This window comes from Crassostrea angulata, chromosome 4 (genome assembly GCF_025612915.1).
Source record: "Crassostrea angulata isolate pt1a10 chromosome 4, ASM2561291v2, whole genome shotgun sequence".
In the NCBI taxonomy this organism is placed as follows: domain Eukaryota; kingdom Metazoa; phylum Mollusca; class Bivalvia; order Ostreida; family Ostreidae; genus Magallana; species Magallana angulata.
The window spans coordinates 19,939,957-20,081,686 of record NC_069114.1 but is presented as its reverse complement, the minus strand read 5'-3'; the positions used below and the strand labels follow the sequence as shown (position 1 = coordinate 20,081,686).

Sequence of the window (141,730 nt, the reverse complement as noted above, 5' to 3'; positions counted from 1 at the left end):
TGCGTCACATTGATTTATGCATTTCATAATATTTGAGGTATATTTCTCCATAAACAAATACATCAAAATAAGAAAGAGAGATTCAGATATTCTAATTAAAATATTTTACATGTTCGATATTCCGCTTTCATAATATATCTTTTAGTAACGTATTAAATAAATTTCATCTAACTTCTCATATTTACCACATTTCGATGCAAATTTGCATTTCGTGAGTTCCTCTGGCATTTGATGTGCTTCCCAACTAAATATGTAAATGCTTTTCTAAAGTCAACATTGAACACGGTATATATGACGGGATTGAGAGCTGAATTCACGTATCCGAGAAATGTCATCCCCAGCTCCACACCTGGAGTCAAATTGCAAGAGCTACAAAAGGGAACAGTCACATACATGATGAAAAACGGCAGCCAACAAAGGATGAACGCTCCCACTATTATTCCAAGCGTTCTTGCAGCTTTTCGCTCTTTTGACAAAGATATCTTTTGCCTTTGGTCAAAAAAGTTTTGCATGGTGTTGGCATTTTCGGTTATTCTTTCGTTTAGAAGCAGGGCTGAGTGGTTTGGCGTTGCATTGTAGCTAAACTCTCGGTTGTGGTTCTCATTGTTTTCATTGCTGTCTTCGGATAGCTGCTCCACCGTTAGATTCGGAGATGGTGGGGATCTGGTCTTTAAAAGCGCCATCTTGGAAGCAGCTGATGCTTTGGCCCTTTTTCGTAGCCGCTCCCTGGTCGCAAAGAAAATTTTAATGTAAACAAAAGTCATAATGGTGAGGGGAATGAAAAATGATCCGAAGGAGGAGTATATTATATATCCTCTTTCGGCGGTTAAGCTGCACTGCTTCGTCTTTTCTTTGTATAAACTATTCTCTGGACTGTCTATCCACCCGAATAGAGGTGGCACGCTGATGATGGAACTGGCTACCCAGGCTGCCACTATCATGAGCAAAACGCGTGTAATTGTGCGTTTCTGAGCGTAACTAAGAGGGTCGTGAATGGCGAAGTACCTGTCTAATGCAATAACACAGAGGTTCAAGATCGACGCGGTGCACAATAATACGTCACAGGTGACCCAGAAGTTACACAAAGGTCCACCAAAAGTCCAGTTCCCTTGCAGTTTGTTGGCGATGTGTAGGGGCATGACTATGATAGCCACGGCCAAATCTGCCACCGCTAGAGAAATCAAAAACAAGTTTTGCACGTTGCGTAAAGGTTTGTATGTGAGGATGGCCTGGACCACGAAAATATTGCCGACTATCGTTACTGCTATGGTCACAATCATGAGAAATGTAAGTATGTAGTCTTCACCAGAGTTCACAAAAGTAGCATCGTCCGTCATATTGGAAGCCGAACCGTTCCCCCCAACCATGCTGGCTTCTTCTCTCGTACTCATACTACAGGAAGGAGGCAGCAGCTAGGCGACAAATCGAAGCTTATTACATGATAATTAGAGCCCAGACAAACCCTTGGAATGTTTCGCCAGTGACAGCCTTCTCTCCGTCTAGATTAGCGGAACAATGCTCACCTTCTTAAGTAAGCCTGCTATTGATTGAAGTTTTGTGTGATAAAATATATCTCCGGGTTTTTCCCCCTCTCTCCAGCACTTTGAACAATCGGACACATGAGCAATCGGAAGCATCTCTGTGATCAAATTAATCTATATACCGAAAACACTAATGCAGACTTTTATTCATGTTTTCTCCTTCTAATGATTTTGTAGCAAGATGATTTTTTGTCTAGAAAAAAAAAATCTTTATTATTATTATTACAAATTCTATTTGATTTTTTTTCTTCAAAAAATTAAAACTTTCACGCAGGAGAGAGTAAGCGTTTTACTTCCGCGCGGTTAATGAAGATCAATAAACATTTTAATTTTATTTTTTTTTTCACTTTTATGAATAATTTTAACTATCTATTTGCTTTCTTATTACTTCTAGCTATTTTTATTCAATGTATCTGATAATATTTTCATATTAGTAAAAATTAATTTTAAAACTATGTGATCTAATTTGCATTTGAAATGATCATGAATGGACATGCATGAGTAAATGTAAACCGGCAATTTGAAATATCCCAGTTTCCTTAGAGTTTGTTTGAATTGCAAGTTGCAAAATACATTAAAAAGTTAAGGAAATATACAAATCCGTTTCCAAAAAAATATATATATTTCATCAGGTGCAATATTGAATATAATGGTTTTCATGGAAAAAAGCATGTTTGGTTGGTTAAATGTGGTTAAAGTGCTATTAGAGTTATTCCTATCTTCATTTGCATGCTTTTTTTCCAATCCCCATCATCGGCCCCGTAGAAAAAAAGAGGAAGGTTCTACTTTCACACAACAGATTGGCATCAGATTGGCGACAGCCTATTGCCTAGAAATAAACACGTAATAAAATGTCTCCCAAGAGAATTTTAGAAATTTAAGGTATTAAATATTTTGGCAAGCTTTTTTTGAACAACTTTATAAACCTTTATTAAAAATACTTTTATTGATATAGATTAGATTGATATTATAAATATGTTTACATATAAGGAAATTAAAAAATGTTTTCTATCACCTCTTCTTGCATTTTTTCCCGTGAAATTGCAATCTCTGAATGTAAGAGAGATAGGGTATAGAAATAAACGCAATCCACGAAACGCTTTCTTATCGTAATTAATGACTAAAACCATTTCATGACCACTAAAACACCTTCTATTGACTACTTTCTAGGTCTAAACGAGTGATCATAGCGAGAGTTTGACGTGTGTGGCGCATCACGGGAATAGAGCGAGATTTCAATTAGAAAGCACTACCGTGGCTTTAAGTCATGGATCCTGCGGAACATGGCTGTGTGTTGACCCATTAGCAATTTCCTACACGTCTACTCTTAAACTCTTTCAGGTTTTGGATTGAGTTTTTTTTCATTCATACAAAGGTTCGTAATAGTTACCAAGTGTACACGTACAATTCTAGTGGGTTTTTTTTAATCCCTAGAGCATTATTGTTTCCAATTCATACTAAATGTTGAAAAAATACGTCTTGCCTGATGTTTTGGTATTGTAGCACGAAAATTGATGGTTCTGTATTTTATGACATGTTCAACACAAAATCAAACTATATGAAATAAATGCATTTTTGTATATTTCCTCTTAAAGGCAATATGTAAGATTAATTAATGTGAATTGCTTCCATTTATTTATGGTATAACCTAAGATTCGGCATTTAATAAGATATTGATTCAGTACTTAATGTTCAATCATATATAGATATATTGAAAGAGCTATTGCCAAATGCACTACAGTAAATAAAATTGATAACATATACAAATAGGGTGTGTTTGTGTAGTTTCCCCTTTTTTTATGTATTTCTCTACTAAATTATTTTATTCAAACTATGAAAAAAGGACCAATACATTTCTCGAAAAGTGACAAAAAATGTCAAAATTTGAAATAAAAACATGTACATGAAAAAAATAGACCACTTATTTACACCTTGATATAAAGATAAGAACTTAATTAATTCCATAGATTTCCACCCGACATGAGCCTGTACTAATTAATGACTGATTCACGAATTTCCTCACATACTGAACAAGTCTCGTCTTGTCACTGAAATCTCCGCGACCAATGTTGGCGCATGCTCCGTGAAAGGTAAGGTTATTTACTGCTCAGCTTCCCTTAATGAGTCAGGGGAGATGAAATTGGAGCCAATCTAACACAAAATTGAACTTTTCAACCGTGATTCGAAGGACCAGAATTGTCTAGTTAGACATTTTCATGTAAATAAATTTCAAATCAATCGTTAAATAATTTGATCAATGAAAATCATCGCAATGAATAAAAGTTTTACAGATGATGATGTCCTGAAATTTTCATCGGGTCGGTAAATGTGTAATTTAGAGTTTTATTTCACATTTTATTCTATAAAAGAAATATATTCAATATGTTTTACGCTTTAAGAGGACAAAATAGCAACCGTTACGACGTTTGTTCGAAAGTATGTCGTAACGCAAGAACAACAAGTTTTGGTTGAAATGCATGTAGCATATGTATATTGAATGTATTAACGGAAAAAATCACAAATGACATACGTGTATAAGCGATGGCATTTGTTTCTAAATAGTTATCATTTAATCAGTCGATCCTTAGGGAATGTGTTGGTAAAATGTTGTATCTAATTAGCTGAAACCACATAATATTAGTTATGTTAACGATGCAGTTAAATCGCGGATTATCAGATTTTCATCAAATAGCGAAAGGATTCCATACTAATTCCAAGTTCACGTGTTTACTTTTTTTATTGTACCGTAATGGTTTTGGTGTCTGAGGTTGTCGCCACAACTTGCTTGGCAGTCATATTTTAATGATTAAACGACTTTTATCTAGATAATCAAATCAATTCCTTGTTTGTACGGATGAAATATTAAATAAGAAAGAATATTCAATATTTTTAAAAGCATTTATTACTTACAAGCAACACCTCAGCAGCTTTATCGGTACTTTATACACTTTTACAAAATGGCTTTGAATATATTAACTGTAAGAAAATTAACTGCTTAATAATACAATTATTGAAATGTTATTTTAATTTTAATTCTAAACGAACTCCAAATGCTACATTCTTTTTTTTTTTTAATAAAGCATTTTAAACTATCCTGTTTATAGCCTGGTTGTTTTTTGCCCCCCCCCCCTTTATTTGCCCTATAACACCTCACTTTCAAACAGTTTCGCCCCATCTTGAACTCGCCCAGACACAGTTGTCTTTAAAAGACAGATATTTTTTTAGAAATTTCTCGAATTCGTCTGATGACAACTAGGGCGAACGGTGCAAAAATATAACGGGCGGTCATTTTCAACTTTATAGTGTTGCTAGACACTGCATGCATCAGTGGTTTGTGGGGATTTAACTAACCTGGGGACCTGAGGACTGATGAAGACACTAACTAGCTAAGACCGTCCGCCAGTAAACGATGTAGAAGTCAATCAACCTCCGGTTTATGAACCTTTTGAAATTATATCATAGATTTGGGGGGGGGGGGGGGGGTGTGTTTTGTTTAGAGTGGTTTTTTTTTTTGGGGGGGGGGGGGTTATTGTTGTTGTTGTTGTTGTTGTTGTTTTGGCAAGTTTTATTTGAAATAAGTAAAATATAAATTTAAATTCTTGTCAACGAAAAGCAATTTTTAGCAAGGTGGGTTGGTGGGTCGAAGTTGTTTTGGTTAGAACCCAAAGAGTATCCCCTCCAACCACCATACCACCCCTTCCCGCTTTTTCCTCCACGAAGTCCCCTTTACCATGACTAGCAAAATAAACGTTTATAATTAAAGACACTATTTGTTATCTCCATAAAAAATTTGAAACAATATCAAAAAAAAATGCATGGTCAGGGAACGCGCAGGTTTTTTTCCACCATTTTATCGCTTTCCCTGAAATCAGATAGATATTGGTTCAATAGAAATGTGATAGAAAGCGTGATGGACATAACGAAATTGAATATTCTCGGTTCGCTATATAAGAACGACATTTCTGTGGGTCGAATCTTAGACATTATTTTTTTTTTGTATCCCCTCCAATATACATATAGAAAAGGCAAACTTAAGGCGCATTGCCGGTTTGAATGCGATCCGTAAATGAACATGAATGAAGTGCTTCGTGCTGGAAGGCAAAAGGTTGAGCTGTTGAATGCCCTTCCGGTGGCTGCAGTGACAGCATAGTCTTTATCGGTGCTGTAGTAATTAATTGAGTACATACTAATACCATTTGATAGTTTTCGCTTGACCGAACGCCTTCTAATTAATTTCCTGTAATTTTATCCCCAGCAAAAAAGTATGCCATGAGAAAGAGGATCTACTATCGCCTTGATTGCGCCTTATGCACTGCTGATATTATTAGCCGCCTAAGTTCAATGGTAGGCCAATAAAAAGACACACAAAAAAACAGCTCACCAAATGGTTAAAGAAAACTTACGATACAATTTGTCACTCGCGGTGTTTCTTCGAACCATCTCGCTAGCGTGTTATATGACAATTATTATATACAGTCTAAGTTGATTTATTTTCCAACTGGTTGACAATGAAGATAGAAGAAAAACAACAAATTATAGTCTAGAAGGTGTAAAAATGATCCTCAAAACACTACGAGTTTTTTTTCGTTTTTGGTCTATTCGATTAGGCGCGTATTCACGGCATGTTGAATCAGATTAGTCAATATTTGGCAGGTTAATTCGGACGTGCAATTTATTTTTTTCTTCTTCTTTGTAAATTGGATTTTCTAAGTTGTTAATGACGATGGGAATTTCGGGGTCTGGTGTGTGAATACCATACATAAATTGCTTTAGGAAGGGATTAAAAACCATTCGTTCTTCCGGGGTTAAGCGCAGGTCAGAGTCAAAACAACGTTGTATCAGTGAGGCAATAACGTAAATTATCTTAGTTTGTGTTGCTTAGTGCCTCTGTTAGTCTCAGCACGTTGTAATTTCCAAGTTTTTGGTCCCCTTTGTCTCTCATGTCATCAATCAAACCACAATCTTTAACACGCAGACGTCAGATCACCGTAGAAGGTCTGCTCTCGCTGCTGACAATGGTCGTTTTTTAAACGTATAGTCCCAAATGATAATCTTTACACACATTAAACATGATTTTTTTGTTTGCTTAGATACAAGCTTAACAGAATCGTAAATGTTATATTATATCCATGGACCTGTCCGACTGTATATAGATACGCGTATTTGCATTTTGTGATTATGTTTGAGTTTACTTCCGGCAATTTTTTAAAAATTCATTTTTGAGTGCATATATTTTTTTTTAAAAGAAAAAAAAAGGGGGGGGGGTCTTCTTTGAAAACGAAGTAAAAACAAGGATAATACTCCTCTAATTTGTTTATAACTGTGTATGTCTATCATATTAAGAAGTCATGATTTACATCTTAATTAATTATAGTATCACCGGGGAAAATTAGGTGTTTCTATATATCCGGCGACAATAAAACTAAAATGCTTTAGATGGTAAAAAGCACTTTATTTGAACTTTAGGTCGGTAGGGTGAATTCTGGAAATCCAAAAACTACACCCGAACAATCCGAAGCCTAATTCTTGACTGATGATAATAATGAACAAATGATATACAATGTAAATAAGAATAGTAAACAATAGTAATTAGCACTATAAGCATGAGTGACAGATGACACGGAGTTAAACTTCAATTTGAGTGAGTCAATTATATCAAGTCCACAAAGTTAAGAGTTAATTTAAAACGATTAAGCAATTACGCCTTACGTAAACAAATGTTTTGGGATTAATGTTTTGAAAGACAAAATGTGATAAAGATATTATAGCAATTTGATAACAAATAAAGGAATGTGAATTTGAAGTTTTATACAAAATGTCTTGAATTATAGTTCATTGAAATTTCACTCCATGATAATTCCCTCTCGCTCCGGAAAATGAGACGTCCTCGTATCAAAGCTCACCGATGAGGATTGCTGGGTGCACGCGGCCTTTGACCGAAGTAGACGGACTGGTAAAATTGTCGTTGATTATTTTCCGATGTCCTTGGTCTGGGTGCAAGAGTGTTGTGAATTCGGTTTCTTGAACTTGAGTTTTTTCTTAAGGCCGCAATGTCGTATTCTTGAGAGGTGACGATGTCGTTTAAGACTGCTATCTTCTGCTTAGCGATGGTCTGTCTTTGCTCTAGGTCTTTAAGACTCTGTTCTAAATCGTAGCAGTCAGTGCTTAGATTGCTAACGACATTCTTTAGCATTTTATTTTGACTTCTCAACGTTGTCATGTGGTCTTGAATTACAACAGGCTTAAATAATTTTTGAATGTCTTCTGGACTCAAGTGCTGGAACGGCAGCTGTTTCACAAGTTCCAGTCGGTTGTAATAATCTTTAATTCTTTTCGCGTCCCGGCGTCGTTTGCTTAAGGTCTTGGTTTTTGCAAGGCGCATTCTACATTGCGAAATATCAGCAATTGCAACACAAACTTCTTGAGGCTTTTTCTCAGAAATTCCTACAGTAGGGTCGAGTTTTGATCCTGCTTGGGTATCAGTCGATCCTACAGACGATACTGTCCGATTGCAGGTCCTTCCATCCTTGGCCGAACCGTTTTTGAACGAACGTTTGTCGTTGGTCGCCACCGGGTAAGTTTTCCGCGGATGAGAATGGCAAGGAATGGTTGCGTAGAAGCACATTTTAGCATAATGGCCAAGTAATCCACACACGAAACACTCCGAACGTGTAGCTGGACACGAGTACAGGTGTCCGCGGGTAAAAGTATTCCCGCACCTGTAGCATGCTGGACAGGATCCAGGTCTGGAGTGTAGTCGTGCAAGTCCTGGGGGTGTCCAGAAACTCGAAAAGCAGCGACGCTGGTTTGATGGTCGAAATGAGCGGGGAAATCCTCTGCTCTTGGGTTTCATTTCTGAGACGTTGAATAACAATCTCGGGGAAACTCGCTTTGTTGTTGGTACACGGAATCTAACTGCTACAAAGTTTATGCAGCAGCCCCGGGTGAATTACCCTTAGGATATCTCCACCAAACTATCACCGGGAAAAATATGGCGTTTCTATATATCCGGCGACAATAAGACTAAAATGCTCTAGATGTTAAAAAGCACTTTATTTGAACTTTAGGTCGGTAGGGTGCATTCTGGAAATCCAAAAACTACACCCGAACAATCCGAAGCCTAATTCTTGACTGATGATAATAATGAACAAATGATATACAATGTAAATAAGAATAGTAAACAATAGTAATTAGCACTATAAGCATGAGTGACAGATGACACGGAGTTAAACTTCAATTTGAGTGAGTCAATTATATCAAGTCCACAAAGTTAAGAGTTAATTTAAAACGATTAAGCAATTACGCCTTACGTAAACAAATGTTTTGGGATTAATGTTTTGAAAGACAAAATGTGATAAAGATATTATAGCAATTTGATAACAAATAAAGGAATGTGAATTTGAAGTTTTATACAAAATGTCTTGAATTATAGTTCATTGAAATTTCACTCCATGATAATAGCATTAATGCAAAAACGAGACAATGATGAAAACAAATAATTTATTTAATAAAACCCACGGAGCGTTTGTCTAGTTCACCCAGTAAAAACCGATCCTCTCAATTTTAAGAGAAGCTACATTGCCAATATACATAACCATCTGATCTACCTTATAATTCAAGACACGATTTTCAGAGCAACTATTATTAAGTATAGTAAAAATTGTATTGCATTGAATAGATCCCGATATCAGTACATGCATATATTCTCTTTAAGCTTTTCTTCTAAAGGAGATTAATATGCTTCAAAAATGGCCTCGACCATATGCATCTACCTCTCTTAATGGATAGAACAAATAGTGAGAGTTTTGAGATAAATTGTTTCATGATTATTCAAAATTAAGATTCAGGCATATCTATTTTTAAAGAATTCTTGGTCATTCGATGTAGATGTACCTAGTAATTTATCCAAATCCACGAATATCTAATGTCGTATTTATTTCATTGCATTTAGTCGCCCTATGCAATATAAAAATATGTTATTTTTTCGATGGTAAATGGAAATTTGTACACAATCATACCCATGGCTGTCATATAACTTTCCTTTTTAGTGTTATACAAGGATGTTTCATCATTAAGTTGTATTTATTTATTACATTAGTGACATCTAATGCACATTTATACCATCGTTTTATCTTTATATGGTATAACATAACTGTCGTTCTAACAATGAAGAATTATTTTTTTTGATTTATCTTTGAGCTCCGTATTTTGAACCAGGTTCGTGTATTAATCAGAACTTAACTTACTAGTTAGTCAAAGGCAACATAATAAAAAATACACAAAATTATAATGTTAATGCCCCCTTGGCAATTATTATTATTGATTTTTTGTACTTTATACAAATGACCACGATCAAAGTATGAAAATAATTAGGCTATCTAATGAAGTGTCATCATGGTATTTTTTTAAATATGGTTATAAATTATTCGGTGCTTCAAATTAAACAATATTAAAGCTGAACACCACTCGTATATAAGCACCGTCACCCAGGTATATCCAACCTTCGATTTCGTTACAACTAAATGCACACCTGAAACTCATGGCCGACGTGAAGTATTCCTTTGGCGGTCTTCGGATTTTACGCATGTATTTCTTATTTTATGTGCATATTCTTTTTGAAAATAATGCATTACCCTGTTATTTGATGTTGATATATTCTTAACTTGAAAAACTGCGTAAATTTTAATAATTTCACTGCGAGCAAGTAACACGGTGATGTAAGATGTACAGTGAACGTCCACACAGGTGAGACTTCTACAGTGAAATACTCTTAACTTTTTAAAAGAAATTTTCGGCTTATATGGGGGTTGTAAGAGTAGCGGTTATAAAAGAGAAATATGGCAGACGGTACCTATTTACGAGCGGTGCACAGGGGCATCGTAACCGCTCTACACTCTATGATATATATATATATATATATATATATATATATATATATATATATATATATATATATATATATATATATATATATATAATACACAAGGTGTTATTATTTATATATATACGTCATAGAGTGTAGAGCGGATACGATGCCCCTGTGAGCGGTGTTCAGCTTTAATAGTCAGTTATAAGTATCCTAAATTACAAGAATTTTTATTTTCTTCATATAAATTATCAGTTACCTTATAAAATTTTGATAAATGAAGAACTGGGCTATCAATACTCTCTCTTTGATTGTTTATTTAAATACCGTTTGCACACATAGACACTTGACGTTATGAATATTTTTTCCCACAATGGAAAAAAGTTCACTACCTACCGATTTATACTAGAAGGTATATATTTTTCATAATGATAAATTAATATAACGTTAGGTGCCCTTGTTTGCATAGTAAAACTATCTCCCTATGCTCTCATCCAAAGAATATACGTCAACTAGAAAATGTAAAAAAAAATTGTATGCGGAGTCAAAGAGAGGCCCCCTCCAAAAAAGAATAAAGGAAAAGAACAGAAGAAAAGGAATGCATGCACTCTGATGAAAAGAGTCTATTTTCCTAAAATATCTAAGCAAGTCTTACTTTTTCAAATCCAGATACATTTTAATATCATCTCTTATAATAATGTAAGGAAAGATTTTAGACATTTGCTCATCTTCAATGCTTCGTATTTCACAACAAGGTATACCATCTGGTGTATTATTTTGAGCACCGTGGTGCTCTTTAGGAATCTTCTAATGATGAGCAGGACTTTAGATGAGGTGAAAAATTTCACTCAAGTTTTTGCGTGGGGATTCGTGAACTAGGTTTTTGTTCAATGGCCTTTTGTATTTTTGGAGGTAGCACTCTTAAGTTATGTTAAGTTACCCCCCCCCCCCCCCCCCCCTTTGCCAATGTTATATGCTCGTTATGATGGATTCAATTACAAATTGCTTTCTTGCTGGTGATTTCATTCCTGAAACTGGACATACTTGAGATGGTGACCATCTCAAAGGGCCCGCTTAAATTCAGAAATGAACATTAGGAAATACAGCATTTATGAAGACTTGCATTGACCTTAACCTATGACATTTTTCATTTAACATAGAACTTTGACTCAAACTCATTGTAAACCTCTAAAGCATACGTTTGCTTTAATCTGAGCAAGATTGATCTAAAGGGAAAGAATTTATGGGTCAAAACTGGATTTTGAAGATATCAATTACGATCTTCACTTTTGACCTAAAAGATATGGTTCAAGGTCACAACAAACTCTTTACCGGAAAGCTCTGTTTTTGTGAAGAAAGCACTAGATAGGGCTACGAAAGGAAAATATATGGTCTGGGGAAAAGATATATAATTACCTTGACCTTTGACTTAAAACTTTGTGCAAGGAACATGCACACCTTTTCACCAAAGACACTCGGAAAGAGAATATGTAATGATTTTCCACATTATTCTGCTGTGATCTTAACCTTAGAAACTTTGTTCATGGTTTGCCCAAATGCACTCTGTTAGTAAATTATGAGCCAAATTGAGCCAAAGAGAGATTTTTGTGGTATTTCTCTTAAGAATACTGAAAAATAAATAAACTTTATTTCGTAGGAATTACACTGTTGTTAATCAAATATATCAAGAATAATGTATGTCGCCTACTCTTCACATGTATTGTCGAAGTGTTTGGGTATTTCCAAACGTTTCTAACCCCCTTTAATGTTGTAGCTTGTCATTAGTAATTGTTTGCTTGCGTACAATACCTCTGGTAAACTGAATTTATTTCTAACTACACCAGTAGGTCTTTGGATACTTTCTGGTGAACTTCCTTTGCTTCGAAATCACGATCCCCGCACCATATGGGCATTTGTACACGGTGAATACTATAATCAAAACCTTCAAACTCCTTTTTTTGTTCTCCTTCAGAAGGAAGTGGATATGTCATTGTCACCTATATTATGAATATTTTGAACTAAAAAGGCATAATTTCTTGAAATTTGAGAAATCATTCTCTTATGTTACGTTTTGAAGAATGATATATTGATAAATGATCGGTAGGAGGCATAACATAAAAACGTAAAAAAGGTTTTGTTTATTAACACCAATTGAGATATTAATGTGTTAGACAGGGAATTTAAAAAAGATTTTCAGCAAAAAACGCGGTGTATAATTGTATTAGTATTTCAGCTGCACGTGGGAATGTAAATTGTCTTAGAAATTCAACGACCCCCCGCCTTTTTTAAAATTCCTGTCCGTTCCGTTGCTACGTATATGTACATCTTAATACATGTATATATTTCTGTTTAAAAGCGATAGCCAAAGGTATTAACTTAACTGCACACTACTTTATCACCCCCCCCCCTTCCTTCACTACCCCCCCCCCCCCAAAAAAAATAAATGATAGGCCTAATGATGATTAAAATATGACGAAAACATTAATGTTAGGCATCAGTTTGTACTGGCTGTAGTTGTTTGACAGAAATGACATTATGATATGTGACTGACGGGAGATATTTTTTATATGTAAAGGTAGATAATTTAAACTGTTAGATGTGTTGTACATGATATCAGAACTTAAATTTGAAAAGTTGCTATTATAATAGAATCTATCGCAACAAAACACTAGAGAAATAAAAGCAGAATTACAAGCAAAAATGACAGGAATATTTCCTGATGTTTTGAAAATTTTGAATAGCATTGTCCGCCTAAGGCAGTGATTGTATCCTCCCGAGAAGTGTGGAACTCTTACAAAAATGAATACTGTTAAAATCCGGTATTTTCAGCCCCATGTCAAGAACAAAAAATATTTTTCCCTTATTTATTTAACCTTGATACCATACAGTTGTTGTTTTTTAAACAAATAATTCCAGGTATTTGTTAATCCATGTATTAAGTAGGATATAAGTTATCATTTAAGGTGGATCGAATGCTGCACAAAAATTTTAACATGTGGATGTTAAATCGCTTTAGAAGGTCTGATCTCACCGCTTCTGGCAATGCTAGTTATTAAATATCTAGACCGATATGATGATCTTGACAATATTAAGCATTTTTAATGTTTTATATATATATATATATATATATATATATATATATATATATATATATATATATATATATATATATATATATATCTAAAGACCTATATGACAGCAAAAAGACACATGAATTTGCATTTTGTTATGAACTGTATCAATTTGTACTGGCAAATTTTGCAAAAAATCATTTTCGAGCGCATATAATATAATCATCTGATCTACTATAGGGTTTAAGAAAGATTTTCAGAGCAATTGTTATTAAGTAAAGGACCCCCCCCCCAAAAAAAAAGTAATGTCAGAAAAGATATATCATTTGTCCATCAGCAATGTTTCGTATTTCAGAACAAGGTGTATCAGGTTGTATAATTTTGAGTATCGTGGTTCTATAGGAAATAGGCGTCGGAAGCGGGAAGGAGAGAGAGATCGGGGCTTAGCTCTCCTCCCCAACGTTTTGCTTTAACATAAACATTACCACTACTAGTATTCTTTTTTCTGATTTCTTAAAAGTCTAGCCCTCCCTTCCCTTTCCACTTTCAAATTGCTTCCGACGCCACTAGTAGGGGAAGCTTTAAATGATGAGCGGGGCTTTAGATATGGTGGAAAAAAATCACTCCCGTTTTCTCGTTGGGAATCGTTAACTAGGTTTGTGTTTGATGACCTTTTGTATTTTGGGGGTAGCGCTCTTAAGTTGTGTTACTAAATTTTCCACTTTTTGCCAATGCTATATGCTCGTTTTGATTTATTCTTTCTTGGTCATTTCATTCCTGAAACTGGACATTATTGAGATGGTGACTTTTCTCAAAGGGCACCAATCAAATAATGGACATTAGGATGAAAATCATTTCAGAAGACTTTCTTTCATTTTAACCTTTGAATTAAAAAATGTTCAGTTGGCATAGAACGTTAATTCAAACTCAATGATAGTGCAAACCTCTTAGGCATACTTTCGCTTTAATCCGAGAAAGATTGGGCCACAGGGGAAGATTTTATGGTCTAAAACATGATTTTAAGGAAAATAAAGAAGAAAATATAAAATCTGGTAAAATTGATGTAGTCTAATATGACATTGAACCTCGACCTAAAAGCTTTGTTCAAGGTAGCTGCACACCCTTTGATCAAAGGCACTCTGTTGGTGAAGTATGAACCATATTGGACTGTTTTAATACTATGACCTAATTTCTCCGCTTCAAAATCACCAATTATGGTCGCCGTATATGCGATTGTACACGATGAATACGACATTACAACTTTCACTATCAATTTTTATATAAAAAAAAAAAATTCAGAAGAAAGTGGAAAGGCCATTGTCTCCTATAATATTAAAACTTTGAACTATAAAGTGTCAGTTTCTTGGTATTTGAGGATTCCATGTCTATCACATCTATATGCCATCATCATTTCTTTATCTTTTGTTACGTTTGAAAGATTGGCCTCCCAGTACCAATTTAATAAATTATCGGTAGGAGGCACAACTTTAACGTAAATAAAGGTTAAGTTCATTAACAACAATTGAAATATTGATGTAGAAGACAGGGAATTTTTAAATTTTCGAAATGATTTCCCTGAAAAAAAGAGAAGGTTTATCATTGTATTAATAGAGAGATTGAGATTTAAAACGTGTACGGGTGAGCGTACGTTTGTTAAAACTACACGTACACGTTTTATCTTTTGTTACATTTGAAAGATTGGCCTCCCAGTACCAATTTAATAAATTATCGGTAGGAGGCACAACTTTAACGTGAATAAAGGTTAAGTTCATTAACAACAATTAAGTATTGAATCCTTATTTTTTTAATGATATAGTCTCATAACTGCAACGGTGTGTGCATACAAATTGAATAACGCGCGTTAGCGCCTTATGAAAATTTGTTTGCACACACCGTTGCAGTTATGAGACTACATCTTTCAAAAAATAAGGATTTAATGCTTATATTTACATTTTTGTTACCTTCTTGTCTTGTACGCAAATGCGAATTATACCTTAAAATTATTGTATATTTAATACAAATTTTCATAACGCGCGTTAGCGCGTTATGAAAATTTGTTTGCACACACCGTTGCAGTTATGAGACTATATCTTTCAAAAAATAAGGATTTAATGCTTATATTTACATTTTTGTTACCTTCTTGTCTTGTACGCAAATGCGAATTATACCTTAAAATTATTATATTATCCTATGGGTAAGTTCAAATAAATGGAAGAGCCACAGTAACAGCCACAAGCGTGATCTTTGATTTTCGCTTGGACGTTGTATTTATTAGCGTTAAACGTTTGTGACGTCACAATTAAAACTCGTGATTTAACCTATTAGTACCCTGTCTGTGTTATGGTGCTATATCTGCAGTAGCTTTACATGCAAAATATATGTGGAATGTAAATATTTGAAATATTGATGTAGAAGACAGGGAATTTTTAAATTTTCGAAATGATTTCCCTGAAAAAAAGGGAAGGTTTATCATTGTATTAATAAAGAGATTAAGATTTAAAACGTGTACGGGTACGCGTACGTTTGTTAAAACTACACGTACACGTTTTTGTAATTAATCATTTGAGATTCCTTAATTTGTAGGATATAAACGTGTACGTAAAACGACGCAGTTTTGTGACATGATTTAATTTAGTTAATTCCAAATAAATGGTAAATTTCTTATCAATTTTCATGCAAATGAAGTTTAAATATCTATAGAATACCGTATTGCGATTTAACATGGTGGTATCCAATGGTGGTATACGTAAAACTTTTAATACTACTTTTTATTCTTCTTCATATGTGGAATGATCATTTACTGTTACTTATAACAGCGATGCTTCGAACTAAAGAGCGGCAAGTTCTTGGAGTTTGAGAATTCCATGTCTATCACATCTCCATGTCATCGTGTAACGATTTTCTATTTTCGTTACGTTTTAAAGATTGATGAAATAGAGTATCGCTAGGGGGCATAACTTCAATACGTAAGAAAATATTAAGTTCGTGACAACATTTGAAATATTAATGTGGTAGACAGGGGATTTTTTAAAAAATTTATAAGATTCCCCGCCATATAAATGAGACAGTGCGTCATTATTATATCAATATTTCAGGTGCCTGTGGAAAAAACATCTGTCTTCGACGCAGACGACCTTCTACCTTTCTAAATGCCTGTCCGTCCTATTGCTACGTATATGTACATCTTAATGCATGTATATGTTTCTCTTTATAAACAATAACCAAAATAACTTTACTTGTATGCTGACTAAATTTAACCTCCAAAAATGATGGAAATGAAAATAATTAAAATATGAAGAAAAATTATTTTTAGTGTTTTGTATTGTTTATTCTGCACTGGTATTATTTTCGACCTGCACCTTGATTTATTGATGGACAGATTTCAAACAAATTATGGTATTGTCTGGGTTTTTTTTTTTTTTTTTTTTTTTGCTTCTATTTGATCAACGTGTGCTACACTTATAATGGGGAAAATAGTTCTTGAATGACACTCGCTTGGTGTGACTATGTCTGCTCTTTCAGCTCTACTGACGTAGATCAGTTACCTATCTGTCGTGGCTGTAATCCAAAGTAGAAGAAAATAATTAATATACTTTTAAATAATTTATACAACTTTATTCGAAGAAGCGTCGCATGGAAGTGCTATAAACCAACATTCACCAGTTACAAAAGTTTCTTATAGTTACGTATAATAAGTCTAAAATCTGGTGACCGTTATAGAGATATAAACAATCATAAAAAAAATAACATCTAAATTAACTGTTTTACAAAATTATTATAGTTAACACAAAAGAAAAACATTTCAAATCTATCTATACCGAAATAAAATAATCAACGATAAACAATAGAGGAAATTCGAACTTGGTACATCATTATATAAAACTTTAATAAAACATAAGCGATTACTAATATATTGAAAGATAAGGATCTAAATAACATCAGCATAATAATGTGACCTTATTCCTTTGTCTAAACGTAATGAACACTTACAATTTACTCGAAACATATTTCCCGTACTTGTTTCCCAAAATAATAACTTTTATTTACCTCCTTTACTAAAGAGTCGTTTTGATAATAATGGCGCTAAATTTAAATTATGATTTGCCACGCATCAAATGCAATAAACAAATATATTAAACCAAACTTTAATCTACAACTACTAAATTCAAAACTACTTTTACTACACATTCCTTAACAAAAACTATAAAGGAACGCAACGGTTTTCCAATTAAATAAAGACCATTAGATAATGTAAATAATGACTTATTTCATGCATAACAAAGCTCAAATTTAGAAACTTGATTATAAAAGTAAAAAACATTTATGCAAACATACATAAAATATATAACAGTGAATTATTATAATATCTTTTGCAGTTGGAACTTTTACCAACTAGCAATTAGAAATAAACTAAAGATAGACATACCTGTAATCCAAAGTAGATGAAAATAATTAATATACTTTAAATAATTTATATAAGTTTATTCGAAGCGTCGCATGGAAGTGACCAAGGGAGGTCAGATTTCCAGCGACGACCCTACGCCTTTGGATTACAGGTTATTGACCAATCAAAATTTAGTATTAAAATTACGGAGATATCAAATGTGCGAAAATTGACCATTTTAGGAATAAACCTTTTTATGACAAAACACGTGACTTTCAAAGCTAGCCCATCTAATTGCTAAATCTCAACACAGCTGTACACTGCTGTGGGCTAAGCCAACATTTACCTCAAAAAGTAGAAAATACAATATTACATAATTGATTAAGCCTCCATCGGACCAGGCCGGATATTAAAGGCTGATAAGTAAACAATTTACACACGATACAAAAGAACATCTGTTAAGTGGACATGCCAGGGATTACTCGGTTTACACCTTTAAACACTTTGTAAAAAAACTAGTTACTAAATAAACAACACCATGTCCAGCAGAATTTCTGTCATTTGTTTAACATTTGACATTTGAATGAGTCAAAGAAAACTCAAAGATAAATTAGAAAAAGACAGTAAATAATTCAACAACTTAACTAAATTATATCTTTGCAAATTTAGTAAAAATATCTGTTGAAAAATAATTAGTTGTATAATACTGAATTTCCTTTCTTGAATATATCTGATTAAATTTTTTGTTATGACTACTTTAAAGTAGTCATAACAACAAATTTAATTTTTAAATAAATTTGTGGAAAGACAGTATTATCATAATGGAATTCTTCCCCTATATTATAAATGCAATTTACATATCTGAAATTAATATATTGTCTCTCTGACAATAATAGTATTGCTGGGCATCAGTTTACAGTCACTTTGGCTATAGTTGCTTGACAAGAAAGACAACTTTCTGTCACCGAATATCAGGATTGGATCTTTTCTATACGTGAAGGCAGATTTTGTTATTGATATACGTGATATCAAAATTAGAATAAAACTTTCTTTTCAAATATTATTTCCAAAGTTTCTACAATATTGACTAAAAATTAAACGCTACAAAACACTAAAAAGATGTACATGTATGCTAGAAATGATAAAACGTAAAATGCAAAATTTCGAGATGTTTTGAAAATATTTGAAAGTTTTGTTACCCTTAAAGTATTGTGTACAAAATTAAAAAAAAAATATATTATCTTTCACCTTAACATTTTCAATAAGGTATTATTGTATATAAATAAATTATAAATAGTCATATGTTCATTTACGGCCTTATTAATTATGATTAACAAATTAACATCACGGAGAAAAACACGATTCATGAAAATAAATCAATACCAAACGACTCGTAAAATAAATACGATATAAACCATCAATCATACTATATAATGAATCAACAATTTATAGATGAAACCAATCAACCAGCACATTATTAAAAAAAAATTTCACAACATGAAGTAAACATTCAAATAAAAAAAAATAATGGATATATATCCTTCTCACGACTCTGCAGCTGAGACCGAAAAGCCATCTTGCTCAATGATTGATATACTAGTAGTACAGGACGAGTATTCCGCCCATTTTTTTACGAGTTATTTCTTAATTCCTGCCGAACTTCTTTTGAGTATCATTGTTTACTTCGACATGTTACTGGCCGTGCATCAGTAGCTGAAACTTAGATATTGAAAAAATATAAGTTTCTTTTCGATGTTATATAAATCATAAAAGAAAAATACCATACACTACATAATTCTTATCGATTCAATTTGTTTTTAATTTTAACTTTTTTTTAATTCAAAGTTTTTAAATTTTCTTAAACCTCAAAACTAGAGATACTGTGAGCAAGCTCACAAATAATATCCCCTCCCCCTCCTCGTTAAGAAAAAATCATAACTCAAGTATTTTTCATTTTAAGAAAATGATGGATGCCATCTTATTAACCATGCAATTCTATCTATGACAACTGCTCTATTTATTTAATTGTTAATGCTAATATAAGTACACAAAACAATTTGTATTCTTTGAATTGCATTTTATTTCAACTTAACTGTTAATGCATGAAGACATTTGCATCATTATGATAACAAACAAGACTGGAACGGTTATCAACCTGTTAAGCAGCCATTCGATGTTTTAAATTTTGGTGCACCGAGCGCAGTTATTTTCCGAATAGGCTTTTCCTTTTTTTCAAAAAAGATAAAGTACATCGAGACGGGCCATTTCAGAGGGGCGGACGGAGAAAATGATATAACAACTAAATGTATGTGGCCTGACAAACCTAAGCTATGCGTAAAATTTTACCTTTTAATTATTTCCATTAATACAAGACATGAGACAAACAGGAATTAAGCCTTTTTTTAACAACGGCCTTGAACTTGCCGAAATGACCTTGAGTCAAGTTCATAACACACCTTTGGGTCATAAGCAATCTCAGTGTGAAGTAATGACTTCCAATGTTTCTACATAAAAAGATATAAACAGGATACAAATTTTACACTTTTCCTATCAGTGACCTTGATATTGCCTTGATAATGCCAAAATGACCTTGGGTCAATGTCATGACACACCCTAAGATAATAAGCAATCTTTGTGTGAAGTACTTAGAACCTCCAATGTTTCTCCATAAGAAAGACATGGACCGGACACTAATATTGCACAGACAGACGGACGGACGAAGTTTAGGGGTGGAGGTATAGAAAATTTTATTACTGAACTCCGTAGAAAGAAGCAGTTTGATTGGTCCAGACGTTGGTCCACACTTGCTGCACCAGCCAGCGCACAGGAAGGATATCTGAGAACCGTCAGCTGATCTGATGAAGTCTTTCATTTCAGCCTTATAATCGAAAGTTAATCCAAATGTTATCTGAAATCGGTATTGATTTACTGGATATTAATCATCGAATAACATATTTTTCCAGACTTACATCATAAATGTTTTCTATAAAATCTAAGATAGTCACTGATGATGAAATAATCAAATATACGTATGCTACATGAAATCCTGCGCAAGCGCGGGAATTAACACTACACATAAATATAGTAAACTGCTTAATATGATAAACCAGATTGTTTTAGAATCATTTTTGTATATAATATGTCCGATGGTGTTTTTTTTCGTTGCCTTCTTAACCTAAACGTTGAAATTGAAATTGAAATGCAGAATATCGTGAGTCTAAAGGAGTGGGGAGTGAACTGAAATTGTTTATCATTACATGTGCGTGTCCTTAAGAGAGGAGTCTTCTCTGGTTTTCGACTTGTCAAAAGTGAATTTGATAAATGTTTATTAAATCAAGATTAAAGGAAATCAAAATATCACATTCTTCTTCCTTTTACTATAGTACAACTTGGCATAAAAATAGTAATCAAAGTTTGTAATGTGAGAAGGACTATCTTTTTGGCGGAACATTGGCGTGGGAAAATATAACATGGGTTTTTTTGGTTTTTTTTTTTTTTGCATTTCAGAATTGGTGTAGATTGATGAGTGTATTTAGCATTTATAAAGCAATAAATTTTTATAAGGGATTTTTTTCAACTAATGTGAACTAATGATGAGATACTTGGGTTTCAGAATATGCCTTTGAACTATGATTTGCCTAACAAATTACATTATTATTAATGCGCTCATTCTTTAAGTAGATTTGTGTGACAAAATCACTTAACGAGGCCGAGTACAGAACGAGTACGCACGCTTTCGCGCAGCGTTTCATTTGTATTGTGACGTCATCTTTTTGCTTGGTTGACGCCATGGGGCGATAGTTTCAACTGCAGATATTCAGCGAAATTTGTTGAAAATGGCTCGTTTAATGCGTAAAATTAATGTTATATTGTGGAATAAACATAACTGTCTCGAAGTATAAGCTATATTTGGGCTCGGGTAAAAAACGTGAAGAGGGTTCAGCAAGCCTAGCCCTCTGTCACGTTTTCTTAACCCGCCTAAATATAGCTTAATTCATATATTTCAAGACAGTAACCATGTAATTTATAATATGTAAACGGTGTGACCGTTGGACCGAGCGCAGATTTAACACAGTGCAGTTTGAATCTATTTAAAACGCAAAAAGTAGGATCCGCCAGCATGGTTGCTTACTCAAATCATTCGTCAAAGTTAAACTAAACGTCGCGTGCTCAGTCTACATTTTGACGTCATATTTCAGACGTAAAACGTTCAAGTTTTGTCTTCGGAAATAGCCGAAGAGATCGATCTAGAGTTACGTGATTCCGAATTCTTTTTTATTTCTTCTTTTATTGTTCATCAATTTAATTCATATGAATGCCCATGTAATAAAATTAAAAACTTTATTCAGAATCTAAAAGATCATTTTCTTGACGTTAATGTTTTTATTTTCCATCTGATAATTTGATAAGACATACACAGAACAAGTCGTGTTTCTTGATTGAAGCACTATTGAAACTTATCTGGTTTCCTTTTTAATTTCTTTTAATTCAAATTACCTTCTATTGAAACACTGGAACTTATTTAATCGAATTTAGGGGTAATAAACATCGATAAGTACCAGTCAATCAATGATCGAACTCACTTTTTAAAAACAAAATGGCTGCCAATATGGCGGCGCCCAGGGCTGGAAGAAAATTTTTTTGGCCTTAGTACCCCTGATTCAACTTTCATTTTTCACTGATTTTCTTATATATACATGTTACCATTAACCCTCGCTTCGCGAGGCGGGCTTCGCCCGCCTCTCGCTGCGCTCGGTATTAATGACCCTTAATATGTGATGTTATATATTTTTTTATTACTTAAATATGTCTGAATGCTTTAATAATACTATAAAGATCACCTTTTCCGCGTTTGTCAAATAAAAAATAGCCATTATCTGACAAATCTGGGAAATTGGGCATACAAAAATCAACTTTGATAAGACCCCTGGAACAAACCAGGAGGTAAAAGGTTTTTTATATTTGACCATTTGATGCCTTTTAGCAGTAACTTTAATATGTAGAACAGAAAAAGAAATCCCTAGGGCAGAAGTTTAAAAAAATTTGCAAAATAGATACATTTAAAGCGAAATCCCATAGGGTCCTATGTTAAAGATTAACAAACTTTGAGATGACCCCCTAAACAAACGGTGTGGTAAATGTCTTATTTTTTAATCTCAAAATAATAATTATATCAGTAGAAATTCAGGTAAAAAATTTCATTAAAAAATCTAGGGCAGAACTAATTAGACCCGGCCTCGTTAAATAAGAACTTTTTGGGGAAAAAATAGGGGAATGGGGTCAAATTGGCTCATTTTCTTTAATAACTTTTTAAAGTTTTTATGTTCAAAGGTTGTCTGTCCAAGTTATCTGCTAACGATGCATAATCAATTCGTCCTACAATTTTCGCCTTTACGTGAATTGGTCAATCTGCGTTATTGGTTACCTCATTCTGGTAAGTTCTATCTATTAAACATAAATACACGCGTTAAAGGATATTTATCACGTTTCCAATTTTTTAATAATTAAACTTTGAGTACTAAAACCGTCATCCCTCAATTTTTTTTCTATTTAAAAAAATAATAGTTTGGAAGTTACAGCTTGTCAAAGTTCAAATCTCGCAATATGCATATTTTAATACCAGCCACTGTTCGTGCCATTGCTGTGACGTAATAGGTGACGTAATAGGTGTCAAATCAGTTCAAGCGAAAAGGTGAGAAAACACTTGTTGTGTTTGCATCGGCTAAAGAATTGGCTATATAATTTTATTTATTCCACATTTGTTATAGCTTAACTTTTATGCACATCTTAATAAGTTCCCGTAAATTTATTCACTAGCTACGTAATCACTTAATATTATTTCATTGCAATGATAGATTTTGATACAAATTACCCCTGTCTACCACCTTACTTTCATTTATGCTATTTCGGGTTTGTTTATCGAAAATAAAAGTAGGTTTTTAATTTCACAATAATTATTTATCAATTAAATTTAATCCAAACTAACGGACATCATCACAAAGGTGATGAAATACCAAAGGTGTTAGTAAATACTCTGGTGCAGGCATTAGATGTAGTTTATTTACAAAATGTCCCATATAATAGATATATATATATATATATATATATATATATATATATATATATATATATATATATATATATATATATATATATATATATATATATATATATATATATATATATATATATATATATTAAAAGAATACTCTCGATCTTACATTAGGGTCTACAATCAACCCAGTCCCTCTGGTGTCAATGACTGCGTGTCCAAAATGAGGACAGGGATCAAGACGGTACGGCCCGTTACAATCGTCGGATTCTCCATACTTAATTGTGGGCGATCCCGTTACGGACGTGAAAGTGTAGTCTCCTCCAACAACTTCCATGTCCTGCAATACAACAAATAAGCTGTATATGTGTATTTAATGCAATTATACCAAAATTTGTTACACAAGTAACAATATATGAAACTACAGTGAATTTAGTTAATTTGCATACTATATTGAAATATATACATTCATTTTAGACCGAAATATTTGGAAATGTTATTCGTCATGTAAACAAGCTAGGTTGTGCTTTAACCAGTATTTAGTTTTGAAATTCACCTATGACATAAAACAGGATTTCCGCAGAGTTTACAATAACGGCAAATGTCTTCAATTTCATTTCACCATGATATATTCACATAACAAGTTGTACTTTAAAAAACGTGCCCGCAAGTGTGTATGTGCGACTATTTCGTGCAAAAAAACAAGCATAAAATCAATTCAATATTCAATATAAAGAAATGGTACCAGGTTTTTCAGTTTTATTTTCTTTTAGATAAATTTTTAAAAGTTTTTTTTTTCATCTTATTCTTTAAAAAGTCCTGCATTGTTTCTAAAAGGATTCTTCATCTATAATTCATACGAATAAACATATTCTAAATATTTAGCTGAGTTTTGAAAAAAGAATATTGTTTAAAGCAATGAAGAGTTAGCAAATAATCAACAAATATGTTTAACGCATGGGTGCATATTATTCCATTTATAAACTCAGCATTATTTACCTAAAAATACACCAGGAAAATATCTGAACATTGAATGACGTCAAAATACCTGTAATGTTATTTTTTTTTTAAACAGTCAAAGTCTTACGATAATTCGATATGTATTAATTTAAATTTAGACTATAAATAGAATTTTAAGAAGTTAAAATGTTAAGACAACCTCTATCTGTATTTTGATTTTGGTAAACTCCACTCGTTTTAAAGGAGGTTTCATACTGGACTGGCATGCTATAGAAGTATTTATCAAGTTTGAGCTGTCGTGTTGAAAGAAGCTGTTCATGTTCTTTAAGGTGATGAAATGAGATGGTTCCGTTGCGAGAGTGTGACAAAAGACCTTGGTTCGTTTTCCATCGGTAGCAGTTGGATAAATCCAAAACTCCCCATTTGTAGTAATGTCAGAGCAAATTTTAACATCAAGACATGACTTTGGGGCTACAAAGAAAGGATATTATCATATTTTTTTCGCAGAAAAAAATAAGAGTACATATTTTTAAATATATTGCTTGTAAATAGTTAACTTCAGAGTTTTTAAAACACTTTTTGACACTGAAACAAATTCATTTCTGATATAATATGATCCAAATCTAGCGCTTCCTAACTTTCTTTCAAGAAGAAAATTTGCATCACTTAACGGTCTCTATAAAAAGAAATAGTCATGACCATTTACTTTGATATATCAATATTAAAAAGAATTGGTTTTATATTAATTAAAGTTAAAGTATATTTAAAAGAGATGAAAATTGATTAAAAAATATAAATATAGATGACGTTGTTTAACTTGACCTTTGACTTTTTGATATGACCTTGAAATTTTGTGGGAAAAAATCCTAAATACTGGTAGTGGCTGAGTTCAAATTTTAGGTATTTACTATGAAATAACAGACGTTACACATTTTAGCTCACCGAGACGAAGTCGGGGGAGCTAATGCAATACCCCCAGCGTCGGCGTCTTGTGTTTTTAGTGTTTTGAAGCAGGTTCTGTATCAAATTATTACTTGTCCTATCTCAACTACACTTGCATGGATGATGTATCTGGACCTACTTATTTCACCAAACTTGCGTAAATGGTTCTTCTCATGATATTTATGCACATGACAGAATTAAATGCTGAATCTGATCACGAGGCATAGGTTTTGTGTGTTGGATGAGGTTAAAGCTTTTGGAGCTGGTTAAAGTTTTTGGAATAGGTGCCCTTTGATGACCATATCTCAGTTTAATTCAATTCTACTGGTTCAAATTCACCATACTTGCATGGATTGTGTGTCTTATGATACTTATGAATTCGACAGGCTTGAATGCTGAAAATGATCCATATGTTTTTAATGCAGGTTGAGGTTAAGGTTTTTGGGGCTGGTAAAATTTGTTTAAAGCAGGTGCCTTTTGATGACTGCACCTAAGTAATAACTGGCCCTAACTTCACCAAACTCATTCATTTGATGGTGCTTCTCGTGATACTGATTCACTACACATCCTGGGATTCTGAATCTGAGCCATAGATTTTGGATGTTCGATCAGGTTAGGGTTTTCAGAACTGGTTTAAGTTTTTGAAGCATGTTCCCGTTGATAGATAAATTTTAGCTATCATTGGCCCAATCTTTACCAAATTTAGATTTATGATAAAGCTTTTGATATGAAGGCACTCCACAGGTTATGATACTGAATTTTAGCCATAGGTTTTGAATGTTGGAGGAGATTAAAGTTTTTGAAGCTAGTCACTACTATATAACAGTTTTATTTAATATAACTATGTGAATGAACTTATTAGCTTCAGATCCTGGGAGGGATTTTGATTATCTTGATGCTTAGGCAGGTTAAAGCTTTTAGCAGAACTCAAATTCTGTTAGGGTCTTGGGAATGGTTAAAAAAGGAATTAAGTTTGTTCATACCTAGTCGGACTTTAAAGAGTTTTTATGATAACAATGTGTGTGTAAAAAGAGATACCCTCATATACATAGCTTTATCTTAGCCATCTTGATGCTGAGGCAGGTGTAAGTTTTTTTAGTCATCAAGTACAGGTTTGATTGTTGTTTGGTTAATTTAACTTTGGATATAAGACATAGTGCTAGACCCAGATAGAGTGCCTAATGTTATCACTGATGCTAAGTAATAAATCTTGTCCTAGTGGCTACACCACTCCAACCTGCATGAAGGATGTAATTGTTGCTATACAATTTCATAATTCCTATTCCCATGATATTAAATCATATGATATGATAATGTATCATATGTTATGATATTGTATCATATGATATCGTAAAATATTAAATGATATATAATATTATTGTATCATTTTGTAGATCATTCGAAGCTAGTGTAAGGAATTGTACTAAACGAGTTCTCTGAATTTTAAGTTAAACACAATATATTTACTGTATATGTTTTTTATTTATAAAGTACCATTATTTGTTAATCAATCAAAATTGATTCAGGGAATTGCAATAAAAAATTCTCTAAACTTTAAGTAAAACAAAATGTTTCTTCATTAGATATGAATTTCAAATGTACCAGTCAGTCTGTAAATTAATTAAAATAAAACACAAATGATTCAGATGACTGAAATAAAATGATATCAGAAATTTAAATTTAAAAGCAATCTTTCCTGTTTATTTGAGGACTGAAAGCGGTTTAGATTAAAAAAGATTTCCAGAAAGTGACCATTTTACATGTTTTTCTTAGATTTTGTGATTTCATACATAATAATAAAGGCTTGATATAAATATACTTATAAAGAAATAAAGTCAAGTTTATACGAACAGAATCCCACTGACAACTAATGAATAAGTATTTGCTCAGGAAAGTAAAATATATGATTGAAAATCTGGCAAATGTACCAATAACGATACATTTTCATTTAACTGAAATATTTCAATTGCAAACATTTTATATCTAAGATTTTAAAACTTCTTTCCCTTTACCAAAATGAATTTGTAAATGAGATAATGAAGCATAACATAATTATAGAAGGTCTTTTAGCTTCGAGCTTATTGCTAGGTCTAGCAATTAATATGTTCTCTTTGAATATAGCCAAAATGCCATTTATAAGAGCCTTTTTCATGGGCACAATATATCAATACAATATTAGCAATACGTACACAACCATACGATGCTATATAAAATTTAATAGGGCCTGTTTGAGAGGGTAACATTTCTTCCAAAAAGGCACTATTTTTTATTATACTGAATGTCTTAATTATAACGAAAACTTCACAGTTTCTTTAATGGAATGACGTGAATTCTACGGCGAACCGTACGTGCATAATTTGCGCCCATTTAACAATTCGTTTTGTAACGCGTTGCCAAGTGTGTTGCTAACGCTGGGGCAATGGAAAGGATAATAAACTGTGTCTTAACTAATCAGATTTCAGTATTTAACATAAAAATATACAAAAATATGATATCAAATGGCACTATATGATTGCCCCCGTGAGAAAAGTTTATATATGGCCATTATTCTTATTAACTAATGGTGAAGATAAATGGGCGAAATCCGACCAAAAATCTACACAATAAGATATTTTAAAACGTTAGCGAATCAAATTTTAAATGAATTTTAAACATTTTTTTTTTAAATTGCATTTGTAAAATGTAGAAACCGATATGATCAAAATTTCATAATTAGAATGCCTGTTGGTCTGTTTGTATAATAAAGCGTGTTTTAACAATTATGCTTTTGAAGGTTGAAATTCCATTGTGTAGGCACTCACTGGTTTTGTTATGACTTCAGATCTCAATAAAATGATACAAAAATATGGAATTTGTTATGGTTTTATTTTAATTATCCCCTTTTAAATTAATCTCATCAAGAACAGAGATCATCTGTTTAAAGGAAAAGAACAATGTTTATATTTTAAAGCGTACAAAAATTGGATTTTTCTTTTACCTTATAATATATAGTCAAAATATATTCAAAAATATAGGACAATATATCATGCAATATAAGGTCTTAAATATAAACGAATTTGTATATAATGCATTCTTCAAAAGCCTGCAATCTGTGGGGTTTTTTCTTCAAAGAATAAATAACTTTATGCAAAATTGACAAAGAGTTAAAATATAGAATGTTTTGTTTATTTTATTTATCTATATCAGTATCAAAATCTTTTATAAACTTCACATGATCACTTATATCTGTTATCATGAATTTAACAAACAAGGAACTATTCGCTTGAATGACTCTTTTTGTTTTCAATTTGTTTTCAATTTTTTCGTAAGTTTTGATCAATTCTTGAGTTTTTTAATCAACAAGACTTTTAAGGTATAATTTGCATAAAAAAATAACAATAACTTTTATCAAGGGGCTACCGTAAAGTGAATGTTTTCTTATGAAAACTAGAATGTTGAAAACAATGTAAAGAAAACTTTAAACATTGCTCAACGCTTTTAAATTTCATTACAATTTATGACAAACAAAAATTAATTAAGAAAACTACAACCGGACAGAAAGGATTGAAGAGGGTCATATAAATTCAAGCTGTTAAGTATGCCGGTCCTTTTAACTTGATAAATAAGCAACTATTTCCATTTCTGCCACTTTCTAATAGTCATAAAACAATTATCAAATAAAGAAACAGCCTAATATATGAAGTTAATTAAATTGAGGTCAATACATCTACATGTACTTGCCTATGTATAACATAGTCATATTTTCATTGTATATTTAATGATCGCTACCTTCATAACACGCATGATTCATCAAGGAATGCATTTAAATGTTTATATTTACATCTCTCTTTTAACAAATTGATAAATTGATCGTAAAAAGTGAGTAAAATTCACTAAATTACTGTTCATGTACATCAGTACTTTTGCTAAAAGAAACAGCAAAATCGTCTCCTGTGCGAAATTCAATCTATTTATTATTATGATTATTTTAAGAATTAACTATAAATTTCGGTAAGAAATAGAGGGAAGTAGATGTAAATATATCATAATACAAATACCCCATCGTGAGCTTCTGTTGTCGAGGACCCAGTAGTAGTCGATACTTCCATTGCCGTCGCTGTCGTAAATAATGTTGAAGATGTGACACGACTGAAAAGCTCTGTTATATAATAACGACAGGCAGCTTGGTTCCTGAGCACACTTCATATAACACTCAGAAAAACGAGAAAGAAACCCGGACCATATTGCCATGGAGAGCTCAATAAGGTCTGGCCTTGAGGCAGTCTTCTTTAAAGAAAGTATATCTGGAAAGACACGATATAATTTTTTTTCTTGTTAAAAAAGCTTCGTTTGAAACTTTTAATCAAATGCAGAAAAAAATCCATGTTCGTATCTAGTATCTTTCAAAATACAGGTGTGTCGATCTTTTTGATCTGGGTTGCATACCTTGATAGCTTTATAGTATAGAATATAATTTTAAAGTGATTTATAAAGAGAGAGAGAGAGAGAGAGAGAGAGAGAGAGAGAGAGAGAGAGAATCAATGACGCATTGAAAATAAGTAAAATTGGATGGGCAATTTTTAAGAAACATTTTTGCAGCTACTAGCATCGAAATCCGATAAGTAGTGTGACCTTTTTGTGATAATCATAAACGTGTTGTAGTGTGCCTCACTAATTTCATGAGGAACTGACGATAGAAATTATATGCATTTTAGCGGCAAAAAAAGATCACTTGTAAAATCGAATGCAGAATTGAAAAATGAAGACACATAAAAAATGTATTATTACAGAACATGGAAATTTCGTTCAAAGCATTTTTGGTTATTGTCCTATAGTTCACCATCCATTTTTTTAACAAGGCGATGTGTTAAAAAAAAAAATTGCGAATTGACATATTGATATACACATAAAAATAAACTTGAAGGACAAATGAAATGTTTAAGCGCTAAATAATCAATTTCTGGCCAAAATCAACCATAGAACAAATGAAATATTTTAGAGTGTTTGGTTGTTTAATAATGTATCAATTCATTTTTTGAGGCCGAAAACATTTTACTAAAATGCCTATGTTGTAAAAAGTTACTTACGCAATGATTTGGATACAAGCACTTTAAAATAAAATCTTAAGTCCAAAAAGTACTCTACTGAGTACCCTACCAAATCACCACCTCAACCTCAGTATTATCTACCTTGTAAAAGCCTAAACCACCTCTACCTCAGTATAATCTACCTTGTAAAAGCCTAAACGTATACTAAAGGTTTGAGCTCAGTACATAATAACATAAGTTGATTGCTTAATACTTTTTACACATTTCATCAAATGAGAACACCGAAAAAAATAACAATGCCAAAAGTTACCTATTCTTCCGAGAGTAATGACAGAGGAAAGAAGACACAAAAAGGAAATAATCTTAATCCGTGACATTATTCTGGAACGAAGAAGCTAAACTGAGCAGATTTCATTAACTAGGCTGTTCTCTGGATACAATGCTATCTAAGTCAGAGGTATTCACAGATACAAATAGATATTTAAAGTTATTGACGTTAGATCAATATTTTGAACATCAGTTACTGTAATGAAATAACTATGCTGATAAACCAATCAGAACATAAAATGAAAATAATGTGTTTACTCACAGTATGTACTGTGGAATCAATCGATTTTGTGATGGCTCAATTTTCGTGGAATTCGTACGTACATCTCATCCACGAATAAATAAATTAGGGCTTTAAAGTTATTTTTTCTTTTGTAGGTATCAGATAATACAGGAAATTACGTCCCCTTGAACCTGTAAAATTTAAGCAATCCACGAAAATTGGCCCCCATGAACTTGATTCATGATTCCGCGGTATTTCCCCTTGTATTTGCACTAGAATTCTGGGACGTTTAATTCCAATGACATTCCAAAGCTGCACACGGCGAATGAGCACAAGTAAACGTATTTACCCGTTTTGAATAGATTTATTATATTGTAAGTTTATAAAATTAATAAAACGTTTCAATTAACATAACCATGGCCAATTTGGAGTGTACTAATGAATACAATTCGTTAAAATCATATCTATTCGTTAATATTATAGTGTTTCCTCGACAAAGTTTCGGGCATTATATTTTTAGTCGCAGAAGCGAACTAAGTAACATGTTCTATGGTTGTTCCTTATATAATTATTATCCCTGACAAAGAACGCATATAATGGCTTTCTAGCGACGATACACAAATATTTAATGCAATTAAACATCAGTTTACATTAATGAATTAAGACATTTTCCCAAAAACTAAATATTGCTTCCATCACAGTAGCTGCTTACATATTTGTCATTTCAACACGTGTGATATTATGTCCGTAATCTATAACTGAATTTTATTTAAAACGTACTTATCGTAAAAATTAATTAAAACCCTATTTTCATTTTCGATAAACCAATCCGAAATGCGCAGGGCACCCTTTGGCGGATCTAAATGAGTAGAAGTTTACATCAAATTATATACTTGCAAACTTGATTGATTACGTATATAGTGAATATATTTACTGAGAACTTACACAGAATATGCATTAGAATGAAGATTTGACAAATGTTGATTAAATGAAGTAAGACAATACGTTTCTTGAGTGCCAGATCTTAGTTTTAATGTATAGAACTCATTCAAAGAACGGCATCATCTGGCGTGTTCAGCAGAGCGGGTGCTCGCGGGCGCTAACCAAAATTCCTTCAGATATATATACATGCAACACAAATTTTGGCGCACACGCAAACACTTGGGATCTGATTTAAAATGTGCAAAAAAATATGTATATATTATCGCTTTTATACCAAAACAGTTTCGATAAACAGGTTGTGTTTTTCGTCTTTATGGATAAATAATGTAAGCCTAATACGGGGAAGTTGAATGGGGTAGAGGTAAAAAAGGGTCTTTTTTCTAGTCAGCTGCAAGATATGAATTACGACCACGTACATATATTACTATACATGTACTTATATCATCCATTAAAGTTTAAATTTTTCACCCCTGTCTGCTCATCTAACTATTCAGCTTGGGAGTAAAAATTTTATTTCAGTATTTGGGAAAAGATTAAGAAAGCTATTAATCAACAATTCGGACACAGTCTATATATACAGAAATTGCAGGGGGGGGGGGGGGGTATGGTTCAACATATTAAGGCATTGTATCATATTGTGTGTTAAAAGATAATTTCTGCACTTGCGCGGTTATCATCTATCTACATGTATATATAAATTAAGACATTTGCCAATAAACTACGAAACGCCTGCACCAGAGTAACTGCTTATATCTGTCGTATTTCAATTGTGTGATATGATGTCCGTAAGCTTCATTGAATTTCACCTGATAAATACATGTAATTATGAAGACATAAATTAAAAACCTACTTCCATTTTCGATAAACCTGTCCGAATTGGCAAAAATGAGAGTAAGGTGGTGGACACTCTTTGGCAGATCCAAGACAGTGGGAGTTTGCATCAAAATACATGCTTGCAGTGAAATAAGACTATTGAATGGTTACGTAATGAATATATTTACTAGAATCTTATTTAGGGTACGTGTATACATTAAAGTTAAGATTCGACAAATGTTGAGTAAAAAAAAAAATAGTCAATTCGTTTCTTGAATGCGCGATTTTAGTTATGATGGATAGACGCTTGCGAAGCACGACCTCTGGTGAGAAAATCGGATAGAGCTTCATTTCCAGAACGGGGTAACCAAGGACGGGGGATGATAAGATGAGTTTCTCATCATCGCAGGCTAATACCTTGGATCGGCAATCTTTGGTTCATATATAAAAAAACTTCAATGGATTAATTTGATACAATTTTAGTTTTGATGGAAAGAACTTTCCAGAACGCGGTTCGACTAACTTTGGTTTAAGATGCGCAAATAAATATGCAACACCACAGATTGGTAGTAAATTTTAAACAAAGAACGTATTGTCTTCTACGTCTATATTAGTAAATGATGTATGCATAAAACGGGGAAGTTGAATGGGGGTGGCATTTTTTTTCGAAATTCTAATTTGAAACAGTGACAAAAATTAAAATGAAATTTGACCTAATGAACATTTAGAGAACGAAGCACTAAATACCGACTCACTGGTTTGAAACATAAAATAAAATTATTGCTATTTTTTCCAGTCAGCTGCAACGAATAGAATTAAAAAATGTATATGCCATCCATTTCAATTTATATTTTTCATCCCTTCCCACTCTTTTATATATTTTACCCATTCTGTTTTTATTTCAATTTGAAAATCATGTTAAGAATTCAATCAGGAAAGTATTTGGGCACAGTGTGTACAATAATGAACAAGATAATGAACAAGAAATTTGGTTCTACATATTAAGTATCATCTTGAAATATTTAAAAAGTCCTATATAATTGTCTTACCAAATGACTGTGGATATAAGAAGCAAATTCTATCATCAATATTTAAAACAATGTTTGCTCTAACTTGTAAATAGACTTAAGGCATAATGATCGGTAGTCCAGATATAGTAACTCTGTTTTATATATTGCATATTAATTGAAATCAAATGCATGGCTGAATAACTAACAAAAGAGTAATATAAAATACATCTACTTAAACAATGAAATGCTTTCTTTGGTGATTCATTCGGGATATGGATGTGGTGACATTGCGGAAAAAATACACAACCCGCGTTAGAGAAAAAAGTTCTATCAATACAAAAAATGGGACTATCAGACATCTTACATTGTGATTTATTCTCATAAGAATAAGCCTCTTTCACAAATCGATAAGATAACACCAGAAATCCAAATGTGAATATAAAATTATTTTGTGTCAGCAATGTTTTACGTGAACCTTCGAGAGAAATAAATTACTAAGATATATGTGAGACATTTTAGCTCACCAAACTGGCTTTGGCATTTTTAGCATTTCACAATAATGTAGGGGGTCCATCGTCTCCCTTATCTTTGAAGTGTGCATCAAACGGATACCAGATCAGTGTAGGGACCTAGCTATTGGGCTATTATTTCCTGGTTTAAAATTTGGGCTGTAGGGGTACTATCAAGTGATTCCCAGGGTTTCGGGCTGTTTTCAGGGTCTTATATCTCACTTGAGTTTGATCACGAAAGCCTGGACCCACTGAGATTTATTAGAGGGCCTCAAGAAGTATTTATTGAGAAGATTGGCAATTATATCCTTTGTTTTTGAATTGTATTAAATGAATATCGTGACAGGATACTAGTATGAGGACCTATAGGGATACCATATCTCGCCTCCAGATAAAGCGTGTAGGGATACCACCAGGTTGTTCCACTGGGCTTAGACACATTAAACGTATTGCTTATGTCGCCCTAGTTTTTTTTCTATCACAAGAGCTTCTTCTTATTGGGTTTTTAAGAAGACTTATAATGTTTCATGCCAAGCATTAAAGTCATCTTGGGTCCATAAAAATGCCCATACAGTTCACTTGATCGAAATTAACCACTATAAACCGTTTAATAAGGAAATAGGGGTAAAAGGTGGGTAATTATTTCCATTTTTTTTCGAAAGTCCTTTAAACGAAATACCAGGTTTAAGTATATAGAACCCATATAGCTATTATTTTCCGTCCTGAGATTAGGCCTGTAGGGGTAGCATTATGTGGTTCCAAACGGTTTGAGCTCATTTCAAAGGTTTATATCTTCTTTGATTTGAATCACAATAACTAATAAGATTTTTATCTCAATAGCTTCAAATTACTGCGCTTAAAAAGTGGACCTTCAAATGTATTCATGCAATATTCATAACAAGCATTAAAATCATTTGAAACCCTTTAAGGGGTCCGAGATGACTTAAATGCTTATAATGAAACATCTGAATGTGACTTCAAAACATCAATATTAAGAATCCCTTGTGGTAAAAATCGTAGGAGATATAAACCTTTAAAATGAGCCCAAGCCCCTAGAACCCTTTGATAGTACCCCTTCTAGGCTTATCACAGGGTGAGAAATGATAGTCCTACAGCTCTTCTACCCTTCCTTGGCATTTGTTTGATGCACACTTCAAAGATAAGGGAGATAATGGACCTTTAGCCCTATATTTTTGAGAAATGCTAAAAAATGCAAAAGTTTGGGTGAACTAGCTGGACCCCTTTAGGAGTCGTATGCGCCCTCTAACGCTTATTTTGGATACTTCTTGATGACATCTACTTAATTCAAGTGTTTCCTTGTTTTTGTAATAAAACTCAAGCGAGATAGCTGAAAAGAGCCCGAACCCTTGGGGCCACTTATTGGCATGAATACAGTCCATACACACTTGAAAGATAAGGGAGATAATGGGCCACCTTTCATCCCTATCAATGTGAAATGCTAAAAATGCCAAAGTTCGGATGAGCTAACTGAATCCTTATAAGGGTCATAGGCGCCCTCTAACGGTTGAGATTTTCTACTTAGCTTCAGTGTTTTCTAGTTGTTTTGATCAAATTCAAGTGAGATATAAACCCCTGAAATGAGCCCGAAACTCTGGGAATCACTTGCAATTGGTGGTACCCCTACAGCTCAAATTTGAGACCGGCAAATAGTAGCCCCATAGGTTCCTTACACTGTCCTGGTTTCCGTTTGATGAAACTTCAAAGATAAGGGAGATAATTGACCTCTTTCCCCCTATATCATTGTGAAATGGTAAAACGTTCGGATGAGCTAAATAGTTGCTTGTATATATCTTCGCGATATTTCTCGAAGGTTCACTTTCAAACATAACTATCGCAAAATAATCCAAAATTCACCTTTGGATGTATGTTGTTTTGGTGTGGATTTGCGACAGATGCAAATTTTTAAATGATAGTGAAATCACAATCTAAGATATCCGATCTTCCCGTGTTTGTAATGATACGAGGACATTTTAATTTTCGATGCATTTATTTCTGGAGGAAAGTAAACAGAATCGGGGATCAGTTTTGAAGCATACTTACAAGCAAATACCGATATTCAATTGAATTTCATTAGACACAAACACATTGCTGCCTCCAGAGTTGTCAAAGCTCATGAAAATTATTCATGAATAAATCTTCTTGATATTAATTGAAATATGCCGATATAATAAAGTAAAATATACTTTTCTGATCGAGCACTCTCAGTACTTTCATGGTTTTCCTTGTTATCTGCTAGCTTCAGCCAGGTATTCATACCTTTACAATGCTACTGTACATAATGTAATTTTTTATATCCATTTTGAAAATCGGTAGTTTGATGTGAAAATGTGCTTTTATGATGATTTTGGTTATATAACTCTTAATTTGGAATTTTACCTCTGTCTGCTAATGTAAAGCTTTATGTTTGTACATAGAATAAATAAACCATTTGGATTAAAAGAACAAGTAGATTTCAACGTTTACAAAGGCGAAAATATGATGATAAATTCCAAAAATTATATTTAAAAAATCACTTAGAAGAGTTGTAGATCATTTGAAAAAGAGAGATTTGGTCTGTGATTTTAGCTTCTGAAAGAATAATAATTTCTTATGTGTTATGTGTTCTGATGTGTTAAATAACTTGAGAATTGACAAATTGATACACATAAAAATAAACTTGAAGGACAAATGAAATGTTTAGGCGCTACATAATCAATTTCTGGCCAAAATCAACCGTAGAACAAATGAAATATTTTAGAGTGTTTGGTTGTTTAATAATGTATCAATTCATTTTTTGGGCCAAAAACACTTCATTAAGGTGGAATAACACATCATCACAAAATGGCTGACCGCTGATCGAAACGACATTTCGTTTAATCAAAAGCATTTTATGGACTGAAACATGTAACTTACTCCATAGCCGAGTGGATAAAGTGTCGGACTTGTGATCCGTAAATCCAGGCTTCGAATCCCGCAGGAGCTTTTCTTGTTACTTACTGGAATATTTATTTAAGATACTCATTTTTATCCCCAAACAGCAAATTTTTCGCTTATTTGTCATTTGTACAGTTTGTTTATCATTATACCTTTCATTATTAAAATATTTCCTGTAATTTGAGTGACTTTTTCCAGGTGTGTTATTCCACCTTAAAATTCCTGCGTTGTAAAAAGTTACTTACGCAATGATTTGGATACAAGCACTGTAAAAAAAAATCTTAAGTCCAAAAAAAACTCTACTGAGTACCCTACCAAATCACCACCTCAACCTCAGTATAATCTACCTTGTAAAAGCCTAAACCACCTCTACCTCAGTATAATCTACCTTGTTAAAGCCTAAACTTATACTAAAGGTTTGAGCTCAGTACATAACAACATAAGTTGATTGCTTTTAAAATACTTTTTATACATTTCATCAAATGAAAACACCGAAAAAAATAACAATGCCAAAAGTTACCGATTTATTCCGAGAGTAATGACAGAGGAAATAAGACACAAAAAGAAAGTAATCTTAATCCGTGACATAATTCTGAAACGAAGAAGCTAAACTGAGCAAATTTCATGAACTTGACTGTACTCTGGATACAATGTCATCTAAGTCAGAGGTATCCACAGATACAAATAGATGATTAAAGTTATTAACGTTAAAGGGACATGGTCACGATTTTGGTCAAATTTTATTTTTCTGCAATTATTATTTACAATGCTTTAGGAATGCATTTCTAATGATCAAATGAAATTTGGATGCCAGTCGATGAGTTTTAAGCATGATACAAGGCTCAAAATTCTTCGTCATGTAAACAAGGCTAGTGCCCTGTTTTTGTTTACATAGGTTCAATATACCAGCAAAAAATATTTTTCAAGCTGATATTTGTCTATCTTCTTATTCGTTTTAAGCATAAATAAACAGTTCCTGACGATTAACACATTTATTTGAGGTCTAAAACTGGGATTCTCACTTCACCATTAAAAATGTAAACAAACGTTTTGTTTACATAGCGAAGAATTGTAAGCTCTGTAACTCGCGTATAACTCAACAAATGACACTCAAATTTTGGTTGCCTATTAAAAATGCCGTACTAAAGCATTGTAACCATTAAAATTGGAAAAAAAAAACAATTGATCAACATCGTGATCATGCCCCTTTAAATCAATATTTTGAACATCAGTCAATGTAATGAAATAACTATGCTGATAAACCAATCAGAACATCAGTTGAAAATAATGTATTTACTCACAGTATGTAATGTGGAATCATTCGATTTCGAGATGGCTCAATTTTCGTGGAATTCATGGGTACCTCTCATCCACGAATTTATAAATTAGGGCTTTAAAGTCATTTTTTTGTAGGTATAAGATAATACGTCCCCTTGAACCTGTAAAATTTAAGCAATCCACGAAAATTGGCCCCCATGAACTTGATTCATGATTCCGCGGTATTTCCCCTTGTATTTGCACTAGAATTCTGGGACGTTTAATTTCAATGACACTCCAAAGCTGAGCACGGCGAATGAGCACAAGTAAACGTATTTACCCGTTTTGAATAAATTTGTTATATTGTAAGTTTATAAAATTAATAAAACGTTTCAATTTACATAACCATGGCCGATTTGGATTGTACTTATGAATACAATTCGTTAAATCATATCTATTCGTTAATATTATAGTGTTTCCTCGACAAAGTTTCGGGCATTATATTTTTAGTCGCAGAAGCGAACTAAGTAACATGTTTTATGGTTGTTCCTTACATAATTATTATCCCTGACAAAGAACGCATATAATGACTTTCTAACGACGATACACAAATATTTAATGCAATTTAATATCAGTTTACATTAATGAATTAAGACATTTTGCCATTAAATTAAAAATGCCTCAATCAGAGTAGCTGCTTACATATTGGTTATTTTAACACGTGTGATATTATGTCCGTAATCTATAACTGAATTTTATTTGATACGTACTTATCGTAAAAATTAATTAAAACCCTATTTTCATTTTCGATAAACCAATCCGAAATGCGCAGGGCACCCTTTGGCGGATCTAAATGAGTAGAAGTTTACATCAAATTATATACTTGCAATGAAATAATATTGAATGATTACGTATAAAGTGAATATATTTACTGAGAACTTACACAGAGTATGCATTAGAATTAAGATTTGACAAATGTTGATTAAATAAGATAAGACAATTCGTTTCTTGAGTGTCAGATCTTAGTTTTAATGTATAGAACTCATTCAAAGAACGGCATCATCTGGCGTGTTCAGCAGAGCGGGTGCTCGCGGGCGCTAGCCAAAATTCCTTCAGATATATATACATGCAACACAAATGTTGGCGCACACGCAAATACTTGGAATCTGATTTAAAATGTGCAAAAAAATATGTATATATTATCGCTTTTATACCAAAGCAGTTTCGATAAACAGGTTGTGTTTTTCGTCTTTATGGATAAATAATGTAAGCCTAACACGGGGAAGTTGAATGGGGTAGGGGTAAAAAAGTGTCTTTTTTCTAGTCAGCTGCAAGATATGAATTACGACCACGTACATATATTACTATACGTGTACTGATATTATCCATTTAAGTTTAAATTTTTCACCCCTGTCTGCTCCTCTAACTATTTAGCTTGGGAGTAAAAATTTTATTTCAGTATTTGGGAAAAGATTAAGAAAGCAATTAATCAACAATTTGGACACAGTATATATATTAAGAAATTGGGGGGGGGGGGGGGGGTATGGTTCAACATATTAAGGCATTGTATCATATTGTGTGTTAAAAGATAATTCCTGCGCTTGCGCGGTTATCATCTACTGTGGTTTCATTAATATTCAAGGGTATCAATTTTCGTGGTTAAAGTGAAAATCACAGTTTCAAGGATACATAAATTCGTGGCCAATGACCCCATCAATATAAAATATTGATAAAAATTGCATTTCAATGAACATTTAATTTAGTGGATCAACTTAATAACGAAATCCACGAAAATTGGTATTCAACGAATATTGATGAAACCACAGTATCTATATATAAATTAAGACATTTGCCAATAAACTACGAAACGCCTGCACCAGAGTAACTGCTTATATCTGTCGTATTTCAATTGTGTGATATGATGTCCATAAGCTTCACTGAATTTCACCTGATAATGATTATTAAGACATAAATTAAAAAACCCACTTCCATTTTCGATAAACCTGTCCGAATTGGCATAAATGAGAGTAAGGTGGTGGACACTCTTTGGCAGATCCAAGACAGTGGGAGTTTGCATAAAAATACATGCTTGCAGTGAAATAAGACTATTGAATGGTTACGTAAAGTGTGAATACATTTACTAGAAACGTATTTAGGGTACGTGTATACATTAAAGTTAAGATTCGACAAATGTTGAGTGAAAAAAGATGCGCGATTTTAGTTTTGATGGATAGACGCTTGCGAAGCACGACCTCTGGTGAGAAAATCGGAAAGAGCTTCATTTCCAGAACGGGGTAACGAAGGACGGGGGATGATAAGACGAGTTTCACATCATCGCAGTCTAATACCTTGGATCGGCAATCTTTGGTTCATTTTTTTTCAAAAAACTTCAATGGATTAACTTGATACAATTCTAGATTTGATGGAAAGAACTTTCCAGAACGCGGTTCGACTAACTTTGGTTTAAGATGCGCAAACAAATATGCAACACCACAGATTGGTAGTAAATTTTAAACAATGAACATATTGTGTTCTACGTCTATATTAGTAAATGATGTATGCATAAAACGGGGAAGTTGAATGGGGGTGGCATTTTTTTCGAAATTCTAATTTGAAACAGTGACAAAAATTAAAATGAAATTTGACCTAATGAACATTTAGAGAACGAAACACTAAATACCGACTCACTGGTTTGAAACTGAATAAAAAAATATTGCTATTTTTTCCAGTCAGCTGCAACGAATAGAATTAAAAAATGTATATGCCATCCATTTCAATTTATATTTTTCATCCCTGCCCACTCCTCTATATATTTTACCCATTCTGTTTTAATTTCAATTTGAAAATCATATTAAGAATTCAATTAGGAAAGTATTTGGGCACAGTGTGTACAATAATGAACAAGAAATTTGGTTCTACATATTAAGTATCATCTTGAAATATTTAAAAAGTTCTATATAATTGTCTTACCAAAGGAATCAAATTCTATCATCAATATTTAAAACAATGTTTGCTCTAACTTGTAAATAGACTTAAGGCATAAGGATCGGTAGTCCAAATAAAGTAACTCTATTTTATATATTGCATATTAATTGAAATCAAATGCATGGCTGAATAACTAACAAAAGAGTAATATAAAAAACATCTACTTAAACAATGAAATGCTTTTTTTGGTGATTCATTCGGGATATGGAGGTAGTGACATTGCGGAAAAAATATACAACCCGCGTTAGAGATAAAAGTTCTATCAATACAAAAAATGGGACTATCAGACATCTTACATTGTTATTTATTCTCATAAGAATTAGCCTCTTTCACAAATCGATAAGATAACACCAGAAATCCAAATGTGAATATAAAATTATTTTGTGTAAGCAATGTTTTGACGTGAACCTTCGAGAGAAAAAAATTACTAAGATATATGTGAGACTTTTTAGCTCACCAAACTGGCTTTGGCATTTTTTAGCATTTCACAATAATGTAGGGGCCCATAGTCTCCCTTATCTTGGCTGTAGGGGTACTATCAAGTGATTCCCAGGGTTTCGGGCTGTTTTCAGGGGCTTATATCTCACTTAAGTTTGATCACGAAAGCCTGGACCCACTGAGATTTATTAGAGGGCCTCAAGAAGTATTTATAATAAAGAAAGATTGGCAATTACATCCTTTGTTTTTGAATTGTATTAAATGAATATCATGACAGGATACTAGTATGAGGACCTATAGAGATACCATATCTCGCCTCCAGATAAAGCGTGTAGGGGTACCACCAGGTTGTTCACTGGGCTCAGACACATTTGTATTGCTTATGTCGCCCTAGTTTTTTTCTATCACAAGAGCTTCTTCTTACTGGGTTTTAAGAAGACCCCTGATGTTTCATGCCAAGCATTAAAGTCATCTTGGGTCCATAAAAATGCCCATACAGTTCACTTGATCGAAATTACAAAGTGTATAGAACACATAGAGCTATTGTTTCCGTCCTGAGATTAGGCCTGTAGGGGTAGCATAATATGATTCTCAACAGTTTGAGCTCATTTCAAAGGTTTATATCTTCTTTGATTTGAATCACAATAACTTATACGATTTTTTTTTCAATAGCTTCAAATTACTGCGCTTAAGAAGTGGACCTTGAAATGTATTCAATATTCATAACAAGCATTTAAAATCATTTCAAACCCTTTACGGGGTCCGAGATGACTTAAATGCTTATTATGAAACATCTGAAGTGACTTCAAAACACCAATATTAAGAATCCCTTGTGGTAAAAATCGTAGGAGATATAAACCTTCAAAATGAGCCCAAGCCCCTAGAACCCTCTGATAGTACCCCTTCTAGGCTTATCACAGGGTGAGAAATGATAGTCCTACAGCTCTTCAACCCTTCCTTGGCATTTGTTTGATGCACACTTCAAAGATAAGGGAGATAATGGACCTTTAGCCCTATATTTTTGAGAAATGCTAAAAATGCAAAAGTTTGGGTGAACTAGCTGGACCCCTTTAGGAGTCGTATGCGCCCTCTAACGCTTATTTTGGATACCTCTTGATGACATCTACTTAATTCAAGTGTTTCCTTGTTTTTGTAATAAAACTCAAGCGAGAGAGAACCCTTGGGGCCACTTATTGTCATGAATACAGTCCATATTTCAGACCGGGAAACAATAACTTTATATCTCTCCTACACAGCCATGGTATCCGTTTGATGCACACTTGAAAGATAAGGGAGATAATGGGCCACCTTTTATCCCTATCAATGTGAAATGCTAAAAATGCCAAAGTTCGGATGAGCTTACTGAATCCTTATAAGGGTCATAGGCGCCCTCTAACGGTTGAGATTTTCTACTTAGCTTCAGCGTTTTCTAGTTGTTTTGATCAAATTCAAGTGAGATATGAACCCCTGAAATGTGCGCGAAACTCTGGGAATCACTTGCAATTGGTGGTACCCCTACAGCTCATATTTGAGACCGGCAAATAATAGCCCCATAGGTTCCTTACACTGTCCTGGTTTCTGTTTGATTCAAACTTCAAAGATAAGGGGGATAATTGACCTCTTTTCCCCTATATCATTATGAAATGCTAAATCGATCGGGTGAGCTAAAAAGTTGCTTGTATATATCTTCGCGACATTTCTCGAAGGTTCACTTTAAAACATGGCTATCACAAAATAATTCACCTTTGGATTTAAGTTGTTTTGGTTTGAATATGCGATAGTACGAAACCCCATTAAGCTCATTTTTGTAGGTAAAAAAAACATTTTTCGCGAATAAACGCGTAACTTTCGCGAATAAACGCGTAACTTTTGCAATATAACGCAAAAATTTTCGCGAATAAACGCGTAACTTTTGCGATATAACGCGTTACTTTTGCGATATAACGCGTTACTTTTGCGAATAAACGCAGAACTTTCATCTAAATATTGACATTTTTTACAATGACCTTTATGAAGAACAATGACTAAAAGCAAACATATTTTAGTTTTAAATGAAACAAAATCTTGAACACATTTAGATATGAATAAATCTGATAAACTTCATACAAGTTAATATAAATTTAAACTTGGGAAATCTTTAAAATCTTACGGCTGATTTTCTAACGACATAATGCATCTTACTTTTTTTATTCTCATCAGTGCTGTATTATTATACATTATTTAACGTTTGCATTATGACAATTTTAATTCGAATTAAAAGTTTCATTAAATATTACTGTCAAATTGAAAGGATATCATTGTTCAAAGCATTATATATGTTTTATCGCCGCGACATAAGTTAACGTCTAGTTTGACGGCTTTATATCAGAAAAATAAGTCAAGTTGTGAATTAATCTATACATTTTAAAGCTATTGTTTAAATTTAGATAACATAAATTCGTCCTCTACATTTATCACACATGTCGTTTGTATGGTGTTCCGATGGGACCACTTCAACCTTCGCACTTTCGTTTTTAGGTCGAAGATGCAAGAGTGCGAAGTCGCGAAGGCGAAAGTGCGAGAGTGCGACGGCGAAGGAGCGAAAGAGCGAAGATGCAATGGCGAAGCCCGAAGATGCGATGGCGAAAGTGCGAAGGCGAAGAAGCGATACTACTTTCGCTCCTTCGTCATCGCAAATTCGCACTCTCGCCTTCGCAACTTCGCCTTCGCCTTTTTTGATAGCATTCAGAATGTCTTGGTCGATTACATAGAATTTGATGCAGGCACCGTACTTGCCAAGGTTTTCCGATTAATCCATGATATTATTGGTACGCATGCGCTAGGCCATTGTGCTTACTATGAATGTTTATAAATATTTTAATGTGTATATGTGACATATATGTTTACCAGTGCTGGCTCTGCCTAATCATTATATTCTCCACAAAAAATGTAATGTCCACCATAATGTATACATATACACTTCCAGACTTACGTCACTTACCAGCTGTCTGTTTACCGTGGATCAAACACAGTAACATAATTTCATTATGCGACTGGACACTCCCTGCTCATGTACATATATGGATCTAGAGGGGGAGAGGGGGTCCGCCCCCCCCCCTTGGAAAATTCAATATTAATAACTTCACACATGTAGTAAAGTGGAAGAGAGTGTCCGGATCCCATCCCTCCGGAAAATTTAATTTTATTAATTATACATGTATATAATAAAATCTCCAAAATATGCCTCGGACCCCCCCCCCCCTTTCCCTTGAAAAAGTTATGGATCTGCGCAGGCTGTTGAAAATAAATTCTAAAAAGTTCACCGTCTGCCTCAGTTGTCCTTTTATACATCTAAAATTGTCTTTAAACGATAGAGAGCTACACAATTATAAAAAGGCGACGGCGAAAACGCAAAAATGCGAAGGCGAGAGTGCTGAGTTGCGATGGCCAAGGAGCGATGCTACTATCGCTCCTTCGCCATCACAACTTCGCACTCTCGCCTTCGCATCTTTGCGCTTCGCCGTTGCATCTTCGCACTTTCACTCCTTCGCCGTCGCACCTTTGTACTTTCGCCTTCGCAACTTCGCACTCTCGCACCTCGACCTAAAGGCGAAAGTGCGAAGGTCGAAGTGGCCCGGCCGGTCCATCGGAACACCATACGTTTGACAATCAGTACTAAGATTTTAAAGATTTTCAAGTTTGAATTTATATTAATTTTACAAAAAAAAGATAATTATACAATGCCTGTGTACAGGGTCGGCGAACAAAAAAATGATGTTCTACCTTCATATCTACTTGGAACATCTAACATCTAACAGTTATAGCGAGCGCAGCTCGCCGGCGCTCAGCGCCGGTGAGCGAAGCGAGCTCTAAGAACCAGTGTGCGCGGGAAAAAGAACGAGCTAAACCTCACAGTTCATCAAACAAAATTTTTTGTCTACGTCCCATAATGCTCTCTAATGTTTTCACCCGTGGTGCTATGCCAAAAATGGCCGACGTTTAACTCGTAATTTACGGTGACTTAAAGTTTGAAGACACGTTTTGAGTGCCGCATAAGCTTTGGCGAGACTCAAAAGATTTGTTACATGCTTCCATTCCTTCGTATTGAGTCGAGAAACGTAAACAAAGACGAACAAAGTCATGGATGACGTCACAGTGCACTCGTGCTATATTTCCCGCGATAAATTTAGAGGCGGATCAAACATCTGTAATAAGTGTACTAGCTATTTCAGTAAAGACTGCGATACCTGCCTCATTGACATATGATTAATTTTGTTTTTAATTTGTTTTAATATAGAGATTATATAAAGAGCCATACTTTACTGTCATATCGATCCATTTTTAAGCTAATTGTACATGCATGTACAGTAGGCAGGTATATATAAGTATATGAGAAGGGAGGAAATAAACAATGGGACATTTTGAACTAAATAAAAAGGAATAAAATGAAAAATAAATAAACAGTTAAAAAATTTATGTAGATATTGCATATAGTCAGGCCATTAAATTTAAAAGTGGGAAATTACACACCTACAAACAGGGACCAGGCTCTCTCTCTCTCTCTCTCTCTCTCTCTCTCTCTCTCTCTCTCTCTCTCTCTCTCTCTCTCTCTCTCTCTCTCTCTCTCTCTCTCTCGGGGTAGGGGGTTGCGATGTATATGTATCATAACCATTAAAATTAATACCTTAAGCATACCTATTGTAGAGCAATACTCTCTCAAAAATTCTTTAACGTTCGTTGATACCTAAATAACACTAGGTTGACAATGATGCAAGGTATTTGCAATTCTTGCTGCGCTCGCCAGAACGGTAGCACCGTAAAACATATTATGAAGTTTTATTAGATTTGTTTATATCAATATATAAAAAAAAATAATTTTGTTATCATAAATCAACGTAAAACGGATGATATAATAATACTGAATAATAAGTATAATACTGAATAATAAGTATTTATCTAAAAATAAACTGTACATGTTTTCAATCATTGTTTTTAATTAGAGTTCTTCTATGAAATGACACTACTTATGTAGAAGTTTCGCGTTTATTTGCGAAAGGTACGCGATTATTCACGACAGATACGCGTTAAAGCGCGAAAGTTTCGCGTTTATTCGCGAAACTAACGCGTTAATTCGCGAAGCAAACGCGTTTATTCGCGAAAAAAACGCGTTTGTTCGCGAAAGTTACGTGTTTATTTGCGAAAAAAATATTTTTTACCTAAAAATGAGCTCAATGGGCAGAGGCAAATTTTTAAATGATAATAGCGAGCGCAGCGCCGGCGCGAAGCGAGCTCTACCGGCAAGGCGTGTGTGAATAGAAAATTCGGACTATAGTTGCACATTCATTCAACGGATTTTTTTGGCGTCAGTAAATCGGACCAGTAATGCATCGTTTTAATCGTCCCAGTAGTTCCCTGTAATCATGGCAATTTTTATCACTTCACACTCTCACGAGAATCAGCAAGACAAATTTAGACAGTAAAAACAATAACGATGTAAGCGACATACAGTCAATGTTACCTCTAAAGTTCACCTCAGTACACTTTCAATCAAAAATAATCGTGTGACGTCACAAACGTTTACACATTGATCCGATATATTTTTTCGGAGTCAGTCAATTTTGACCCACAATTCATAGTACCAATGGTTTCCAACCTCACGTTCCAACATCACGTTCTCCCGAGAATCAAAGTAAAACCTTTGAAAAGCTTATAAGATGTGTAATTTTAAGAACATCATGCTTTTTAAGTAAATAAAACAGTATACTTCGCATACTTTTATTTCTCAAGGGAATTTTAAAGAGTAAGACGACACTTAAGCAACGTTAGCTTTGACGTCACAATAAGCACTGATAAGGGGAAATTACTCTAATTGAAGTTATTGTAAATCTGCTGAAATGACCAAAATCCTCTCAAAATCTTGCAAAGGCTAAGATAAAGAACAGCTGACGAATAAGGACATTTCTTCAGATACAGGAAACAGTTGTAAATTGCACTTATTTGGATGAATGCTCACAAATATTTTATTCACTATAATTACGGTAATTTCCTGAAACGTAACGTTATACGTAGCAGCGCCTTTTTTTAAAGGGGGTGGGTGGGTGGATGGCAGCCTCATCCAAAAAATCTTTGCAAGCAAAAAGAAAAATAAATCATGAAAATTCTAATCCTTCAGCTCTTTTGCAGTTCAATGGTTTCTTTATTTTCACTTCCATTTATTACATGCGGGGGGGGGGGGGGGGGGGGACAACACCATGTTCTTTTAACATGATAAGCAAATATTTTGAAGCGTAAACTAAAAATAAAATTAAACATTAATTATATTTTTTTAAGTGGAGGGGCAAATCCATGGTAAGTCGATTTTCTATGTATAAATTGACAAAAATGAAAAAAAAATTTAGCATGGGGGGAGCTCTATGATGAGTCAAGTTTTATATGTAAGTTTAAGAAAAAATGTCTACTGCAAAAAAAAGGGGGGAAATCAATCAATCAGTCATAATCACAATCACTTTAAAAGAGGAGATGCAGTGCAATGAATATTTATATATTAAAATCTTTATTATTTAACAACATTGTATCTGAGATTAAACTATTGTTCTACATATAAATAAATAAATTATAACAAATCTTATAAACTATGAATAATGAAAATTTACTGAAAAATAGGTATGTTTTATTTTTTGGCATTCAAATTTCACGTTGTTAATTTTATTTTATTAATTTATTATAATTCATTGTTTGATCACATGCTGTGCTCGCCCCAACGGTCGCACCGTAAAACATATTAGAATAACAATGTAAGATGTCTGATCTTCCAGTATTTGTAATGATACGAGAACGTACATTTTTAATTTTCGATTCATTTATTTCCGGAGGGAATTTAACAGACTCGGGGATCAGGTTGGAAGCATACGTATAGACAAATACCAATATTCAGTTGAATTTCATTGGACACAGACACGTTTACTTTATCATATCGGCATGTTTTAATTAATATCTGGAAGATTTATGCATGAATATTTTTCTTTTTTCTTTTTCTTTCGCGCCGCCTCGCTGCGCTCGCTATAAGTCTCGGTGTAGTGTATTACCTTATGACGGTCAAGTACTTCCAGTGCTTTGATTTTCTTTATTGCACAGATCGGGTTCGGGATCGCGTTTTTATTACAATCATTTGTGCGTTTAATTAAATGCAGTTGAATTGCCAAGAAAGAAAAAAATGTTTTACATTGATTAAAAAAACTTGTCTGCTGTTTGAGAACTGCGAAACGGATATTAATTTCTAATGGTGTTTCCAGTAAAGACAAGAAATGTTTGTGCTTAGGAAATGGATAGGATTAGAGAAAGTATCTAATGGAGTGAGATGTGTTTCATTTGCTTCGTCATACAAACGAAGTCTCATTTCAATAGGTAAAAAATTAGAAAATGTTAAGTACAGTATTATACATGTAACGATAGACAGCTGACAACGTAGTACAGATTGTATCCACAAACATGTTGTAAATTTATTCTATGAGAGAGTAGAACTTTATATGTCTTTTTCTTCAGCATGTTTAGTTACAGTTTTAGGCAGCAATTGAAATTAAATTTTATGTAGATACTTGTTTTATATTTGAACCAGAATTTCTTATTCTTCTTGCAGGTTGTTTATCTGTGGCATTTACGGCTACTGGGTAACTGTATATTTTTTTTTTTACAAAGAAATTTAAGTATTAAAAAATGTTTGAATTGTGAATAAAATTTATTTTTTAACGATGGTTAAAGTTGTAATGATCTTCCTCAGAAGGTGTACAAGATTTGTGGATACGTAAACAGAGACAACATTTTATAGCAATACTTGCGTGCGACCAGTTCTCACAAAGTACCATTTCTCGCTAGTGCATTAATTGTTACATCATTGTATCAAAATTATATGCGAAAAATGACGTAAAAATGCACTGGCGAGAACTGGTAATCATCGAGAACTGGTCGCACACCAGTATGGTGCTTTTAATTAATAATGAAACAAGTTAATCATGCATTAAGTATTCATATATATATTTTTACAATTTCTGGTTGCAAAAAAACGAAGGCACCCTAACATCCAGACATGTCTTAAACTTATTAGAACCCAACACTCTTAATGAAGCATTTGGTCAATTGCTTATATGTTATCGTTAGTTAAGAGTGTTTCGACGGTATTAATAACACATGTCATTTTTGAATCTCTTTGAACTTCATTTGGTTTTAATTTGGATCTAATGATTAGATTACCTATATTTTTGTGTTTACTGTATGCAACCATAGGAGGTGCCAAAAAACGACGGCAACCTAACATCCTAACATCCAGACATGTCTTAAACTCATTAGAACCCGACACTCTTACTGAAGCATTTGGTCAATTGCTTATATGTCATTGTTAGTAACATTTCTATCAATTACATGTTTGTTTTATCTATCATTGAGCCTTGTGGGAGGGGAGATATTAGATGCAAAACAATAAGCAGAATTAGCTGGATAACAGTAATTTAAATATCACATAATACTGATACATGTATTCCAACGAAATAAAATCAATAATTTAACTTGGCACTTTTAATAACTCACATGTATTGATCATTAAATGATTTCTTATCTGATATCTATTTGACAAAATTAATATAAACCTCAAAACAAAATTTTAGAGTAAAAGGCTCTGTTTAGGTAATGCTTATATAGGACTACATCAATGTATCAAAATTTAAGTTTCTGATGAAATCAGCATCATTCAAGAACAACAACAAAAAGACTAAATTGTGCATGATAATTTATTCATTTGTTACATGTATCATAGACAGAAGCTTTTAGATGTATAAGTTAAATTATTATTAGTTTTTTTTTAATAGTGGTACATATCTATTTCTTTGGCAGGTTTTATATCATAAAATATCGAATTTTACGAGATGAAAATTTTCGAACTGTTACTGGTGCTTCAACGGTAGACAGGAAAAAACATTTCAACACAGTTCAGGAAAAGATCAATGAAAATAATACAAAAGGTAAGGTAGATGCAGAGATCAATAGCATTGTATCTTACTTTTTTTTAACATAAATTATTCAAGTATTGGAAATAAAATAAAATTTAACTATATGATTTTTTAGCTTTTTTTTAGCTCAGCTGAGCTGAAAGCTCAAGTGATCTTTTCTGATCATTTTGTCTGGCTTCCGTCTGTTCGTCTGTCTGTAAACTTTTTATATTTTCGACTTCTTCTCAAGAACTACTGGACCAATTTCAAATAAACTTGGCACAAACATCATTGGGTAAAGGGGATTCTTTCAGGGGGAGATGATTAAAAAAATTTTTTAAATTTTTTGGTATTTTTAAAAAATCTTCTTCTCAAAAACCATTTGGCCAAAAAAAAAGGCTGAAACTTGTTTTGAGGCATCCTCAGGTAAGGTACATACAAGTTTGTTTAAACTATAATCCCCAGGGGTAGGGTGGGGCCACAATTGGAGGTCGCATTTTCACATAGGAGTATAAAGAGTAAATCTTTAAAAAATCTCTCTCTCAAAAACTAATTGGCCTGAAAAGCAGTTACTTATGTTGAGCTTTGAAGCATCCTCAGATAGGGTAGATTTATGTTTTCAATGATAAACATAAGAATATCCAGGGGAACAAAAATTGATTTTTTTATACAGAATCTGTTATAGTATATGGTCCAGATATTTTGTATATGATTCATAATGCCTAGATTTTACTATGTTTATTGCTGCTGAAGTGAGCGATGTGGCCCATGGGCCTCTTGTTTCAATCATTATTTTAATAATGATATAATTTGTTTTTTTATTTTTACAGATATAAAGTCAGCTAAGAAAATTTTAGACACGGTGAAAGATGATTTTGGTAATCTTTACATGGACTGCATTTAAGACATGAGTTCAATTTTTTAACAATTAAATCTGCAAATATAAGTATATTCCACAACGAACGTTTGATTCAGTATCATCCTATTTGCAGTGAATCGGATTGTGACACATGTACCTATTCCTCTCCTCAAAATTCTTCGAGTAAATGATCCCCAAGTTTTGGTATCGTTGACCAAGTCCAAGAATCCAGTCAAAAGAAAGAAGGCAGTCCAAACCTTAGGAACAATTCATCATTGGCCAGGTATTTACTTGATACCAAAAAAAAAAAATTTTTATCCACATGTCATAACAAATTTAAGGTGACTTTTTCTTTACATTTTCTTTTGGTTTCAAAGACCATGTAAGCAATGTAACATGCTTGATACTCCTCTGATAGTGCATAGCATTGGCATATAAATTCTTGATCTCCGATGAACATAAAAAATATTACCAGAAAATGAATATAGAAAAGAAACTTTTTGCGTAGAAACCCGTGAAGCACACTATGTACATTGTAAATACCGTAGTTTTTGCTTTGTTAAACATTTATGTTGACTTCTGTTTTTATATAGACAAAAAGTATGAGAAAGTTAGAAAAGTGTGTGATTCAAAAACATTGGTTGGTTTGGCAAGAACGCTAGAAGTAGATGATCGTTTCTTTGACCTGTTCCCTGCTCCAGACAAATATGAGGTCAGATACATTTCCTTTATATTTATTTAAGGAATGAATTCAATATTTATTTGTTTTATACGATATAAAATGGTTTGGGGCAGTTTACGTTTTATAAACCGCGAAGCGGTTTATAAAAAAGCGTAAACTGTTCCAAACCATTTTATATCGTATAAAACTAATAAATATTGAATTCATTGCTTATAATTTAATTTTTTTACTCTTCATTGTAGATAAAAACGGTCATTTGAACTTTAAAATGACGTAAAATTGTACAAAATTTAAACGTAACGTCAGGCGTATTGATACGTTTTTGACGTTAGTCTTACTATGACGTAGGCAACATTCTTTATACGATATAAAATACTTTTTTAGCCAATCAGAAAGCGCGTAACAACCAGAATTAAATTATTTCAGAATTATTGCAGTTTTCTGTGTGTCTGTACTTCTGAATCAATTGTTTTGGAAGGGGCAATACTGCTTCTTATATAAATGACTCATTTTATTAAAATTTCTATGCATCCTATACTGACAATCAAAAGGGGTAATACATGTTGGTTTTTTTACTGGTATTTATAGTATATATTTGGTTTATATTTCACTGACAATCTACTGCATATAGGAACTGCTCGTTGACCATTGTTGACAAATACAGTAAAACATGGTTATAGCGAACATGCTTATAATGAGTTGACGCTTACAGCGAAGTGATTTTCATTCCCTGAGACTCTATTACGTGTTGTAAACGTCACGGAAATAACTAATTACATTTATAATGAAGTAAAATCCCCCGTCCCTCTCAACTTCGTTACAAGGGTGTTTTACTGTATAAATTTCAAGGGGGAGGTAGAGGCGGTTGTCTATCAAATGGTGGAGGGAATTTTAAAAATAATAATTGCATTGTTAAAAATTTGAATTCTTATACAATATATATTTGTCTATATCTCTCTTAGTTTTCATGATCAAATGTCATATGTTTAAAGATTGAGATTTGAAAATACATCTTTATGTCATACATGTATTATAGTACTTGCTTAATACTTAGGCATGTATTTTTGTACACTTTCAAAAAAAAATGACTAGGAACTGTATAACAATTAAATTTATTTATTCATAATTATAATGGCCATTACTTAAAGAGTTTCACTGTGTTCTAGGAAGACCTGGAGTCGTCTCTGAAGGCTCTGTTGTCTTCCTTGCCAAAAGATGGATTCAGCAAATGTGTGGAATACTTCACAACACAGGCACTCATTGAAGGGAACATAGAAGAAGAAAGGGTAAATCTTTAATGAAATTGAAACAAAAATTTAAGGTCTTCAAGACAAGACAAAATGTATAGTACAATTTAGTTCTGTTCAAATCGATGTCCATCTGATTCTGGTGCTTTAAATACATAAAAGTCTATTTCAATAACCCAGAAACACATCCGCTGAATGTAAACACATACATGTATGCAATATATGTTATGGATTTTCACTGGAGTAATTTTATGTACCAGGTATTTATTTTGTTCAGTTTTGTACTGATTACCGTTCTGAATGTGTATGCATATGCAATATACGATATGGATTTTCACTGGAGTAATTTGATGTACCAGGTATTTATTTTGTCCAATTTTACCATACAGTACTCTACCTGGTACTCTGGTACTGGTACAATGTATTTTGAAATTGAAATAAACCTGATCAAGCAAGAAAAGAAATTACAAATAAATGTGAATAAAGTTTATTGTGCAAGTCTGACTTCTTTGGAACCTAATTTTGATGCCTATAATCTGAGGTGTGTTTAGCAGAGCGATTGACTGCTAGCACGTGTTTACAACGTACAAGCATTCGCCAAAATTTTTGTTGCAGTTATAGGGAATTATGGCAGGTGCTTGCCAGTACTTGCTCTGTGAACAAACCTCTGTTTGATGCTATGTAGCCCATTATCTTTGTCAGGGAGGATATTGGAGTTTTGGAGGTCCCGGGGTGGAATTTGCCAAAACAGTGGACAGAGGTCCAGAGGAGAGGGTAGAAATCATTTGCCTGCAGGCTTTGATCAGCCACTCCAATGTAAGTTGATTCTTTTAAGTAACTGTAAATTCCTAATTAACACGAGGAATGATTGTCTGCGTAAAATTGCGAGAAGCCCGTCTCATGAATTTTATAACCTCACTTTTAATTTTCGGACATATGTAAACCACATGAAAATATGATAAAATTTCAGCATTTGCGATTTTATGTTCCCGCACTTTGATGGAAAACCGTTGAATCACGGAATTAAGGACTCGCGTAAAATAAAGAATCTAGAGTACTGCTCACAAAATACTGTATACAAGGAAATATTTGCCCCTGTTTTATTTTCGTCCCTTTCACCTTCGCCAGCAGGTGAATTCAAAACAATTTTTAAATAAACAGGTTAATGAGTATCTATTCTTAACTGTGTCTTGGCTAATTTAATTAAGATGGAGTGAAACCATTTGCAAAGTGTAGAAGGCAAAAATAAAAACGTGGGCCAGTGTGAAAGGGAAAAAACAAAACATGGGCCATCCCAAAGTAACAGATATACAGTACAATGTACTCACGTCTTCAGTACAAGTACAGCAAGCACAGCTTCCTAAACATTGTGGGACTTCGAATTGAAAATTTATAAATTCAAGGTCAAATAAGCATTGAGGTAAAAATGTTTGACTTTGCTGTACCTTGTAGGAGCGACACAATTGTTTTGAAATGATGAAGATGGGGGTGCTGCCATTGCTTCAACAGACATATCACAAGAGGAAGTACAGCATCGTGATGAGGAGACAGATAGCGAGGATTCTGGGAAATCTGTCCGTCCATAAAGAATTGCATAATAGAATAATCAAAGCAGGTGAGGGAAATAATAATGAATAAAAACAGGTAAAGAAATAAAAAACATTCCATTAAACTGTCTGACAGTCCAACAGGTGCTAACTGATTTGTTTTTTTACAGGTACATCATGAGACAATTAGTTGGAACTGTTATTTATTTCAGCATGTGATGCATGAAGATACTGTAGACGTACTTTTGTCCGTGTGGTATTAATTTACACTATGAACGTGGGCACAAATTTTCCGCGGAATTTTTTCCCAGTGTACTTTAAGTGCATTTTGGAATGAAATTTTGAAATTGCATTACATGAATAAGGATAATCGGAATTTACTACATTATTGAACACTTGCATATACGTGTACCCAAATTTCATACATGCCAACTTTTGAAAATCTCCATGGGGGATTTTACGCGCGACGACATTTTCCTTGAAGGAAATTTCGCGGCATTTTGTCGTGCAATTGCTTTGTATAAACAATTGAACTCTTAGAAATTCATCTGTTTCTTTATCTATTTATCATTATCCTAATGTGTTTATCAAACAATCTCCTCTTTCAAATGAAATCATAAATAAAGTTCATAACTTTATTTTCATATATTAAATCAATGTATATCGTTTTTATCTATAAAAACTGTCAAACAAATTAGTATTGAAAATTCACATAATAAATAATTTAATCTCCTAAAGATTTGAATTTTTGGTTAATTTACTTGCATGAAATTTAAACTTCTCCCAGCTTGAGATAACGGCACGTGTCAGACGACAAATAGCCCCAAGCAGGTCTGTCTTTCAATGACCCAATTAACTATACGCTAAGACCCGTGTTTTTACTGCAATTTTTAGATCCTTTTATTTGATAAAACTGATCAACTCATAATTTAAACGACATGTGAACCCATAAATTGACAGTTAATAAAGATCACAAGACGATTTTAGCCAGCATTGTAACGTCTTGACCGCTAACTAATGACTACCGACCAGTGCACAACTGATAATGACTGTTCACTGTGAACAGTTCTTACCATTGAAGACCAAAGTTGGACAAATTCTAGGTAATGAAAATCGCTCAGAACTAAATTCAATAATAATTATTCAAATGATTTTTCTCGTTCAAAGAATCCGCGTAAAATTTTACCCGCGGATTAAATTGATATTGTGATTCCGCGGAATTATGACCCCGTGGAAAAAAATATGTCTACAGTACCTATTTAAATACTGCTACTTTACCAGTGCATATAAGATATATTTATTTTATTGTATTCCATAAAACAAGTCATCTGATTGGTCTAAACAGGGCCAGTTTACAGGGGAGTTAAAATATCATATCCCAGTATTCCTCATCCTTGGGCACCTACCGGGTAGTTATTTATCATAAAACGGTTATGAAACTGCCTGAAGATGATCATACAATGTAATCAAACAAATTACCCGTAATGATTCTAAAATTTTATCAAATTTTATAAAAAGAATTTAATCCATCTATATAAGAAAAAAAGCAAATTAAATTACATACATATAATTCAAATGATTGAAGATGAGAAATTACTATGGAAAGATAAATTATGCTCTAAAAGAGTTGGAAAACTATAAGAGCTTGATGTATTCTATCTTATTGTATTTCGGTATGATAAACAACATATTGCATGAATGTTTTGGAGATAAGATTTATTTCCAAGAAAAATCATATTTCCTTCAGGCATTGCTTCGAGAAATATGATTTTTTTTAGATGAACAAATCATACAATAAAATTAATTATGATTTAAATTGATCAATATGGGAACATGATTAAGACTACCTGGTAGACTTGTTCAAGATGAGTAACACTGGCTGTTTTTAATAATTACAGATTGAAATTTTAGAACATTTGTGTGCTGTTTATTATGTTTCTGGTATGTAACTTCCATAATGTTCTCAGGTTGGGTGTCGATACTGTATAAATGGTCCAAATCAGCTGATCTTCAGTTATCTCTGCATGCTGCCCGAGCTCTGGTCAATCTGGACCGGGACGAGGGAACAGTGCTGTACCCCAGTGGGGTGTACCTCCTCCATCCCACCCACAGGTCAAGGTCAGTACCAGCTGGCAGGGTAAAGGGAGATATTATTATGTACAATGAGACAGTGTTATAGGGATCCCCAGGGATGACATCAGGAGAATATTGTTACATTTACATGTATTTGTACAGATAAACACAGTTATTGCAAAAAACCCCAAAAAGAATTAAGTGAATATTATTACATGTATGTACATGGACCAGTACTATAGAACATGCTTATAGCAATTGCCCCAGGGATTAGTCAGGGAATATTGTTATCTACAAGAACATTAACAGTAGAACATAATTATCGTAAAGCCCCCAGGAACAAAAGATTTTTGATTAATTATAATTGTTATTTGTTTTATTTATATTTAAAGAATAGGGAAATGAATCTGACTTCACTGTAAGCAGGAATTTGTTTTAAGTATTTTTGCCGAAACTGTGTTTAACTGTACTCCCTCAGGCATAAACAAGGGTGTCTGATTCCACGGTGTTGAGGAATGCAAAAGCTTATGATGATTGGGTTTTGGGTTTTTTTTTATTGTTTTGTTTTGTTTTTGTTTTTGGTTTTTTTTAAAGAAATTTTAATTTCTGTAGTATGATGAAGACAGCTTAATATGCAGTTTTATTCTAGGTTGGGCCAAATAGGTAAACCTATAAACCTATGCATGTACACTGCAGGGGTTTGTCAGATTGATTCAGAAGTACTTTATAATTTAATGTTAAAAAAAACAATCTGCAGTATGTCATTAATGATAAATTATTTACTACAGGTTTTCTCTTCTTTAATCTGTCTGTCTGTCTGTCTATCTTAAGAAAAAAAATGTGGTTTAAGGTCAAGATCTAGTAAATGATCCCAGACTGTCTTTTTGGTGCTAGAACCATTATGACGTCATAATTGATTTGATGAATCTTTTCCCGTATTTTTCGGCTTTTAAGGAATTCGAAAATAAAACAATATTTTGACATTCTATATTTAATCACGGGAAAAGTAATCCTGGTACCTATATTCAATTTGACATCATTCTGAAGAGGAGGTCAAAAGCTTCTTTAATGATGTATTTGGAGAGACTGTAGGCATTTAAGATATATTTCAATAGTAAAAAATGGCCAAAACTCTGAGATTTGTTACTTTTATCCTTCATATTTTATAGATGATGGTTGTTTGAAACATGATTTTTCATTGTGTTTACCAAAAATTTAAGCCCTGGTACACCCTATGAAACAAAGATATTGTTATGAAGCATCAGGAAAAGAATTTACCGTATATCTTGAATTTCATAAACCTGTAGGCACCTTTCATTTACTAGATCTTGAACTTAAAAAGCAATATACATTCATGTATATTCTTACATGAGCTTGAAATCACAAACACATGTTTTTTAATTAAGATGAACTCTAATGAAATGAAGTTCACTTTAAATGCAGTGAACCATTAATGGCCGACGTGGTTTTTGTCCACGGCTTACTGGGAGGACCTTTTAAGACCTGGAGACAACAGGACAGGAAGCTAGCGGACAAAGACAAGGTGTCGGACGGACAGGAGAGTGTCCGCAAAGGAACATACACTTTCTGCTGGCCAAAGGTATGGGTGTACTGTAGATTCTTAAGCAAATGCGCAGAACTAATATCTGCATAATAATATATAAAATGGGCGGAACTTATATCCGTGTAAAATAGTAAGAAACGCGCCCTTAGCCGATTTTTAAAAATCTCGCTTTGAGTTTTCTGACATGACTTGATAATGGCATGAATAAATGCATATTCGTCTTTAAAGTATAATTGTCAGACCTTGATGACAATTATTGTTATGTTTGCTTCTTTTTTCTTCAAGTAGAACATATTTTAACATTTATTGAAATGTTTACTTGCATAAGCTTCAAGTAGAGCATATTTTTAAAAAAATTGTTTTCTTTGCTTGCATAAAGTTTGAGGGGAGCATTATTTAACATCTTATCCAACTAACAATTATTTCAGGTATTAGCACCTATATTTTACCTGCATAAACTTCAAGTAGAGCATATTTAAAAAAAAATTGTTTTCTTTGCTTGCATAAAGTTTGAGGGGAGCATTATTTAACATCTTATCCAACTAACAATTATTTCAGGTATTAGCACCTATATTTTACCTGCATAAACTTCAAGTAGAGCATATTTAAAAAAAAATTGTTTTCTTTGCTTGCATAAAGTTTGAGGGGGGCATTATTTAACATCTTATCCAACTAACAATTATTTCAGGTATTAGCACCTATATTTTACCAGCAATTATCACCACTTGATATCTTATATTTTCTATGATCATGGTGTTTTGAAGGACTGGCTGGCTAAAGACGTCCCTTTCATTAGGATTTTATCGGTAGAGTACGACACGAACCTCAGTACCTGGAATGCTAGCTGTCCATATGAAATTGAAAAGTACGATTTGGTGATATATTTAATAATAAGCTGATGATAATCTTATACTCTTCGGTCAGCAATAAGTCACAAACATCAAATTACACATTCTCTGGTCACCGATAAGTCACTAACTGGTACATGTATAAATAAATGTTTAGCAAGGAGGAGTTTTTACTGCTTTGTTTTTGTCATATAAAAGTCTTTCTTTGAATTGTTGACCAGGCCTTGGGATCATGGAGCTGTTTTAGAATTAAGTCAGAATTTGTATGCAGTATATGATGTTTGTCAGAAAATGCAAGCAAAAATTTGAAACATATTTATGAATTAATTCAGTACAGTATCTTGTTTGCAAGCCACGGGTACACATTTCAAGTGACGTATAGTGGCATTAGGGGGATTGTAATTTTGACTTACATTTTAGATCTTTCATGATCCTGGAGCTACTAAGATGTTTAGTCATTATATCTTGATGATTCTGGTATCTTTAGGCGTTCACTGCAAAGAAGAGCTTCAGAACTACAAGAGAAACTGAAGGCAGCAGGGGTAGGGTCCCGCCCCATTATCTGGGTCACTCATTCAATGGGAGGTCAGATTTGCTAAAAAATTATATGTATTCGTTTTTTTATTATTTAGATATTCATTAATATCTGTTAAAATCTCACACAAATCATATAACAGTTATTCATTGAATGGTGCAGCTTCGAAGTGAGAATTATGACTAATTTAGGATATGATATGTATATATGCAACCTTTTCCTTTCAAACTAACAAGCACATATTTTTAGCTCACCGAGACGAAGTCAAGGAGAGCTTATGCTATACCCTCGGCGTCGGCGGTGGCGTCGGCGTCGGCGTCGGCGTCCGGACCTGGTTAAAGTTTTTGTTGCAGGTCCTGTATCTAAGCTATTACTTGTCCTATCTTCACCAAACTTGCATGGATGATGCATCTGGACCTACTTATGGACTTGAAAGACTTGGATGCTGAATCTGGGTCCTAAATTTCAGATGCTGGAGGAGGTTAAGGTTGCTGGACCAGGTTAAAGTTTTTGTTGCAGGTGCCCTTTGATAGCAATATCTAAGTTACTGCTGGTCTGTACTTCACCAAACTTGCATGGATGGTGTGTCTTATGATACTGATGCACCAGACAGGCTTGAGTGCTGAATCTGAGCTATAGGTTTCGGATGCTGGAGGAGGTTAAGGTTTTTGGAGCAGGTTAAAGTTTTTGTTGCATGTGCCCATTGATAGCAATATCTAAGTTACTACTGGTCCTAACTTCACCAAACTTGTATGGATGATGCGTCTTATGATACTGATGCACCTGACAAGCTTGAATGCTGAATCTGAGCAATAGGTTTTTGGATGCTGGAAGAGGTTAAGGTTTTTAGAGTTGGTTAAAGTTTTTGTTGCAGGTGCCCTCTGATGATTATATCTTAGTTACTACTGGTCCTAACTTCACCAAACTTGTATGGATGGTGCGTCTTATGATACTGATGCACCTGACAAGCTGGAATGCTGAATCTGAGCCATAGGTTTCAGATGCTGGATAAAGTTAAATTTTTTGGAACAGGTCACATGTTTAATAGATGATAGTACTATTTTAAACTTGTATAGTTGATTTAACTGTAATATGAATGAATCGCAGAGGTAGCTTCAGATGCAGAGCTTGATCTCCATTATCAAGGATGCTAAAAAATAAATCTTAGTTATTACAGGTCCTAACTTCACCAAACTTGAATGGATGGTGTGTCTTATGATACAGATGCACCTGACAGGCATGGATGCTGAATCTGAGCCATAGGTTGCAGATGCTGGAGGAAGTTAAGGTTTTAATTGCTAGTGCCCTCTGATGATGATATCTTAGTTATTACTGGTCCAAACTTCACCAAACTTGCATGGATAATGCGTCTTATGATACCAATGCACCTGATGGGCTTGAATGCTGAATCTGAGCCATAGGTTTCGGATGCTGGATGAGGTTTAGTTTTTTGGAACAGGTGACATGTTTTATAGATGATAGCTTGCATAGTTGATTTAACTTTATTATAAATTAAACACAGAGGTTGCTTCAGATGCAGAGCCTGATCTCCATTATCAAGGATGCTAAAGAATTCTCCTACCTCACTCAAACCAGCTCGATAGGTAGATGTGTTTATGATAAATGATATAACATGATTCCTCTGATATAGTATTGTATGATATGAAACAATATTGTTTGATATGATACAATATGATATCATATGTTATATTATAAAAAGTTATACAATACGATATGATATTGTATCAATTTTTTTGATATTTTATGTTATGATATTGTATCATGATATTGTTATGTATAGTACTGTATTGTATTTTTAATTTATTATTTTATCACATGATACAATTACATAAGATATTGCAAAATATTATATTGTATCCTATGATACAATATTGTATATTCTATAATATTGTATCATACAATATTGTATAATATGATATTGGTTTCAGTAATATAGAATTATATCATCTGAAATTGTATTATATGATATTGTAATATTATATAATATTGTATCATACGATATTGTATGATATGATATTGGTTTATATGATATATTATCATATCACATGAAATTGTATTATATGATATTGTAATATATATTATTGTGTCATATGATACAATATGTATAATATAATAATGTATTTTATAATATTTTACTTTATCACATAATATTGTATCATTTGATAAGATACAATGTTAGAATCAAATTATTTTGCATTATATGATATAATATCATATAATGTATCAAATATGTTTCAGTGTCATTCAATACAATATCATACTAAATTATACAATATAATATCATGTTTCAATGTTATGATGTATTATGTTATATGATATTGTAATATAATACTATATTGTATTATATTTTATGATATTGTATTATGTGATCAAATACAATAAGGTAAAACACAATACAATGTCATATCATATGTTACAATATCATATCTCATTATTGTTTATTACAGTATTTTATTGTATTATATGATATATATTATAAATATGACATGATGCAATATTTAATTTTATATCATTGTATTGATTAACATATGAACATATGATTATCATAAAAAAATTTATCAGATGATATACGATATTTTGTCAAAACAGAATCCATGAATATCCAAGATCATAAAGTATGATTTTCATATAAAATGATAAAGGTGGTCTTATGAAGGTGATGTCTCATAAGGGTGATGCTCCGTCTCGGTGAGCTTAGTAATCTCTGATTACCTATGTTTCACATGTGTAACAATAAGAAACTAGGAGACTATGAAAGTTTATCTCCCATAATTTATATATTATAATGTACATGTAACTATTTTTTATACATGTATCCTATAAAGTCATCTATGAAAATCAGTCGTGTGGTAAGTGGATCTGCAGTCAAAGGGAAGAAACTCTGATTACTCCAACATAATCTTGTGTTTGAAATTCATTGACAGGTTTGCTAGTGAAGGAATTGTTATGTCAGAGTGACCAAAAACCAGATTATTCAGACATTGTTGACAACACCTCGGGAGTCATCTTCTACAGCACCCCCCACCGTGGATCTGCCCTGGCCAACATCTCCAGCAGGGGGAGTCGTATCTTCTCCCCGACAGTGGAAGTACAGGAACTAAGCCAAGGTAAAACCCCTCAGTAAGGAGAATATGTACACTATATGAGATATTACAGTGCTTTGATTTTGAAAGATAGTAAAATATGTGTATTATCATAAATTAATTTGCATAACATAGTTTTTGTGAAATACTGCATAATGTGAGTTTCTATTTCAATTCAATTCAGCTTATTGACATCACCATATTGGCATACAATCAAAATGAAATCAAATGACAGACAAATGAATATTTTTATATACATGTTTATGAAAGTTTATAAGCAGCAATATAACAAAAATAACAAAAAGAGAATCTTATAATTTTATATGATGCATGAAAATAAAAAAATTTAATACATGTATAAAAGTTAAGTGTTTTACACAATTTTGTGAGTGAAATAATTACATGTACTTGAAGATATTGAAAGTAAGGAAAGGGCAAATCATGAAAACATGAATTGTGTATTGTAGATTCCCCAGCTCTGAGAACTTTACACAGTAAATTTAAGCAAATTGTGTCAGAAAACAGAATCAAGTGCCTAAGTTTTGGTGAAACAGAGAAGCAGTCCGTTGGTTATAAAAGAATCAAAGTTCTGATAGTCCCACCAGAGTCTAGTGGTAAGTGAGATCTAACAGATTGTTGTTGAATGTTCAAATCATCTTCAACCAAATTACTCGTTTCTGATTACATGGCGATCACCATGAAAGTCAAAATAAGGAATATATCAAATGGATAATGATCATCAATAAGGACGGATTAGAGAAATCTCGAGAATTTATTACTAGTCTTAGATTTTTACTTTTGATAACTTACAGATCCTGGTTTTGGAGAGTTTCATCCACTGTCCACCACTCATTTAAATGTGTGTAAGCCGTGGGACAATAATTCAGAGCGGTATTTACTTACCGTGAAATTTATCAAACACTGCATAATGTTGGACCCACTGACTCGTATCATGAAGGCTGGCAATGTCGTCCATAGGTGATGAAAGACGTACAGATCAGGCTATTGAACTTGCTTTAATTACCATAAGTTTACAAAAGCAAATGATAAGAGCCAAGCTTCAATTATAAAGCTGCCATATTCCCTGCCCATAAACTCTTACATGTATGGCCAAAAAAAATTAATCATTAGTTTCTCGGGCCAAAATTTTGAAAATTTGATGAGGCAGGCAGGGTTTTTTTTTTTTTTTTTTTTTTTTTTTTTTTAAGACAAAATTTACAATGACGTTAACCCATATTTTATGATTTATTTGTGTACTCATCAGCAGATATTCATCAAGCTGATACATTGGCAAAGTTTAAATATTTGTTTTAATTTGTTCTTTTTAGCTGTTTCTGTTTCCTTATCAAAGGTTGAGTTTTTGCAATTGAACAAACATGACAAATGGTTTGTGCCCCTGCTTCATTTTGCGGCCCATCTTTCCCCTCCACATAACAACACAAGTCTGAACTGAAATAGGGGAATTTCTACGGCATTTCACTAGTTGAATTTGCCATATAAAAATTTATCAAGTAAAGCATTCATTTGGGGTGTTTTCTTTTCAATCTCCAGTGCCTTGAGGACAGAAATCAAGCAAAAGTAAATTAGTCATCATAAAATTCTCAAACAATACAATTGTCCTTTATTCCTGCTATTAGGCAATATCACAGAGGCTTCAATTTCTTAAGATAACAGAGAAATTTCAGTGGTAGTGTTAACAGGAACCAATTTACCTAGAGCAAACTTAGTTTAGGAAGACTTCATTTCTGAAATTCTCCCTCACAGAAAAGTAGGGAGGAATTTGAGAAATCAGGTAGACTTCCATTCTTTGAAAATGGCATAATGCTAATGATAATACATGTATAGAATATACAGATTCAACCTTAATTTAAATTGGATTAAAAGCAAGTCAATTAAAAATAAAACAACCCCTAAAAAATTAAAATCTTATCCATTTTTTAAAATTTAATTCATTATATGTATTCATACATTTTGTAGATGAAATGTTTCGTAATTGTGTTGGCTAAATGACAAACGAAATCAGTCTATGTGTTTCAGTGTATTTTGGAGGTATTAGTCCAACCCTTTGACCCAATTACAACCGTCATATAGTTTGATCTGTTTTATTTTAAAGATAACTGTAGACAAACGGTTTTAAGATTATTTTAGCACGAACTTGGCAGAGTTATTAACTAATTACATGTTACTAACTAATTGTAATATCAGCACCTAAAGTTATAAACATCGGTTGTAATTTTCAGTGCACAATATGAGAATGCATCAACCGTAGTTATAACCTCTAAAAATAAGCCAGTCGCTAGTTATTAATCACAACAGGATTTAAATTAGGCTATGAAAATGTCTTTTGAATTAGATGATTATCATTTTATTGATTTTGGGGTTAACTTTCACGATCGTAAACTCAGAATACAGGGCAACTTCAACCTCTCTTTCTGAGGAAATTCTGGCGAAGTTACCGACCACAAAACGAGTACTTTTATTTACATAAACTTGTATTTAGCCCAAGTAGCCCCCTAGGTTGGTCAATGGGTAGATGTGTCAGATAAAATAACGTTTTTACTGACATAGTCAAGCCTTTATTCTGAGCGTTTGTTTACATTGATTTTATAAAAGAGAAAACCGATATTGAGAAGATATGAAAAATCCGGAAAAATAACGATAAAAAAGTTTGATGCGGCGATGATTTTACTGATGCGGCGGTGCCTGAGAAACAAATCATTAATTTTTTTTGGCCTATAATATATTTTTTATATACCATAGAAATCTTTGGCATTATGAATCAGGATAGAGACTCAATGAGAGAAACATATACATGTTTATTTTTCTGTCAAATAAAATCAAAATGTTTGATCAATCTTTTGAAATATTTCAATAATTCTGAAAGTTTGTTGTAAATCAGAAGTGTTGCATAATTTTTGTTTATATGCTATGTTTGTTTTTAAAGGCAATTAAATATAAATTCAGGAAAAATTCACTTAGCTTGGAGAGATATGCATACTAGCTCAGGTATTTGTATTAGTTGTAATTGATACCATCATGTTTTTTAATAATTTCATATAGTGAGTAAAACTTGTTTGTTGCCTGCTCCAGTGTTTAAATCTGCATAATCCACCAATAAGAAAATTTTTGGAGGCCAAAAAAACAATGATCACCTTATGAATACATGCTTCTGTCTACATTCATTCACATGTTAGCATTCATGCAGCAGTTAATATTTCCACCACAAAATTGAGAAGAACCCAATCAAAATTTTTCATAAAACCAAAAATGGGAGATTTTTTACACCACCAGGAAGTATATACATGTAAAAATGTATGAGACTGGCTCTGGGTTTCCAACAAGGTTCCTGCGTATTGCATGGCTTATTTGGTTGGTACACTTAATTAGGTTATGTGTGAATTATCTAGTCTCAATGTTTTAAATGACACATATGTAGTACCACCCGGTACTTTTTTTTTAATCTTTTTTTAGTTCATTTTTTTCAATTGGACTACTTTTTAATTTTATTACCTTGTTCGAATCAAGAGAGTATTGATTTCCTCTGTTATGTGTTGAATCTTATTTTATCTTTGTTAATCTCTGGGGGGTTTTTTATTCTTATAAATTTTTTTATCAATTTATGATGTATTGTTATCTCAGATTATCATTTTTCCTATGTAGTGGGGATGTCTTATAAAATGTTGTTTTTTGTTTTGAATTAAGTTTTAACTCTTTCACTTAAGTTTGCATGGATCTGTTTACTTTTTGATACAGTATATTTTATGAGATAAAAAGTGAGCAACACATAATATTTAAAAACATAAGACAACTGATTCTCTGTTTTTTATTTGGGTTTTTTTTTTTTAGTTTTATTCTCACAAATTCAGTGCATTTATAATTTTTTTTTTTCCAATGAACATTGTTTGTGTTACCAAATAAATTTATCTAAAATCTTGTTCTTAATTGTGTAAGAAAGACATGACCCATAAATTTCATTGTAAGATGTGCCGTTTTAATATCTTTCAGCAATTTTCAAAACAATATATCAAAACAAGAATTCTTGCATGATATCAATAATGATATATTTGGTAGTGAAAAGAATTTTTGATATTTTATATAAAAAATTCTAATTTATTTTATATAATCTATTTATTTCTTTTTTTTAATGAAGTTGTGATTTTTTTTTTAATTCAATTTCTTGATACGTCAGAACATGATTATCTGGTATGTAATGAAATTGTTAGTTTTTTCTTATATCAGAAAAATCGACAAAAATAAATCTTTAACGAATCAATAAAATAAGAATTTGACACTAGTGCAGCAATTTAATATGGGTCAAGGATATATTCATTTTAATCAATTATAATGTGGATATTCTCCAGCATTTGAAAAAAAAATTGACAGAGAATATATTTTGTGATAGGAGACAAGAAATCAGTTTGAATTTCTGATATAAAAATATTTTCCATTTTTGAAAAAAAAAACCTGTTAATTTGATTAATATCAAAATTTAAAACATATATTAGAAAATAGTTCGTGTGTGTGAACAACGCCTCATATAATGTCTTCTTTATATTTACACTCAAGAATGCAAAGACCATGTGGAGAACCCTGCGAAAATGTACCTTTAGTACGAATAGTTTATTGAACGAACTAGCTCGCTGTTGTTTATCTATTTTAGTACGACTTATCTAAATCTGATCCGCCTTTCTGCTGCAAAAACACTGAAAGTGCAACTAAAAGTTTTCAAATCCCAGCAACTTTTATCTGTCAAAGGTAATATGTTTGTGAAATATAAGATATTTTTCGATGAGTTAGTTATTTTTTTGTAATCTGTTAATATATTCAGCTGTTTTAAATTTTACGCCAAAAAATATTGCTGGAAGACGAAAAACCATGAATTGATTGAAAGTGACGTAATAGTAAACACAGGACAGTATTCTAAATCGCCCCATCAGTTAAAGACAACAGTTTTTATCCATTGTGTACTATTTTATAACATCTAATTCTTGTCAGACAGCGTAAATAAATTTTTACTGTAAGTGTATATTACACAGTTGTGAGAGCAAGCAGAGACAAAAATTACGAGTGAGTGCTGATTTTGTAATTAGTTTTACATAAACCCCGTTTCACAGGACGATTTCATTCACCTTGAAAATTGTGTCTCTTGCATACCTTGATAAAAAAATTCTCATAAAAAAACATGAACAATTCAGCAGATCAAACACAACCATTCTCATTATACTTTTTTGCATTAAAAATACACTACCCCAATGCCCAAGTTCTTGAAGAGCAATTTAGAAATGGGTGCCCTTCATTTGAGAATTGTTTCTTTGGCGCGTGATGTGGTCTGACCATGTTCAATATTAAAAGCAATATACATTTTCCAAAATAGACTTGCTTTAATGTAAATTTTTTCTGCAATGATCGCTACCTTCATAACTCGCATGAATCATCAAAGAAAGCATTTTATTGTTTATATTAACATCTTCTTTTAAATACCATAATTAATAAATTGATTATGAAAAGTTAGTAAAATTCACTAAATTACTGTTAACGTACAAAAGTACGTTAGCTAAAAGAAACAGCCAAATCGTCTCCTGTGATACTTTGAGTCTGACATCATCATGACCATTTCGTGCAGTCTGTGATTTTCTTAGGTCGCTGTAGGTTGCGATCAAACAATAAACAGGGCGTGTCAATTTCAGCCCTGTTAGTTTCAGCAGCTGTAGATTTCGACCAATCGATAAATGGGGCGTGTAGATTTCAGTCTGGTTGTTTCTATAGAACTATGAATAAACTATAAGTTTCCGTAAGAAATAGAGGGAATAATACTTGTTAGATGTAAATATATTGTAATGTTTTACAATGAATAAAGAGAATTTAATTTGTTTTCAAGCAAGACTAGTTTGAAATTGAGACTGTTTTTTCATTGTTGGATTGATGCAAAAGATGTGTTTTTATATTTTTTTTTTTTACACTTTTTCTGCCTTTCTAAAAGACATAAATTGCATTTCAAAAAATCTGCTTAATTTAATTTTTTTTAACAATTAAATAAAGCACTTGAAATAAATCTTCATACAAACTAGCAATTGAAAGCTCTTTTGCATGTTTAGAGATTTAACTGAGAAATTTTGAAAAAAATCTCTTGCAACCCCATTTAGAATATTTCAGTCATTCCTTTTAGTAAGTGTTTATTAGTTAACACAGTTTCTACATCATTTCACAGAAAGATCAAAATACTTATTAGTAAATTTGCTTACTACATTAATATACATATTTGAAAGATAGCCAAAAAAATCACTATATCACAGTGTCAATAAAGTGGGCTATACAATTGAATCGAGCAGTTATAGATGACTTTGATATATGTGAGGATTTTCCCTGGCTTTGAAACTTTACACAAGAAAAAAAAATGAAATGAAGTCATTTGTGGACTTTGCAGACAAGTTTGACAGAGTTGTCTACCATCTTGCTATTTCGGTTGCAATATGTTTGAGGATTTCATAAGATTCTGATGCCATTTGTGTCTGTTATTGCATGTGGTGAAGCTTCATTTTCTAGGATTATTGGACATTTTCATTTTGTAGTAATCTAGCTTTCTGGAAAGCTGGTTTAAATTTGTGATGTATTCTGTATAATTCAGGATGGGGTTTACATGAATTTGATGTCTGCATCATAACTATAAAAAGGTTGGACATTCAATGATGAAAAGAAGACTAATAAAAATATTTCTGAAACACCTAGACAATTATAGAAAAAAAAACCCAGTAATTTATCAACTCTTGAGTATTTTACTTTTGATTAAATCCTATATTTACTACCTGGTAAATGTTGACACTTTATTGGAGTGCATTTTATGTTCGGCTTAAATTTACATAATTTATATGGTATGTTAAATTCCTACACAGCATGGTAAAGAGTGTATACATTTACAGCATGTATGGAAGGGGGAGTTGCCCATTTTTGCATTATTTGTACCTTTACAAATTGTTTTTCTAGGAAAAACCTTTGATGAACAAATTAATGAGTCATTAAGTCAACCATTTGAATCAGAAACACAGGTAAGGAATATCTTCTTAAATGCTGGACTTTTTTAAAAAAAATTGTTAAATACATGTAGGTTTCCCGTTTTTTTTATAATTGAAGTCGATCAGTAAGACTAATAGGCCTAATTAATACTTCGTAGTTCATTTGTATACATATACTGACTATAAGTGTAAAGTAATCACATTTTGTATGGCATTCATTGAAAGTATATAGTTTTATAAAATTTTAATCTAATACTAAAACTATTTCAGCTAAAAAAAAAAATGGAATGGTACTATAAAGAGTACATAATATTTCTTATCATAAATATATGTATAGTTATATTCTGCAGTATGTATTTCTAAATCCCTTAGTTTAATTTTGTTTATGCAAAATTTAATGTATTAACTTTAAAAAATGGAATAAAAAATCAAGGTCTGTCGAGTTGTCTTTGACAAAAAATGTACCACAAGGGGTATTGTATCTGTATAAATTTTCATAGATTCTGAAGTCCAATTTACTGGGTAGACATAAAAACTGTAATTATTTTCAATGTAGTGAAACACTTTTAGACTAGGCATGCTAATTTTAAGATTAAGATTACATTCTTTATTTGCACAATACATACATCTTATGGCATAGGTTATTACATATACTTAATAGCAATATTGAAATAATGGTATGTTTCATGTACATGTACAAGTAAAGTACATTGACAATTTATATAAAATAAAATTTTACTAACAGGCGAAAAAAAAAAACAGAGAATTTTTCTTAATTATCATGAATATTGAAAGCTAGATGGAGATACTTCCCCAAATTACACAGTTCTTTAAAGTTTTGAACACTTAATAATTGTATAAATTTGTATACAGACGGTTTTTTCCAATAATATTTCTTAATATATTTTACTCTGATTTCTCTATACTGTTGGCATTTCAAAACAAGATGGAATTCATCTTCGATATCTGAACAAAATTTACATAAGCGTCTTTAATATGTAATTAATATGTAACAAATTTGTGCAAAAATGAAAAGAAAATCACATGTTAAAAGTATAAAAACAGCCCTTGAGACATAAGGTGAATGGAACATTCTAGTGTTATTGTTGTCATTGGTTGACAGCTTCATGTTTTTACAGAGACAAAGCTTGTAATGTGAAAAGAACTTTAATGGGAATTTTTCTGGTAAATATAGAATGTTAAGACATGCTGTTTTGTGGCCATTCAGACCTCACCTGTCATGTGACAAATACTGTAGTCTGTGTCAGCTCGAGAAAATGATGCTCGTGATCTTTATATATACAGATGATTAGATATTTAAAATGCCTTCTGTGTGACCTGAATAATTTCTTATAGCCCCAAGGACTAGCACTTGTTGTTGTTGTGGCAGCCAGTATATGTAGTTATTTGTACATGCTAATCCCCAGCATTCTGTATTGACAATTGTTGCATGTTGTAAGGTAATGAGCCTAATTTATTCATGTGTAAGGTTTTCTTGGTGACAGGAAACGGTAGTTATTTACAAGCTTTCAACTCTTTAATTTGATGTTACCTCGGGCTGTGTGTCGAAGTTTTGTCTGTACAATTGTTAGAAAGAAGTGCATGCATTAATGAGGTGAAGGCTATTCCGTTACATGTTTCCCTGCCTTCAATGTGCGCGGATATCCTTTTCTTTGTATACAGAGGTCAGTTCGGTTACTTGTTTCTTTTCATCACTGAAAATGCATTAGTAATATATACATATACTTATAATGTACATATTTAATCATGTTTATGAATATGGTACATGTTTAATATACATGTACATGTTTAAGAGGTATTTTGGAAATTTTGATTAATATAAATGTGAAATTTTTTTTCTTTTCTTTCAATTGTTAGTTAATATAAGTACATGTAGTTTATAATTATTCTTTCTAATGCCACCTTTATAAAAATAAATGTATGGCGTACAGCAATATTTTGAAAACACAGTTGGTTTTTTAATTGCATTAATACAGATGCATGCACGAATAAAATTCTTGTGTTTCTAGGAACCATATATCATACTTGTGTTTGAACAGATTTATATCACATTCATCATTCGAATTAGCAACGCAAATTTGTTATTAATTTCAAATGAGATTATATTTATCACGGCAACATCTGTCCCTGTAATATTTAATCATTGGAGTCAGATGTATTTATAAATCAATTGTTTTATCTATTTGTATTTTGAAATACACAGCATACGTATATATTAATATACATTCATATCTTTAAAAAAAATATCAAATGGCAATATAGGGTTACAGGCTGTAACTTGAAAAAGAGTAATCATTACAATTGATTACGATTACGATTATCCCATGCCTGGTTACAGATAAAAATTTTCTTGACTTGTAAGATTTGTGGATTTTTCAACCAACACTGATTGTTTTAAATCATTATCTTGAGAGACAGGTGACTGTTTTAGCCATGAAAAACTTTATTATCATCATCACCAGATTTTGTCAAAGTTACTATGACATGACTGTATTGAGTCATTATGTAAGTAAATTAACCCCCGAGTTAATTAGTTTTCTTCTGGAAATTCTGTAAACTACGACTAAATTACTGTACCTGTAATATTTCATCATGACAAGGACAACTTGTTGGTGTATTTTTTGGTTTAATCCCAGAAACACTGTAATGGTTTACTAACTGTACCTGTACAATTTTAGCTGCATCACCTCAAAGCCACTAAATGTGCAGATACCACAAGTCATCTGTTTTAATGACATTTAGGTTTTGTGTGTTCTAGCTACACTGTACACAAAGAAGTTTTCTCTTATTTCATAGTTTGTAGCCATTTCAGATTTGCCACATTAATTAATCAAATTCTAGTTCTTATACAGAATAAAATAATGAAAGTTGAATTATGATTTCCTGTTTATTAATGTATAAATATATGATGCTGGAAATGGTAGATAGGTAAAAATTTTCTGAGGGCTTTAACAATTACTGTAATAAGCTACAAAGATTACTCATGTTTATATACACAGAATTTTGTAATTACATATTGGCCTGCATATAGATAATAACTGTATTGCCTAAAAACGTGTTCCTGCATTTTAATCAGGTTTTTCTTTTTCTTGCAGCTATCTGATCTGATGGTGATACGGCAGTGTTTAGATAAGGCAGATAGGGGCTTCATTACGAATACAGTCATGGGATAGATGACATCAGAATGCATAGCTTCATCAGTGATATGGAGAAATGAATGGGATCCATGGAGAAATAAACGATTGTGAAATTAGTTATAGTGATATTCTACATATAAGAGTGACAAAACTTTTAAAGGATATAAAACCTGCTGAATGTGAAGCCAGAAGATAGAAACAGGTAAAATGTCAGAGGAAGGGAATATAAATGAAATCGATATGAAAATTGGTGAGGTGGAAGGGAAAGAAGGATCTGTGAATGATGAAGAAGATTTAGGGGAAAATGGCCTTTTTAAGAACCAAAATTTAGAAAAGGAGGAACATCCGAAGAACCAAGATTCAAAGGAGAAGGAGTGCCCAGAGAACCAAGATTTAGGGAAGATGGAGCATCTGAAAAACCAGACGGATGATGAAAAACAGGGAACAGAGGAAGATATTACAGAGGTGAAGATTTGTGAAGACAGCAAGCTTAAAAGTGATAAAAGCAGGGACATAACAGATTGTGATCATACACCAATGAAAGACAAGTCACACAAGGATAATAAAGAGGATAACACAGAGTCTACAGAAGGAGAATTAAATGAGACCGATCAAGACTCGGATGAGAAATTTCTGTCGTCAGTTGAATCGGATAAAGACGCAGAGGTTAAATTTCTAAATTCCAGTGGAACGGACAAAGAATCAGATACAGTTTCCATCGGATTTGAGATTGTACCAACGGACAGCCTGCAAATTCCCTTCACCCATTATGTGGATCATAGAAATCTCACTCATTCTGGAAAGAGTGCACACAGTGGTGAAAGGACAGATCATGAAACTGAGCTTGTTCGACTGCTGAAGCTGTACAGAACGAGCAACAAGGACTTGAAGGACTTTCATCGACGGAATCCTTGGGGAACCCACGACACTATTCGGGGACAGCTGTGGGTCAGAGTTTGTGAGACGCTTCACAAAGCCAAAGGGAATCTCTATGACGACTATGAGAAAGATCTTTTCCACCAAAGTAAGTTTAGAGTACCAATCTCTTTTCTTTCTTCTATCAAATACTATATTCATCTCATGTCATTTGCTGTGTTTTATTTTGGTAAGAATTTGTTTGCCAGGGAGGTCATTGGCCTATTTTCAGTAACTTTATTATGTAATATTACATTTAGTCTTAATTTTACAGGAGAGTCTGGTGTGAACCTGCTAAACCCCCTTCTAAATTTGATCAATGTTGATAAAGTGATAAATATTTATAGAAATTAAATAATTTAGATGAGCAGCTGTATACATGTATAATTTTCTTGATTACAACTAACATTTTTTTATCTTTCAGGAAACACTGATGATTTAGCTTTACCTCCCTTTGTGGACTTCAATAATCTCACCTCCTACCATTTATCTGAACAAGGAACCAGAACTGTGGCGAAAATTCTCGCTGTGATCCAAAACACCAACCCAGAGATTCTGTACTGTCCTACACTGTATCCCAAACTGAGCATTTTTCTGCATTACATGGGGCCCTCTGATGCTTTTAACTGTATATATGCTTTACTCCGTTCCAAAGATGCCAATATAATGCAGACCAAAGTTGCTGTTGAATCGTCTAAACTTGTACTTCGAGACCTTACCAAAAAATATGCGGTAATGCATATTTTTTTTTGATTGATACATGTACAATCTTATATCTATCGACAGATTTTCAGACAGTGTTATAAAGTGGAAATTGAATTTTATAGTACGGTATATTACCAGAAATTATTTTGTATGTTGCAAAGATTATGGTTTTATGTATGTTTTCAGATATAGCGTCAAACTTTGTTATCTTGAACTAGATGTGACCGTTTAAAAACTTCCAGATATCAGAGTTTTCAGCATTTCAAGGGTAAAATGCTTAAAATATAAGTGGTTGGGACTTGCAAATCACTTCGACATATTAATTGTATTTGAGATATCAGTGTTCGAGATATCGAAGTTCAACTGTATGTAAGGATAGAAGTCACTTTGAAATTAAGATCTGTCTCTTAATTATCAGAACTGATTATGTATTTGTAGAAATCAGCATATGTGTATCTGGTGAGGAACTGCAATGATGTGACAGCAGTGTTCGACTCCTGGATGTGGTGGCTTTTCTCAGACCTCCCTTTTCCCCATATTGTGAGTACTGATACCAATGAATAACTTAGTACTTCAAAATTATTAAGAATCTACAATCTTAATAAATAGATGTACATATCAACTCAACATCCACTCAGATAGCTGACTTGTATCTAAAAAAAATGTGAATTTTGTTGAATATATTAAGAGGTTTTGCTTGTGAGTTAATTGAATTTTTTTTATTGTGAAGAGTCATAAGTGTGTGAACATTTATACTGACTGTTCTTTAGCATTTCCTTGTGTGAAGTGTGTTGTATGGGAAGTTATATACATGTTTCACCTGTAAATCCCATTTTTTTCTTCATATGTCCGGTATTATTCACGTAGATTTTAGATTGGATTCATGACATTTTCGTCAAAATATCCTCCCATTGATTCATATTAATATCTTGTTTTACATAACAGTAAATAAATATCCTTTATTCAGGGATAAACTTATCATATATAGAAGTTCAACAAAGAAATAAAAGAAATTATATTATTCTAGAAAAGGAAGTACATTTCATATATTACAATTTATTCTGACAGATAGAGTTTTAAAATTCTTATCTCAAATTTCACACATTGAATACTATCCTGTACCAGTACTGTACTCAGCATTCAGAGAATTGTAATGTTTGCTGTGTCAATGTGATTTATTTACCTGGTACTCTATCAGTCATGACCTTAAATGTTTGCCCCTTTGAGACCAGTTTAAGGCAGTTTTATGAAGATAGTACCGACAGATGGAGATAATGAAAGCCTAGCCTGCTTTCCTGGTACCTGTTGTACTTTTGTGATAAATCCCCTGTTCCCTTTAAGGGGGCTGGATGGTTGTGGCAATTTTTAGACAATATAAATCTTCTTTTAAGAAGAGTTCAGTATAAAAGATATAGCAAAATATTAAAATTTCATGAAGTAATTTTTCAATTTTTTCTTAATTAAATGATAGTTTAAAGCAAATCAAATCGTATCTAAAAATTTAAGGAAGATTTGATAGTTAGTTTGTTGACCACCCAGTCTTCTGAACTTTTGAATGGTATACAAAATTTTATATGACATTACAATGGTAGTACATGTATTACTTGTACTGCTATACAATATGCTTTTTAGGTTTTAATAAAGGGGAGATGGTGGGGGGGGGGGGGGTGACATTCGAAGACAATGTGATTTATTTTGTAAAACGGAGAAATAAAATGCTTTTTTACTTACCGTAGTTGTAATTCAGATAATAAACATTAATATTGGTCTCATAAATTTTATACAGTAAGTGTTTAAAGTGATGTAAAGTTTTAAGGTCTCTTGAAATACCGGTTGCTAAAAGGGAAAGTTTATTGCACATCTTATACATGTGTGTTGAGTTTTGTGATACCATAGATCTTGGTTTTATCGCCTATCTCCTATAGAGCGTAATCACCGGATAAAAGACGCTCTCATGAGAGATAACTCCTTACATTACTCGGAGTGACATTGGGTCACTGGCCTTAGATAACGCCAGATATTGCAGTGATTTATTATTGCTTCGAGAGTTATCATTGTAGAATTTGAAGTTATCAGATTTGATTATATATCTTTTAAACGCAGATAAATTTAATTTTTGTCATATATTTTACTCTGAATAAGAAAATTGTTATTCGATTTTTGAAACATATGGGGTAGCTATACCTGTAAAACAAAATATATACAAAATAGATGAATGGGTTAAACCAAAAAAAAAAAAGAAAGAAAGAATTCACTGTGAACTAGAATAAACAGTTCGAAAATAAAGAGGTCATTGTCCAATAACTGGTTCTGTGAGCACTGGTGAGGCCTGAATACTGCTTAAAAAATAAGGTTGACATTTATTATGTGAATTTTCAGGTGAGAATCATTGACTGCTATTTAGTGGAAGGAGTCAAAGTGCTGTACCGAGTAGTACTCTCTATACTCATCCTGTTTACAAAATACTCAGGTAAGATTTTAAACTCTGTTTTACCACTGATTATGGAGTTTTAAAATTACTCAGGCTTTTAAAACTGCAAGATCAGCAATTTTAGTCCAATTACAGGTATGTAAAGATAGCTCAAGATGCTGAGTCTGCATGTTTGCTTAAAAAAAATCAATCCAGTTAAGCTCTTGTTTAAAATTTTATTGCCTGCAGGATATTCGGTAGCTAGAATATTGAATTTGGAACAACTACGTATTTGACACACTGGACTTTGGAGAAGATGTATACATAAATGCAAGACTCTTTAAAAATTTTCACTAGAGACCGTAGAAAAGATGTGATTCAATTTTATGATCTAATATTTTTGAGATACTGATATAATATTACTTATGATATAAAGAAAGAGCATAATGTCTTAATGCTACAGTTGGAGACTTGTATTAACTATGTACATGTATTGCATTTATTTCTGGTTCAATCAGTATCACTCATGTATCATCAGTGAATCTGTTTTATCAAACATGGAAATGTTACTGTTGTAAGGTGTGAACTTTTTTAGAAATTCAATTTATTTTGAAACTGATATTGAATTCCTTTAATTGAGGGCTAATAAATAATGTTAATTAATGGGAGTATAATAGTGACCTAATTATGATGAGATAGATCAGGGCTGATCATCTATTGAATTTTTCTCCATTTTTTCTATTCAGTGTCAGCGAAACACCATGGTGCGATAAATGACACATTTACTGTTGGCGAGAGGATTCGTCAATTCTGTACTAATATGCCTTTCCCTGTTGAAAAACTGCTGAAGGTAGGTTTTGTTAATGCAAGTTAGTAACTTTATAAAACCTTTTGCTAGACTATGAAAATGTGTATAGTATTACATTTAAAAATTTGCAATTAGGTTGTTTAATACATAATCTGATTCCAATTTTGTAAGTTTGTTTGTGTTTTGACCAATATTTTCATGCTCTCTCCCTTTGCGAAATGAAAGCATGATTTTTTACACATGTTTGTTGGTTGGTATGTTTAAAGGTCATTTGATCAAGTATTGTCCACTTGACATCAAATTTGTTTTACAGTACATCTGAAGAAGTACAAAACTGTCAAAAGGAATAAAGGTCAAGCACAAGATATTGTCCTCCGATAGCTTCAGAAGTTTTTGCTTGACAGACATAAACTTGTAGTACCTTTAAGGAGTAAATTGCCTGGACCAGGTCAAGGGTCAGAGGTCAAAATAATCAGAACATGGAAGATACTGTCTGTTTAATAACTTGAAAAATCCTTTCTTGAGATATTAAACATTGTGCATTAATTCCACTAAAGGAGTAGAGGACTCCTTTTGATTTTGAAGTCACCAGGTCAAGGGTCAAACTACTACAAAGAAAATCATTGTCTGCTCAATTAATAGGTTATTTTTTTCCTTAAACTTAATGAAAGAGAATACATTCCTTACTTCAAATTATCTTTTTTCTTTCATAATAGCGAGGGTTTAGAATCCGCGGACTGACTAAGAAGGAGATCCAGAAGCTACAGCTGCGCCACGAGATGTGTATCAGCAGTCAGCACCACCTCCAGCACGAGTTACAGAAGTCCGCCTCCGCCCACTCATTCGGCGGCCTCCCTCACTCCCACTCCTTCAGTGGCAGGATCGTGTTCGATCAGACCACGTCAAGCATCGTCACCAGTAATGAGATGGTAAGAATTTATTTAATTTTTTTCAGGGTTTCTCACAAAACTGAGTTATTTATCAGACATAGTAAATGTTTGTACTGTATTTTCCCCAATTTAGTACCCAAATTTATCAAATCTTACTAAGTTATGCATATTTTTCATACATAGAAGATTATATGAGAGAGATCATTTACACATCTCTCCCAATCCCCTCCTCCCCAAAAAATGTACAGGTAATATCAGTACACAATGTGACATTTATGCTCAGTACAGTTGAAAATTCATGTTTTTTTTCTAATAAACAATTTCATAACTTTCTTTTTTATCTTTGTCTCATATTTAATTGGAAAATATTAGTAGTGAGAATTTTGATAGAGTTTATGTCTAATATTTAAGGAGGAATAAATCTTAAATCGAAACAAGCACATGGAAGATAGAACAAACCCACAATTCATACAAATTTGTAAATACAAAATTTATATACTATTGCTCAGCCCAAATGGTCATTTCCAATGAAATGAAGCAGAAAGTATATACTGATTTGATGCTACGGTAATTGAGAATTGTACCTTACTTAACCGACCTTTTTCTTTTCTTCCTTAAAAGCCGCGCTTCAGGTCTCTAGGCCTGCTTGTGTTTAATTATGTGGATAGTCTGGTGGCCATTATGGATGATGTAAGTTACAAGCATGTCACAGTTCCGAACCTTTCCTTCCTTAAAGCATACCCCCAAAATAAAACATAATTATACTTAACGGACAAGATCATTCATCGTTGAGCTTTGCTGCTTGTTGGAGATCTGACTGAATCTTGAGTTATATAAACATATTAAAATTTTGTTGAACTTTTCAAACTTTACATTTTACTAATGGTTCCTCCATATGGAATGTACACCATTATTCAAATCATGTTTCGATGCTCTTACCTATTAAGCAAATCAATTTGGTCATGCGATCTACAATCTTATTACACAACCTTATAACTTCAATTAAAAAAGGTGTTTAAATAGGATTTGATCACATGACCAAGAGATGCTGTAGATGGCATCCAATATATGAGAGCCTCACAAATAATATTGTTCTTTAAAGTAATATGTGCAAGTTACAAATAATTTTTAACAGCTCAAGGTACATTGGTTCTATTTTTCTGGTTTTGCACATTTGGCATGGTGTTGTCTTTCTGATCTGATGTTGTTCTAGCTCCATTTCACTTTCATTTATGACTTCTAAAAATCCCCCCTCAAAAAGTGAGGAAAAAATATTTAATGATTATTGAATAATTAAATGTATATTGACATATACATGATGTATAATATATGATTCTCTGTGTGACTTTCAATGATAAGTACATGTACATGTAGCTTCTCTCTTGTATATCATTTGTACTCTTCATGCGTACATCAATGGCTGCATAATTCTTTTAATTTAAAACTTTTTTTTTGGAAGGGGTGGGTGGGTTTCTACCTAACTTGTTTGCTATTTTACCGGTAAATAATGCTTGCAAGTGCAATTCTAGTTCTAAATTTATGGCTTTCAGTGCTTTATATGAAGATCAGGAACAATTTGATTGATTTGTTGTTGAAGATGACAGCATTTATTCAGTGACGTTATGAGCATAACATAAAAGACTGGTCAAAGTCCCTTAGTGTAGTGTACCGAGTACTTTGGTGGATGTAGAGAGCAGGATATACAGAGAATAAATCATCTCCACAGGTCAAAGAATCTTACTGATATTAATAATATAGGAATGTTTACTGAGATGTGTAACATTACATAGAATATGAGTGATTAACCCATGACAGCTACCTAGCTTAGATAGAAATGAGAACATGTGTTGTAATATATATACGTATACTTCTACGTATATCTTTGGACGGGGGCCCAGCAAGGGTCAATTTAACAGAATTTAAAAATTCATTATTGATATATAGTTTGGATCCATCTCTCCCTTAGAAATTAAAAGATTTGTCTTTTGGAGCATTTTTTCAAAACAAGATCTAAAGTTTATTGTTTATCTTTGATTGTCGAAGAAATGAATTTTCCCATAATAGGCCCCCCCAGTCTGTAGCAAATGATCTTATTGGGGGACATATTAAACTTGTGTCTGGATTCTGTTTTGTGGTATTTTCCAGGTAGAACTGGATGGGGGATGTTTGATATCGTCTTTTGATCTTGTTTGAGAAACCTTCAGAATTTCAGTAATTTGTTGTCCTCTTGAACTTCCCCCCAAAAGACACCCATAAATATTGTGAACTGTTGTTTTTTTTCCAAATATTTCAAGGACTAGTGATTTAATGCCAACAAAGGACCTCATTTTATTTAACCATGCTGAAAAAATGTTTCAGCACCATACAGTGATTGCCTATCTCCAGACAAGTGTATGGTACACATCTCAGCTCGTGGACAGAGACAAAGGAAAGGGTCCCATAAGCCAAGGATATTGACTTACTGTTACACATTGAAACCTTTTTCATTCTTTGCCGGAAATTTTTTTTTCTATCTTTTATATTTTTATACTTTTTGTACACCAAAAGCAGTGAGTTAAGAGATCTCTGAAATATGCCTTTAAAAATTAAGAAAATGTTCAGAAAGCCTTTCGAAAAGTTGTTCCATAGACATTGTGGTAAAAAAACGATCACGTCTGTTGATGAGGAAGATACTGTCGATGAGAGAACCATTGAAAAAGTTCGCAGGAAACTGACATGCAAAAAGGTGGGAAATAGTTGAATAAAGAATCATTGGCATTTCCAAAATGTCCTTCGTTAAAATTTGACCTACAACTGTATATATGCAACTTGCAATATCAGTACTCTAGTACCTGGTACTTTTCTGGGTAGTTTAAATAATGCCTATCATGTGTCCTATTTGATATTGAAAATTAATTAATGACCTGTTTAATTTTAATGCTGGCTTTATTATCTATACTTTGGTTTTAATATTATCCTTTAGTGTTCCTGTATGCTTTCAAAGGGTTAATATTTATTTTGATTCGACTGAATACTGTTGGTATTACACCAGAGCCCTAAAGACACTATTATGTACACACTTCTACCCTCCAGCAATGCACAAATTATTATATTATCATAAAGCTAAAATTAGGATTGATATAGGTGAATATCATTTGTATAAAATTTTCATGTTTACATAAAGATTGGTATATACATGTAATGAACATGCATTACCATAATTCATGAAGGGGGGAAAAGGTTTTTGTCTGAAATATTCTGTGGCAGTTTTAAGCATATGAAGCGCCAATTGGCATTGTTAAAAAATTATACGTTAATAAATGATCTTTGCCATTTATACATTTTTAATTACTTTTCTTTAACATTAACTTTGATCATTTGAGTCAGGTCAATTTCTAAGTTATAATTTTATGATTTAACTCTTGGAGATCTAGCTGTAGTAATGTGCAAATGAATGCGTAAATAAAATGCCCAGTACTTTCAATACTTTGATGTTTTTAAGTCGGCAGATCATGCATGTTCGTCCTTCTTCTGAGTGTTAGTTGTACATTGTGGTCTGGCTTACTTGTAAGGTGTTGTGTAGCCAGAAAGTGAGAGTTAGAAAGGCATAACTTAAGGTGTTAATACTGGTAGCAAGTTACTCAGTACGGTTATTTCAGTCTTTATCATCCCCTTGTTATTCCATGCATACCTGTTAAAACTTCTGGTAGTAAAGATATGTTGTTGTCATGCATTCAATGCAGAAGAATTTTAAATGTATAGCAGGTATGTTCCAGTCAAATCGCTTTTAATCTATTAACATAATAATATGTACACTTTGTAAATATGGAAAGAAATTTTTTTGCATATGCCTTTTATTTGCAATGCAGCTTTTTTATATTGTAAATGTGTAGAATATGATGTTGTGTAGCCATGATTAAGGATGTGTTTAATGCCTTTTGAAACATTTGTCTACCTTTATAATGTTTAATCTGTTAAAGAGCTGCAAAGACTAGACTGACGTATAAATAAATCATTTGGACACAAACGATAATTAATTTTACATGGTGTCTGACTTTACATGGTTCATGAAAATGCTGACAGTGTGAACTCTAGACACACCATCTGCTGTCAGCAGTGTCTCTGCACTAAACCTAAGAGTCCATCCACTAATTCATCATTCTAATTTGGTTTTTTCAACAGCTGTATACCATCTGGTCATGGCTGCCGGCGAGGTACGCGGTTTGTCAACCGGAGCTGTTGTACACCTCCGAGGAGCACGGAACCAGTCTGAGGACCCTGTACACGCGGATCGAGAACCACCAACCCACCCTGATCCTCATCAAGACTACCACAGACGAGGTCCGTCTAACTCACAAAGTGCATTATAGTCATCCAATTAATCATTACATTAATACCCCTACAAGTGAAATTAAGGGGATTGTATAAATGTATATTAGGAATCAGTCAGTAATTTCTTTTTCTTAACTTGCCTGAGCCAAAGACTGGTATTGCCTAAATTTTCAGTTCTGCGCAAAATTTAAACGGTAAAAAAATTGACTATAATGGTTGAAACTTCGGAAAATAAATATAAAGAACTTGGAGACTGAACCTTTGGATATCTTTATACAGGTGTTTGGGGCATTTTGTTCCATGTATTGGAGGGAGAGGAAGAAGAGCAATAAGAATGTCTACTACTTTGGTACCGGGGAAACGTTTGTGTTTACACTGTCCCCAGAGAGAAAGAAGTATGAATGGGTGGGCCTCCACGAGGAGAATATCTCCAACACCGCAAACATGTTCCTGGCTGGGGATAGCAAAATCCTCACCATAGGAGGAGGGTAAGTTCATTGTGTTCTTATCAAGCAGTAAGTTTGATGGTTTATTGGTAAATTATAAAGATGTGATTTTGAAAATCGACATTTTTGAAAATATGGTCAATGCAAAGCCGACACATACTTGTGATTTATTTGGAACTGAAATTTTAATGTACTGTAAAAGTGGTTACCGGTATTTATGCTGGTGGTTAGGTACGCGTTTTCTATGGTCCAACATTGCTTACCCTGTACCGGTAACTAGCGTAAATTTCCCCTGCGCGTTATTAACCACAGTTACAGTAAAATGCAAATTGAAGAAAACACCCACTTTTTTTGTGTGCACAAGATGCATGTCATAATTTTTTTGATTTTAACAGCAATGGTGAAGCCATACAGCTGGATGAGAATCTCCTACACTGTCGGACTGAGCATTGTGATACATTCGATAACCCGCCCCTCTGCTCCGATCAAGACTTCACGTGTAAAGTAGTGGAGGTCTATGGATTTCAATAAGAGTACAAATGTGTGATATAAAGGGCATGTATTCCATAGTCAAACCGAAAAAACAAAAAAATAAGCTCTGGCTATAATGTTGCATTCCAAGTGATTTCCAAGTTGTGTGATAAAGATATTTTATGTGTATTAATACCTCTGTGTAGTTATTGCAGGTTTTTTTTAGCAGAGGCACTTGATGTAGCTTGGAGGAATGCTTCTTGTAATGAAAGGACAATTTTTTAACATCAAGTACCTTTGCCTTTTTAAGGGCTGGAGTGATTGCCAAGATCTGTTCAGTTTATTTGTTATTGTTTTTATTGACCATGCTATATGTATGACATAATACAATTGTATGACATCATTAGTTGTATGCTATGTCAAAAAATGATGACTAGTCGACTATTTTTCATTTTATTATAATTTGTCATTGATGCTATTTTTGTTAAGTATTATTATTTTTGGAGGGGGATGCAAAAATGTACATTAAATGTCCAATTTTAAAATTAAAGGAATTTTTTTTGGGCCAAACAGATTTCAAACTCTTTAAAATGAATTTAGAATTCATACATTTACAATAGTACTTGAGTTTTCATTGAAAATCTGAATCAGAAAATACTAAAGCAAGAGGTTCACTTTTGCAGACAATGCAAAACGAACTTGAATACTAGTATGATAGTTGATATGATATGCTTTCATATTTGAAAGTTTTTTTTCATCATCATGTTTAACCTTATGATTGTCTATCAGCAATTAAGAAGCATATGCAGAGGTAGTCAATGCTTACAAATGGCAAGTTTGAACCAAATTATATTTTTGTCTTCAGAAAGAGTCCCTCTTTGCTTTGACTTTTTTTTTTAGACCATTTTCCTAATATATTCAAAATTCATTTGCATCCTTCTTTTTTATGCAAAGAATTTTTTTTTTTCAATGCCTATATCTGTATGTTTTAATTGTCTATGATATTTGAAAATCGGGTCAGCAATTTTCTCTTGCACCATCATGAAATCTTTTAACCAAATGCAATAGAAATTAAATTTTTAAATATCAATGTCTTTATTCATAGTTATGCCGCAGTTTTTTTCATATGAAAAAAAAACACTCATATACTGTACTTGAAAGCATCTATTTGAAAGTTCCTTTCCCTGCAAATTAAATATATGTTTATGATGTGTAACTAAACCAGTACTTCAATTTTTACGGAAGATTTTACAGCAATACATTATATTAGTCTTTTTGATGTATAGCTGTTAAAAATCCTTACAAATTTTACTTCAGGATAGAAAACTAAGAAACTAAAAGAGGAAAAAGCCTTTTATAATTTTATGTTGAAGTTGCAAATACATTGTCATTTCAAAAGGAATTGGTTGTCATGTTTTCCTATTTGCCCCGATTTGGGTTTTTCTTTGGTCTGAGGGTTGGGGGGAGGGGAATTTCAAAATAAAAAAAGATGATACAGGTATCGGTGCATGTCCTATACAAGGATATACACATGTATGTACATTTTAAATTTGGGGTTTAAGGGTAACATTTCGCTAGCTGATATTACCCTCACTGGCAAGACATTACGTGGCCAGTAAGACTACATTTCATTTTATTTTCATAAGCAACAGTAGTATAGTTACTCTTTATTTGTACAAGATATCTCTTAGTTTCTTTTTGAAAGAGGTTTATTGTTCAAATAATTTTCCCGAAATTAACTTTGTTTCTTTGTAGCTAAACATTTGTTATATTTCTGTTTGTTATAAATTCAACTTAGTAATAAAAAGAAATTTAATTGTGCTCCCGTGTAGCCTTGTTTGCTATAGTCAAGTTTTCAATAAAAGAAAAAAATTCCTATGAATATTACAGGTACATTAACTTTATTAGATTTTGGAAGGTTTATCGGAAAAAGTAATAGAATTAGGGCAAAAAAGTGTATTAAAAACAGTTATGGTATAAATTTAAAAAATCTCAATATAATTGTTCTATTATGATGTTGCTCTTCAAATCCTGCATAATTGTCTTTAGTAGCAGAACAGTTTCATTGGGTAGAAAATGTAACAATGTACATGTCATTTACATCATTCAGTTGTTTGTATTGAACAGCTTATGATTATTGTGAAGTTGAAAAATTTAAGATATTATATCTGTAGATTTTGTGTGAATATTAATATTCAATTATGACAAGTTTATGTTCCACCAATGGCTAATGGAAAAATACACCAATTATATTTTGATTCATATGAAAGGCATTGGATGTTTAAAATTATGTACAAAATTGTTTTTTGTTTCCAACATTATATTGCATATTGCTTTATATATGCAACAGGATCTATGAATTACAGTGCATACATATACATGTATGTTGTAAACAGTATGTACTAAGTTTTATTGATGCTTGAGATTTAGAACAATAGTTTGTTGTGTAGTACACACAAATGTAAATGTGCAATCATATGTATTAAATATTTTTAAAAAGTCAATTTTTTAGTCTGTGACCTTTATCGTACATGTATGTTGATATCTAAATGCTTGGCCATCTTATTGGACGTCCCATCTCTCCAGAAGGAAAAGCATGTAGTCTCTGTAGAACATGTCCAGCAAATGGAGAGGTCCTGGAAAAGAAGATGAATTTATTTCAATGAATGACAGTATCGGTCAATATCTGCAAGAATGAATATCCAAAGGTTCATTCAACTGCTACCACAAACTGTAATGGTGGCAGTGGTTTGCAGCAATGGACAAGTGTAGAACAGTACATGTTTGCAATTGAATATTTACTGCACTTTTGATCTATATACCTTACAACCACCAATTATATTCATAACTCATTGAATGAAAATTCTCCAATAAAATAAAATGATGTAATAGTGAACATGCTATTGTTCTGCCGGCATACTGTATAATTTACTGTAATTATATTATTTATGTACTATCAAAGGTACATGTACTCTACCTAATGTTTCTAGACAAATGAAGGTTATCATTTTAAAGATCTGAGTGCTGATGTACGTCCACTCCAACACAAACTGTCTGATAAGTTCTTCTCTCAACTTAAGCTTGTTCTGTGAAAGGCGGGTTACCTAAAATTATAAGTCATAGCATAGGTTTTCTTCATTGTAATCAACACATTCTGAACAATCATTCCAGAATTACTGTGGTTTCATCAATAATCAATGGATGTCAATTTTTCGTGCATTTCAATATTAAATTTCAAAAATTATTCACACGAGGACAAAATTCACAAAATTTTATTTGGTTTAATTTTTTTTTTCATAGAACAAAACCTTAAATGTCATTATCTTGAAATTCATAAAAATCAGAAAAAATAACTATGTGAAAGCCAAACATTTAAGAACCAAAGATTACAATATATAAAGAAACTGTTGTTCATACATGTTCTTCCAAATTACTTTGATTTATAAATGTTTTTCAAGTAATCAATTTTTGAGATATCCAATTTCAACTGTACAAAAATCTCGGTCATTAGCTTAGATCTCACAATCATTAGGCTAGCATGCCTACCTTTTCCATGCTTTTCAACACGACACCCTCCACCCAGTTCAAGTGCTCAGAAAGTGAGCAGGAGGTGTCCCAGAGATTACCATACTCCTGTAAGACTATAAAAATAATATACATTGCATTAGAAATTGATAAACCTTAAGTTTGCTAAAAAATACGCATGTAACACGTTGCTTAGCCCAAAAAAATTGATTTTTCAGTTTACATCTTTTTTTTTCCTAATGTATAACATAAATTTGAAGTACCAGGTAAGAAATATCTCACAGAGATTAAGATTAAGGGATTGTTTGGACTAACTAAATTTATTAAAATTTTGCAGATGAAAGAAGCACTTTAAAAAAAAACTTTTTATCACTTTAAATTAAAATTAGTACATGTACTACTTTGAAAGTGCATATGCATTATTATCTATACTGTACTCTCAATGAGAAATAATGAGTAATTAATCTAGAGAAAACTGAGAGAAACAAGGTCTGTAAAAATTGAATCTCTAGTACCGATACATTGTAAGTATATGTACTTCTAAAGTTATGTATACTTACACTGATAGACAAGGTCGGCACCAATGGAAGCAGGAGAGAAGTGGTAGAACAGGGGCGTGTTTTTGAATGTCTGCTGGAGTTGATGCCAGGCCCTCTGAATGGTTGCCGCAATGTCCTGACTCTCCACCACAGAGTTAGCCATGATACTCATGTGGTTCAGCTGGATCTGTCTCAGGAAACTCGTCTTGAATCGATAACATGCTAACCAAAAATAGCAAAAAATAACAAGGAATATTTCTAGGATATAAATACAGTAAAACACGCTTATAATGAAGTGCCAGGGACAGGCGATTTTGCTTCGATCGTTATAAGGATAATTCATCATATCCGTCAAGTTAACAACTTGTAACAAAGTCATCGAGAATGAAAGTCACTTTGCTGTAAGTGCCAATTCATTATAAGCATGTTCGCTATAACCATGTTTTACTATACCAGTCGGCATGCAAACTTTGGCCCCAAAAGCAATAGCAAAACTATATGTTTTACCTTTAACTTTGGCATACTTGATGATTGGAGGAATACAGTAAAGTCCATCTTGATGCCAGTGAAGAAGATTTTTTACAAAATTCTTCAAAGTCAGCATAAGGCTGTAAAAACAATTAAAAAAGCATATTGTGCTAAGTTTAATGGGCAAAAATCTAATTCTTTGTCTCTGGTTATAATTCTAATTGTCATTGTCCAATAGCAAGCAATGGCTATGTCATTTGACCAAAACATAATTATAGCTTAGACTGAGAATAATGGTACATAAAAAACACTTTTCTATTTTCATGTATGCACACATGCAGGTCTGATATGATCGCAAATGAATAAATGTATATTTATCAATCTTATTACATGTATTTGGTATTCTTTCACATGTGTATTTTTATCATCAATCTGAACTTATGATATGCTAAATATCTTCTTTGAAGGGAGGGGCTTACCCTGAGGGGAGGGGGACTAAGACATGGGGTAGAAGAAGGCCATTCATGTTCCTGTAGATGATCTGATCACATCTCTCAATGGCTGCCACCACAAGCGGATCAGACAACAGTTTCAAGGTCAAAGCTGGTATTGATCGCCAAAATTCAACTATTATGTCTCTGATCTGAAAATGGTTTTGAAAAAAATTAACTTAATTCAAAATGTGGATCTATTAAGATGGCAGGAAAGAATATCAATGCCATATATTATCAGTGAGCAAGTCTTTAACAAAAAGACAGACAAACAAGAGACCAGTGGGCCATATAGCTCACCTAAAATAGGTGAATATTGAAATTTTTGATGCATTGGTTTTTTAGAAAATTTTTAAGACACTCTTCATATTTTTTCAGTTCTTTTACTATCTCCCCTTTGAAAATGGTAAAAGTTTTCAATATTAAAATTAGACATTTACCCTCACATAAGTATACTTTGTGCCAAGTTTTTATAAATTAAACTAGTTGTTCTTGAGAAGAAGCCAAAAATGTGAAAAATTTACAGATGATTATGGAGACTGTAGGACAGTTGCCAGACAACAAGTGTTTAGAAAAGTTCCCTTAAACCTTCTGCTCAGGTGAGCTAAAAAAGAAACAAACACTAATTCTTATACAAAACATAAAGACTAGGTCACTATGGAAGTCTATGAAGTAGAAATGTATAGAAAGCAATTGAAAACACTTCATACCTGATAAAACTCGGCCCTAAGGACACAATCTAGAAGTCTAACTGCATGCCATCTGTATGTTAAGTCCAGAAAATCCTGAACCTTTGAGAAGAAAAAATAAGGAAAATATAGTGAAAAATTTTGAGAGGTTTTCTTTTCAAGTTTTTTTTGTAAAGAAATATATTTATTATCAGGTTCTGAATTTTTATTTATTTTTTACTTTAAAAAAAAAAAAGACAATACATCTTTTACTTTTCAAAGCTGATATCTTTTAACTTTTTCCTTGTTTCTGATTCGTTATTTAGCAAAAGAAGTTATTTTTAGATAACTTGTTTTACAAACCACTTGATTCTCTGATTTCAATAATCCAATGTCTTCACAAGTTGGAAAACTGTGTAGTAAGGGCAATAACTCTTGCGAGTACTCCACCAATATGTTAGAGAATTGCCCATTGGCAAGCTAAACACCAAGTCATAAATGGAACAAGAGGCCCATGGGCCACATCGCTCACCTGAGGAACAATAGGTATGATAAAGTCAGCTTAATGGAGTCATAATACAAACAATTGGACAATGTACAATAATACATGTAGATCTTGTATAAATAAAATCCCTTTTTCCCCCTTGGAACTCGGATAGCCCTGATTGCTGCCAATATTTACAAGAGCAGACTTTAATCACTGCTCCTGCACATATATAGGGACTCAACGTTACGCAGGCATGAATGACCACACACCTACGCAACTCAACAGGTACCAATGTTAACCCAAGCAGCTCAACCTAACGCAAGCAGGGAGTGCCACACACGCGCTAGAAAGGCCAGAACACCGGCAGGGATGACCATACACTAATGCTCCCCCGCCACCACCACAAGCACGTATAACCGCACACTTGTATTATTGGGATACAGGGCAGGAATGACCGCACACTCTGTATCGTAGGTTAGAAAACACGAAGATTAAACAGAGCAGGGATGTCCACACCCTCAATCAATCCGTACCTGTTCAAGTTTAATCCCAAACAGTCACTCATCATAATGCAATAGACACTGTCCCTATATATGTGCTGGCCTAAAATAATTCATAGTATCTAAAAATTGGAAATCAAAAATAAACAAACTAATCCGGCCTAACCCAAAACTACTTATGCAGAACAACTTATATACATTGAATATTTATTATTGTATAAAAATAATCATCACAATAATTGGTTAACAGTGGATGCATTAATTAAAATAATCAAGAATCAATAAATCAAGGGCAATAACTCAATACAGTAATACAAAAAGATTCTAATGAAAAAATAGCTGCTTGCTTCAATTTTATAGTCATATCACATGTTGAGTATTGCAGTTCTCAAAAAGATCCTTTACAATTGTTTATACATGTATATGGGATATTTAGCTACATCAAACTCTGAACCTTCTCGTGAGGCTGAAGAATTGTCCTGGAGCCAAAGCCTTTAACAATTATAAAGAATCATCTTGCTGATGAGTTTCTGAGAAGAAGATTTTTAAAGATTTACTCTATATATTCCTATGTAAAACTTTGACCCCCCATTGTGGCCCCACCCTACCCCCGGGGGTCATGAATTTCACAACTTTCAATCTACACTACCTGAGGATGCTTCTACACAAGTTTAAGCTTTCCTGGCTGTTTAGTTTCTGAGAAGAAGATTTTTAAAGATTTACTCTATATATTCCTATGTAAAACTTCGACCCCCCATTGTGGCCCCACCCTACCCCCGGGGGTCATGAATTTCACAACTTTGAATCAAAACTACATGAGGATGCTTCCACAAAAGTTTCAGCTTTCCTGGCTGTTTAGTTTCTGAGAAGAAGATTTTTAGAGATTTACTCTATATATTCCTATGTAAAACTTCGACCCCCCATTGTGGCCCCACCCTACCCCCGGGGGTCATGAATTTCACAACTTTAATCCAACACTACCTGAGGATGCTTCCACACAAGTTTCAGTATTCCTGGCTGATTAGTTTCTGAGAAGAAGTTTTTTAAATATTTACTCTATATATTCCTATGTAAAACTTCGACCCCCCATTGTGGCCCCACCCTACCCCCAGGGGTCATGAATTTCACAACTTTCAATCTACACTACCTGAGGATGCTTCCACACAAGTTTAAGCTTTCCTGGCATTTTAGTTTCTGAGAAGAAGATTTTTAAAGATTTACTCTATATATTCCTATGTAAAACTTCGACCCCCCATTGTGGCCCCACCCTACCCCCGGGGGTCATGAATTTCACAACTTTGAATCAAAACTACCTGAGGATGCTTCCACACAAGTTTCAGCTGTCCTGGCTGTTTAGTTTCTGAGAAGAAGATTTTTAAAGATTTACTCTATATATTCCTATGTAAAACTTCGACCCCCCATTGTGGCCCCACCCTACCCCCGGGGGTCATGAATTTCACAACTTTGAATCTACACTACCTGAGGATGCTTCCACACAAGTTTCAGTATTCCTGGCTTTCTGGTTCTTGAGAAGAAGATTTTTGAAAATTTCTCGAAATTTTTCATTAATTTCTAATTATCTCCCCTTGAAAACGGGTGTGGCCCTTAATTTTCACAACTTTGAATCCCCTTTGTCTAAGGATGATTTGTGCCAAGTTTGGTTGAAATTGGTCTTGTAGTTCTTGAGAAGATGTTGAAAATGTGAAAAGTTTACGGACAGACGGACAGACGGACGGACAGACGGACGGACAGACGGACGACAGACAAAATGTGATCAGAATAGCTCACTTGAGCTTTCAGCTAAGGTGAGCTAATAAAATGAAATCATAACATGCATGAAGAATGTTACTTGGAATTAAAAATGTTTTATTTTATTTTTATGTAATGAAAAAAAAAAGATATATTGATTACGTTAATTCTCAAACTTACTGAAGTATTATCCTCTTTAAATTGTTTTTCTCTGCAAGATAAAAAATGTAAAATGAATTAATTAATGGGTACTGGGTGTTCTCTTAATTCTTTTTTATTATACATGTATAAAACAAAAAATGAAGTCTGGTTAGTAAGACACCATTGTAATCAAAAGAAGTCTTAAAAATCTTAAAGTTTATTCTCATTGAAATAAACTATCAACATTTAGGTAAATACCTGTTAATCTACAAACATATTAAAATCACACTTTATAATATCTAGAGTTCATACCTGTCTTTCTGAATTTCCTTCTGTTGTCTCTCAGTTTTAGGTTTAACTCCAATTCCACAATAATGATATCTGAAAATATTTTGGAAAAAGATGTCTGCAAGGTTTGTTTTTTTTTTAAAGAAAAACTGCTGATTTAAATATGTTAAAAAAAGTCTACAAGTGTTAAAATACAAGGTATACAGATGAAAATTAATGGTTTTAATAAAAAAAAAATTACTGATATAGTACTTGAAATTGAAAGTTTATAAGTCAAAAAATGTAATATAAAAAATGCAGGAAGCATTATATTTTTTTTTTCCTTTAAAATGGGGGAATAACTCAATTTTTTCCAATTTTTCACTAAAAAAAAAAATAAGTGAGTTATTTCCCTTTTCCGTATGGCAATAAAGCTGATGTGGGCAGTGCCAGAGAATTTTAACTTACCATTGCTTTTTAAATTGTTTTCTGGCCTATAACGTAATTTTTTTATAACTTTTTATAAAGTTTAACTCCTCTACAGTCTACAGAAATATATCAAACATATGTTTCTAATACTGCATTGAGAAAAGATGTGGCTTTATTTAAATTGTATCAGAAAGTAGGAAATGAATTCTGATTCATAAACATCTGAAGATATTAATATCATATGGTTGGCTTGATCTTGTGCATCAATACCGGTACCTTGTGTGTACTCAAATTAACCCAAATTATATCAAAATTTTACAAATTACCGTAAAATAAAAAGCTTGATTCAAATTGAAAACATTTCATTGATTCATGAATCCTATCTAGCAGTTCTAAAGAAACCCAGTACTAGTACTAGAATATTGACTCTTAATTGAGATGACTATCTAGGACAAAGACCTGTTTGATCAAATTGATTCGGTAAAAGATGCCTTGCTTCTGGGAAGATATATCACGATCTAATCAAGAACAGCTGACCTGGTTCATATTCCGGTGAGTAATTTTAGTGATTGGATAAGGTTCTGCTTTCTGGGCAATACACAGTTAGAACCAGTACAGGCTTAAACTCATTTTATTTCAATGTGGGTTTTTTTGGTTTTGTTTTGTTTTGTTTTTTCTTTTTTCTTTTTTTTCTTTTTTTTTTTTTTGGGGGGGGGGGGGGGGGGGGGGGGTGGCGGGGGAAGGGGACTATTTTACATACACACTGAAATTATAGAAGCAAACCAAAATGCATTTAGCAATTAAGTAGAATGAAGACAAGGGAATCCATCGATCAATCCAGGATTATTTTTTAAACTCTAAGTAATACAACATACTTGATAGATTTGAAGGTTATAATACCAATATGCATGGCGTTGATGGGCGTCTGTTGTCTTTCAATAAACCTAGTGACCTGATTAATGGTAACTTTAACATATGGCCATCATTCATGTGGATTCTAATGTCAGTTACATTAGATATCTATCAGATACATTTCATCCAATCTACAACTACTTAGTCAATACACACTAGTACTGCAGTGTGTCCTCTTGGCTTCTTTAGGTGATATAAATTAAGGAGCCTAAGAAATAGAGAACTTTATTTTCATACAACCTTCATCTCTACCGCAATACCAAGGAAAGACACAAAGAAGTATTAAAAGGACTATATTATATATTTAATCATTGTATAGATTTTACAGTCTGATTAAAAATCAAACATTCGCTAGCTCATTTTTATATTGATAAAATATATAGCTAGTGAAGGTTTTGATTTTAATCAGAATGTCTTTCATATTTGCATTTCTTTAATTTGATTGTTCATTATTGATGTTTCAACCTTTTTTTAATAAAACTTAGTTTTTATTTTTAGCAGTACCACAAGACCTGACCTGGAATTTCCCCTGGTTCCTATTCTCCGTGTCTTGACATCGGGAAATATCGAGCGCAGGATTTTCCCAAAGGTGGCCGGGTTACAGTGAGTGATGTTGTTCCTCTCGCAGTGAACGATGTAAGCCTGGAAAATGTCGCCTCTGCTCAAGGAGTTATTTGGCTGGACAACAAAGTGGCTCTTTAACCTGTCAAAAGACTCCTCATTATTACAGTCTCAAAAACACAACTTATTTCAGAAAATGTAATTGATGCAATGCAGAGGTCCTCTTAGAACTTTAATTTGTACATTCCATCTCTATAACCTACTAAAATGTTAATGACAAAATGTTAATTTTCTCAAGAGAAGATTTTATCCTACATGTACTTACATTTTTTTTTCTTTCAAAATGAATAATGATTGAATAATTAATCAATGTGCAAGAGCATTTAGGGAAATGTCTCAAAATATGATGATATGTACTACATGTATCTCCAAATCTCTAAATGGTTTCTTTTATTATTGCCCACCATTTGGTGACCACAGGCCCATGTGCTCCTCCAAGTATAGGTATTGATTCTACTGGATTACGTCCCTTTGTATCCTCCTCATCCTCTGAGGTGCTGGTCTCTTCATCAACACTTTGTCCAGTCATCACTGAGTTTGACTGTGGGTTCATTGCAATGCGTGCATTATTCAGTTCTGCTATGATCACCTCATCTAAATAAACAGAACACCTCTCAGTGAAAATTTCATAGTGTCACAGAAAATGCTTAAAAAACTGACAAGATCTGAATTGACATTATAAATCTTATACAGTATTTATTTACTCTCTAATTTATAACTGTATATTCATAAATCCTTACACTAAATATTTTTGTTCTAAAATACCTGGTATACCGGTATACAAAATACCTGAAGGGCTCGGTTTGACACAGAGTTTAGTGGATGACAAAATCGGGTCATCAGGACTTGTCAGACATAGTGCTCTGTCCTCCAGAGTCAGTCTCAGGTAGTGGGGGGAGGGGACTCGGTACTCCAAATCCGTCATATCTCTGCTGTATCTATCGGACAATCTTAAAAATAACAATAGTAATAGAATTCAGCACATATTTTTTCAGGCCAATTTATCATAATTACGTTTCATTATTTAACCGATTCATCCAGAAGAATCTATATGTATTTTACAGCTAAATAAATTCTTACTTGTTCCAACAAAATCAATAACTTCCTGGGTGTGTTGTGTATCGCTTGTGTTTTCCCGCAATCTCGACATTGGTCTGCGTCGCCAAAATGCTTTGATGCTGTGATACACAATCGCAACTCCTCGGACCTTTTCCGACAAATAAAATACCAGCTAGGGCAACACACTGGGACTACTTACGATACATACACTCTAACACTTATTTTTGCGAGTGACTTTTATTATTTTCTTTTTCCCACGTGTTATACAATGGATGCGTTTGCCATACACCTGGTGTAAATGATTACCTATAGCCTATATAGTGTTGACCTCGAAGAAGTCCATTTTTAAGTAGGGTTTTTTTTGGGGGGGGGGGGGGGCTTTGTGGTTTATTTAACTTTTGATATTTTATTAACCTTTTTTACCATTGGCTGTTGGATAGGAAAATCCATGAATACACAATATACTTAAAATCCCACTCTATATATTGAGGAGGGGGGGGGGGGGGCATTGTAGCCTTATGGGCAAGTATAAACAACAATATTTTCAATCATACATTAATTTGAATATTAATTAAGTTAAATGTGAAAAATAAGAAATAACTGTCAGGGTTTTGCTTGATGGTGATCAATCGATGGTAAATTCCATAGGGTTTCTGATCCGCACCGCTCCTCAAAATGTTTTTTGAGAAATCCCCGTGTGCGTTACAAAATTATCATTAACAAAAATCTAGAGGCTAAGTTAAAAAGAAATTCCTCGAAGACTGGGTTTCTATTAGAATTTTTTTATTATAAAAATTATGTGAAAATTTAGGTGCTAGAAATAGATATTTAGAAAACTATACGGAACGATTATTTATTTTTTATGATTTTTTTTAAAACTTTAAACATGATATTCATTTCATTAATGAAAAAGATTTTCAAGTTCAATGGATATGATAATCTTTGGACTTTTTGACGCATGATTTGGAAAAGTATTTAGACCCCGCTTAAAAAGCGTTGTACTCTATAAATTAAACACTATCTTTAAGTTGTCAATCAATTTTTAATTAACTTTGTATTGGATAAAACTGATAAGATAATTCGGTGAAAATTCTAAATGGTACGGATGTCAAGTGTACGGTATAGGTGAGATTCAAGCATTGGAACGTTTGTCTTTGAGGTTTGTTGATACAAGGAAAGAAGGAGGCAAGAGAGAGAGAGAGAGAGAGAGAGAGAGAGAGAGAGAGAGAGAGAGAGAGAGAGAGAGAGAGAATTAAAGCGGTTATGGAACTATCGAATCCTAAACAGAACGTTTGAATAGAAATACTTTTCTGTTTTCTTAATCAAGTGTCAAGTGATCATTATAACTCTTTCTCTCTCTCTCTCTCTCTCTCTCTCTCTCTCTCTCTGCATGATGCTTGTGTCCGGAAATACCCAATCAATTAAAGGTATTTGTATTTTTAAAGTTTTTTTTTTCATATCTATGTTGTCACTTTTTAAAATTTTCCACACAATACCCTCTAAAAGGTTTACAGACAAGTGAGAGAAGGCAGACATCGAGCGCGCCCGGATTCGTGACGGTAGGAACTAAACGCGCCTTTGTTTCTGGATGCCTCGGTGTATATTCTAGTTTCCTGTCAGATACAATCAAGACAAGAGTATCAGATTTTGTTCAATATGGGTCAAGAGTTATCAACCGCGGTCTTTAAATCGGCATAAATCCTAAACATGCTTTCGGATATCTGGGCAATACATAATATATTACTCCGGGTATTTTTTTTTCTCTCTCCTTAATTCATACCTAGCTTGTTACGGAACAATTGTGTTGGGATAATGGACATTATTTACGTTCTAGCTGAACGAACCTCTTCACAAGATCTGTTCCTGATTGTTTGCTCAACCTGTTTTTAAAAACCTCAATCGATTTGTTAATAAGAAAAAAAAAGTATTCAACAGATTTCATTCATTCATTCATTCTCGCCAGCCGTCTGGTGAAACGGAAGAAAATTGCGAAGATTTACCGGAGTTAAACTTGACATTTCCACAGTGGGACCAAAGACTTTGACACGGAATCTTTTGTTGCAAAAAAACCACAGTCCGTATATCGCGAGGACTGATCGACATAATAAATACCGGGACTAAATATAATAACGGTCCCAGCCGTGAGCTTTCTCGGCTATATCTGCGCGCCGATATATATACATTCTGATACAAATTGGGGGATAATGTTCTATATTAACAATAAAACGGACCCACAGACGAAGCGCAACCATGAATGAACCTCAATAAAATTGAATGCGGTGGAGGAATCCCGATTACTACATAGCGTGCTGCCGATGATACGGACGGGACTAAACGACAACAGTTCGTGGAAGACGGAGCTGATACAGCGCGCGCGCAGACAACCAGCAGCAATGACCAGACTCTCGGGGGTCGGGGTATTCTGGGCCCTACTGTCCCTCCTGGCCGCGGTGGGGGCCAGTTTCGGATTTTACATGCCATATTGGCTGCAGGGACAGCTCAATGGGATACCGGTGTATTTTGGTGTATTCAGACGCTGCAACTACCCAAGAAGGACTTTTAACGATGAGTTTGAAATGGTGGAGCAGTGTGGACGCTATTCGAGCTTCACGGACATTCCGAGTCTGTGGTGGCAGGTGGCCACTATTGCCGTGGGGACGGGATGTGGACTAGCCGTCCTCATTGCTTTAATTGCTATTCTGGCGATCTGTATTAGAGGGATTATATCGCCTTTCATAGCCAGAATTGCCGGAGTGTTACAAATGTGTTCGGGTAAGTATGAATGTGTAGTAAGTTTTCACTGGTAATTGAAATTTTTTCCTTTGATTTCTTAAATTCAAGACGGGTTTTTAAAAACGGGGATACAAAACAAGATCAGTGGATTAATAGTCTGGCAATAAAGAAAGGGGATGCGAAGCCCATTTGCTTGGATGAAAAAAAAATGGTCCATTTAGCTAAAGTCTACTGAGACTAAAATTGCATGGCAAGATCGGATGATCAGTGATTGATGCAATTGTATTATGATTAGATGCAAATGCATTATACGTGTACTTTTCCAATAATATACAATCAGACCTTCTTAAAACGTTAAATTAACCCACTGTCACAGCTGTGTACAGGGACCAACTAGATAGAAACTTGTCATATACAGCAAGCACTTCGACTGTCATCGCTTTATTTGTGATTCATACTTTTTATCGATTTATTTTTCTCCCTCAAAAGATTCCGAGATTTTTCTGCCAATAATTATAAGGGATGGAAACAGTGAGGGAAATAAAAAAAAAAAACCAACCCTAGCCTCTGAGTCATTGCATGGATAAACCATCTAAGAAATCCCTTAAATCTGCAACAAAATATAAAAATCGTGCATGAATAATCTCCACGCCTGATGGTAGGGGCATCTTTTTCCCCTGATAGATTTATCAATCTCAAAAGAAGTTTTTGGCACCAGTGGCTTTGAGAATTTCATTCACGTTATCTCGGAAGTATTAGCTCTTGCAAACAGGGTTTAGGTAACGTCATGATAAATATGAGGGGGGTGCTGTAAAATTGACCTGGATTGTTTGTTGGTGTAAACAGATCGCGACACCTGAGTATTCCTGTCACCCCGGCGTGAAGTGTATACCTGTGTATGTACATACCTGTGTACAGTCAGGTAAATATATTAGCCCCAGAGGTGATTCCTCTACATCTTCAACGGTATGCCACAATGGCCGTTTTGTATTTTCAATAAAACAATAAACTCATATGGAAGTGATGATACCTATAATTAACTGATTAAGCTAGGTGGTTGCTGTTTTGAAATACAGGCCGTATTTTGGCGAGGGTAAGAATTAAAACGTGACAGAGGGCGAGGCTTGCCGAGGGGTGGTTGCAGGATCAATAATCATGTCAGTTGTATGTTCATTTATGTACACAGGATTTCCCCACATATGAGTGCAGTAACTTGAATACTGTTTATTGTTCATTCAGAACAATCTTGTAGTCTTTTATGGGTTGTTGGTTTTTTTTTTGCAAAATAATAATGCCTGTCTGACTGCAATGTCTCTTTTTGATAATGTTGGACATACTGTTCCCTGAAATGCCAACAATTATAAGCGTTGGTCTGTCCGTCACATCGGCCTGGTGATGGTCCCATACTCTAGAGCAGCACATTTTTCCCTCACTGACCAAACCTTAGGGTCATAAATCGTTGTGGTAAACAAATACCTGTCTTAGCAATTAAAAACATACGACAGTTAATAATCTCGACCTAGATGTGCCCGATCTGGAATCGCAGGTGATATTTTATTGCTGTCCCAAAAAAGCAATAATCCTTCGGATACCCCCCCCCCCCATTACCTTGAGGACAGAGCTGAATGTCGCAAGTAAACCGATGGACTCATTATTAAGGAATGAGTTTTTTCTTATTTTCTAAAATAAATTGCGTTTATAGTGCCCCTCCCCCTCCCCCCAACACAAACACATTCCAAAACGAGTTTGCCTGGTACGGCAGGATACTTTCTTGAATAGTCATTGAGTTCTGTCCGTTTTGTCCGTCGCAAACGGTGTGGTATGCACATACATGTACCGGTATAGCAATTATAACAAGGGTAAGATTTATAGAAGCTTATTGCAGACACATTAGCTATACACGTACAGCTGTCCTCTTATTTTTTTATGAGGGTTAGATCAATTTTACCTTTAATCAAAGTGCCAATTAATATATACCGGTATTTTCCTAATCTGACAATGAAGGTCTTGATTGGGATTGTACATACAATATAAGATCAATAGTGTTAAAAAATACACATTTATTTGGTCTTACAATAACTCTATACCGTGTGCATGTATGTGGCTGATGTTCTTATGTATGTATATTTACAAAAAAAAAAAAATGAAAGCTTTTATCAATTTTTGGCTATATTAAAATACAAGTTCTTTTTAGGTTTACTGATTGGAGGAGGTGTTGCTATTTACCCTCACGGCTGGACCAGCATGGAAGTACAGCAAGCATGTGGCAATTTGTCAGGCTCCTATAAATTTGGTAAGTTATCCCTTCCCAAACACACCTCTCCCCAAAATATTAACTCCTTATTAATTTTTTTTAAAGGACTATACATGATTTGAGCCTAAAACAGCCCCTTAAAATGAACACCATCGTTTTACTTTCATTCCTTGGTGTTGTTTTGGTTTTTTGGGGGATTTTTTTTTGGGGGGGGGGGGTTGGGGTTGGTTTTGTTGTTTTTTGGGGGGTGGGGGTGGGGGAAGGGTGGGGGGGGGGTTGTACTTTGGTATCGTAACCATATGAATACGATGTTACCATGAAGAATATTTACAGAAGCAGTCGGTTCGAGGGGATGGGGGGGGTTCTAGAGAGGACTCTTACTATTTTTAAAATTTATTTATTATTTTTAAAAAATAAAAAAAATTATAAACGAAGTAAATGATGAATTTTACTTTTCCCTAAAATAAGTCACTTTATTGAGTTTATTCAGTATCTTTTTAATTCAAAATTTAAAAAAAAAATACTGTCTCTTCATGCATATCCACATAAAAATATCAAATCAATATCCACAAAATGATTGCATGGCTGAATTCTTTTAATTTGATAATTAATTTTTAGATTGAATGGGCCAGGTGCTTTAATTTTTTGACGACCATTGTTGAATTTGAATACTTACTGATCTAATGATAAATACAACAATATCCAAAAAAAAAAAACGTGTATTGCCATGATTTATAAATAAGTCTGTACATTAAGAATAAGTTTCAAATTCGTGCAGTAACTTGGACTTGAAAGAAAGTTCAGCACTTCTAGATCTCAAAATAAACCATTAATTGGTGTAATTTGCACAGCCACCATCCTCTTTTTGCAAGTTAATTTGATACAAGGCTAGCAGGCTTTAACCCAATTGACGATAATACGCCAGATTCAGAGAGATAATCGCAGCTTCCGACACGCTTTCCGCCCGTCTGTGGCGGACCAGATAGCCCCCACACCTCGTAACTCACGGTCTGCTGTTTCTGAAACCCGACCCCTCGGTGAGCCTGGCCCGACCTATTCTGGACCAATTATCTTCCTTTGATGAACAGCCGTGTATAATTGGACAATCCTTTGAGAATTATTACAATCCTTGAGAAAAAATATCAATAAATCCATCTGACCTAGTATATTTTATACGATACTCGAGGCAATATCTATGAAAAATTGTGTTATTATTGAAAATACCTTTCCTATGATCGAAAATTGATTGCACTATCCTTTTGTGAGGAAGAACTAGGGCTTTTCCACCATGAATTAAATATTAATCATAATATTATTCTAAGCCGATTTATTGACAAGTGTATTCGTATAACGATTGACATATTTCTATAAAAACGCGTACCTTTACAATCTAAGATTCCTTAAATAAATATAGTTCCTTTACACCTGACCACCTGATTTTAAAAAAAGAGTATTTTGATGCTGTTGTAATGGGGTACAGAGCGCTTTAGAATTTTGCATAATGTGGTGATGAAATATTTACACGTGGTTTTTATTTCGTACCTACAGGTACCTGTACATTCTATTGGGCCTTCTACCTGACCGCCGGGGGAGCCGCCTTGACCCTGATCACTGCAATGTTCTCGTGCTGTGCCAGCACGCCCAAGAGGGACAGACCTTACGATGACGTATAGAGGACCCGCGGATGTCGTCATCATGTCGCAATATTCTATACAAAGTCCAATGAAATATAGAATAGTCTTGGAATCGTGCGTAGAGGAAATGATATTGTTCCAGTCCCCTCAGTATTGAAAGTTTCGTGTCTTGACTCCGACATTGGCATGCAGAGGCCGTAGTGATATGCATGCAAAGTCATGTAATGTCTAGCTGAGACTGACGAACATGCATCCAAACCGCAATTGACCCGAGTGTAGATTTTCTGCATTAACATATGTTCAGATATATTTTATTTAAATGTATATTGAATTAGATATTATTATACATGCACATGTCAGAGAGAGCGAGAGAGAGAGAGAGAGAGAGAGAGAGAGAGAGAGAGAGAGATGCGTTGAGTGACAGTGACAGTTCTGTGTAGCAAAGCTTTGTTTACATCCATGTTCACTCCCGCACCTCTGACATCAACATGTTTCTGTGTTGTACAGTACATAGAATATTTGGCTGGATTCTGTTCCATTACCTACATGTACATTGTTGCACACAGAGTTTTGATTAATTCTTTTTTATTATTATTTATGTTGTATATTAAATTTGAACTGCACGTTGACTTTTTATCTTGAGTTGTGTTGATTCTTATAAAGACTTCGTTGCACAACTGAGTGCTTTGGAAATTTTGGTAATTGATTAAAAGATTGCGAAATAATTTCCTTCTAGAACGCCCAGGGAGCAATGTAAGATAAAATTAATGATTCTTAAATTCTTGTCTAGTTTACAAATTTTTTTTTTGGTATATGATATGAAATGATCATAATTGACCCTTTGGGTCTCGATGGACTACATTTTTGTTATTTGGGAGCTTTCGGAACAACCCTGAAAATGACGTGAGTCTCGTTATCATTCAATTGACTCAACCATGAGCTCGAAGTTTTAATATAAGAAATACTAGTTATCTTAGATAAAAGTTAAGTTCACCTAGCAGAAGATGAGAAGTATCGGAAAGGTTTTTCTGATAGAATATCCTTGGGCGAAGTCCATTCAACTTTTTGAATCTTGAAGGGAAGATATTTAGGAAATAATGAAAGTGTATGTTGTATTCGAAATCCTCTTTTCAGAACATAATACTACTTATTGGGGAGGGGAGGCCACTTTACCCGAAAACCCTTTTTTATAAGTTTGGAGGCTATTATGATTTTCGAACAGAGCATGGAAGTCCAGAAGTAATTCAATTTATTTCACTCAAACCGTTTTAAAGTATAGTCATTAATTTACAAGTTGGTGTTTGGTCCTTCACAAAATCTAGCTTCTAAAATGTTTTGTCTAAAACATGATGGAGCATTACATTCTGACACAAAATCCATTTCATCGGCCATTTGATTATAACATGAATTACATAAAAGCTCAAATGAAAATTTTTAATTTAAGTTTTTAGGATTTTATTTTTCAAATCATGACCAGCGCTAGCAGAAGTCAGGAACGGGTACGATTTGGGGGGGGGGGTGGGGGGGGGGGGTAAAAAAAGCAAAGACATTTTCCGCAAAGTTTTCAGGCTAATATATATTTTATGTCGGTGGATGTTTCAAAATCGTTAGTTCTAAGGGGTTCATATTTTATACAGAAATCACAGGCATGAAGAGTTTTATACTGTTCTCTTGATAAATGAAAGATGTTCCTTGCACTGAAAGTGATAGCTATTTACATAGGCGTCGGAAGACCGGGGGGGGGGGGCTTAGCCTTCCCACTCTTTTTGCAAAGTTAGACTTAACCATTAGACACATAGCATCATAGAGGGTTCAGCCCCCCCCCCCTTTTTCTGACAGCAAACATAATTGTTCTTAAATTTACCTTGAAAAGATTGTAATATTGAGAAGTTTGACTCATAGGTATACTAGCCCCCCCCCCCCCCCCCCCCCCCCCGGTTGACCTCGGGCAATAGATCATACTGAGCTGTTCCCTGAACCTCAGGGAAAATATTCGGGTCTATCGACTGCTCAAGCATTAAATAATTGTATAATATACTCACATGTACTTTGTAAATTGAACAACTTTTAAAACTCACCCCGTGAAAGTTATCGTAAAAGTTTCTTCATGCGAAAGGAAAGAAAGATAACTCGTCTATATATACTATGAAGCCCATCAAAACGAGTGTGTATATTTCTATAATATTACTCGAAGTTAAAAGAATTCTACTCAAATATTAGAATGATCAATGATAAGTGTCTGTTTTAGAATATTCAACACGTGTTGATAAATAAGCACAGCTGAGAATTTTTTCTATCAGTAAAAAATTTTTAAACTATTTATACAAGATTTCTTTAAGAACTCCAACAATTAGGTTCAGTTTAATCATCTATATTTTTATATCAAAAGGGGTGATTTGAGAGAGAGAGAGAGAGAGAGAGAGAGAGAGAGAGAGAGAGAGTAATTACAAGTTTTCCAAAAATATGTAGAGTCCGGAAATTAAAAACCATTAAAATTTAGATTGGTATATACACATGTAGACAAATATGTCATAATTTTAAAGTTTCTGATTAACTTTAAATGGAACATAAACATGTAACTATTTCTTCAGTATTATCGATAAGACACAGTACGACAATTTGTTTCCAGATACATTTACATGTAATCCGGTGTGCTGCATATAAAAATAACAAGATAGGCAACTTCCCTAAGTGTCTGCTTGAAATCACAGAGGGATTTTCATATATTTAAAAGAATGTGTTTATACTTCGATAACCATGTAGGTATTAGTGAACTGCCAGTAACTGTACATTTATCGCTGATTTAAAAAAAAAAGAAAATAAAAAGAAACACCGTAGCATTGATACAAACTTCTTTTTTTTCATTTCAACACACCTAACCAAGGCGTATAACCTCTGTTGTGTTTTAACAAAATCTACTGCACAAAAATATTTTTCAAAAGAAATATTTCACTCATTTGTAACGAAACTGGACAGTTCAGACAAAGGACATATATTGACATGTAATATCAAATGAAATACTAATGCTGTTCACAAGCAGGTATTAATTCTTTTGGGAATATTTTTTTTTGGGGGGGGGGGGGTTCTAGGGGTTTTTTTTAAACAGAACTATTCTGAGCCATTTGAAATGTATTGCAGGCAAAATAATGTCACAGTTTAACATTTGAATTAGAAAACAACTTATGAAACATTCGTGACATAATGTATAATGTTTGAAAATGCTAAATAGGATGCAAATGAGATTAAAAATCGAAGTAACATTTCAGCTTATATAAAATACTTTTGAATAACATGTGCGTCATCTATATGCAAAAAAAAAAAAAATGTACGTTCACACGGCATAAAAGAAGTGGAGCCTTCTTCTCTTATCTTTTATTATCGATGAATTGTTTTATAGAAGTTGTCTCGCTTTGAACGATCAAAGCGTTGCCGATTGAATAGGTCGCTAATCAGAGCAAGGGATGGCAAATTATCGCCTCCCTTTCCCAAAGATATGCAAATCCATTCCTTTCTTTTTGGAAGTTTTGTAACTTGTATAATATATGGAACAACTGTAAAAAACAATCAGTTATTGTCACAGCATGGAGTCTTCTTGTGATTCCCGACAAATATCACATGTGAAACTCAATGTGTTGGGCTACTATAAATAAATCAATAAATATATTAAGATATGCTGTTTATCACAGAATAACAGCTGTAAATTAACACATTCAATTAGTACCCATTTATCACAGGAATCCATTCTGATGGCAATAAAACAAAATAACAAAATATGAATCGAAGAATTCTAATATGCGATAATCAGTGCAACAATTTGTACGAGGTGTGAATGTTCAAAAGCTTTTTTTTTTTTAATTTCATATTTTGTATATATTCCTTATTAAAATTTTAAACATTTTTATAAATCATCTTTTTTCAATTGACTTGCAAGTCTGGGGATCTTTTGGAAAGTCTTTTGGTGTTAATTCATTATCCTAATTTTTTTTTTTTATATAAAATAAACAAATTAAACCAGGTCCAAAGTTCAAGTTTACACAATTATAATTTAGCAATTTATTTACAGTTCAAACTTTTTTTATTTCCTAAATTTATTTTTCATTTTCAAATTTTGGATATTTCTACTGCAATTTCCATGTATTACTACATGAGATTCCGAATCCCGCGCCCTTGACAGTCACTTCCTGTGTGTTGGGCCCGTTATTTGGGACGGTCCACTGTGTACTGGGGATTGGGTGGGTGTGACACGTGTGTGTATACATCAGTAGGTGTACCGTTTCCTGTGTACTGGCTACCGGGGAATAAACAAACACAGACCTAACGGTCTCCCCGTAAACAAACACCACCCCTAAACCCCTACCCCACCTCAGACAAATTTAATGCAAAGTTTATATCTTTATTTACATGTAACTGCACCCCTGTATTTTCTGAAGTTTCAATCAACTTTCCCATCCTTATAAAAATGCCTTTCCCATCATAATGAAAATAAAGTTCATATTTTATTATATGTTTGATTTTTCTAAATCGACTGCAACTATATTATTTCTAAAGTCGAATTTTTACAGTAATGCATCATTTTTGTATCTTTTTTTTTTTAAATCCATATAACAAATAACAACCATCCGCGTTAATGCAATATAATTTTTAGCATTTATGAAACTCTGTTTGTTTTTTATTTTAATATTCTGGCATGTGTTTGAATCATCTACTAGTAGTAAAAATATCAAACAATAATTATTGCGATTTCACTTAATAATCATGCATTTCTTTTATATTTCTTCTTTTCCGATTTTCTAAAAATCCTATATAGATCTAATGAGAATTTTCCCCATATCTATTACATTTATTACTATTTTGTTAAAACTTGCATCACTTTATAGAATATAGACCTATTACTATATATAACTAAGGTTACAATATTCAGATATATAAAAGAAGTGTGATCTGACATTACCTATTCATTATACATGTAGGGTTGTCTCTTTGATAACAAAATTAAATCATGAACACATCAGTACATTAACTATCGAAATTACAGATATTTTCAGCATAAATGTAGAACCGATCAAAACCCATTTAATATATTCAATATACGATTAAATAAACTATTAAAATATATACGAAGTAATTTTTATTCTTGAAGAAAAAAAAAGAGCATATGATATGAATACTAATTAAGCTTACATGTAGTTATCAACAACTAGAAATTATGCCAATAGATAAAATACAAGTACGAATTAAAAAGTAACAAATCTTATTTAATTCTATCATAACGTAAAGATCGTCGATTTTGCCTTTACATTGTTTATAACTTTATCTTTCGATTTTTCTATTTGGATGTAAAAAAAAAAATATTGACAATTAATTCAAATTTCAACACCCGTTTTTTATTATCAATTTCATTTCACAACAACGGTTGTCAAAACATGAACTGATATCGATCACAAAATTCCAATTATCAGTTCACAATTAAACATGTCGATGATTAAGAGATTAATTAATCAGCTTGTTGGTATAACCGGTGTTCTAGCGTTCAACACTGTCAAGTGTCTATGGCCGTGATCAAGTATCAACCCAAGCCAATCACTGAATGATTATCGATCAATCTATTCATATAACGGCACATTTTGGGGGGAATATTTAAATTTATAATATATATGTATATATTTTTCGCAAATTAATTTCTGTGTTCTAATATTTGTATTTTCCCTCCCCCCCATTTTACAATATATTTTGGAGACACGTGCTTCCGCTGTATATTTCATTGACCACTCGCTTGCTGGCATTTTTATGGCGGGAAATATATTGCTACCGAATGGCGCGCTATCCAATTATACAAGCTTCTGTACACACGTTGTATATATACAGAATACATGTACTATAGCGATTGATGACATGTCAACAGATTCCTACAGTTTTCTGATAATTTGTATGATAATACAATTAAGTGTATATACTGAATATATATATAATATGATGGCATAGCAACATAATTTAGAAAATTAATGTTAAACTTATGATGTTTTATATGACGGTTGAGAATCAAAAAGAAAATTCCGATATTTTTATATTTCACCCATTTTGACATCAGTTATGGGTCTGTTCAATTTGAAGTATGGGTGTGGATAAAATGGAAATTAGAATTTTAGTCTTAATCTCAATTTCATAGATTTTTTTGTTATACAACGGGGCAAAGGCTAATGTGTAAATGTCTACTTGTGATTAAAACAGTCAAATATATCAAAAGTCTGTTTAAATATGACCTCTGGCTGGCGTCAAAAAATTTCAGAATGAAAAAAATATGATTAAGAAAATTTCTAGAACGTATATTAGCAAATAATTTAATTTAATTTTCAAAGCCACCCCTGTGGTGTTATCGACATACTAATAAATCATCCCCCAAATGATTGCAGAAAAATGTCCATAAAGTCATTAAATATTTATTGAAATCTGCATGCCGGGATAGTAAAAGTCGAACAGTTAATTTTTTGCTTTTGCCTCTCGATGAATCGCGTGTCACTCAAATCCACAGGGCTACAATCTCTTCCCTTTTTTCGATCAAAATTATATATTCTTTAACAAAATAAAATGAGACACTATACACTGATTATCAGTTTTCGTGAAAAAGAGAGTGAACGCAGGGAAAAGCAATTTAAATGTGGTCATTCCGGCCCCTTCCAAAAAAAAAGCAAAAAAAAAAAAATTTATATTAATACCATCTTGACAGATTGTCACAAGACGGATTGATATTTTTTTCATTTTGCGATTGATTAAATTTTTTTGTTAAGTCGCCTTGTGTTAGAAATGATGAGCCATTCAGAAAAGATGACGGGTGATCGGCCGTCGGTCAGCCCCTAATCTATCGGTTTACACTTTCGTTTAAACAAGTGGTACAGTTGTAAGAAGATTAGAGATAGAGGGAGAAAGTTTTAATCTTAAACGCCGTTAAGAAAAGATAGACATATTGACTAAAGCTGTATAAATCTGATAATACGCAAATATTGACATTCCAAAGAGAAGAAAATTAACAAAGTATGTGCCATTATGAAAGTGTTTCGCACCAGTGTCATTGATTTGCTTATCAAATGAATCTCATTAGTAGTTGAATAATATTATTGCTAGATAAGAAATATCGGATAACGCTTTATTTGCTCGCTGGGTGGCGCTGTTCCTGACACTTATTAGGTGTACTGTCTTACTGTCAAACTAGAATCCGCTCTTAGTCCGGAACAACATGTGTGCTGCCGTAACGAATGTTTTCAAGAAAAATTCGATTCTGTTAATAAAAAAAAAACCAAAACAAACAAGAAAAGGAAAAATTGATGTCAAAATTCAAATGAGATGCAACCTGAATTCTTAAAGACTTTGCATTTTGACTTTCGGTATAAATGGACCATGCCTCTACACAGAATATATATGTTATATGATATACCACATAGCCACATGGCTAATTTTGGTAAATGATTACATTATAAAAGTAAAGGACCATATGCAACACATAGTTTGCATTAATACAGTGTATGTTTATATTCTTCTCTTGCTTGCGGGACAACGTGTTTTATTTTATTTTTATTTTATTTCTATAAATGTCACATATTCTTTATATAGGCAACGGATTTCCAAAATGAGGCTTATAATCCATATTGTTTAAAATATACGACAGCAAAACATGTAAAAAATATTCTGCAGGCAAAATACTTTGACACAAAGTATTAAAAAGTATAAAATAAATTTCAGTCAAGTTTATTCCTATCACATACACAAATTTAAAAAGATAAATTAAAGATAGGGTTTCATTGCAATTGCTTTTACATCATTTTTTTTTTATACATTTTAATTTGTTTACAAACATTTAAACATCTAGTCATCGATTCATTCATCTATCAATTTTACATACGTATGTTTGTTGGGGTTTTTTTATATCAAATATTATCCAGTCCTTCCTTAATTAATCTAGATACATGTTTTCGAATTATAAGGTATGAGAATACACATACCTTCATAAAATCACGATATAGTAAAATTGAAAATCAGAAAACATTTAATATTCACAAACAAACAACAAAAAATGCATCTTGCAATGTTTCAAAATTATAATACTATATTCTTAAAATGTAACATTCAAACTTTTATTAATTTCAAAGAATATCTAGGTAGAAAAATATTTTTCAAACATAACAATTAGCTGGGGAAAAACACCATATTATAGTGTATATATTTTAACACTGATTTAAAATAAAATCAACAAACAATTATTTTCATTTAACTGGCATAAATATGTTCAATGATATTAATATTTAGAGTGTCAACGACATGAACTTTTCTTAGCTTGGATTAAATGTTTATTCATTATCTGAACGTGTCACGATAAGCCCCGCCTACTTAAGTCCCTATCGATTAACGAGTAGCATCGACCAATCAGGTAGCCGGAATATCAATTACCCACTCCCCACATCCAATCAGAATATTTGCATAAAGATTATGTATACAAGTCGCTGATATATCTTGCTGAGATATAAATGACTCTGAATATTTTGATATCCAACAGTGATCTTCTCCATACTTCTAAAAGCGAACCGAGACCTTGAAAAAAATCTTTGTTTTGAAAACTCCGATCGACTGTGGAGTTTTTGACAGGATTATACAAGGAGAACTTGCAGCGTACCTTTTGCTTCTCAGCAACCCTAGCCCTGCCACTCAGCAGACTAGGAGATTTACGAACAGCAGATTTTCCCCCCAGATCCCGCTGTCATCAGGGGGATCCCGGAATTCTCTGAGAGAGAAAAAAACCTTTGGACATTATTACCTCCTAGTGTTGTGAAGTTCATCATTCAGCAGGATGATAAACCCGTTCTTGGAGAGTAGCTCGCACCTGGGGGCCGGGACTTTGAAACTGAGCCCCACAAACCACATGAACGATACCGGATCATACCTTCACGGACACTCTAATCAATACAGCGTTTCCTCTAATGGATACGGAGTGCCTCACTCGCATCACGTCAATGGCTATGCCACCCGGGATCTTCTTCTCCGCCGGGCCGACCACATCACCATTCCCGGACACGAGACCAACGGAAACTCGGGGATGTTCGGAACACCCTCTGCATCCTTCCACTCACATCCTTCAGAAAGCAGCCATATGCTATTGCCTGGACTCCAGGAGTCCTCTCCGTTTTCCTCCGGACATCACGTGTCCAACAGATTTGGATTCCCGTCCGATGTTTATTCCCGTATGGAGCAATACAATCACATGGTACCCCAGAGAGCGGACCACTATACTCAACCCCAGTCGTTCAACGTCCCTCCAGTAGGGGGACTTAACTCCATGAACATTGGGTCCCACGGGCCCGGAGCTTTCCTACGGTACATGCGACAGCCCATCAAGCAAGAGCACACGTGCTTGTGGGTAGACAAAGACCAACACGAACCGAAGAAACCGTGCAATAAAATTTTCTCCACGATGCATGAAATCGTGAACCATCTGACTGTGGACCATGTTGGGGGGCCAGAACAAGCTGACCACACCTGTCTCTGGCAGGACTGTGCCAGGCATGGCCGACCATTCAAGGCCAAGTATAAATTGGTCAACCATATTAGAGTACATACAGGGGAGAAACCCTTCCCCTGTCCGTTTCCTGGATGTGGGAAAGTTTTCGCAAGAAGCGAAAATCTCAAAATCCACAAAAGAACCCATACAGGTATGTTACTTATTCATTTCTATTCATTATCTAATAATATTAATATCTTTAACATATGCTCTAAATTTAAATTCATAAGACAAAATCACAAAATTTTAGAATTGAAAATTTTGTGCATTATTTTATGAATTTAAATTTTTAAAATTCAATTTGCAACCCAAAGAATCATAAATTTATAAAAGAAAAATTTGTGAATTCAGTTACAAATTGAATACTTGGTTGTTGATATTCAAATTTTCTCCTTGATAACAAATATAACAATTCTTTTCACAATAATATTATGTTATTAGTACTTCTTACGTTTTAATGTATTTTAAGTTCATCCCTACTGACGGTATTGGAAAACCAGCAAATAATTCAATTATCGTTAACCACAATAACAAAAATATTAACACAAATATTAACTACTTTTCTATTGGTATTCCCGTTGATAATGTATTTATTATTTGTTCAAAGTGTTATTAAAAAGCAAGAAATATATGGCGTTCGAAGACAAAAACATGATAAGTGTTGAGAACTAATTATTTCATTACATAGTGTAATGAATTTTTTTTAAATAAAATTTTATCAATGAAGTTTGTAATTTTTAATTTAATATTTCAGGAGAGAAGCCCTTCCCCTGTGAGTTTCCCGGTTGTGACCGGCGATTCGCCAACAGTTCCGACCGCAAGAAGCACAGCCATGTCCACACCAGCGACAAGCCATACCTCTGCAAGTTCCGGGGCTGCGACAAGAGCTACACTCACCCCAGCTCCCTCCGGAAGCACATGAAAGCCCATGGAAACATGTCTCCACTTCCGGATGGTTACGAGTCCGACGACCAAAGCATCGGATCAGAAAGTATCCCGAGCCCGACCATAGAAAAACCTCGCTCCCTAATCACGCCACCTAGTGCCAGTTCAGACCATTCATCACAACCGGAAGTCATTCCGGACGCCCGTTCTTGCTTCACCACCGAGCCCGATCTTGTCCACAAGCACTCACCCAATGCTAGTCCGACTTTGCCCATCCACCCAACAGCAACATTGCCGACGTCTCACCAACTGAACGAGTGGGTGATCTGTCAAAACAATAGCCTCCAAACAAGTGAACATATGCCCTTGACCCCTTTCGGTAATCATTTGAACTCCATGCATCATCAAACTCTGATGCAATTTTCTTAAAAACGGAGGATAAAAAATTACTGGGATTTGTGCTCTATATGACGATAGTTCTTCTCTTTGTATACCATGTGCATAATATTATTGTACTGTTATTCATTTCATGTGTAATTAATCATATGTGTTGACTTTTATATTAACCCTTGTTGAATTTTATTAATTTTAACAATTAAACTTGAAATAATAAATTGTGTGGTTTTTTTTAGTTTTTGAAGAAAGGGCACGACAGGGAAAAGGTCGAATTAAAAAACTACCGTTATTTTACGTACTATTAATACAATTTATTTATTATTGTTAACAAATGGTAATTGCAATACTTGTAGAATTTGAGACAAATTCAAATAGAATTTGAGACCAATTCAAATTTATCATAATGTTACAATAACATGATTATTTCATCAACAAAGTGATTCAGCAATTTCTGATGGTAAATTTTTAAACAGTATATCACGCTTATATTAACAGATGGAGCATCAAACGGTGAAATTATCACACCTACAAAGGACTTGTCTCATAACTAAAACTAAACAGAAAAAAAATACGACGTCATGGAAACTTAGATTTTTTTGAATGATCAGCCCAATAGTCAACTAAAGAATCCTTAGGTTTTGCGGGGAAAAAACTGCTATTGAAGATAATTGTATTCATCTTCACCTCTACAAAAACAAGTATATAGACTCAACAAAAGACAAAATGGCATGCTGTAAAATATATACTAGTATGGGAACAAGCCTCTAGTGGACAAGTCTTCATTTTACTGTAGCTATATAGAGCACCTAATGCTACTAATATCACAGCCGTATAGATGTATATGTATATGTATATATGTAACATTTTACCGTGTCAATGAATTCTGGAATTCAGGAATATAAGCAATAATTATGTTTGATTATGTCACGTTTTACTTATAAAACTCAAATTATACAGTCAAACATTATTGCTATACATAGACACTGCTAAAAATAGATCGATCATTTGTACAACTTGACAATAACACAATACGACATACAAACGTTTCGTCACAATGTTTATTTACCAATTATCCAAGAATTGGACTAATCATCAATATACACACATCAGAGTATTCAACAGAGCTTTAATTACAAACGGAATAAATTACATTTTATAAAATATTGTATAAAGTTGGCGAATAATTACATTCATTTCATTAAATATATACCATAAACATTTTTTTGCTGTAAAGGTCTTAAATACATTGTTTTATCTTTTCGGGGTTTTTTTTTTATATAATTTAAAACGATATACATACATACGAATGATGCCATTTATAATTGAGAATGCAGAAATTACAATAGTTACTCAACCTACTGCAAACAATGTATACAATTTCAATCCAAGAAGACAAGAGCTGACCGATTTATGAATCGATTATTGAGTAGAAGCTAACACTGGATGTAATAAGAAGAAACAAATAATACAATGGAACTGATCATGTATAAATTGAAAAGCCAATATTCCAATATTGTCCAAATACGCATTGCATCATTTCCTATGGTATTCTTTGTCATCATATAATATATACCTTCGAAATTATCAGTTATAGAAATATGACCTAGTTTTGGATTGAAAAATTATGATGATTTTGTTTCTTGCTGACTGGTTAGTTCTGAGACACGTGTCTGGATGCCCAACATGTGGGGGGCTATACTCTTCGCAGTACTCCAACAGATTTTGAATTCGTACAGACCTGAGTTGAATGCAGACAAATCAACATTTAACCTTCCCCAGCAAGTACACCATTCTTTTCTTTAGAATTTCAATTTAGTCGTGTTATTCAACCGATATTTTATTTTGATCTGAAAAGGAAAAATCAACGTCTCAATTGGAACCCGCCGGTGAATTTTTTTTTCCCAATAGAAGAGCTGCCAAAGAAGTTCTTCGGCGACACAATACCTAATAGTCACGTAAGAATCGCATTGTCGGTCGGGAGCTACTCTTCCTTTCCTTAAACATTCCTAATCGTTAAATTGATCCTCCTTCTGTTATTCAGAGAAAGAAGGCGTACCCAGCAAGCTTGTTTGCAGAGCCGGCAAACAAGGATTATTCAATTTTCATTCCATAAAGAAAAATTTGCCTTCAAATTTCTGTGGCTTTTCATTCAGTAAAAAAAAATACTTTTAAATTTTGAATTCAACAGTTTCCTTCTTTTTACTACAAAGTACATCAATATAATATTTCGTGATTTGTGCGCGTTTTGGAGAACGATTTCTTTTTTTTATTCATTTTTTTGTTGTTGTCGAGAAATATAAATTAAATATCGCTGAAATCAAGAGTTTCATGGTAAAGGCAATTAAAGAACGAGTAGAGTTGTGAACGCATTCGTCAAACGTTGTAATAAATCAATTTTAAAAAATGTATATATAATTATATATTTGTATATCTTCTTTATCTGTTGATTGTTTAGATGTAACTGTCCGCTCACATGCGGTATTTACACGGTTAGGTTTTTTGGCATTAAATGACACTTCCGGTGATTAGTATCACCTAACCGCGTGTACTTTTATATACATATAAGGGGATGGCACAAATCTTCCCCAAATCCTTTCGCGGCTTCTCTCTCTAAAATAGCCCCAAATCGACTTAGCGAAGGGGCACTTGGCAGAAAATTTTGCAATTGTTACTGCATGCAGAGAGGCGGGGAGGTACCCACTGGGCTGTACAATAACAATCGACTAGATCTTGTATCTGGGTCCATCGAATTCTGGTGTCTCGCTGGGACCCCTATTTAATACCCAAACTGACACTCCATTGAAATCGCTTTAATCCAGTCTGTCCTTTGTTGGACAAGAAATGACAAAATGGACTTGTTTTTCGAATTTGTGTGTTCCTCTCTCAGTCTAATTGGCGTGAAGATCTTTCCCACCGAAACGTTTGTTACATCATAGTTCTTTCTCCTATTATTGAAACTTTTTCATAACCATGAATACGTCTTTCCGAATATGTGAAAGTCACGTGACTAATTTTGAGCGGCTTATCCTTTAAGTTTCGCTTTTGGTGAAAAGATGGTAAGGTGGAAATTGTAGTAGAGTGCAACCAACAGTCCTAATTGGCTTATTAAACTTGAATGGACACTTTTCCGGACAAAAGCGGGATTAGAATTACGCTTCAGCAATACACGGAGGAATATCATTTCATCAGTAAAGTTCATTCACAAATAATAAACTCAGACTTTGTTGAGAACGTGAGATTAAGCGAAAACAAAATCATACTTGTCGAAAAAAGAGAGTAGGAGCAGAATATAAGGAACAACAACAGTTATACCCAACATCAGCTAAAATGCTATTGCTGTCCTCTTGGTGTAATTTGTTTACCTACAAAACTACTAATGCGCTAACAATACCTTCCACAAAAATGCAACAATCCTATAACATGAATTTTGAAGTGAAATTCTTTCGCAGAGCGTATATTGAGATTAATCACTCGAAAAATTTCCATTCGAACTAAATCTGACCCTAGAAAAGAAGAGACATATTCGAGAAAGATAAAAAAGGGAAGAAAGAAAAAACCTAAAGGCATGTAAATTTGTCCGGTTACATATGATAATAGATTGGAAACCATTCTAAAGAGGTCATTCATCATTGTGAATTCAATGTACCATTGGAACACGGTCGTGTCTGAAGTGAGCACCCTCAGAAGCCTCCTTTCTTCCCCTTTTTTTCTGGGGGATGACAATTACTCGAAATAAGATATATATCTCTTGCTCGTCACCCTTTCCCGGTTGAGTTTTTCTCCGAAGGAATTTTTTGAGCTACTTCACACACTAAGGTATTACAATGACATATCTGAATGACAAAATGTGTCTTTAATTGTAGCTGAAGAAGCAGTGTTATACGGCTTGCGATAAGATTAGCAATCTGAGGGCGATTTTAGACAGGTATATCAGAAGAAAACACATTTTGACAAATTTGTTAGAATTCATCAACATTATGCGAGCCACTTGTGAGATGACAAATTGCCACTTGTGCAAGATTTATTATCAAAGACTGTAGAAATATAGCTGACCTTCAAAAATACGAGTAGCCATGGTTCTTTCAAATAGTTTTTGCGTGAACTGTTGACTGATTAGAGTCTTCTGTAAAAATGATTGCACGCTGAAGGAACAACACAGAAAGGGCCCCATTGCCCACACAGGGTCTCCCAGATGTTGAAGACAATTCCGTAGCAACATACCAATTGCAGACGAATGTTTCAAAGTTCAAGTGTTCGTTGTTGGGGCTTGTTTTAGACACTCGCAGGTGTGCAAAGTGACTCCGTTTTTTAAGGAAAAGAACGAAGTGAAATGATCAATGTATAGCAAGAAACAACAACTTTTACAGCAAAACTGTTTTATCTTCTGAACATAAAACGAGGGGCAGTTTTACTTTCAGGTCCATAGCTGGGCAACGGGGTGGGCGGTCGGGTTTTTAGCAGGACCATCCGCAGGTGCATCGAAGATTTGGCTGATAAATTCTCGATTAACATTCTCCCTCACCCTTTGTTTTCTGTAATTTCTTTGACAACTTCTATTTGATATCCCCCTTTTTGTTGTTGAACATACCAACAAATTGATGAGAAAACATGACCATGAATCTATACACATGCGGAAATGTTGCAGTGTTTAATCTCTGTTTGAATAACATTTACAAGGATTGCACGAGAAAAAAAACATCGCTTTGTCTTCGAATGTACGTATGTAGATTGACGTAAAGACCAATGAAAATATGAAACTTGGGTACGTGATAATTATCAATATAGAACCGTACCAATCGTATACACTAAATTAAAGATAAAATTCACTTTCGTAGGGTGCATCCAAATTAGCATGAAATAATGCTTGAATAATCTTTTATTTTCCTTCATAATTCAAAATATAAAAAAAATTAATGATTAAATATTTATTTTTTTTCAATGAAGAACAGTCTGTCGCTCTCTATCATGGATGGTTTGTGTCTGATTCCTGCTCATTAGATTTACACTTGCCACATCAAACACCCATAATTCCCTCCGTTTCCGCTGCAATGGTCAGCAACAACTCATTCATGTCAGAGTCTGTAACTTTGCTATGAGTGATTGAACTCTGTCATGATTCTACGACAAAAAACACTGATAATTACAAGCATCTATTGACTGTATAATTAGTGGATAAATATTCAACGTATAAGCATTGAATGCAATTTTTTAAGGTAGTTTCCCCAACATTATTGTGAGCTGTACTTATGCATGGTGTAAAGTTTATTTTTAAAGTTGCAATGTAAAATTGTGTGAAGCATTTTGTCTATGATATATATATTTAAAACTTTTCAACTTTATACCTTTTTCTTGTTTTATTTTCTCATTGTTGAATTTGTGACCATAAGAAAGTACGCGTTGGTTCTCAGTATTTATGTAGCAAGTTTCGAACGATTTGTTATTTAAAAAGAAAAACCTCTCACACTATTGCCAAAAACACACACGCAATAGTTACATATTTTAAACTAGGTAGACTTTGAAAAAAAATATTTGACTAATTTTAAATGCCACAACAATCTAAAGTTATGTATTTAAGTGAAATAATGAAAAAATATATCAATTTTCCCCGGCCATAATTTCGCATTTAACAAATATTTCTTCCAATTACAATTTTTTTAAATCGCGTTAATAAGAGTGACTCTGCTATTGATATTCATAGAAAAAATCTTTAAGAAGATATGATTAGAACTTTTAAATGAACCAATTAATTGTAAATTTGAGCCAAAGATCGAGTAGTGCAAATAAACGTAATCCTTAATTCAAAATGTCAATATAGCTTCGGTTGTGCGATTTTTGACATATTTTCGATATTGTGAAAGTGAAACAGACAATTAACAGTTAATATTCTGTTTTAATTTTAATCGAACATTTTCTCTATTGAAAGTTTTGACAAAAGATTTCTTTTTCGTCTCATTTTTCACCCAAAGTCAATAGTAATTTCACAAATATATTGGCGACATTTTATCAAAAAATTACCTTATTCATATTGAAAAAGGTCTTATAATATATAAGAATTTATAATGATTTGGTTATATAATACTGTTGTATGCACAGCACACTATTACAATATCTTTGCCAAATATTGAAAATTCATCAAAATTAATTGAAATGTCGCATCATTTGCCAAGTGCAATTGTGAAATTGTTTGTATAAGTATATTTGCTTGTTTTGTTTACTTACATGTTTTTTTTGTAGCATTTTTTTGGTTCAATTTACTTCTCCACTTGCAAACATAAACACATCATTACTTTGCCACCCATGTTCATTTGTCGAGTTCGACTTTTCTGCTTTGGTGAGGCAATCTATTGTCTCCGCTCCCCAAGCATTACGAAGATTTTTGTTCCGTTTCAATAACCTATAACGGTTCTTTATTTTACTTCCCGTGGTGAATTTCCACTTGTGATTGCCTTTCATGATTCTAAGTAGAAAATCCTCGCGAAGTTTACCATTTAGGGGAGTGTTACACGATCGAAAGTGTTAAAGGGCCTTTGAAAAACTCACCATGTTATCAAAAGAACTTTTTTTCACATAAAGTCATAATATTTTTTATACTAGGGTTTTAAAAAAGGCACCCTGGGAAAGCTAGCAGGTCTTGTATACATTAAAGGGAATGAAGTATTGAGTATACTCGCGAGAGGCACTGTCACTCTTGGAGTATGAGTAGTCAGTTCATTTTACCTTTTTTTCTTCTAGAATATCACTCCAAAAGCAACAGAATAAAAAAGATCAGTCTTCATTACAGATGTAATTAAAGATAATATGTCTACTCTATTACAATTTTTGACACACCAAAGAGTCTTTTTTAAAAAAACAGATTGCTCAGTTTATAGATCTGCCGAATGTTCAGTGTCTCAGCTGACTGTGCAACGTGTGAGAGTACAATTTGTGCACCTTTATATCTTCTGTATCAATTTTTTGCAACAAATCGTTGAACATGTCTCAAAAATTGAGTTTTCATTTACTCGTTTCCAGTCAATACGATTTTTGTTTAAAATAAAGAATGCATCTGCTTGATTTCATTATAAAATTATTATCTGCAGTGAATAGATGCAATTATTGAAACCTAAAATTTAGAGAGAAAAAATCCACTTTTTAATTAGATCGAAAACTTATAATAGTATGATTATTGCTTAATTTGGTAAATGTGATAATGCAACAACAACAAGTGTTTTGTTGTTGTTGTTTTTGTAATAATTGTTGTCGAAATAGATAATAGGGATATTCACTGCAAACTGTTAAATGGTCTTATACGATTAAAGCACTGTGACAACAAAACCCTCAGACATAAGCAATAAGTCACAGCTACCTGCGGGTAAGAGGCTTGGACAATAGTTAAATGTATACCTCCTACCTCCATCGTGACGAGCTAATGTCAAAATTATTGAAATTAATGGTTTTCTTCATTCATTTATCCAATACAATATATGCACGCTTTTCTATAAAATTCCGAGGAAAGTTTAATAAAAATTAATGTTAGTTCATAGTAAAAGAATTAAGGGCACATAAAAACAAATATTTTCTTGAAATTAATTTAGTTTTTCTTTTGATACACTATCAGGAAATGTTTCAAAATCCCATTATAAAGGAAGTCAATTCCATCAATAAAGAGCTGTATTGTGTTGTAGCTGTCTTTGAAGTCAATGGCTTTGTTGCCACGATTCTAAAGTAGTCCTAATTGATAGTTCGGCGCCGAGAGGACGAGCTAAAACTTTCAGACGGTGATACTTGAATGAATCGTTTATTTGCAATTCCATATTGAAAAAATGGTTCAAAACATAAATAAAATAAAATCGATTGAAATTTGTATATTTCTGAACTGAAAACTTTTTTTTATAACCCATTATATCTTTTAGCTACCTTTAATGTTGCTTACAGGAAGTGGCGTCATTTTACGCATGCGCTTACGTATGTATGTTTCATTGTATTGCTCTAGTCGTGGAAAATCTGTCAGTTCACTTTAATGAGAGCCTATGATGGCTAACATTAAACGAAAAACCCCAAACCAAATATAGAAAAATTAGAGCTACATGTGAAACGCTCGCCCTAATTGCGAGCGAAATCTTCGCCATACAGGTGCAATACGTGGAACAAGTCTGTGCCCTGGGCGTCGTGATCTCTATTTATATAGAGACAAATTACTGCAGAATCGTTCTATTAAATACAGCTCCGACCACGGAGATACCCCACAACAGAGGCATGGACGGATAAAGGAAGCGGACAATGGTTCTTGTCGGTAATTGTTGAATGGCTGACGACCCGCTGGGGATGGAGATTAATTGACACTGCCCCCTCACGGCCAGGGTAAAGCAGAATGCCCGCTCGTCACCACCACTTCATTAAAATTCCGAAAATTATTTTCCTATAACATGAAATATGTGCTTCTGCAGGGTATTACCAATCTAGACAAACAATTTTGTACAGTGTATTTTAGAAACCAAAATTTATATATACAGAAACAGAAATTCTATCGTAAACTTTTATGAAAAGACGCACCTACAATATAAATTGTGTAATTTTTTTGGTACAATAATTCATCAGAATTCTGACGAAAACATCGATTAAACCGATCTAAGTACTATACAAATTAGCGTTGTAATAATATACATAATTATGTAAAGTTAAGTTATTATTAAAAATATTATATAGTATATAAATTTACTGTATATTAAACAGATACGTATACAATTATTTTTAACATAATTGGAAATAAAATAATGAAACAGATGACACCACTAGAAACACACAAAGACCCATGCAGATCCATTTTCCAGTTTTGCAGTCTAATTTTTGTCTCCTTTCTAAATGCTAAAATGTTTAACGGAACTTTTCTATAGAGGAATTAATATTCTATCAGCAAAGTGCGTAACATGCCTTAGTCTCGGTGAGAATCTCCCCATCTACCCCCAGGATTCAACCCGTGGGGTAAAGTATCCCCTTTCTGAAGAGGAGGACATCTTCCATTCATTTGTAAAGAAATAAAACATAGACGATCTATTTCCAAGATCAGCGGTGGCTACTGATTGCACGGCGAGGTGCTCATGCAACATTGGTGTCATCTGTATATGGTAACTGCAAAGGATGTCGTTTTTGTATATGACTGCAGGTAAAGTCTGCTGAAGATACGAAATTGGAATCACGACTAAATAATTTTCCTTATTTTTTTTTGTCACGTAAGGCGTTATAATAATTTCTTTTTGTGTGTTGTTGTTTTTATCACTCTTGATTTATAGAGTTTTAATTTTCTTTTTTTGTATCATTGGTATTTTTTAATTTAAACAAAGATTAAACTTTATTTTAGTTCATACAAATTGTTTGTTCGATGCTGCACAAAAATATAACAATTTAAGACACATAAGACTGTAAAAAAAAAATACTTAAAATTAAAAAATAAATTTACAATAAATTTTTATTACATTTCATTAAATTTACATAAATTTGATACTTTAATAAAATTTTACTTAAAAGTAAAACAATTTTGATGATTTTTACCTATCATTTGTATTCATGTGTGCTTTTTAGAGATTTCTGGCAGTAGTCAGTATGTACATGTATTGCATCTATATTGATAAATCAGACCATTTCTTATGCACGGTAAAAGTTTGTTTTTCAATAATTTTAAAGTTTAGAGGGCAGTTTAACTTTGGGAATTGTGCTTAGTTCCATTGTCTTAAAAATACGATAAATATGTAAATTTAGACAAACTTTTCAGTTTGAACTCAAAAGTCATTGACATTTTTTCAATTCAGGTATTTTCGACAATCTGGACATCTCTTGTAAATAGAAATTATTCAAAGCCAGCGAGACAAACTAAATGAAAAAAAAATACATGAATAAAGATTAACAATCTTTAAATAGTTTAATTAGCAATCTCTGCGAGGAATTGTGATTTGCGGGATATTATTCCATTGACGAAGAACAACTGATATGAAAATTTGATATACCGGATTTCACAGATCTTCCCACAAGACAAAAAGAATTCAGAGGGAAATACTTTATCCGGATTAGTGTCAGTACCGCACGGAGAAGCGGACGGCATTTAGACTACCTGCAGTGGTAATCATAGCCAGGGTGAGCCGTTTCCCAAAAGATGAACAATTTCATTGATATCAAACATTTCATATTTTTGTCTGTAAAACAAAAGCAAATTGTCCTCGCATGTGTGATATGGCCAATCCTCTTATATCACATCCACGAGTGTGACATGCTGGTATCTTTACAGAGACCCCAGGAATTTGTTAACGAAGCTGGTACAATGAGAGAAGACGCTGCTAATTTCTTACAATGATGGCGTCAAGTAGCGAGATCCCCGATAAAGCACCGACCAGTTTACGGTGGAGTCTGAAGACGTCTTAGAGTAGGAATATGGCACCAGAACCGATTCAACGGTGCCTTTCAGCTAATTAATCATTCATTGGAGAGAGAGAGAGAGAGAGAGATGGGTGCCTCATTTTTTCCTGTTTGACTTGCGGCTAGGTTTTGCAGACATGGGAAACTCCGCCTCCATTTCCGTACCTTGGTTTTCCTGACAGATAATGCAAAAAATTGTCATTCAAAAAACCTGTCATCCGAGAAAAAAAATCTAAAGTTTCTTTTCAAATTCTAATTATACTGTCTTTTAATATCAGTTAGATAAATTTTCTACATCGACAACGTTTTTGGTATAGTTGTGCAGGTGTGAAGGAGCTGGTGGCCCACCTCTGGTATATACATCAATCCCAACTCATTCAGTTGACGGGGGAAACTTACATTTCTATTAGCATTTTAATTTGTTGTAAAATAGAATTGAGGTAATCATATTACAAAACTTTTACATTACCGAAATTGGTCACATCCCTTCCATGTCAAACGTCTGAGCGATGCACTTGTGTGATAAAGATCAGGTGCAGATGAACGCTTTCATCGTGCAGCGACTTGGCCGTTTGACTGTCAGACACCCAAATTAAGACCTATCCGTTTGTAATGACACTGATCTACGTTTGCTGACAGAGAACTCCCACTTCCAGGTGCTGGTGCAGCAATCGACCCCACGTGACAAATTCTTGAAGCTGCTCTCTTGGGAACCTTTTACCAATTTGCTGTACGACTCTAAAATCTGGTTATTGTGCAAATCCGAATAGGTTGCTATGCTAAAATTTTGTCTTGTCGTTGCCTAAAGCAATTTTCTTAACAAAATTAGACTCATATTTGATTTTATTGACATATTTCTAAATATAAAAGCAAAAATAAGTTCAAAATACAGAAATATATATTTTCTAATTCTCTCACTCAATTTAATTGGGTTTTTTAAAATTGAAACATATTCAATATTTTTAAATTAAAATAACTGTCATTAAAGAATGCAAGGAAGTCATTTTCGTTCATTAGAAAGCGAGCTGGGGTTTTAGATAACTGATTAATACAATAAACAGTAAACTTAAAACTATTTTAACAAGAGCTTGGACTTTGGTTTGTTGTGTCAAACAGCAATGTGACGTAGGCCTGTCTATTTCATTGCTGGCCACTCAGCCATGGCTCTTTGAAATCAACAAGATTTGTCTGGCTTTTGAGCTAAGACTACGCAATCGGTGCATATTTCGCTTGAAAACGCGTCATTTTTAACTTGTTTTGACGCAAGAAAAAGATAGCTACGTTCAATCGAAAGTCCAAGGACTTGTTAAAATGGTTCTACTAAAATTACTTCACTTATTGCAACTGATCATACCTGACATCTTGGCACAAAAAATCATCTGCATTCTGTAGAATCTTTTATTTAAATCCAAATACTAATAATCAAAAGTGGTCAAATTCTTCTTCGCTCAAAAATGTAAAATAAACATGCACTAAAAATGGTCCGGTTATCTCCCCTCGTCATATACAACTTACGAGTGCGTCACATCTAAACTTACGTTTTATATAGAGCTTACAGAGAACAAAAAAATCTTCAAAATCTATGTGACCTTCAATGTTTTAAGTAAAAAAAATCTCATTTATATTCTTTTATCAGCATTAATATAGAATGTATGTTACATACACTGAGAAGTTTTTTGTTGAAAGATAAAGAAGATAAAACTTTCAGGTGCCAGTTTTTATTTTAACAGAATTTAAAATATGAATGTAGAAACCATTTCATTCAGAATTAAAGTCGGCAGTCCGTTTTTATCCGCAACTTAATGTGAAAATCACAATTTCATGCTGTTTTGGATCATTTTTCAAAACACTTTCTATCTTGACTTGTGAAATGAATGAATAATACTCCCAGCAGAGTGCTCCTATATCGTTACACTGTGGCAAATGAAAAATGATTCCCTTTTAAGAGAATTTGCTCGCTTGTGAATATTGGAGCCTGTTAAAAATTGAAATTTGAACATTAATTGTACAAGCCGATCGAGTTAGTCATAAAGGGGATAATCCTTCAAACTGTATACTTCTCAAATTGTATTTTTAAATAAAGATTGAATCTGGACAAGTGGGCGTGTCAAAACCTCCCGGGGCGACGCGCATCGGGGGTCATTCATGGCCACAACAAAAACATGTTTTCAACATCAATTATACTGAATTCGTCAATTTTGATAGTCTATTTTCCCTCTAAAGACGCGTACATAATGCATTTAGTGTATTTAAAGCGTTCAGAATTTCGAGGCGGTGTAGAATAGCCGGGGTACAACAATGGCGGGTTCGGGAGGCGAACACTGCGCCTAATGACGTTCTCATTACAATCGTCTATTCTGTTCCTTTCATCGTTACCGGGGTGACACTTTTTTCATCAATTAGTCCAGTCTTTTAGTATGGGGATAGGTATCATCGACAGCGAATTGTGATTTTCAATTGAATGCCAAAAGAATAAGAGTTGTTTGTTACTCTGCGGGACTCCTCGGGAGTTTACTTATTCTTCGTGTGAAACAGCAGGAATCAACAGCTATCTTGCACTTGGCAATTAAAGAAGCATAATTATAAAGATTTGATATAAAGAAAAATTGGCACAATTAAATGAATCCAAACCTTCCATCCTTCATTCAAATGAATTTATGAGTTTTTCAATACGTATACGTAAGGCTTCATTGGTCTAAGAAAGTGCACTTTTAGAAGTTTGGTGCTACAGATATATACATGCACATTTAGTTCAAAAAAGGCAAAAACAATTTCAAAACCTCATTTGTTGCGAAATTTGTAGCAAGCATACCTTTAAAAAAAAAAGCCATAAACAGATATGAATTCATACACCCACAGTGAAAAACACCAATAAAACTTAATTTGCTGCGATTTCAGGAATTATACTATGTAGCAAGCATACTATTCGACAAAAAGAAGCTATTTATGTGCAAAGTGTTCTAAGAAAATCACCACACAAATATCCTCTCTCACAGACTCCACATCTGGCCCACTATCTCACGAATCAGACAGATGGTTGGCTTTGACACTCTGTTGGTTCTGATATAGGAGGGAAATTTCTATGGCATATGTATTTATTTTCATAAGTTTAACGTGTTTGTTTTTGCACTAAATTTGATAATGTCGGATGTTGCACTCAAAACGGTGCTAGACCATATGCAAAGTCAGTCTCGCTCGCTTCTCGTTGCATATATATAAACGCTTTTATTACAGAATGAAAACTTAGGCATATATATATATATATATATATATATATATATATATATATATATATATATATATATATGACAAATGATGATTTGCAATTTCGTACAAAAATTTTTTAGGTTGAGTTAGACCTTCACAGAATTGTTAGTTTTCCTGAAAATCTCCTGGAAATTTCCAGAAAAAGTCTCGAGTTGAATTTGACTTGTACAGAATTGTTAGTATTCCAGAAAATCGCCTGAAATTTTCCTGAAAAGCTCCCTCCTCTTTATCTTTGTTTTTCGATGAAGGTCAAATGTGTTTGGAACCAATTTAATGCCCAACTTCTAAGAAGAAGACCAACAGAAACGTATTTCATCATAGAAATAAATTATCACCGGCATCCTGAATACATTAATCTTGTTGAAAGTGATCCATCATTTTTCATAAATCAGAGGAATATATCGTCCGGTAAATGGAAATGGAATCACCGTTCTTGTCCCATAAACTCGCCACTGATTCATTTCGCAGGCTTATATGTTTTATGAGAAAGATGGATGGGCTAAATTCTCATCTACGAGTTTTTATTTCAACAGATCAAATACTGCAAGCATTTTGGTCCGATTTTCACGAAGATTTTCAAAGACTATTCTATGAAGGTCCAACCATATTGAAGACGTTTCCATCTAGCTACGAAACCACAAGAGTCGGTGGAAAGAAGCGAGTGAAATATTAGTATATAATTTTACCTGTTGTGTTGATACTTAAGAATTCACTAAACCGAAAAGTTTACCATAAAAAATAGAACAAAACCTCCTGATGAAAAGGGCATGCTATACATTTTAGCTATCCAAAGTCAATTAAGAACTTTTTTTTATTTTAAGATTTCAATTTCTTGATCCATAAATATTTCATCTAAAAGCATACCAGTAATTGTATAAATATAATATAACGCTAGTTTTTTTTTGCGGTCAAACAAAGAAAGATATCGCCGAATATTTCCCATATCCCACCCGTCAAAAACTGTCATAAAAGTCAACACAGATAATATTAAAAGCCCAGCTGTGTACACTAATACACTATTACAGAACAATCCGGCAGTATTCGATCATTACATGTTGTGATAAAAAGACCACCTTTTTGTTGACAGAGAGGTCTAAAGTTAGTGAATAATGATGTTCTGATAAACCGAGGTTATATAAGTATACATAGCTTTTTTTTCCCCAAAAAACAGAAATCATTAGTAAATCGCATTATAATGATTTCTTTTATATATACTGTGTAAATCAGTTCAGGAGCAAATCAATAATGCGTTTCATTTCTTAGTTACGCATGATATCATCTATTGTTATTGCTTGTTTGCTCCAGTTTGCATGGGTTTTTTTACTTTGGTCTAAAATAAAATATATATAAAATAAATATTTTTCATTTAAACAATATTATGCATTCATGAAAATATTTGTGGGCAGGTAAAATTGTAAATTTATGATATACATGTGCAAGATGCGCAGAGACTACCACCCCAAGAATCTTTAAAAGAAAAGTTTCAAACCAACTGCTATCATTATATACATGTATTACAAATATCTGTTCTTTTACGCGCAAAAGGTACTATTATTCTTGTTGGCACTGTACATATCTATCGCATCAAATATTTGAGTGCTATTTATGTTCCTGCTAATCTTACAAAAGATACCCAGGAAATAAGAACATGCTATTTTTAACTGATGATATCCAATTGAAGAGAGACAATGAGTGCAGACTTTGCACTATACACATTGTTTGTCCGCCCATCACTCATCACCGGAAAAACCTACAACACATGTCGATCCCCGATAACCCCTAAATCTTGGACATACAGTAACATAGGTGTATGTAATCACGAGCTTAGTTCTACTGATCTTAGTACTTATAATAATATATATGAGATTTGGGGGGGGGGGTAACTACAATTTTCTGATATTTTTGTAAGAATTGAAATTTCAATGCCTCATCAATGTCCATTTAAATTATACGAGAAATATAAAGAAGGAGGAAGAGGAAAGTAAAAGCTGTATAGAAGATTTTTTGTTTGATGTTTCACATCTATTCGAGATTATTTGTTAAAATCTACATATTGAGTCAGAGGACTTCAGATTATGTTCTTTAATTCAGTGACATACGGTGGGACGATTCGAACCCTCGACATAAGGATTAGATCTATCCGACATGCATGCATGACGCCAGAACGGAAGTAGTACCTCCGATCTGCCTCTGTGTCTTTGTTGCAAGGACGCAATTTTTTAAAAAAAAATCACTTTCATAATAAATTTCACCATAGATAACAAAGGAAAATTTGTCACAACAAGTTTACGATAAAAATGAATTGGTTCGGTCTAATTGCCCTTAGAGAGTTTTAGTTATATCATAAACCGTTTAATACGAGCAGAATATATGGTGTCTGCCACAGTAGGCAGAGAAGAGACTACGTAGAAGAGGTGACGCGTCAACTGTGAGGCTTTTTATGAAGACATAAGCGACCACCGGCATGGCGGTCCTAACTAGACAAGTTCCGCTAGAGACTGCTGGGAAACCATGGCGAGTCTTTTCCTTGCTGTGCTGGAATTCGTGCTAAAATAACAGGGACCGCGTTTGGCGGGTAATATGAGGGTAATTTTCTCTCTCTGTCCCAGTGTGAAGGCACTTTGCTTTGTCCTTTTATAATAATAAGTGTCATTGCGCGTATTTCATGTCGCTTAGGTCCGTCAGTGATTATGGCACGTTTTTGTTCTGGTTAATACACTACTCCCGGTGCTAATGCAGAGGCTGACAGGACCCTTCCGGAAATGTCCGCAGACAGGAAATGTTGATTTTTCCGAACTTATAATTCGACTAGACCTTCAGAGAGCGATCTCGAAATGTTTCTGTCGCACGACAAGATTATTAACTTTCTTAACAATGTTTCTTTATCATTTAATAATGTATGGCAGATATCACAACCAAATTTTCAATAACAGACAAATATATATGAAGTCTGACGAGTTTCGAGCGTCATTTATATTGTTTCATCTACCCTTTGATATTTATTCTTCTTATCAGAACCCGAATAACGAAATGTATATCAAAAAACGAATTCAATCAAAAGCATAAAATCTTCATTAAAAAACCTTCATAAGAGCATTCGTTTGACAACCATCGGACACCAAGAAAGGAATTTACAATACTCTCGATATAGAACATCATTATCGTTCTAATCACATTTCTTGACACTTTAAAAAGCTAATTCTGAGATAGAGCCTGCAATGTGTGGGTATTTTTTCTATTTACTGATTGATAGTTTGGAGTACTTGGCACCTTTGGGGGGCTCAATCGTACAGGTGCGCGGTCACTTGGAAGAGCCTCGGGTGTTTAAGACTCAAGGGTGAAATCCTAAGTATAAAGCTATTCTTAGCTTTATTAAGAACACTTGACACATTACACTTTTCAGTGTAAAAATAATATTTTGCCTGGTCCCCCATTTAAGCTTTAAATTAAAAAAAAATGTTAGCTGGGACTCTTCAGTCTCAGTTTTGCCTGAAATTCAAAGTGTAGCGATCGCTCTTGGTTGTGTTTTGCGGTTGGAGAGGGCCCACTTTGAGCTTCTGACAGCAGCAAAACTCTCTTCTACAATTAACAGCACAAACCTCTGAGCAAGGCCTACCCATGTTCTATTCAAAGCAAACCCTTAATTAGCAGGTCCAACGCAAGGGCACTGGACCGGCCAGGTACCCGTAATTCCGTCCGCCTCCAATGATGAGTCATCGTAGGGTAGAACTTCAGTTCCCTTGTGAGAAAAGACTGGAATCTACTGCTCTCCGGGGCAAAAACCAGATATCATACAATGTACAACCGTCATTAGGTGGATGACAGTTTTATCATGGACCGCAGATAATGACGAGTACCCGACTGATATTTGAAATATTTCTAGTATTGATGTGACGTCCTTACCGTTCAGTTCTGTTCGTTACATATTTTGTTGTATTTGATCAGGCAGATAACGGGCTCTGACCTTAGTCAGACCTACGTGAGGAAATATTACCTCCATCTAGGCCCTGATGCAGGTGTTAGTCGGGGGTCAAGTTGCGTGTGTACATGTATTTCTACTGTTGCAATGACTTTGTCTGAAGTTATTGGGGTTTTTTTTATCCTAAGGTTGACCTATATCTTGTGACAGTGCGCATACATCTGACACCGACCCCTCGGGTTTACCATGACGAGGGATTTTGGTTTCCTTTGTATTAAGATAGGTTTTTTTGTGTGAAACCCGCTATTCACTCAGGTGGTGACAATACTATCACATGCTTGTGATGAAATTCATAAACGGCCATGATACGTTTGTGCATTTTCAGCTGAGCTTGTTCACATTTCTGTGGAAAAGATCTCTGAATACCAATCGCTTACGGACAAACCGAATCTAACACTATTATATAATGGCGCATGTGTACCAAATGTTACGTTTCTATAACATATTTTGTACATTTTATCCCAGTTCTTTATCTATCACATTCAAATGCCTTAATGGTGATTTGCTGTTTTTCTTCCTCGCTTCTCTCTGATTAAAAAAAATTATATAAATTTGTCATGTATTATTGTTTTCATTTGTTATCGAATTTGCTATGGCATTTCAACGATTGGATTTTAAAATACATTTTATTTCGCTCATCCAACTATAGAAGGTCCTTTGTTTGATTCGATGGTTCCAAAAAACACCAAACGTATTTGTTTTCGCATGATCATAGTCAAAGGATACTATCGAAAAAAAAATGTTCCTTTGAGTTTTGGTAAGAGGACTGTCAAATCAGAATTAACTGTAGTATTATGAAAAAGTACATATCATTTCTCATGGTCAAACATTGATTTTAGAAGTCGCAAGATTCGATGATGCAAGCATGCACTCTGAGTGTAAATGCACCAGCAATTCATCGGGTTATAAAAAGAAACAAATGTCAGTTTTAATTTCGAAACTCAACTTTTCTTATAGGATTTTAAGTAATACATTCTAAGAAAAAACTAATAAGGCCTACTGGTATAGAATGCCATAGGAAACAACTTTTTCCCGATTAATGTCATGACTATCATCAATTAACGAGTGGAGAAATAATAAAACTTCAGTTTGTCAATAAGATTTTTTATTCACGTATATATACCACCATATAAAAAACTTCACAAACTGATGATCAAAAACACCAAAGACCTATTTAGCTATGTAAATTCAACAGAAAAATAACTTAAATGTCCCTGATATATAAGTCACATTTATGTCACGAATATTGCATAATGGGCATTGGATGGAACGAAGAAAGGGAGGCAATGCTGGAAAAGTGGGTGTGGTCTTTACTCCCGGGATTCACAGATGTCCGAGGGTGGCAAACAAACCAGTCGTTCATTTTTGGAACTTCCGGTGGCGGATGAATGTTATGATCCAAATGTGATGCGCCGGATATGGTATTGATATCCGGTTTTCTATCGACGGTCTGATCGCTCATTGCCGGGGATTTGGCGGAGTGATCTGCGGACGGAGTGGTTCGGTTAGTGCTCTCGCTACACACGGACACCTCGTCAGAGTCCTGGCGCTCCATCGTTGGGGAAACATCGCCATGGATCTTCATGTGCTTCCGGAGAGAACTTGGATGCGTGTAACTTTTCTCACAACCCCGAACCCGACAATTATACGGCTTATCACTCGTGTGGACATGGGAATGCTTTTTTCTGTCCGAGCTGTTTGCAAATCTGCGATCACATCCGTCAAACTCACACTTAAACGGCTTTTCACCTACAAAAGAGAGAATAAACCATGTATACAACTTTACACTGCAGGTCACGAAAATCCTTTTTACCATTCAGTAAAAACTCTTCTTATTGAACTATTTGTGCCTTATCAATATCTACCACTTATACCATAAAGAAATATCATTGAAAATTTCAAAGATAAAAACCTGTTATAATATTATGATGCACACTTTTGTTAAGCCTTGTAATTGACGTTCATGGCTCGACTTGTTGTTTTTTTTTAATCTCTTAAACTGGTTTATTTTTGAAAAATCATAAATCACAACTGAAACTCTAAAAAAGCAAATGTATTTTTTAAAACTATTTTGTTCTTTCTTTCTTTCTCTTTAATTTTTTTTATGTACAAGGCTTTATAATTTTGTACGTAAGATCTACTACATGGAAGAGGAAGATACGTTGATAACTTAAAAGTTTTTAAAAGTTGGATTAAAAAAAGTAAAAAATAGTTAAGTTTTCTGGCTCTAGTTTTAGAGGTATTTATTAAGAATACACTGCATAGACAAAGGAAAGACATAAAAGTCGGTAGAGGTAAGTAAGCTTGTTCCGTATTTTTTTTTACCATGTTTAGACCCCCACAAGACATCGAACCCGACTTATTATCCCTAACGGTGCTAAACCCGCTGCTTGAGTTAAAACTACATTTCTCGAGAAATCGGATTGGTGACGTTTTTGTTGACATTAGCTCCTTAATTCGCCGAGAAACACCGCTGTGCAGCTGCAGCTAGTAATCCCCGTTGATACCACATAACTTGGTCTTCAAATGGTAGAGAAAAGTCGTGCAAATATTCGACTTCTTTGTGTCGCGTACTATTTAGTATAGATCTAGTTTCATTCATTATTTTGTTTATTTGTTTATTTTTGCACTCGGAAGTAAAATATAGAAAAATATATGATATTTGACATGGACTGACCTATGAAGTGTGATATATTTTTTCTCTGAAATTGGAACAAAAATATAAAATTACATGATAAGAGAAAGAGACTGACTATATATATAATGAAGTAGAAATATTTTTTTAATTAGAGGCATACTATGTGTTGTACATTAATAAATTCTAATTTCTGTTCAACCCGATAAAGTAAATCTTTTTTCTTTTAATTTTTATCTTCGTTTAAATTTCTTTTCTTCTTTTAAAGTACTGGGTTTTTTTTTTAAAACATGTCAATAATTAAATTATTCAGATTTTTAAAATCATTCTATAAATATATAAATTGATTACATTGTTGTCGAAGACATAATTCATAAATAAAATGAATCAATGCCAGTTTTAAGAACTTCTTAATTCAGTAACGAGCTGGAGCAAAATAATGTTACTAGTATAGGAATTCTGAAGTAAATTTATTTTAAAAATCAATTTAAAAATACTTAAAACTTTATCTATGTAAGAGTTATTTAGAAGAAATGAATGTTATAGTAATTAGGGGTTTGCTATACTTGCTTTATAAAAATATAAGGAAAAAAAGAATTATAAATAAATATACCACAGCTTAAATAACTCTTTTATTCATAAATGATAATTTGCTTTTTAAAAATGATGATATGGAGAATTTTACGCTTGTCAAAAAAGCTTAAGTTTTAATAATGAAAATTCATATGCAGAAAATAAAGAATCAAATAAAGAACCACAGTTCTATGACTTTTCTTGTGTTAATTCAAGACATGTTCATAAAAATAAAAAAGGTTATATATTTCTTCATAATAATTGAATATAACTCCATTGATATAGATTTTTTCCATTTGATATAGAAAAAAAAACTCTGTTCTTTTTATATAGATATATTTTAATAAAAAGAAAATAAAACAGAATAGGGGAGGGAGAGGTGAGTATTATTGGATCAAGCTTTGCGGCTATCAACGGCTCGTTAATCTTATTAAGGGTTAGATTAGCCCTTCTAATGATTTCTTAACAGCCCCGCGGGAAAGTCGATGTACGTTTATAACGTAAATTTATTGCTGATACTGCGGTAAGGAGACTTTTCTAACACCCCATTCAAGATGGTCAGCATCCTGCCTTAAGGAAGCGAGAAGGAAGGTCTGGCAATTTCAGCATTTCTCAAAGGTGATGGATTTACTACGTCAAAATGATTTTCCAAATCAGGTTGGGGGAAATAATTGATTTGTTATGATCCAAGAAAGTAGAAGCCAATTAGGCGTTTTGGTTTTAAGCCTTTCATTATCGAATGTTATTACGCGACAAACCAAGGAGTTAAAAAATCACGATTACAAAGTAGGTAAAGCATTCATAATGCGTATATCAGACATTGGAACTCTTCTATCGATTGTTTTTTAAATACTATAGATCAAAGAAAAGAAAGAAAAATCTGTCAAATCGCTCTCGTATGAAAGATGGAGGACCGCAGTTCCCAAAGAGGAGGTGGATGTTTGAAGGACAAAAAATAATGTATTTTCAATACATAACGCTTCATAATGACCTCTTCAGATGCCAATAGGGAACCCTCCCTCCATACAATTCTCACGGAGGGAGAATTCTCCTTTGTATTTTAACATCTGTACGTATTCCCCCCTTAGCGTATGTCTCTAAGCGGTTTTCGAAAATAAAGTTTGTAAAAAAAAATATTAGAAGGTCCATTTTCAAAGCTAAGATTGTGGGAACTTGGAATGTTCAAAGCTATAGTAACGATCTCTTCTTTTTCTATTCTCGGACACGTGTTGATTTTCCTTGGACCCTCGCGCTCGTGCATCGTGCAAAGCGGTTGCAGGTGATGTACTTTCTATCTCACACCTGTCAGTGTGCCTACTTGTTTTTAGGAAATAATAAAATCTCAGTAAGTACTGTAAATATTTTGACTGGCTCCCACACCGGCCTTGCAAACGTTCAGGGAAAGAGGAGGAGAGACATGTGGTGTATATTATCTAGTCAAAATAAACTCACTTGAAAATTGTCAATGTCAAAATGAAATAGAAGCACAGGGCTAATTGAAGCTTTTAGAAGTGCGAACGTCACTACAGAAGGGCTATTTAATCACTGATTTATCTGATATCTTCCTAAACAATGGCGGTATCTTTAAATTATCTATAGCGAACGAGATACTAATTGAGAAGCTATTCTATCACCTGATAAAATACTATTGTAATCCAGTTTTACTCATTGTACAAAAAAAAAAAATACAAAACAAAACATTGAATATTCGTAACCTATGAAAATACTTAAAAAACGTGTATTATCTAATGATAATGATTATGACCATATATTTATTTTACAATTTAATAATAATTTATGTTACAGCTGGACAATGTATTTTACATAAAAACGAAAAATTAAGATATATATTTATATGTATGCGGTAGCGATTAAAAATAAAACCTTTCTTAAGCCATATTTTATATATTGTATGAAACTAGGAAGAAAAAAGAAGACAACTACTAGGTTTGCTTTTAAAAATAAAAGTAGCACTTTATACTCTAAAAGAGAGAGAGAGAGAGAGAGAGAAGACGGTCATACATAGTCTGATATATTATATGATCATTTTGTACTTAAATTAATCTTGTGATTTATTTTAAAAGGTACATAATAGAGTGATACTGCAATTTTATCAAGTATTGTCTAGTCTGAATACATAGAAAATACAAACCTGTGTGTATTCTCTTGTGAATCTTTAAGTTTTCACTTCGAGCAAACACTTTTCCACATCCCGGAAATGGGCACGGGAATGGTTTTTCTCCGGTGTGGACCCGGATGTGATTGACGAGCTTGTACTTTGCCTTGAAAGGTTTGAATTCTCGTGCACACTCCTGCCAATAACACGTGTGATTGGTCTGTTCTGGACCGCCGACATGATCTATAGTAATGTGGTTCACAATCTCATGCATTGTGTAAAATACTTTGTTGCACGGCTTCTTGGGGTCCGACTGTTCCGGGTCCACCCACAGGCATGTTCTCTCCTGTTTAATGGTTGGTCTTCCGATGTACGGAAGGAAGAGTCCCGGACCACTTTGTAACATGTTCATGGGGTTCATAAACTGCTGCTGGGCATGTTCATATTGATCCATCCTACCCGAAGCATTGAAGCTCATTTGGTCACTACGTCCATACATATCCCCTCCGCTTGACGGCATATTGAAATACCCGGATTGTGAATGCACATGCTGATGACGTGGGTTGTGATATGACGACACATCGGGACGGAGTCCCTGGTAAAGCACGTGCGGGGAAACCTCCTGATGATGCTGTGGCGGGAATCCGGATGAAGCCGGAAATAGCATCCCGGAACGAGCGGAAACGTTCCCATCATTAGCTGACAGTCCGAATTCAGATCTCCTTATCAACAGATCTCTAGACGCTAAGTTCCCGACGTTGGAATAGGACACAGGGTATCCACTAGACTGGGAATTATAGTAGTTATACTGTTGGTTTTGTAGCATTCCGCTGTCAGGGTAGCCCACCCCGGGGGTCGAAAGATGCTGGGATTCTCCACGGTCCACAAAAGAACTCAGCATAGTCTCAAAGTCAATTGGTTTGTACGACTCACTCGTTTAACTTTATAAAGCAAATACACGATTGCAAGAAAAAAGTTAAACAGTTTCTTAACAATCAGTTGCACTTTTAATCACCGATGTCTTCTTTTTTGGAGTCCAAAAAAGTCCACAAGTTTGCAACAAGGTGGGGATCTACATTCCGCTATATTGGTAGGATATTTTGTCAGTAATGAAATATAATGAAAACATCTTAAGGATAAACAGTCGAACGGTGCGTCAGGATATTTAATACGGTGTGCGAGTTACCGCGTTGTGTTTTGAGACCTGTATGTTTGCGCTGTTGGAGACTTATCAAACTGTAGCTCCGCCCCCTTCCTTCCGTCATTGGGTCTCAATATCAGTGTGAAATCAATAATAGAGTAATCAGCGCTTACACAAACGACGGGGATGAACAAGGTGTAGATATAATTTCATTACAACTTTTCCTCGCTACTCAGTTGTGCGTTCCAGTAAGCATATTTGAGTTTTTTTCAATTAGGTAAAATTGCTTATAAATTCTATTTTTTACGTATTTACAGGTAAATACATCGAAAAAAAAAATCTACCTTATATTTATAAATCAATTTAATCAAATTTACCAAAAAAGTTGTATAATTGTGATGTGTCCAGGTAATTTTTTTGTTTTTTAACATAAAATAATTATATTGTTTAAATAATATCTGTCTCATAAATTTTTAATATATCTTTTAGTAAAATGTGACAAATAATTTGTAAACTTATTGAAAAACATTTAAATATCGGTAACGTTGGAAGAAATCGACCTTTGCGTGTCTCATCGTAGTCCTATTAACACATGATTTCTTTTTCGCCATGTTTACATAAAGAAAAGTGCACTATTCCAATTAAATATTTTTTACCGCCAAGATTCTGAGAGAGAGAATGAAAAAATTTCGTAAAATATTGATGGGGCTGGAACTGATTATAGCTCCGCAAGCATAATTAGCCCGGCCATATGAAAACGGCCGGCATTCGTTCTGCAAGCGACATGCGGTCATTTAGATAGAGCAATGTCATAATTTCTCTAATGTGCGCGGGTTGGGGAGAAACTCTAAGCCTGATGATATTCTGTTTAGAAATGCAACTGAGAAAAGTTATTAAGTTTGAAAACCGGCGAATTCTCCGGTTCCTTCATAAATAAAATCGCAGACATTTTATTATCAGAGAGTAATATTAATACTCGACAAAAGGGTGTATAGGTTGTAATTTTTATATGCTCACCCGATCCATTTTCTTGCACATAAAGCATTAAGGAGGAATCAAGTGTTTCGCGCAATCTAAGCTTCTAAATTATCTTGTTCCTCCTCAGTTTTATTTCAGTTTCAACATAACATTGTGCAAGGAGTTTAAACTTTAAACCTCCGCTTATTATTTTTTCTTGTATATAAAATTTTTTTTTAAAAGAATTCTAAACTTTTAAGAATTCATAACAAAACAATATTTCTTTTAATCGTCATATTTAAAATATTTTTGAAATTTCAAATGTTTTCGAATTTTAAACATAATAAAATATCTTCCCTACATATCAAATCGGATACTATTATTAGTATTAGTATTTCTATATGCATGCACAGCAAAAAACAACTATGAATGAAAGTACGCTGAAATTACATGTCAACCTGTTGGCGGATTTAACTGACCCTTTTATTCATTAATTTTTTTTGGTACACCTTAAAAGTATAAAACTCTTTATACTATGTACCAACTTTTACACTACATTGAAATAAAACCGAGAATTCCAATAAATGTAGCAGTTTTGTAGAATTATTTAACTCGTTCTATTTATCTTAAAGGACAATTGTATTTCAGTAACTGATATTCTTTAAAGGATAACAGTTCAATTCAAATAAGCTTAATTTCAAGTTTTTCTTGGTGAGAAAAAAAATTATGACATACCTTAAGCTTATTTAAAGTGAGTATTAACAAGTATATAAACAAGTTATATTCAATTTTTAATAATCTTTTTAAGAGGTTACTGAAGTCATTTGTATACCTACGCTCAAGAAAGTGTCACTTTCAGCTTATTCTTCCTGGTAAAAGAAACATCACAGCATACTTAACACGAAACAAATTAAAAAAAATAGAAACTGTTTATTCAAGCTGTTGATAAAGGCATGTTAAAAATATCACTATATACGCTCATTTTACAGTCTAAAAATATTGAAATAAATATATACATTGTGTATGTAAAATGACACGATTTAAAAATAGTGGAGATATCAAAAACAAACAAAACAAACAAAAACAAACAGTACAAAACAAATAACATTCCATATTTATGATTACAAATTAAACTTTACCCTTCGTAGTGATTTGAAAATCCTTCCGTTTGTTTATCGTTGTTGAAACATGAATATATATATATATAATATACATGGATGGATCAATCAAATAATTATATTGTTATATACTGCAAAATACTAAATGAAAAAACAAACCCCTGATTAGGTGATAAAGATGGTTCAAAAAACCTGGTGAGGCATTGTTATCGATTTTACATCAGCTTGTCACTGTAAACAAAAATCAAATCTTGAAAAATAATTCCGTAAAAATCTTATCTTATGCGCAGATGTTTGTAATAGAGTCCATGCAATTGTTCTCATTCCTAAATTTGAATTAAAGCATACCATATATAGTTACTTGTTGATAACGTGCATGTATTTCCGTTTCCGTTTAAAATTTTGCAATGTCTGTTTACCGGAAGAACACAGTGAATTTAATAGTTTATAATTTATGAATTTTTGAGCATTGAACCTTGAAAAGATTATGGTCATAAATTTTAAAATCTAAAGCAAATTTAATCAATAAAAAATATACTCGTGAAATATTGCTTTCTCTATACATTAAGTATTATACATTCTGGATATAATGGAAATAAAACACTCCATTCCTTCAAAATTAAAAAGAAAAAAATTGAATTTTATTTGTTATAAACGTTTGATTCATTTTTTTTCTACGTATATCATGATTTATATCATTGTTCATACATGTAGGAATATTGCATGGTTAAAAGTAGTTAACTGACAGAAAAAGTAGATAGCAGCCATAAGTTCAGTCAAATTATCTGTCTCAGTTTGGTTGACTATCTTACTTTTTACCTATGAAGCTGGACAGTCATTATATTATCCATCATACATGTATCTACATTAAAGTTTTGGAAATGTTATTTTTAACTATAAACTTTGAATTAGTAAAGAGTGATTCCATTCTTTTATCTTTAAAAATTAAAAAAAAATCATCTTCACTAAAAAAAAACCTCTTCTTCTCAAGGAGATTTATAAAGTCAAAAAGTTGTCATGACTATTCATCCCTCTTAATCCTCTCGTTTCGTACGTTTTCATCTTCAAAGTCTTCATAGAAACCGCAATAAAAAAAAACAGCCTCTGCTACATGTATATATAAAATGGTCGTTTGTTACGTTCGAACCAAGGACCTCAAACCCATAGCTTTGGAATTAAGACGTCACAGAATCAGCATTTTCCATCAAGGTACCAATGTAATTGCTTTGGTGAAAATATACAAACAAAGTGTAATACTTAGGCCTATATACATTTACAACATTTTGTTTATACACCGAAATACTGAAATAACCATATAACCTAAGTTGCATGACATCAAAACTATTTCACTTCAGTTTGGTCAAACAAGTCACTTAAACCCAAAGCTTGAAATGCTTACTTGCAGAGCTAACCTTTACTGTACAATATTGAACTA

General features: G+C 33.5%; 7 protein-coding genes across 7 annotated transcripts in view; 3 read left to right on the top strand and 4 right to left on the bottom strand.

Annotated features, from left to right (window-relative positions):
- The window catches only part of LOC128181300 (tyramine/octopamine receptor-like), a 1,837-nt gene extending 301 nt beyond the window's left edge, over positions 1–1,536 (bottom strand). The window contains exon 1 of the mRNA XM_052849656.1: positions 1–1,536. This exon is cut by the window's left edge and continues 301 nt beyond it. Coding sequence (XP_052705616.1) covers positions 168–1,391 — 1,224 coding nt within the window. The 5' untranslated portion in view covers positions 1,392–1,536 and the 3' untranslated portion in view covers positions 1–167.
- Positions 1,537–19,439: 17,903 nt separating this feature from the next.
- On the bottom strand, positions 19,440–30,642 carry LOC128182143 (A disintegrin and metalloproteinase with thrombospondin motifs 9-like). The gene is made up of 6 exons (XM_052850754.1): positions 30,636–30,642; positions 29,854–30,099; positions 25,074–25,345; positions 24,084–24,254; positions 20,617–20,770; positions 19,440–19,581 (listed from the first exon to the last, which is right to left on the bottom strand). Exons 1-6 carry the CDS (start codon positions 30,640–30,642, stop codon positions 19,535–19,537), a joined length of 897 nt encoding a protein of 298 aa, XP_052706714.1. The 3' UTR covers positions 19,440–19,534.
- Positions 30,643–49,478: 18,836 nt separating this feature from the next.
- Positions 49,479–87,325, top strand: LOC128179944 (uncharacterized). The gene is made up of 25 exons (XM_052847636.1): positions 49,479–49,664; positions 49,897–49,927; positions 51,144–51,271; positions 52,069–52,116; positions 52,231–52,380; positions 52,691–52,809; positions 53,946–54,065; positions 54,729–54,842; positions 55,479–55,641; positions 57,541–57,691; positions 59,090–59,246; positions 59,975–60,075; positions 60,546–60,643; positions 63,539–63,721; positions 70,679–70,740; positions 74,058–74,889; positions 75,205–75,512; positions 75,924–76,025; positions 77,865–77,955; positions 78,642–78,745; positions 79,420–79,632; positions 80,215–80,283; positions 83,755–83,913; positions 84,184–84,392; positions 84,746–87,325. The coding sequence occupies exons 1-25, from the start codon at positions 49,565–49,567 to the stop codon at positions 84,879–84,881; spliced, it is 3,948 nt and encodes a 1,315-aa protein (XP_052703596.1). The 5' UTR covers positions 49,479–49,564; the 3' UTR covers positions 84,882–87,325.
- Positions 86,399–96,816, bottom strand: LOC128179943 (transcription factor RFX4-like). The gene is made up of 14 exons (XM_052847635.1): positions 96,699–96,816; positions 96,408–96,568; positions 96,023–96,212; positions 95,515–95,700; positions 93,702–93,770; positions 93,429–93,459; positions 90,876–90,992; positions 90,555–90,635; positions 89,833–89,996; positions 89,393–89,493; positions 88,907–89,107; positions 88,368–88,462; positions 87,799–87,925; positions 86,399–87,457 (listed from the first exon to the last, which is right to left on the bottom strand). Exons 2-14 carry the CDS (start codon positions 96,541–96,543, stop codon positions 87,384–87,386), a joined length of 1,572 nt encoding a protein of 523 aa, XP_052703595.1. The 5' UTR covers positions 96,544–96,568; positions 96,699–96,816; the 3' UTR covers positions 86,399–87,383.
- Positions 96,817–98,501: 1,685 nt separating this feature from the next.
- Positions 98,502–103,934, top strand: LOC128182509 (LHFPL tetraspan subfamily member 6 protein-like). The gene is made up of 3 exons (XM_052851152.1): positions 98,502–99,449; positions 101,605–101,703; positions 103,213–103,934. The coding sequence occupies exons 1-3, from the start codon at positions 98,993–98,995 to the stop codon at positions 103,335–103,337; spliced, it is 681 nt and encodes a 226-aa protein (XP_052707112.1). The 5' UTR covers positions 98,502–98,992; the 3' UTR covers positions 103,338–103,934.
- A 7,879-nt stretch (positions 103,935–111,813) lies between these two features.
- Positions 111,814–114,333, top strand: LOC128180909 (zinc finger protein ZIC 4-like). The gene is made up of 2 exons (XM_052849101.1): positions 111,814–112,993; positions 113,597–114,333. The coding sequence occupies exons 1-2, from the start codon at positions 112,135–112,137 to the stop codon at positions 114,154–114,156; spliced, it is 1,419 nt and encodes a 472-aa protein (XP_052705061.1). The 5' UTR covers positions 111,814–112,134; the 3' UTR covers positions 114,157–114,333.
- An 18,510-nt stretch (positions 114,334–132,843) lies between these two features.
- On the bottom strand, positions 132,844–138,276 carry LOC128182448 (zinc finger protein ZIC 4-like). Its single transcript, XM_052851075.1, has 2 exons — positions 137,116–138,276; positions 132,844–133,504 (listed from the first exon to the last, which is right to left on the bottom strand). Exons 1-2 carry the CDS (start codon positions 137,978–137,980, stop codon positions 132,993–132,995), a joined length of 1,377 nt encoding a protein of 458 aa, XP_052707035.1. The 5' UTR covers positions 137,981–138,276; the 3' UTR covers positions 132,844–132,992.
- Positions 138,277–141,730: the final 3,454 nt, after the last annotated feature.

What these genes read in the sequence shown, in the direction of transcription:
- LOC128180909 (XM_052849101.1), top strand. Translation starts at nt 112,135, where the DNA reads ATGATAAACCCGTTCTTGGAGAGTAGCTCGCACCTGGGGGCCGGGACT. An exon ending in CCACAAAAGAACCCATACAG is followed by an intron (nt 112,994 to 113,596) that starts GTATGTTACTTA and finishes TTAATATTTCAG; the next exon opens with GAGAGAAGCCCTTCCCCTGT.
- LOC128182143 (XM_052850754.1), bottom strand. An exon ending in GGTTGATTGTAGACCCTAAT is followed by an intron (nt 20,771 to 24,083) that starts GTAAGATCGAGA and finishes TACCGATTTCAG; the next exon opens with ATAACATTTGGATTAACTTT. An exon ending in GCTTCTTTCTACGGAGTTCA is followed by an intron (nt 19,582 to 20,616) that starts GTAATAAAATTT and finishes TCAATATCTAAG; the next exon opens with TTTCAGCTACTGATGCACGG.
- LOC128179944 (XM_052847636.1), top strand. Translation starts at nt 49,565, where the DNA reads ATGTTTGTGCTTAGGAAATGGATAGGATTAGAGAAAGTATCTAATGGA. An exon ending in GTGGCATTTACGGCTACTGG is followed by an intron (nt 49,928 to 51,143) that starts GTAACTGTATAT and finishes TTTCTTTGGCAG; the next exon opens with GTTTTATATCATAAAATATC. An exon ending in TGTCCATATGAAATTGAAAA is followed by an intron (nt 60,076 to 60,545) that starts GTACGATTTGGT and finishes TGGTATCTTTAG; the next exon opens with GCGTTCACTGCAAAGAAGAG.
- LOC128182509 (XM_052851152.1), top strand. Translation starts at nt 98,993, where the DNA reads ATGATACGGACGGGACTAAACGACAACAGTTCGTGGAAGACGGAGCTG. An exon ending in AGTGTTACAAATGTGTTCGG is followed by an intron (nt 99,450 to 101,604) that starts GTAAGTATGAAT and finishes AGTTCTTTTTAG; the next exon opens with GTTTACTGATTGGAGGAGGT. An exon ending in GTCAGGCTCCTATAAATTTG is followed by an intron (nt 101,704 to 103,212) that starts GTAAGTTATCCC and finishes TCGTACCTACAG; the next exon opens with GTACCTGTACATTCTATTGG.
- LOC128179943 (XM_052847635.1), bottom strand. Translation starts at nt 96,543, where the DNA reads ATGACGGATTTGGAGTACCGAGTCCCCTCCCCCCACTACCTGAGACTG. An exon ending in TTAGGGCCGAGTTTTATCAG is followed by an intron (nt 89,997 to 90,554) that starts GTATGAAGTGTT and finishes AACCATTTTCAG; the next exon opens with ATCAGAGACATAATAGTTGA. An exon ending in CATTTGTCTAGAAACATTAG is followed by an intron (nt 87,458 to 87,798) that starts GTAGAGTACATG and finishes CTTCTTTTCCAG; the next exon opens with GACCTCTCCATTTGCTGGAC.
- LOC128182448 (XM_052851075.1), bottom strand. Translation starts at nt 137,980, where the DNA reads ATGCTGAGTTCTTTTGTGGACCGTGGAGAATCCCAGCATCTTTCGACC. An exon ending in TCACAAGAGAATACACACAG is followed by an intron (nt 133,505 to 137,115) that starts GTTTGTATTTTC and finishes TCTCTTTTGTAG; the next exon opens with GTGAAAAGCCGTTTAAGTGT.